Below are 144179 nucleotides of genomic sequence, written 5' to 3'. Positions count from 1 at the left end.
AGTCGCTGCGGGGCGAGACGCCGGCGCTGCTGAAGCTGCCGTGCTACTGCTGCGTGGAGGGGTGCAAGAACCACTTCGAGCACCCACGGTCGCGTCCGCTCAAGGACTTCCGCACGCTGCAGACGCACTACAAGCGCAAGCACGGCGCGCGGTCCTTCGCGTGCCGACGCTGCGGCAAGGCCTTCGCCGTGAGCGGCGACTGGCGCACCCACGAGAAGAACTGCGGCAAGTTCTGGTTCTGCATCTGCGGCTCCGACTTCAAGCACAAGCGATCCCTCGAGGACCACGTCCGCTCCTTCAGCGCCGGCCACGCCCCCCATATCCTCAACACCACCACCTCCATCGTCGCCACCATGGACGTCGACGAGGAGGAAGATTACGACGACGAGGAAGAGGTGAAGGATCGGATTGACGAGGTGGAGATGGCCAACTAATGAATCAATCAGTCAGTCAGTCAGTCAATTTCACGACTAGCTTAATTAATTAATTATATGCGCGCATGATTGTTTACTTTTTCGCTTTAGGTTACTGCATGTCCACTTCTTGTGCATGAGAAGGTGAATCTTTTTAATTAATTATATTCTAGCTAGGAGAGACGAGTTGTATGTACTTGTTATTCTAGCAATTTCGATTCAGTAAGCCATCGGCAGGAAGAAGAATTAATTAACGGTAAGAAAATTAATAGAGAATGTTATTTCTTCAAATTCAATGGCTTTATATAAATGGTTGTGCATTACCTCTTACTTATACATAAAATGATGGTTCTTATATCACAATTTCAAATAAATAGTTGTTTAATCTAATGATAAATAAACTAGTTTCAGAAAACTTAATTACCCACAATATATTAGAATTTTAAATTTATATGATGATTTTAATTTGTCGCTTAAATAAATAATAATATCGTGGTTTAAAAAATAAACTCATACACGTAAATTAAATACAACTCTTTGAATATATATGGTTTTTAATATAAATGACTAAGATTGATTCTTCAATATATTAATTAACTTGTTAATTGCCCGGGGTAAATCAACGAGTGTAAGACACATGAGTGAGAACCCGTATCCATCAGGTATGGGGTTCGAATCTCGATAAAATCGAGGTAAATATCTCTCTTATATGCTAGTCACTATTTCAAAGGCTATAGTCGTCCGTGATTTACCTCCTCCGTGTTGGCCCTGGGACGGGTTGGCGGGGGCGCTGGGGGCGAGCGTATTCACCTTTTACCACCATGAGTGAGAACCCGTATAAATGAAAATCTAAGTTAGTCATATTGATTATTTTTTAGATGATCGGTTCGGCTTCATAAAAATTTATCATCATGATAAATCGGGAAATGAACACGATGATTAACCCAGAAGTCCAACATCCTTTGGTTACGTCCCTATTTAGAGGAAAAATTTCTATAAATACGCGATAGTTGAAGTTCGAATTACGAATATCTCAATAACAATTTAAATATTTTACCATGACACCCCGACAGAGGACAATGAGAACACGTATAAATGTTATACAAGTTAGACGTGCATTGACGATAATTAAATATATGATGGAAACGGCATGAAACTTCCCTTCATTCAAGCTTAATTACAGAATATATATTGAGAGCTATGTCAAATTCCCAGGTCTCCCACAATTTTTTACAAACCTGCAAGTACTTTTAAAAAAATATTTAAAAAAATCTTAATCAAATCCATCTTCCTTTGACTTAAATTTTAATCAATAATGATATGGAATATTACGCAATAGACTCATATATAACGTGACAATCAAAATTTAAGTGAGATGACAGCAGGATTATTACTTAGCGTGCTAAGGTCTTAAGTACCAGGGCGATCGGTCAAAGGATCAGTCAGATCCAAAGGATTTAATACTTTATTCATATATTAAGACATCTATTATATATATAATCAACCAATAGCCGATCAGATTTAAGAGATAGTAGGCCTATTACAAATCTGGTCAGTTATAAGTCAGGCCGGATCCAAAGGACCCAGCTTCTCATTCTCATAGTACAGCATATGGTCAGTCAGCCTTTAAACTGATTAAACATAGGGCGCTCAATACCAATACGTACACAACCTGCACGACCTTTCAGTCGAACGAGCGTACAAGACAGCCCTCCTTCATACAGTCGGTTGGCTAAAAGTCCAACAGAGATATATTCAAAGGACAACATTATCATAGAATCACAATCACATGTCAGAGAGCAACAACCATTTGTCAAAGAATATTTTTCAGTTATGACATATTCATTCAATGGAAACTTCTTACGAAGATGATTATACAACTTCTATTATTTTTATGAAAGTTACACGAGACTTTTCATATACATATAATAGAAGATTCCTTAAAGGATAACTATACAAACTTTAGATTGTACATCTTCCATTATCTGGCATCTTTTGATACCAAATATTTTTTATAACCTCATTATTGCAGAGGTTATGAGAGGTGATATAAAAGGGGGTTCTCTCCGCTGGCGAGATATGTTTTACATACACAATACATTACAAGCCAACTTTACCGCATGTACTCTCATTTTTTACTGTTCATCTTCTCCATATTTCGCTCGGCCACTATACTGATTTAAGCGTTCGAGAGTCTACGCTAGGGACCTCTTCCCTAGTTTTTGCCTTAACGCAATACAAGAAAATTGGGATTCTACAACACTTAAACGACAACGCTTTTTATAAAAAGCGTTGTCTATTTTTTTTTAACAACGCTTTTAGTGAAAAACGTTGTCTATTTCATTATTTTCTTATTAATAGACAACGCTTTTCTAAAAACCGTTGTCTATTAATAATTTTTACGGGTCAAAGACAACTTCGTAAAAAGCGTTGTCTATTAGCCTTTTTTTTAGTGTCTACGACAACGATTTTTAAAAAGCGTTGTCTACTGTCAAGTTATCATCTCAATCTTAAGTGATCTAGACCGCTTATCTCAAGATCTGACGGCTGGATCTTCATCCATCTTCATCACAATATGGACGGCCCAGATTAAAGGAGGAGAAAACTTCGTTTCCTTTTACCCATGCGACGACACAGTGTTGGTGATTCCTTTCTGTTCGCGACATCTCCTCTCGCGCGGCTAGGGCACGCGACCTCCCACCGCCGGTCGTCTCTTCTTCCTCACCACCGGTCGGCTGCTCTTTCTTCTCTTCACTGCCGCACAGACCCCTCTCAGGAATCGGGAAGTGCGGTGGTGGATTTCGCCGGTGATGACAACGCCCAACAACCTTCCCAACGGCGGCCACCACCAGCGCCCACACCCTCCGCCCGACCCTCGGAGGCAGCGCCACTACCTCGGCATGCCCATCGCCACCCCTTCATCCTCCTCTTCCTCCGCCGCCTCCTTCAAGGGTTGCTGCTGCTACCTCGGCGGCGCTCGATGTGATGTACCGCGGCGTGCCGCTCGGCCAAGGCCGGGCTGCTCGCCGGTCTCGCCCGCCTGACCCCGTCGGACCGCTTCAACGTCATCCGCTTCGACGACACCTGGGACGCGCTTCATCCCGCGCCCGTCCCGGCGACGTTGCCGCCAAGATCCTTCTCCTCGGCATATCCACCCATAGGGTTCAGGTGATCAAACTGTTTACCTGCTACTTTTGCTTTGGCAAACAAAGATGAATATTTTTATGGGGCAGTTCTAAATCTCTCTCATTGAATTCTATACAAACTACAGCAAAGAGCTGGCGTCAGGTCATAGGTGTTCTAATGAACACAAAGTTTCAAGTCTATTTTAACATCAATCTCTATCTCATTTAAATCCTACTTTGTTTCTTCACTTAATCATTCTTAGTATTCCCCGCACGCTCGCATTCACATGTTGAATTACTTCAAAGAGCTGTAAGTAAAAACTGTTGAATTATTTTTATCAAATTTCCCCACAAGTTGTAGATTTCCTTTGAAATGCAATCTACTTTTGTGCATCAAGTTAATGACTACCAAAATGTATGTTGTCTTCTTTGTTAAAGTGAAGATAAAAACTATTTGCTTGACTCAAAGAAGCCCCTTTTGCAGATATGACTATTATTCTTTTTCGATAATTCCCACTATGGGAGAACTTGTAGCTGGTGACAAAGAGTCTTACCAATACCTAGTTGAGAGCATCCGACAGTTTCCGAAACAGGTGATTTTTTTTTCTTTCATATTCACAAATGCCTTGTGTATTTGTTGTCTCACTTATACAACTCCTCTCGGTAACTAGTTATATAGTGTTACCTCGAAACCTTGGAACTATATTGAATTTGCGTTGAGAAAGATTTTAGATCAGTTCTAGGCCCTCAATTATATGATCAATCCTTATGAAAGCACTTCTTATTTGATGAATAATCTGACCATTTAAACGGCTATCAAAACTAACCTTCCGCAGCCAGAAGGGCTTGAAAAAGAGTTTGGCACGACAAGTTTTAAGTTTAACTTTAGGCATTGCATGATTAAGGCCATCAAGTTTAATCTACTGCACATGAAAATTGTGTGAAATCCCCATGATGCAATAGGCTAACACTAAAATAAACATAGATGCTACTTTGTTTCATGCTTTAGGTTTCGTTCTATGTTTTTCTTCATGTTGTCTTTCATATTGAGTAATGTTTTATGTGAATGTTAAGTGCTTGTATTAATTTGACATCCTATGTTTCAATTTGTACACATTATGATTTCATTGACTCATGCCCATCAAGTGTTTGATTAAATGTCTCTTCCATTATATAGATTTTAGTTGATACATTTTCTTTAGTTTAATTCCATGTAATGCTTGTTAGTTTAGTGATTTATGTTCCTATGATGTTTGTTCTTTATTTGAAACTTAGTTTACTTATAAAAGTACATCATATAGGACCATCCAGAATTGAATTAGTGGAGATTTTTCTAAATATTTGTATCAAGGGTCTACACTCTAGTACCATAAGAGCTAATGGACTACTTGATACCGGTAAAATAATTATGGATTTTGTTTCCATAGTTAATATGCGGTTAAATATACTTAGTGATGTTAAATGCAGCATTTTTTTTATCAATTAATATTGAGAGTGAAATTTTAACACGGATTTCTCTGATTGCTATTGCAAATGCATAACATCCATTTTTAACTTATAAAATTTTAAAGGAAATTTGTTTGATTATACATAATTGAATGAAAGTCCTATGCTTCTTTGGTAGTATGTATTGAAGTTGCTTAGCTGTATGATATTAGAGAAAAGGCATTTTTAATCCACGATATAATTCTATGATTATTTATACCTCTGGCCTGTTCATCAAGTCCTTGAGAATCTCAGGTGTTCTGATATCACTAGCAATTAATACATAAATATTTTCATTAATTAGAATATCTTTTAAGGTAGATGCAGATTAGATGAGCCGATTTAATCGATATCGGTTGATAAGTAATGGTTCTATTTTTTTAGGATGAAATCCGATGGGATTAGATATTGGTAGCCTAGCCAGGTGAAGATCTGATGATTGTTGAATCAAATTTTTGTAGCAAATTAAAATTGCAATTAAGGTTAATTAATCTATATCAATGCAATTTTGGTTGATGCATGTGGTGCAGGTACTTGCACCACGAGGAGACTCCCCACATCATCCATCGCGACGTGAAAGTCAGCAACGTCCTCCTCGACGCCAACTTTACCGCTAAGGTTGCTGACTTCGGCTCCGCCAAGCTGGATTTTTGTGCATTTTTTATTTTAAATTCGAATGTCACTATCTACTTTGAAACCGAACTATTTAGTCTTTGTGTATAGTTGAATTCTCCTGTAAATACTAATATTTTGTAATTGAATTCTATTATTTTGGTACGAGTTTGAAATCATTAGTTGAGCTAATTAATATTATTTTATATGTCAAATTCAAATCTAGACATGGTAAAAGAAAATTAATAGTTTTATAAATATAAAAAAAATGATTTTGTAAATAGATTTTTTTTATTTTTATTTTAAAAAGACAACGCTTTTAAAGCATTGTGCAAGTGTTGTCTTTGCCAAAAACAACAACGCTTTTAAAGCGTTGCAAAGATGATGTTTTTGCAAAAAATACACAACGCTTTTAAAGCGTTGTCTTCTCTACAAACGACAACGCTTTAAAAGCGTTGTCGTTGAGCAGACTTTTAACAACAGTGCCTTTAACAACACTTTTTCAGGCACAAAGACAACGCTTTAAAAGCGTTGTCTATTAGCTTTTTTCTTGTAGTGACGTTCTATTGGATCTTTCGAGTGTCCACAGAAAGGAGCCAAAAGGAGTGCCAAGCATCGTCGTTTCTCCCTAGCAAAGTCTTCTCCCAGTCAACGTCAGAGCCACCTTTCCCAACGCATCATCTCCATAGCTTTCAGACATGATCAACTAATAAATTTGACAATTAATTAGGTCATCGAATATATTGTATTTGTGATGGAGGTTGAACTTAGGAGTACTCAATTTTTAATAGGTCATAATTTTTAACTCGAAATTTGAAATCAAGTTATGTCGATGTTCATGTCTGTAGAATTTGAAAATCTACATTTGTTATTGAGAAACCCATCACCGTCAAGTTTCAAACCAAAAAAACACCGTTTAGATCTTTTTTGAAGGATCTAAACATCTTTGTTATTTTTAGTATTTTCTTTTTTTATGATATTTAAGGTATTTTTGGTATATCGGGTATTTATGAGTTATGATTTATCTATATAAGCATTGTATTTTGATAATTTATTTCTGTTATGAATTTTACTTTTAGTAAAAAATTTCTTTTTTTACAAGATAGGATTGATGTCTATATATTAGTATTTCTTTTCTTTCTTTAAATTTTAGGATCTAAAGTTTATATAAATACTTATTTAGTTGTTTGAGTAATCATCCTCTATATATTCTGAATAAAGACTTTTTATAAAATATTTGTTTATGATTTCTTATCCCGTCCAGAAGATGAGTAAATAAGCGGCCAATGAGATGACAGGAATGTTGCTAGTTGGGAACTGCATACCTAGAGCTAGGAGTTAGGGATGGCAATTTTCCTCGCGGGTTTGGGGCCCCGCGGGGAAAACCCGAAATGGGGATAGGGATCCCCGATTTTTCGGGGATGGGGCGGGTTTGGGGCGGGTATGAGAATACTATCCCCATCCCCGAACCCGCCCCGAATATTATTATTATTAATATTAATAAATACTAATATGATTTTTTAAAAAAATATTAATAATAGTGTTAATATTAATATTAAATTTTTTGAAAATATTATTAATAATAATATTATTGATATTGATATTAATATTAATATTAATATTATTATTAATAATTATTATTAAATAATAATAATAATATAAATTAATTTAGAAATGGGGCGGGGATGGGGAATCCCCGAACCCGTGGGTTCGGGTTCGGGGAATCCCCGAACCCGAAAAAATGAAAACGGGGCGGGGATGGGAATGGCAAACCCGGCCCCGCCCCACCCCGTTGCCATCCCTACTAGGAGTTATGGACCTATACACACCACAGATAGAGCCAACGGGAACTTTAGAGTGAGAACCAGGGAGCGGAGCCCTGGCACAGGCACTCCAACACTCAAGTCAGAACGGTAACCGAGCAAAATGGAGAAGAAGATGAATAGTAAAATCGTAATGTGAATGTGTATACATGCACGTGTCTGGCCAACAGAGAGGTTTCCTTTTTATATTGTCCTTCATAGCCTCCATAATAATGAGGCGTCTAGGGATGTAAATGAGTTGAACCGAGCCGAACAGTATTAAGTTCGAGTTCGGCTCGTTTAAGTTATATTCAGGCTTGAGCTCAAATCGAACTTTTATCACAAGGCTCGAGCTTGGCTCATTTTGGAATTACTAAGCTCGCGAACAGTTCGAGTTCGGCTCGCTATTAGCTCAATTATCACAGTTACCGAGCCTAACTCGTTAAGCGAGCTCGAGCTCATTTTCGGGCTCGTTTAGAGATTATTTTTGGGCTCGTTTTGCAGGCTTATTAAGCGAACTCGAAAATTCATTTGAATAAATATTCAATAAACCTAACAACTAAAATAATATAAACTCAACACATCATTGAACACCCCAAACTACTACATTAAACTTCCAAACTCAACACACCGAGCCCTTTAATCGAGCTGAGCTCAAGCTCGAGTTCATGAGCTCATAAGCGAACATGTTCTCGAGCCCTTTAAGCGAGCTGAGCTCAAGCCCGAGTTCACGAGCCTATAAACGAACATGTTCTCAAGCCCTTTAAACGAGTCGAGCTCGAGCCCTTTAAACAAGCCGAGCTCGAGCCCTTTAAACGAGTCGAGCTCGAGCCTGAGCTCACGAGCCTATAAACGAACATGTTCGTGAGCTCATGAACCAAATATCCTTAAGCTCGGCTCGATAAAACTATTGAGCTCAAAATCAAGCTCAAGCTTAGCTCGATACCGTGTCCGTGTAATCATAAAAAATGTCAAAATAGAGTATTTCGTGATGAGGATACCGTAAAAATGCACATATGTAGAAATGGATTTGTGCCAAATTACTACAATTGGTATTGCCACGGAGAGCCTTATATATATGAACCAATTGGGTCATCTGGTGGTTCATATTCTGGGACTACTGTTACAGCTCCTGAAGCATCAAATAATATTGATATTTCAATGCAATCAATGGTTCAAGATGCAATGAATGCAGTTGATTATTCGAATATAGATGAAATACCAACCCCTGAATATCAGCAACTATATGAAATGTTAAAGGCTAGTGAAAGAGAAGTGTGGGAAGGCATTCCTTCTGGTCATTCACAACTATCAGCTACAGCAAGGTTATTGAATATGAAAGCAGAACATCATTTCTCAGAAAGATGTTACGATGACATTTGTCAATTGATGTCAGAGTTGCTCCCTACTGATAACATAATGACTGATAGCTTCTAGGTTTAGGTTTGCCTGTAGAGAAAATTGATTGTTGTATAAACAACTGCATGATATTTTGGAATGAAGACAGTGATTTGAATGAATGTAAAATCTGTACTCACCCTTGTTTTAAGCATCGTAATCGCATACCAGGGAAGAAGAAGAAAAATATTGCTTGGAAAGTAATGTATTATTTTCCGTTAACTGCTAGACTTCAACGCTTGTATGCATCTGCTGCTACAGCTAACCACATGGTGTGGCATCATGAGCATGAGCATGAGCATGAAGAAGGTATAATGTGTCATCCTTGTGATTCTCCTGCATGGAAACATCTTGATAATGTGTTTCCCTCCTTTGCAATGGAACCACGAAATGTGAGATTGGGACTTTCTGCAGATGGATTTCAACCATTTGGTCAGTCAGGACAACAATATTCATCTTGGCCAGTTATATTAACACCGTACAATTTACCACCATGGATGTGCATGAAAGATGAATTTATGTTTCTTACCGTGCTTATTCCTGGTCCAGCCAATCCAAAAGATAAGATAGATGTTTTCTTGCAACCTCTAATTGCCGAGCTTAATGAATTATGGAATGTAGGCTCGGTTACTTATGATATTGCAAGTAAAACTAATTTTACATTGCATGCGGCCTTATTATGGACGATCAGTGATTTTCCAGCATACTCAATGTTGTCGGGATGGAGCACGGCTGGTAAATTAGCATGCCCACATTGCATGACAGAGTCCGATGCATTTTCATTACCTTGCAGTGGGAAGATATCTTGGTTTGATAATCATCGTAAATTTCTACCACTGGATCACCCTTTTAGGCGAAATAAGAAAAATTTTCTAAAGAATGTTGTAGTCAGAAAACCTCCCCCAGCAGTCCATGCTTCAGGTGAAGAAATCATTGAACAAATAGATAGTTATGGATTCCTCCCAGTATCTCAGCCTAATTCTGATGAGATAAATAAGTATCTTGTGAGGATGAGCAAGTGTGGTTGGAAGAAAAGGAGCATATTCTGGGAGTTGCCTTATTGGAAGTATCTACTCATTCGACACAATATAGATGTGATGCATGTCGAGAAAAATTTCTTTGATAATATCTTCAACACTGTGATGAATGTACCTGGAAGAACTAAGGACACTGCAAAATCACGTGAAGAATTAAAAGAACTAGTCAATAGACCAGAATTGCATCAGAATGAAACAACCAATAAGTTTCCAAAAGCTTGTTATACATTGGACAAAGATGGTAAACAAGCTTTATGTAGTTGGTTAAAAGAAATTAAATTTCCAGATGGATATGCTTCGAATATGGCTCGATGCGTTGACATGAACAAATTAAAGATGTTTGGAATGAAGAGTCATGACTGTCATGTGTTCATGCAAAGACTTATTCCAATAGCTTTTCATGATTTACTTCCCAATAATGTTTGGCAAGCACTTACAGAGTTGAGTCTTTTTTTCAGAGATTTGACAGCGAGGTGTATTATGACGGTTGATATGATTCAGCTAGAGACTGACATTCCTCTCATACTTTGTAAGTTGGAGCGTATATTTCCACCAAGTTTTTTTGATTCAATGGAACATCTACCGGTACATTTACCATATGAGGCACGAATAGCTGGTCCTGTGCAGTACAGATGGATGTACCCATTTGAAAGGTTTTTAAGAAAATTAAAAAATAATGTTCGTAATAAAGCAAGAGTTGAAGGGTCAATATGTAATGCTTATCTGGTGGAGGAAGCATCTTCGTTCTACTCTTATTATTTTGCTGATAATGTTAAAACCAGACACCGCAAATGTCCTAGAAATTCCGATGATACTCAGAATATAGATCCATCGATGCTTTCTATTTTCAAATTTTCTGGTAAACCAATGGGTGCATCTGTTTCTAGATGGTTAACTCAACAAGAATACCATGCTGCAAGAACATACATACTCTTAAACTGTGATGAGGTCAAACCCTACATAAAGTAAGTTAACTTCTCTAATCAAGCTTTTATTTCGTTGTAGTTAATTGCTTGATATCCTAATTTTCTTATAATTATCTTTTTTCAAAGCTTGTATGAGCAACAATTACATCTTCAAAATCCATCAATAACTGCAAGTGAGGTTGCTGAAAAGTTAGAGACCGAATTTGCATTATGGTTTCAAATATATGTGAGTTAGAGAAATTTTCATAATTATTTATTTATAAAAATTTGGTCCTAATTTTTCGTATTACTATTTTGATAGGTGAAAGACCGAAGAATATCTAATGTACAAGATGATAGAATATTGAATCTTGCATCTGGACCCCTACGCCAAATAATGGTCTATTCGGGTTACTATGTTAATGGTCTCAAATTCCATGTGAGACAACGAGATTCGCAGAGATTAACTTTTAATTCTGGTGTCTGCGTTAAAGGATCTATCGACACCAATAACACTGAGTTTGATTACTATGGTAGACTTGAGGAAATTATAGAGGTTGAGTATCCTGCATTACCGATAAAAAGGTGTGTGTTGTTCAAATGTTCATGGTATGATCCAACCCCAAGAACAGGTACCAGAATACATCCAAATTATAATTTAGTAGAGGTTAATGCAAACAGAAGGTTCAATAAGTTTGAACCTTTCATTTTTGCAATACAAGCGGGTCAGGTGGTTTATCTTGAATATCCTACGAAGAGAAGAAGAGCTAGTGAATGGTTGTCTGTTTGTCGATTGAAGTCTCGTTCAACAATAGAAATGCCGAACACTATTACTGCTCAAAACCATGATGCATTTCAGAATGACGAAGTAGAGAGACATTCGGTTGATTCACAAATCCAATCTACATCACAATTACTTATAGATGGTAATGCCACTGACGAGGAGATAGATGATGGAGAGAAATCCAGCAGTGAGGATTTTGTTGAACTAACAGAGTCTAGCGACGACGACCTACAAACTGTTAATGTTGAGTAGAAATGCTTCCAGAGTCTAGCATTGATTAAATTTTAGCATTATTATTCATCTAGTAAGTTATGCTTTAATCATGTTTTGTTGCTTATTTATCATGTTATTAAAGATTTATTATGATGTGTGCTAATATGGTTTTTGTAGATATAAGGTATCATAGCAGATCTTCCAGCACCACTCCGTGGATCCACCGTACTTAGGGTTGTTGGAGAGTCGTAAGTATTTTTTTTATTATTAGTAATTCAAGTTCTTTATTTATAACATATATCTTATGTCTTAATATTGCTTATATGTAGGTTTACTCCGGTGGCCATCGAGTATCCACCTATATCACACGGAAATTTAAGGAAAGAGTCTGCATATCTGGGACTACATGGAGACATGTAGATGCTGGAACTAAGGATTTCTATTATCAAGAATTTGTGGTAAGTAAATTGAATATGTACATTATATTTATCCTTTAATATTCTAAAATTTTATTTTTAAATTGCAGAAAAAATATACATGGGAGGAGGGATACGAGGTAGAATTTGCAAAAACTTGGAATATTTATTGTGCCAAGTTGTACAAAGACCTATTATACTATGTGAAAAAGGATGGCACACGGCCTGCTTATGTATCCGAGGAGATTTGGAGTGCATGGACGACCACTTGGTCTGCAGAAAGATGGCAAACAAATGCTTTAAAAGCTCGAGCGAATAGGAATACAGAGCCAGGTGGTCCGAGTACTGGATCTGCTCGACATACATCAGGATCTCGTTCCATTGTTGAGCATGCTATAGATCTGGTGATTTTAATTTAAAGTTATATAAATTAAATTTTTATTTATTAATGAACTTGTATAATTTTAGTCAAATTTGTTTGTGCATGCAGGAGCGTTCTTTAGAAAGACAACCCACTTGCTTGGAGGTCTTTCTCAAAACTCACAAGAGAAAGGATGGCACATATATTGATGATCGATCAAAGAACATTGGGGTTTGAATTAATTTATATTTAATCTTTAATAATGATTAATTAGCTTTACTAATTGTGTATAATATATAAATTGTATATTTTTTCTACACAGGAGGAAATGACAAGCAGGGTTGCTCAGGCATCTCAGCCACCAGTAGAAGGAGGGGAGTCATAGGATCTATCCACCCAGGATATAAATGAAATTTATTATGATGTTGTGGGTGGAAGGACAAAGAACTCCTCCCTCTACGGCCTTGGTTCCTAGGCGAAGGTGGTATTTGATCGCTTGAGGACTCCTAGGGGTCGTGCGAGTTCCTCTTCTTCTTCTTCTGAGGTGGAGTCATTAAGAAAAGAAAACCAAGACTTGAAGACTCAGATGACTACCATGGATCAGAAGTGGGAGAAGAAGTGGGCTGCACAGGAGCAGACATTGGCCCAGATGCAAGCAATCATTGCACGATGGGACCCATCACAGCAGCCCCAGTCAGAGGAGACCCCAGACCCATCAGACCCAGACCCCGCAGATGATTAGATTTTGTTGAGGTATGTTTATCTATAACTTGATTTTTTTTATATTTTTTTAGATATTCATTAAGTCAAATATATTTATTGTATATTATTAGATACTTATCTTAAAGTGTTTTACATTTTTCAGGAGTTCATACTGATACATTCACCATCACCACTATTATTGGTTATCCAAAATATAATCCAGGTATTTTTTTTTTTACAAGTAAAATTAGTCATATATAATAATGTTTGAGTTATATTACATTTGCATCGAGTTATTCTAATCATAATCTATTGTATTTGACTTTTACAGGATTATATTCGGATATATGTATAAGTGATGTATCATGGTATGTATTTTGGATATTTTGTATTTGTCGTTCACTTGTATAATTTTAGATATTTTTGATTGTGAGAACTTGATACTTAGATTTTATTATAGTTTGGAGATTTTCTATTTGTCGTTCAATTATGTTTATATATTTGTTGTATGTTGTATTTTGGAGATTGTGGATTGATTTATATTGTGATATTGTTAATATATTGTGTGGATTGTGTTTGTGATACCATCGATTGTGATGGTTTGTATTTGTATTAAATTTGTATATGGGAAACTAGCAAAACAGGGGCTGGATTTCAAAAATTTTCCAGATTTTTACCGACGGAATTATAACTTCCGTCGGTAACCTATCGAAAAAGCACAGGATTTCTTCGATATAATACCGACGAAATAACTAATTCCATCGGTAAACACCGACGGAAACCCTAATTCCGTCGGCGAACACCGACGGAAACTCTACTTCCGTCGGTGTTCTCCAACGGAAAAGGCTTTTCCGTCGGTGTTTGCCGACAGAATTAGGGTTTCCGTCGGTAGTCTCCGTTGACCGCCATTTGCTTTTTTACCGACGGGTAAGAATCTCAGTCGGTAATATACCGACGGAAATATATATTCAGTCGGTAATTACCGACGGCTGTATTTTTCCGTCGGTAAATTTATTGCCGACCAAAATATTTCCGACATCAGAAATTCCGTCGGCATTCCGTCGGTAATCTCATATACCGACGGAATATTCAGTCGGTAATAATGGTAATTTTTGTAGTGATTATTACTTAGCGTGCTAAGGTCTTCAGTACAGGGCGATCGGTCAAAGGATCAGTCAGATCCAAAGGATCTAATACTTTATTCATATGTTAAGACACCTATTATATATACAATCAACCAATAGCCGATCAGGTTTAAGAGATAGTAGGCCTACCACAAATCCAGTCAATTATAAGTCAGGCCGAATCCAAAGGACCCAGCTTCTCATTCTCATAGTACAGCATATGGTCAGTCAGCCTTTAAACTGATTAAACATAGGGCGCTCAATACCAATACGTACACATAACCTGCACGACCTTTCAGTCGAATGAGCGTACAAGACAGCCCTCCTTCATACAGTCGGTTGGCTAAAAGTCCAACAAAGATATGTTCAAAGGACAACATTATCATAGAATCATAATCACATGTCAGAGAGCAACAACCATTTGTCAAAGAATATTTTTCAGTTATGACATATGCATTCAATGGAAACTTCTTACGAAGATGATTATACAACTTCTATTATTTTTGCGAAAGTTACACGAGACTTTTCATATACATATAATAGAAGATTCCTTAAAGGATAACTATACAAACTTTAGATTGTACATCTTCCATTATCTGGCATCTTTTTATACCAAATATTTTTTATAACCTCATTATTGCGGAGGTTATGAGAGGTGATATAAAAGGGGGTTGTCTCCGCTGGCAAGATATGTTTTACATCCACAATACATTACAAGCCAACTTTACCGCATGTACTCTCATTTTTTACTGTTCATCTTCTCCATATTTCGCTCGGCCACTATATTGATTTAAGCGTTCGAGAGTCTACGCTAGGGACCTCTTCCCTAGTTTTTGCCCTAACGTTCTATTGGATCTTTCGAGTGTCCACAGAAAGGAGCCAAAAGGAGTGCCAAGCATCGTCGTTTCTCCCTAGCAAAGTCTTCTCCCAGTCAACGTCAGAGCCACCTTTCCCAACGCATCATCTCCATAGCTTTCAGACATGATCAACTAATAAATTTGACAATTAATTAGGTCATCGAATATATTGTATTTGTGATGGAGGTTGAACTTAGGAGTACTCAATTTTTAATAGGTCATAATTTTTAACTCGAAATTTGAAATCAAGTTATGTCGATGTTCATGTATGTAGAATTTGAAAATCTACATTTGTTATTGAGAAACCCATCACCGCCAAGTTTCAAACCAAAAAAACACCGTTTAGATCTTTTTTGAAGGATCTAAACATTTTTGTTATTTTTAGTATTTTCTTTTTTTATGATATTTAGGGCATTTTTGGTATATCGGGTATTTATGAGTTATGATTTGTCTATATAAGCATTGTATTTTGATAATTTATTTCTGTTATGAATTTTACTTTTAGTAAAAAAATTTCTTTTTTTACAAGATAGGATTGATGTCTATATATTAGTATTTCTTTTCTTTCTTGAAATTTTAGGATCTAGAGTTTATATAAATACTTATTTAGTTGTTTGAGTAATCATCCTCTATATATTCTGAATAAAGATTTTTTATAAAATATTTGTTTATGATTTCTGATCCCATCCAGAAGATGAGTAAATAAGCGGCCAATGAGATGGCAGGAATGTTGCTAGTTGGGAACTGCATACCTAGAGCTAGGAGTTATGACCTATACACACCACAGATAGAGCCAACGGGAACTTTAGAGTGAGAACCAGGGAGCGGAGCCCTGACACAGGCACTCCAACACTCAAGTCAGAACGGTAACCGAGCAAAATGGAGAAGAAGATGAATAGTAAAACCGTAATGTGGATGTGTATACATGCACGTGTCTGGCCAACAGAGAGGTTCCCTTTTTATATTGTCCTTCATAGCCTCCATAATAATGAGGCGTCTAGGGATGTAAATGAGTTGAACCGAGCCGAACAGTATTAAGTTCGAGTTCGGCTCGTTTAAGTTATATTCAGGCTTGAGCTCAAATCGAACTTTTATCACAAGGCTCGAGCTCGGCTCATTTTGGAATTACTAAGCTCGCGAACAGTTCGAGTTCGGCTCGCTATTAGCTCAATTATCACAGTTACCGAGCCTAACTCGTTAAGCGAGCTCGAGCTCATTTTCGGGCTCGTTTAGAGATTGTTTTTGGGCTCGTTTTAAGGCTCGTTTTACAGGCTTATTAAGCGAACTCGAGAATTCATTTGAATAAATATTCAATAAACCTAACAACTAAAATAATATAAACTCAACACATCATTAAACACCCCAAACTACTACATTAAACTTCCAAACTCAACACACCGAGCCCTTTAATCGAGCTGAGCTCAAGCTCGAGTTCATGAGCTCATAAGCGAACATGTTCTCGAGCCCTTTAAGCGAGCCGAGCTCGAGCCCGAGTTCACGAGCCTATAAACGAACATGTTCTCAAGCCCTTTAAACGAGTCGAGCTCGAGCCCTTTAAACAAGCCGAGCTCGAGCCCTTTAAACGAGTCGAGCTCGAGCCTGAGCTCACGAGCCTATAAACGAACATGTTCGTGAGCTCATGAACCGAATATCCTTAAGCTCGGCTCGATAAAACTATTGAGCTCGAAATCAAGCTCAAGCTTAGCTCGATAAGCTAAACGAATGAACTCAAATGAGTTTTTTACCGAATTTAGCTCTGAATAGCTCGTGAACCATTTGGTTCATTTACATACCTAGAGGTGTCCAAAAATGTAAGGTGCCAGAATATGTCAGGTAGTGGAGGAAGTACGACAGTCTTCTCCTAGGCAGAGGAAGGTTCTGTTGTATGTGTATGTTAGAGCAAGGGAATATTTCCTGGTGAGTAATCGTTATTCTCTGGCAGGTATGGTTGTGATTGCCTGACAAGGTTGTCTCTTAGAGGGGGTCCGATCAGCTTGGAGCCGACTAGGTTTAGGTTGGGAGCTATGTTCATATGAGGTGGGAAGACAAGCCCCGTTGAAATTTGATCAGTGTAGGTCGATTGGGTTTATACTGGGAGTCATGCCCATGCGAGGTGGCGAGCCAAGCCCCGTTGAAGTCTGATCAGTGTAAGCCAATCGAGTTTATGCTGGAAGTCATGCTCATGAGAAGTGAGAAACTGAATCTCGGAGATCCAACCGACTTTGGAGCCTGCCGAGTTATTGCGGGGAGTCATGGTTATGAGAAGTGGCCGGAGAGCTGAGCCTTGGAGGTTCGATAGATTATAAGGTTGGTCGTGTTTATGTTGGGAGTTATGCTCATGAGAAGTAGAGAATTAAGCTCGGGAGGTCCGACCGGCTTTAAGGTTGGTCGGGTTTATGTTGGGAATCATACCCATGAGAAGTGGGGAGCTAAACTCTGAAGGTCCGATCAATTCTGGAACCGATCGAGTTATTGCTAGGAGTCATATCCATGAAAAGCGGAGAGTTGAGCTCCGAAGATTAGAGCGGCTATAGGGTCGATCGGATTTATGTTGGAAGTCATGCACATGAGAAATGGGGAACTGAGTCCCGGTGGTCCAACCGACTCCAGGGCCGGTCGAGTTTATGTTGCGAGTCATACTCATGAGAATTGGAGAAATGAGCCCCGAAGGTCCAACCAGTTTTAGAGCCGCTCGTGTTAATGTTGAAGGTCATGCCTATAAGAAGTGGGGAGCTAAGCCTCGAAGATCCAACCGGCTCTAGGGTCGGTCGGATTTATATTGGGAGTCATGCCCATGAAAAGTGAGGAACTAAGCCCCGAAGGTCTGACCGATTTTAGAGTCGATCGAATTAATATTGGGAGTCATGCCCATGATAAACCGAAAGTTGAGCCTTGGAGATTCGATTGACTCTAGAATCAATTAAATTTATACTAGAAGCCCTATCCATGAAAAATATGAAGCTGAGCCCCGTTAAAAATATTCGTTGGAATACATACATTTTAACTTTTGATTATCACTTTATCTTAATATTGACTATTATATTATTTAAATTTTAACTATCACATTATCTTGAACTTTTATATCACGTTAACTATTGACTCATATTACTTTAGAATAACTCACAGATACCATATCATTGTTTTTTTCTTATCTTTTGTTAAATCTATCTTCTCGTCAACGGATAATCACTATAATACCGGCATTAATTTGCCCATACTGTAAAAGATCATGATCCCGAGGGATGGAGGGAGAGCTGGAAATGGAGATAGACATTATTGGCCTGTTTTTTCTTTTAGCCTATCTGCACGTGTAAAGCAACTCTGCTACAAGTGATGACGTGATGATGGTATGAGACGAGAGAAAGGGTAGGTGGTTTTATGGAGTTGTCATCTGTGGCAGCCATTGATGCAGTTCATAAAATTAGGGCTCTATGAACTGAGAAAGGAATACATTACCTCTCTCCGTTGTTATGATCTAAGTTAAGCACGAGCGCTTGCGCTTGCACTTGCACTTACCCTCTGGCCTCTGGTTGTTTTTCTCTCGTGATGGGAATACATACGTCTTCCACGCGCGATTGTCAGTGTTGGAGCAGTACGTAGCTTTATGAAGCGCAGGATGGTGTAAGCGCTGTTCGTGCTGGGCGCTGCTGCTGCTGCTGAGTGGATTGAGTGGGAGAGTGCGTGCGTCGATGGGCGAGTAAGGATTGGGGCGAAGCTGCAGTGAGACTGTAGCTTGTTTCCTTTGCGAGGCATCGAGGAACACAGGCAACAGAGAAAGAGAGGTGTTGGATGCCTGCTCTCTCGCTTGGGTTCCATCTGGTTTCAGTTTCATAATGTCACACGGAAAGCGAAACCCAGATCACGTACGACGTGTTGGAAACAGAAATTATGGGAGAAGAAAAAAGAATTATAGAAGGAAAAAATGTGGAAGAGGAGAAATAACTCTATGTGGAAGAGGAGTAGAAGAAAATAGAAAACTCAACTTGTTTCATTCAGTGAAAAGAAGTACATATTTATAGGCTTATTGGATAAGCACTAATATGAGATAATCATGATATTTAAAAAAATAAATAAATAAATTTTATCTCCACGAACTCTTATCAATTCATCAAGTTCTATCTCTATCCTATCTCTAGTCAAGACTTGCCACATCACTATTTTATTTCCATAAGATTTTATCAACAAAAAATAAAGTTTAATTTTCAACACCCCCTCTTAAACTTGATTTTGTGACTCCAAGCAAATATCGCATTTTGATGAAGTCTTCAAATTTGAGTGGCTTGGTAAAAATATCAGCAACTTGATCTTGAGACTTTATGTATTCCACTTGCACCTCTTTTCTTGTAATACATTCTCTGATATAGTGAAAGCGCGTATCGATGTGCTTGCTTCTATTATGGAAGACTGGATTTTTTGCTAGTGCTATTGTAGACTTGTTATCAACACGTATCTTAGTTGCCTCTTCTTGTGGTAAACTTAACTCATTCAATAAATTTCTGAGCCAAACAGCATGACAAACACATGAAGTCGCAGCCACATACTCTGCTTCACAAGTAGAAAGTGTAACAATAGGCTGCTTTTTCGACATCCAAGTAAAGGCTGTATCTCCCATAAAGAACACAAATCCTGTAGTGCTCTTTCTATCATCTATATCTCCACCCCAATCACTGTCACTATATCCTTCAAGTTTGAAGTGGTTAGATGTTGAATAAAATAATCCAAAATCTATCGTACCTTTGATATAGCGCAAAATTCTCTTAGCGATCTTAAGGTGGGTAGTAGTTGGATCTTCCATGTAGCGACTAACAAGTCCAACAGCATAAAGAATATCAGGCCTTGTGCACGTCAAGTATCGTAAACTTCCAACCAAACTCTTAAAAAATGTTGGATCAACTTTTTCTTCTTCATCATGCTTTGATAGCTTGACTCCACATTCTACTGGGGTATTTATAGACTTACTATTATCCATCCTGAACTTCTTTAATATCTCTCTTACATAACCTGCTTGTGAGATGAAGCTTCCATCTTCCCTTTGGTTCACTTCAATGCCCAGATAGTATGCCATGAGCCCAATATCAGTCATTTCAAACTCTTTAGTCATCACTTCTTTAAATTCTCCAAACATACTTGGATTGCTTCCTGTGAAGATCAAGTCATCGACATATAGGCATACAATTAAAACATCTTTATCCTTACTCTGAATGTATAATGCATGTTCATAAGGACATTTGATGAAGCCTTTCTCTTGCAGGTGCTTGTCTATTCGGCTATTCCATGCCCTTGGTGCTTGCTTCAGCCCGTAGAGAGCCTTCTTCAATTTTAGAACTCTGTCTACTTGTCCTTTAACTTCATAACCTGATGGTTGCTGAATATAGACTTCTTCTTCAAGAACTCCATTTAAAAAAGCAGATTTTACATCCATTTGATGTATTTTCCACTTATTTTGAGCTGCTAAAGCAATGATTAGTCTGATAGTTTCTAATCGAGCAACAGGAGCGAATACCTCATCATAATCAATGCCAGATCTTTGACTGTAGCCTTTTGCCACCAATCTTGCTTTATATCTTTCAACTTCTCCTTTGGCATTCTTCTTTATTTTGTACACCCACTTCACACCAATCGCCTTATGTCCTTTAGGAAGTGTCGTTAACTCCCATGTGTCATTCTTCTCTATCGCCTTGATTTCTTCATCCATTGCATCTTTCCACCTTTTGCTTTTTATAGCTTCTTGGAAATCTATAGGCTCGCAATCCGCAAAGAGACAAAATAGAGTAAGATTATCTTGATTTTCAGTTACCTCATAAATTTCCCGTAAGCTTCTAAAGCGTGGTACTCTTTCACTTGAAGTTGATGCAGATAAATTCTCTTGAGTACTTGATGTTGGTGTTACTAGTGGAGTAGTAGGCTCCTCTCTTGTTTGCTCTACCCTTGGTTGCTCCACCCTTAGTTGCTCCACATCTTCTTCTTCAAAGCACGGGAAAAAGTTGTAATCTTCATTTTGAGATTCCCAATTCCATTCTTCTTCTTCATTAAATATGACATCTCGGCTGATGATTGTCTTCCCAGTATCTGGATTGTATAGCTTATACCCTTTTGAGTTAGTATCATAACCAATAAAAATAAACTTCTTACTTTTATCATCCAATTTGCTTCTTGATTGATCAGGCACATGAACGTGAGCTATACTTCCAAAAACTTTTAGATGAGAAATCCCAGGCTTCCTTCCGCTCCATGCTTCTTGTGGTGTCTTCCCCCACACACTCCTTGTTGGTGATCGGTTGGATAAGTATACTGCACATGCAACCGCTTCTGCCCAAAGTTCCTTTGGTAGCCGCTTGCTTTTGAGAATGCTCCTTGCCATGTCAAGGATGGTTCGATTCTTTCTTTCCGCCACTCCATTTTGTTGAGGGGATCTTGGAACTGTCAAGGGTCGTCGTATTCCGTTGGCTTCACAAAATTCTTGAAACTCCTTTGAGGTAAATTCTCCTCCTCGATCAGAACGCATAGCTTTGACCTCGAGACCGCTCTCCTTTTCTATGGTAGCTTTAAATTTCTTGAATATGCCGAAGACCTCCGATTTTTGCTTCAAGAAGTATACCCAAGTTTTCCGAGAAAAATCATCTATGAAAAGAATGAAATAATTACTCTTACCAAGTGAACTTGGCTTTATCGGCCCGCAAACATCTGTATGTATAAGTTCAAGAGGCTTTTGAGCTCTTGAACTTGACTCCTTTGGAAAACTTCTTCTAAATTGCTTCCCACGTAGGCATGCTTCACATACTTGATCAGGATGTTTGATGTAAGGTAGTCCTCTCACCATCTCCTTCTTTGAAAGCAGTTCTAGTCCTCCGAAATTCAGATGTCCAAATCGAAGATGCCATAGCCAAGTGATGTCTTTGTAACAAGCTTTGAGACAGTTGACGACATCATTTTGAATATTAAGTAAGAACATTCTATTTTTTGACATAGGCACCTTAGCAATTAAGCAACCAATATGATCTTTCAAGATGAGCATACCATCTTTTAGATGAATATCATACCCTTTTGCCAAAAGTTGTCCTAAGCTTAGGATGTTGCTCTTCATATTTGGTACAAAGAAAACATTTGAGATAAATTCATGTTTTCCATTCTTCAAACGGATGAGAATGTTACCTTTGCCTTTTACCTCAATCTTTGATTCATCTCCGAAGGATACATTACCACCAACTAATTCATCAAGCTCTACAAACATGTTTCTTTTCCCACACATATGATTGCTTGCACCAGTGTCGAGATACCAAATTGTATCTTCTTCTCTTTCATTATCTTTATACGCTAGCAGTAGGGTGCCATCTTCTTCTTTCCTTTCTTCCATATAATTTACTCTTTCATATACTCTATTCTTGGGAGATCTACATTCTTTTGCATAATGTCCAAATTTGTCACAATTGTAGCACTTAACTTGAGATTTATCGTACCTCGAGTTTGTATACCCTCTTCCACGTCCTCTTGTTGAATGTTCTCCTCTTTCATTGTTGTTGTTGGAGACCCATCCTTGCTCATTAGAACGACCTCGTCCATATCCACGACCTCTTCCCCGTTGACTTCTATTATTACTGGAGCTTTCATCTTTCTTTGTCGGTTGAAGAGTCGTCTTTAGGAGTTGTTGAGTAATTTCTTCATTTATCTTCTTCTTTTCTTCATGAGCTTGTAATGAACCCAGCAGTTGCTCAATCGTCATGACTTGTAGATCCTTGGTCTCTTCGATGATGGTTGTAATACTATCAAATTTTGAATCCAATGATCGAAGAATTTTCTCAATAATAGTTACTTCTTCTAGTTTCTCACCATTTCTCTTTAGTTGATTGGAAATGGTAGAGACTCTAGAAAAGTAATCTGATACTAACTCACCTTCTTTCATACGAAGAGCATCAAATTGACTTCTTAATGTCTGAAGTCGTACCTTTTTTACCTTTTCTTCTCCTTGATATGAGACTTGGAGCTTTTCCCATGCTTGTTTGGCTGAAGTAGCACTTGAAATCTTCTCAAAACCATCCTCATCTAAAGCTTGATAAATGAGGAAGAGAGCCTTCTTGTCTCTCTTTCTTAAATCTCTCAGACTGTCTTTTTCAGTTGGAGATAACGTCGAGTCATCACGAGGCTCAACGTAGCCTTTTTCTATAACTTCCCAAACATCATGAGCTCCAAGAAGCGCCTTCATCTTGATACTCCAATTGTCATAATTACTCGCTTTGAGTACTGGAACTTGGAAGGGAACCATACCTCCATTAGCCATAGCTCTGATACCACTTTGTTGGAAACAGAAATTATGGGAGAAGAAAAAAGAATTATAGAAGGAAAAAATGTGGAAGAGGAGAAATAACTCTATGTGGAAGAGGAGTAGAAGAAAATAGAAAACTCAACTTGTTTCATTCAGTGAAAAGAAGTACATATTTATAGGCTTATTGGATAAGCACTAATATGAGATAATCATGATATTTAAAAAAATAAATAAATAAATTTTATCTCCACGAACTCTTATCAATTCATCAAGTTCTATCTCTATCCTATCTCTAGTCAAGACTTGCCACATCACTATTTTATTTCCATAAGATTTTATCAACAAAAAATAAAGTTTAATTTTCAACACGACGTTCACCTGTGAAGCATGCATGCATGCATCGCTTGTCCCCTTCCTGACAAGGAAGTTTAAGATCGATCTTGGAGAAAACGTCGTATATATGTACGTATTATATCTGTGCCAATTCCATTTGACAAATTAAGTACTTGTAGCTACGTTTCCCATACTAAAACATATATATTGGTTTATAAGAAAATCATATAGTTCCATCATAAGATTACATTTAATCTTTGATATCTACATCAAACTACAATTACAAATTGACATATTATCAAAAGCTCAATGACAAGTAGCTTGGTTGGTAATTAACTTAGTATCAAGTATCTGTTAAAGCTAAATATGCAGTTTACAGAAACAGATAATTACTAATTACTATTGGCATTCATGTGAGCACAGTGTAACTCATCCTAATTAATGAATCAGTAGTAATGTTCCTTATATCACTCCTAAATTAAGATATGAAAGAAAGCATAAACTTCACACTCAAGTGGAGCATTTTTAATATAATTAAATAACAAAAATAAGTTTATATATCTTACTTGGCATTTTAGATTGAATAGAGTTTTGCATTAAATTAATTTTTACGATCCAATTATGCTCTCAGTCTCTGATATCGATCCTCTCTATTAGAGGCATCTTCATGCTACTCGTTATGAAAATAGTCTTCGATTGACTTCAATATATAATTATATATCTTAAGCAAGCAAGCAAGCTATATTTTTTAACTTTCTTGAGAAAAAAAAATTTGCATTGATCATGATTGTTCGTTAGACTAATTAATAGCTAGCTGAATATTTATATACTGACCACAGGGTGTTTCATGATTGCCGTTATGTATGTACATATATGCATGGTTTAGGTAATCATCTAATGAAATTTTTTTGTCGATTAATTGCAAGTTGAAGAAAAAATATATTGATTAGTAAAAAAAAAATAAAGGGAAATATATTAATAACTAGCTAGAAGGACTAATAGAGCAGCTTAATTAAAAAGGATTGAAACTGGTCTAATGTATTAATGACATTTCAATTCTTTTAATTTGCACGCACAAAGTATATAAAGTCGATCGATTAAATCTCTTAATTAATTTCCTTTCAAGCATCAATTGAAAGGATTTATGGATGAACGCATAAGGTGAGGAACTCTTCCGTGGTCCGAGCAAGATTGAATTGACTCTTAGAGCAAAGTGTAGATGTAACTTTCAAGTTCCAGAATTGAGAAAACAAGAACTTCACATGCATGTTCTTTTCTCTGCTCTATAGCATCAACCAACAGTTGAATGAGCTTGGAGACTAGAGAAAGAAGAGAAAGATGCCCTCGGGTAAAAGTGATCACTTCTATAATTAATTGCAGCTAGCCGTACGTTGACGACGACGACCAGTCTCAGTCCGTGAGGAAGTGTTTCCCATGCGCGCGGGCCCCTCGCTCTCGAGACGGTACCACTACGAACTGTTCGTGCATCCTCGCAAAAGATGCGGTGGGTAGCTGCCTCTCCTTCCCCTCTCGCTCGGTCGCTAGCCGTGAATCAAATAGAATTAAGGGCCAACAACCATGGCCATGTGTGCAAATAAATGCGCATCGCATGCCCCAACCCACGCCAGAACACGCCAAAGCTAGCGCTACCCCCCTACAAATTAAAGCCCGCTTCCAAAAGCGACGTCCCTGCGAACGCTACATACCATGTTTGACTTAGCGGATACTCTCGATTCATGGATTCGTGTATTTACAATCTGTTAATTTTGAAGAGAAAATCATAAAATAAGAAAAATGCATGGTTCCAAGGAATAGACGAAGGCTCAAAATAGAATTAAATTAAAATTATCTCAGAATTTTTAATAGGATGTTTAAATAGACGGAATACTTTAATTGTAATATAATAATATCAAAAATAGTTTAAATATTTAAAATGTGTAATTTATTAAAAATAGTAAAAATAATTCTTCGGAGGATCCGAAACATACCTAAACGATGTCGTTTGGGCTCAAAACTTGACAATTACGAGTACCCCATAGTAAATACAGATCTTCTAAGTTCTGCACGTGTGAGCGTAGACAGAATCTGATTTCAAGTTCCAAGTCAAAAGTTTGTTAGGATCGATTAATTGGGGGGTGAATGACTCATCGCGCTTCAGTTACTTGCTTTGGTGATGTTGTTGCAGCGGAAAATACTTAAGCAACTCTCACAACGCTAACCCATATATTTACTTAGTATCCACCTCAAAAAGAGGTGACTAATCCAAGGATCCACACGCGACGCATACTCCACTAATAAAAACACTTATTCTCGATAACTACCGGAGGTGAAGAAACCTCGTACAAGACTCACACAACAAGATATACAAGAAGAACGAAATACAAGCTAATACAATAGCAAATCTTACAAGATTTACAATTCAGAAACCCTAGCTTACTCTTCTTCTAGCTTGAATACACCTCTTGACTTGCTTAAAAGTGCAACAACACTCCTCTCTAAACCACCAAGATCTGGTGTGTGTGTGTGAGAGAGAGCTTGGTGGAGAAGAACACCTGAAGATCGAGATGGAGATGGCGAAGAAGTAATGAAGAAATCGCTCGCCAACGGCTTTAACCTGCGCAACGGTCACATCCCAATCGATTGACCAATCGATAGGGAGGCTGAATCGATCGGTTGATTGATTCAGAGTGCCTTTGTGCTCTGTTGGAAAAGGTCTGAATCGATCAGCTGATCAATTTAGCCTTTATTGCAACTCGCACGATTTCCAACCCCCAATCAATCGGTTGATCGATTGGCAGTGCCCAATCGATCGGCTGATCAATTGATGGTGTCCAATCAATCGACTGATCGATTGGGGACTGTTTTGTTTACGCGATAAAGACCCCCAATCGATCGATCGATCGATTGGACTAACGTTTATCACAGCATTCTCCCAATCGATCAGCTGATCGATTGGGCTTCGGTCCAATCGATTGGTTGATCGATTGACCACCCTTGACTTGCTCAAATCAAGCTCAAGGGTCCCCAAATCCAACATCCGGTCAACCGTGACCTGTTGGAACTCCTCATTCCTAGCATCCGATCAGCGTTGATCTGCTGGGACCTCTTCATCAAATGTTCGGTCAATCCTTTGACCCACTTGAACTTTTCTCCTTGTGCCAAGTGTCCGGTCAACCTTGACCCACTTGTACTTACCGTCTCGTGCCAACTGTCCGATCCTCCAAGACCCACTTGGACTTCCTCCCACCAGATGTCCGGTCACCCTTGACCCATCTGAATTTCCTTGTGCAATGTATCTAGTCACTCCTTTGACCTACTTGGACTTCCCAACACCAAGTGTCCGGTCAACCTTGACTCACCTAGATTTCCACGTGTCTGGCTTCACTCACCGGGACTTTTCATCTGCCTAGCTTCACTCACTAGGACTTTCACATCTACCTGACTTCATTCACCAGAACTTTCCATCTGTCTGGCTTCACTCATCAGGATTTTCCATCTGTCTGGCTTCACTCACTAGGACTTTCCATCTACCTGGCTTCACTCATCAGGACTTTCCCACTGCCCGGCTTCACTCACTAGGTCTTTCACCTGTCTAACTTCACTCACTAGGTCTTTCACCTGGTTTCACTCACCAGGATTTTCCAACTGCCTAACTTCACTCACTAGGTCTTTCACATTCCTAAGCTCCAGTTAGGACTTTCCCAGTCAACTATCTGATCACTGCTTTGACCTACTTGACTCTTCTTCACATCAACTTGGTCAACCCTTGACTAGAGGGGAATTGCATCAACAATCTCCTCAATCAAACGATTACACCTGTAATCTCCACATATTGTCAAACATCGAACCCAAACATCAAGACTCAAGCTTGAGCTAACTCAAGCTTAGTCAACTTGGTCAGCCTGACCCAGGGGATATTGCACCAACAATCTTCCCTTTTTTGATGTTTGACAATACATTTAAGTTAGGCTAATCTCATATCCTCAACTTCTTCTTTATGCCAAAGCATGAATGAGGATTTCATTTATTCTCTCCCTTCCAAGAGAGTAAACTCCCCCTTTGGAAAATGAAGACATAATTTAAATCCTACATTCTCCCCCAAACTTTCCTAGAGGGCAATGAAGGTCTAACTTAAACCCTATATTCTCCCCCTATTGGCACACATCAAAAACTCTCCCCCTAAAGAGTTACTCAACGTTGTTCATAACCTCACATGTTGTTCACAACACTATAATGAAGATCTCATACCCTTCACTGTATCCAATGCTCATCCTTGAGCATTAAACCACGTCACACTGCTCATCCAAAAGCATTCATCATTCCAACAATGAAGGTCTCATCCAAGAGCATTGTAACCAATGCTCACCCTTGAGCATTAATCCACTCATAATGTTCATCCTAGAGCATCCACAACTCAACAATGAAGATATCCACTCTCTATTGTTTTTCAATGCTCAACCTTGAGCATTTACTCTAACGAAGGTTAACTACCTTCCATGGTGTTTGAAAAATTAATTTTCATGTCCATAAAGAGTAGCTCCCCCTAAAGACATGCTCCAAACTTCTGTTATTGCACCAACAATGACTTGGAATCCCTAAACCTTTAGGAAACCCAAAAACTGAAGTTTTGAGGTTTAGAAGATTCAATATTGAAACCAACCTCATCCTAAACTTGAATCTAGTGGTTCTTAACTATTTCTCTTTGTTTTCATCATGAAAACTACCCTTAAATATATATAAATATATTCCAAGGGTTTAGGAGTGGTTAATGAGATTAAAAATGGCTTAAAGTGTTGAAATCATACTTTTCCAACCAAAATCAGCCTTTTCAATCGATTGGGTTGGGACTCAATCGATTGTCGCTTGCTCAATCAATTCACTGATCGATTTAACGAGGTGTTGTTCGTGGAAAAACTGCTTGAATCAATCAACTGATCGATCCAGCCGGGGTTGAATCAATCAGCTGTTCACGATAATTCCCTTCTCAATCGATCGACTGATCGATTGAGCCTGCCCAATCGATCGGCTGATCGATTGAGTTTTTGAATTTCTGAAATCCACTTTCAACCGAAATTCAGAAATATCCTAAATTTTTTATAAAATTCTAAAAAACATGAAACTTCTTGTAGACATTATTTAAGGCATATACTATCAAGGAAAAATAGTTTTCTAAGAAAATACTTCCTATTTTCAAAGATAGACACAAACTTAAAAATTTTAATGTTTTCTTCTAGTTTGTGTCCAACTTTTCAATGATGATTACTATCAAAAGATAGCCTTCACCAAGGTTTTCCAAAAGGATTTTGAAATTATTTTCAAAACTAATTTTCAACCATATTCTTTGGGCTCAATGCACATGACTTGTACATTAGCTTTCCCAATGATTGGAGTCATATAACTATGTGTTTTGAAGAAATTAAAATTCAAATAGATGTACTAAATCAACATCTTGAGTCTTGTTCATCATCCTAACATCTCACTTGTATCTAATGTGCACTAAAACAACATACAAGTCACCTTATAGTCTTCGTGAGATGTAGAGTTTGATTTTGCCCTAAACTAGGGATCATGCATATCTATCTTGGCATTTTAAGAATTATGAACATCCACCTAGGATGTCACTTGTTAGAAAATGTCATTGCCCTTAATTACAAGGAAATTGAAATAATGCATGATGAGTTATGACATACATCAAAAAGAAATAATTTTCAAAAGAAAACATACTATAGCTACATGATATATGTATGACATGGCATGGTGTTTTTGCTTATTTTTTATAATAAGTATGAATGCGAAATATAATGTCACGGCATATGATGGACAAACAATCATGGCAATTAGCATAAATAAAATCTACATAGATAATCTATCTAAGCATCCTTAATCCTGAGCTAAATTAAAACTAACCCTAACTGCCCTCATTTTCTTAAGAAAATGTCAAAACTCAATTTGGCATTTCTTTTGCCTTTCCTTAGTTGTGTCAATTCAAATTAAGTCTAATTCCTCAAATTTTGGCATATTTTACTCTTCCAAAGAGTAACTCATTAATCCTCTTCATTTTCAAAAGTTAACAAACACCTTGAAAATACCTCCAAGTGACAATTTTATCAATGTTGGGTTAACCACCCTACCCATTTATAGTTGACACTCTCTAACCCATCTAGGTGTTGGTTGCTACTCGAAAAACCCAATGGCTCCACTGTACAAAAATTTTGTACGTGATCTGAACCTTTCCTAGCTATCATGTGTTCTTTTAAGTTAAACTTGTATCTCCTGCGGAACTTAACACGTTTGATTCCAAGTTTAAATTATATGTTCTTTTAGGTTTAGATTTAGATCTCCTGCGGAACTTAACACGTTTGATCCAAATCACCTAGGTTATAAATTCAATTAAATATTAGTTTTCAAAATTGGCTTCCAGTACTACATAGCGAGGCACTTGGCCTTCTTGGATATGGGAGCAACCACCACCGACTAGACAAAGTCTTTTAAGGAAAGTTTTTTATTTAATTTCCTTATATAACTCTAGGTTAACCAAAAGGAACAATCAAATCACAAGGAAAAAAGAAAAAGAACACAACATCGAAATTAAATTCGAAAAACAAGAATCGAATGTCTCTTGTATTTGGTATTTATACAAAGAAAAATTAACTAGTATGATGCGGAAATTAAATACTAATTATACCTCTTCCTTGTATGCTAAAAACCTCGAGATCTTCTGTCGTATCCCTCGCCTCCTCTTGGACGTCGTGTGGGCGACGATCCTCCAAGACGAACACCACCCAGAGAGCTTCTCCTCCTCTAGAATTCGGCCACCACCACCACAAAGGAGCAAAAGAGAGCAAAGGGAAGAGAGAGAGAGGGGTCGGCCACCTGATGATCTCCAACAACACAATATCAATTGTTATGTTTTTCAAGACCTCCCCTTCCCCCCTTTTTATATTAGTTTCCCAACGAAAAATTATGGAAAGAGTTTTATAAAAAATTAGACTCATTCCTATTTCCTTTTAATTTTTTCTTTTTCTTTCCTTTTAATTAATCAATCCTAAATTGATTTATTAATTAAACAACTATTTGTTGATGTTTAATTATTTGACCGGCCCCTTGCTTGGGCACCAAGCAAGGTGGCCGGCCACTTATTAAAAGGGAAAGAAAAAAAAAAATTTATAAAATTTTAAAAGAAGAAAACTTCTAATAAAATTTTACAAACTCTTTTTTTTTTCTAATGTGGATATTAAAAGGAAAGTTTTAAAATTTAAAACATCTCTAATAATATTTCTTTTTAAAAGAAAGTTTTATAAATTTTACAACTCTCTTTTAAAACCTTGTGGCCTAATTTAAATTAGGAAAATTTTATAAATTTTTAAAATCTCTCTTTTTACAAATTGTAAATATCTGAGAAAATTTAAAAATTCAAAAACAACCTTCCTAATTTAAATATTGCGGTCGGCCCCCTTGCCCAAGGCAAGGGTCGGCCACTTCTAGAGAATATGTATTCGACCATTGCTTGGTCACCAAGCAATGAACCGGCTCCTTCTTGGACACCAAGATATGCTTTTCTCTGGATGGACTTGAGGTTTTATTGAGGCTACAACAGGGACCTAGAGGAGAAATGGTTTTGGCCTTCCGATGAGCTTGAGTATCCCGTACTCGCCCCGAACACACAACTCAAGTTCATCGATAATTAACTCACTCCACTAGAGAGTTATTACCGCACCAATCCCAAATTACATTATGGGCTCCTTCTTATCATGAGTGTGTTAGTCTCCTTGTGTTTAAGATTACGAATATACACTAATTAAGTGAGTTACTGACAACTCATTTAATTAATATCTAGCTCCAAGAGTAGTACCACTCAACTTTATTGTCATGTTGGACTAGGTCCACCTGCAGGGTTTAACATGGCAATCCTTATGAACTCCTCTTGGGGACAATCTCAACCTAGATAACTAGGACACAGATTCCTTCTATAATCAACAACACATACTATAAGTAATATCATTTCCCAACTTATCGGGCATATTGATTTATCGAGCTAAACCTCACCCTTTGATAAGTTAAAGAAATAAATATTAAATATACATGCTTGTTATTATATTAGGATTAAGAGCACACACTTCCATAATAACTAAGGTCTAGTTCTTTTACTAAGTCAGTACAAAAAGAACTTACCTAAATGATCCTACTCAATACACTTAAAGTGTATCAGTGTAATTTATTAGTCAAGATAAACTAATACTTAATTATACTACGTCTATTCTGATGGTTTGTTCCTTTCCATCTTAGTCGTGATCAACTGTTTATAATTTATAGAGAACCGACAACATGATCTTCTAAGTGTGACTCCACACTCCATGTTATCTACTATATAAATTAATTGAACAATTACATTTAACAAATAAATGTAAACATTTGACCAATGTGATTCTTTATTTCAAAATAAATGTGTACAAAAGCTAAACTTTTAAGTATACACTCCAACACTAGGGCGTAGAGAATATGTTCCTAGGAACCAATGCTCCTTAGATGCTTCAGGTACTCACTAAGGATGACTTCCATAGATACCTTCCTAATAACCTTTCTAGGCTTCTTAGAAGCCTTGGTCACTTCTTCTAGGTCAGTTCTAGGGATAACTTCCCTTGTGACCTTCTTGGTGACTTTCTTAGACTTTTTAGAAGTCTTAGTCACATTAGTCTTTCCAAAAATACTCCTAGGGATAACTTCCCTTGTATTTTTGACTTGACCGCTAGACCTAGAATTGGTTCCATAACTATATGGTACCCTATGATATGAAGTCACATTCTTCTTGGCCCTTAGGTTTGTATCCCAAACTTCTATGCCCATAGAATGACTCTTGTTTATCTAAACCTAGGTTTTGCTCATTTTGACCCTTAAGAATATTTTCCATTTTCTTTAGGGTTTTTCTAATTTATCAAGCCTTGATCTTAAGGCTTGATTTTCTAACCTTAAATCCTTATATTTTGATTTTTTTTTTCTTGATTTCTATGAGCATTTCTATTTTTAGACCTATAACTAAAACCCTTAGAGTTATTTCATAATTTGTCTACCTTCCTATCCTTAGGTGTGGTAGTCTTAGCATGATAGGCCACATGATTTTTCTTAATTCTATCATGCTTCCTATTTTCATGATAAATAGCATTAAAGTGATATAAATTATTTCTAGCATGTTTTTTATCATGGGTCAAAGAAATAAGTTCAATGAATGATACCTTGGATTTTACCTTGGAAGCTCTCCCTTGACTTGTGCATTCCTTCTTTGACTTTGGTCGACTTTTTCCCTTTAGGACATTGACTCCTATAATATCCTCTTTGATTGCAAGAGAAGCACACAATGTGCTCCTTGCCCTTGCGTTCCATGGGACCGACTCTTTTGGGCTTCTCCTTGCCCTTGGGTGCCACTTGTCCATTCTTCTTGGCCAATTTTGGACACTTGCTCTTATAGTTATTGAGATGTATACTATAAGCCTAGCTTTTGTATGAACATCTGTTTTGAAATATTTTAAAATGAGAATCACTTTGGTCAAATGTCTACATTTTATATATCGATGCAGTTGTCTATTTAATTTATATTGTAAATAACATGGTGTGTGATGACACACAGAAGATCATGTTATCGGTTCCTTATAAATTATAAATAGTAGCTCACAACTAAGATAGATAGGGGCAAACCATTGGAACGGTTGTAGTGTAATTTGGTATTAGTTTGTCTTGACTATAAAATTACACTAGTATACTATGTGTGTATTGAGTAGGACCATTTAAGATTGTTCGATTTATACTGACTATATAAAAGAACAGAACCTCTGTTATTATTGATGTGCATCCTCTTAATCCCTATATAATAACAAGCATGTATACTTAGTATTTATTTCTTTAACTTATCAATGGGTGAGATTTATTCGTTAAATCAATAAGCCCGATGAGTTGAGAAATAGTACTCCTTATATAGTGTGTTATTGATTATAGAATGAAACTGTGTCCTAATTATTTAGGTTGATGATGTCCCCTTGAAGAGCTCATAAGGATTATCATGTAAACTCTGCAGGTGGACTTAGTCCGGCATGATAATAAAGTTGAGTGGTACTACCCTTGGACTCAGATGTTAATTAACTAAGTTGTTAGTAACTCATTTAATTAACAGACATATGATATCTTAAACACGGGGAGATTAACGCACTCATAATAAGAAGAAGCTCATATTGTAATATGGGATTAGTGCGGTAGTTCAATAATAATCCTTTAGTGGTATGGGTTATTATTGATGGACTTGAGTTGGGTGTTCGGGGCGAACACGGGAAACCCAAGTCCATTGGGAGACCTAAACTAATTCCTCCTCTAGGTCTCTGTTGTAGCCTCTATATATAAAGCCTCGCATCCACCCATCCATAACCGGGTTTGGTTTAACTTGACTTGGTTTGGTTTAACTTAACTTGGTTTGGTCTAACTTAACTTGGTTTGGTTTAACTTAACTTGGTTTAGTTTAACATAACTTGGTTTGGTTTAACATAGTTTGTTTAGATTTTTTCTAAACAAAAATTTGTTAATTTTTCTTTACTTGTAACCAACGGCAAGTCTATAAAAAGGAGTAGGATGTGGCCTCTAAAGCCTAACTTTCTAATTCTCCACTATCTTCTTCTCTCTTTGTGGTCGACACCCCTCTTCCACCTAGGGTTGGATCCACATCCACCTCTTCTTCTCCTTGTGGCCGGCGCCACCTTCAACCCCACCTAGGGCCAGCGCCACCTCCACCAAGGGCCGCCCCTTTCTCACCTTGCAAAGGTTGCCCCCTTTCCTCTCCTATCTAGGGCCAGTGACACTTCTTCATCTTGGTGGCCAGCGGCTTGAAGAAAAGGAAGAAGAGGAAGGAGAGGAAGAAGAAGAAGAAGATTAGAAGGTGCCCCATCCTAGAGACTCCTTTTTGTGGCCGACGGTTTTGGAAGAGAAGAGAAGGAGGGTGGTTTTGTTCTTGGTAGATCGTCGCCCACACAACGTCCAAGAAGAGGAGAGGAATACGGCAGAAGATCAAGAGGTCTTTAGCTACAAAGAAAAGGTACAACTAGTTCTTTAATTCCGTTGCGTATCTAGTTTCGTTTTTCTTTGTATCGATTTTGCGTATCGATTTTGAATACCAACACAAGAGGCCAGTGATCTTGTAATTCGATCAAGATGTGATTTGATCATTCAGGAACTTGCTTGATTGATCAAACACATGTTTGATTGAATATGCGGGTTACTAGGAAAAGTTCTGTTCTTGTACAATTTTTTTTTGTACAGGAAAATTTAAACAGAACGAAATTCCAGCTCCCTTCAAGTGGTATCAGAGCATGTTTTCTGGTTCTGTGTGATTGGTTTTCGGTTAAATTATACATTGCTCATACATAAGTTTAGGCCGGATAATAGTAGGATGTGCTAGATATATTAACTCTGTGATTGTAGGCATCCTAGATCCAACTATTATGGCTTTTTGTGTGCTTGTGTGTGATTTGAACCCTCGGGCATGTCGAGGTTGTTGTGTGTGCATAATTATAATAATTAAATACAGTCGATTACCGTACTATTATTATTGTTGTTTTACATTCTGTTCGATGTAGATTACATGTAAATTCTTTTGTGGAATATAGGATCAATAAATGTAAAATTTTATTTTTGTTACGGCTTGTATCCTTGCTATACATGGTGCTATTTTGAGGACCAGAGGCATGGCGGAGAAGGAAGCGAGATAGACGCGACGGCTTGATCCATTGGCGGCATACGCGACAGCTTGATCCATTGGCAGCATATTGGAGGACAGCGTTGGATGAGGTCATAATAGTTGAAAATTTTATTTTCATATTTATTGTCTTTATATGTTGTTTTATGTGTTGTGATGTGTGCTATGATGTGCGTGCATGATTAAAATTCCTCGATTTTAAATAACTAAGTGTGAAAGGGTTTATTTAATTAAATTTCACGGTCTCCATTACTGATTTGTAAGTGATGCATTCAAACTTGCACGTTGGCTCTGAGTGACTTCCTCCACATCGGATGAGTTTGTTTGCAGATCACTAGATCAAACTTCTTTTATGGATGATTATAGGAAATTATTTAGGTTTGTGTGATCTTCTCCATCTGAAGGGGCACAATCCTATTTAATGGACTAAGTATCAAGTAATAGTATACACTTAGGCATATTTAATAGTATCCTCCCCATCGGAGTCACTGCTATTATTTTGTGTGACCAAAGACAAACCAACTATTAATTTTATTTGTCATAAAGTTAGGTTGACAAGATAATAAAATTAATGGGTAAAACCTCCTCTTACAAATGTTTGAATTAGTATACGTCCACACTATCGTGGCATACTAAATTCACGGTGTTTTGAGTTGTTAGTGAATTTAAATTATATTGTTTGAGGGATCAATATTATTTTAAATTCTAAAGTTTTGACCAAATATCTTATTTTGTGATTCTCAATATTTCAAAATGGCTTTCAATCCTCTCACTGTTATTTTAAAAGAAAACAAACTTACTGGTCCCAATTATATTGATTGGAAACAAAACTTGGGCTGTCCTCGCAGAAACGAGAACAATGAAGGTGTATCTTACTCATTAGTTGTCGAAATATGTTTAGTGGTGTTATCTACCAGTACCTGGTGTGTAGATATGGGAGTCACTGATCATGTTTGCAATTCATTGCAGGGGTTCCAGGAAACCCGACGACTACATGAAGGAGAAATCACCGTCTACATGGGTAATGCTACGAGAGTGGTGGCTGTTGCAGTGGGAGATGTTTTATTATCTTTCGATAGGAATAAAACTTGATTTTGAGAAATTATCTTTACGTACCATCTTTTAGAAAGAATTTGATTTCAGTTTCTAAATTATTTATGGATGGATATTCTGTTTCTTTTGATGACAAAGTAGTTATCAAGAAAAATAGGGTGGTTATCTGTTCTGGTACGTTGGTTGACAATTTGTACACTCTAAATCCAATAACTCCCACGATGCAACAAATGGAAATTAATAACATATCTTCTAATTCTAATAAGAGAAAGCAACCTTTGGAAATGAACCAAACATATCTTTGGCATCTAAGGTTTGGTCATATTAACTTGAGTAGGATTCAAAGGCTAATAGCCGATGGACCTTTGGGTTCATTGGTGGTGGAAAACTTTCCAACCTGCGAATCTTGCTTGGAAGGAAAAATGACCAAGAGACCTTTTAATGTCAAGGGGTATAGAGCCAAAGATGTATTGGAATTGGTTCATTCTGATTTGTGTGGACCTATGACTATCCAGGCGAGGGGTGGTTTCAAATATTTTGTCTCTTTTATAGACGACTATTCAAGATATGAGTACATTTACTTGATGCGCCTCAAGTCTGAGTGCTTTGATAAGTTCAAAGAGTGCAAGGCTGATGTGGAGAAATGTCATGGTAAAAGTATCAAGACACTACGGTCTGATCGTAGTGGCGAGTACCTTTTAGGAGAGTTTAGGAGTTACCTATCAAAGGCAGGGATTCAATCCCAACTGTCTGCACCTGGTACACCCCAATAGAATGGTGTGGCGGAACGAAAGAATTGGACTTTTATGGAAATGGTTAGATTAATGATGAGTGTTTCAGAATTACCAAATTCGTTTTGGGGATATGCTCTGGAAACGGCGGCGTACATTCTGAACTTGGTACCTTCTAAGTCAGTACCCTCTACACCCACAGAATTATGGAATGAGCGTAAGCCTAGTTTGAAACACATTCGGATTTAGGGTAGTCCAGCACATGTGCTAAAGGAAGATGCTGATAAGTTGGAATCACGTACAGAAGTTCGCTTGTTTGTGGGTTATTCTAAAGGAATGAAAGTTGGTTTATTTTATAGTCCTAAAGATCAGAAGGTCATTGTTAGCACCAATGCCCGATTTTTAGAAGAGGACTATGTAATGAACCACAAACCCATGAGTAAAATTATTCTTGAGGAAATAAGAGAAGATACGTCTACTATAGTACCAACGGTACAAGATGAGATACCATAAGAAACTACAACGCGTGTCACAAATAATGCACAATTACAAGTAGTGTCTCGTCATAGTGGGAGGGTTGTTTGGCAACCTGATAGATTCATGTTTTTGGGAGTCTTCGGACTTGATCCTTGGCGAACATGAACCTGATCCCTGGACATATGATGAAGCACTCCAAGATAAAGATACAGCATCTTGGCAAAATGCAATGAACTACGAAATAGAATTTATGTATTCTAATCAAGTCTGGGAGGTTGTAGAACCACCAAATGGTGTAAAAGTCATTGGATATAAATGGGTCTACAAAAGAAAAAGAGGGATAGATGGGAAGGTGGAAACCTTCAAAGCAAGGCTTGTTACAAAAGGGTATACTCAAAAAAGAGGGAATCGATTATGAGGAAACCTTTTCGCCGGTAGTCATGCTCAAGTCTATCTGAATTCTTTTATCTATTGCTGCTCATATGGATTATGAGGTTTGGCAAATAGATGTCAAGACAGCTTTCCTTAACGGAAGTCTTGAAGAAAATATCCATATGAAGCAACCAGAGGGATTCATTGCAAAGGGCAAAGAGCATCTTGTATGTAAGCTCAATCGGTCCATTTATGAACTGAAGCAAGCTTCAAGATCTTGGAACATCCGATTTGATGAAGTGATCTAGTCTTATGGATTCATTCAGTGTCCGGATGAGTCTTGTGTATACAAGAAACGTGACGGAAATGTGGTGGTTTCTTGTACTATACGTAGATGACATTTTGCTCATTGGCAACAATGTCAAAGTGTTGTCAGACGTAAGGGTATGATTGTCCAAGAAATTCGATATAAAGGACTTGGGAGAATGTGGACATATTCTTGGGATCAAAGTAATAAGGGATCGCAAGAAAAAAAATGTTGTGCTTATCCCAAACTTCATACATCGATATTATCTTAGCTCATTTTAGCATGCAAAACTCCAAGAAAGGTTTTCTACCTTTTTGGCATGGAGTACCTTTATCTAAAGAGATGTGTCCTAAAATATCAAAAGAGATAAAAGAGATAAAAGAGATGAAGGCAGTTCCTTATGCTTCGGTTGTAGAAGGCTAATGTATGCAATGCTATGTACGAGACCGGATATCTATTTTACCGTGGGCATGGTTAGCAGATATCAAAGTAATCCAGGACAGGGATATTGGACTGTCGTAAAGCATATATTAAAGTACCTGAGAAGGACTAGAGATTATATGCAAGTTTATCAGGCAGATGATTTGCTCCTTATTGGTTACACAGATTCGGATTTCCAATCAGATAAGGATAGTAGTAAGTTAATCTCGGGGTATGTGTTTACTTTGGGAGGTGGAGCCATAGCATGGAGGAGTATTAAGCATAAATGTGTTTCAGACTCCACCATGAAAGCCAAGTATGTGGCAGCCTCTGAGACAGCCAAAGAAGCAGTATGACTCAGAAACTTCTTGATGGACTTAGATGTAATTCTTGGTTTGCCCAAAATTATCACAATTTATTGTGATAATAGTGGTGCAGTAGCAAACTCGAAGGAACCACGAGCCCATAAGGCAAGTAAACACATTGAGCGCTAGTACCACCAGATATGAGACATCGTAAAGCGAGGAGAAGTTGTTGTCGCCAAGATTGCATTAGCAGATAACCTGGTAGATCCTTTCACTAAGGCCCTTCCGGCGAGAGCTTTTGATGGATATGTTGAGGGGATGAGAATCAGATGTATGGCAACATAGTCTTTTAGTATAAGTGGGAGATTGTTAGGATGTATACTAAAAGTCTAGCTTTTTGTATGAACATTTTTTTTTAAATGAGAATCGCATTGGTCAAATATCTGCATTTAGTTAAATGTAGTTATCCATTTATTTTATATTATAGATAACATGGTGTGTGGTGTCACCAAAAGATAATGTTATCAATTCCTTATAAATTATAAACAGTAGCTTATAACCAAGATGAATTGGGATAAACCATTGGAATGGTTGTAGTGTGATTTGATATTAGTTTATCTTGACTATAAATTACACTAGTACACTATGTGTATATTGAGTATGACCATTTAAGGTTATTTCTTTTATACTGACTACATAAAAGAACAAAATCTCTGTTATTATGGATGTGCATACTCTTGATCCCGATATAATAACAAACACATATACTTAGTATTTATTTATTTAATTTATCAAAGGGTGAGATTTATTCAGTTAAATCAATAGGCCCGATAAGTTAGGAAATAATATTATTTATATGGTGTGTTGTTGATTATAAAAGAAAATTGTGTCCTAGTGATCTAGGTTGATGATGTCCCCTTGAGAAGCTCATAAGGATTATCATGTAAATCCTGCAGGTGAACTTAGTCTGACATGATAATAAGGTTGAGTGGTACTACTCTTGGAGCTAGATGTTAATTAAGTGATTTGTCAGTAACTCATTTAATTAACGGACATACGATATCTTAAACACAAGGAGACTAACGCACTCATGATAAGAAGGAGCTCATATTGTAATATGGGATTGGTGCGGTAGTTCAATAATAACTCTTTAGTGGTATGAGTTATTATTGATGAACTTGAGTTGGGTTTTCGGGTCGAACACAGGAAGCTCAAGTCCATCAGGAGGTCAAAACCAATTCCTCCTCTCGGTCCTTGTTGTAGCCTCTATAAAGTCTCGCATTCACCCGTTTTGGTTTTACTTCCTAACTAAGAAAGGGGTCTGCCACATCCTTGCTTGGTGCCCAAGCAAGAGGCCCGCCAAGCCTTGCTTGGTGCCCAAGTAAGGGGCCGACCAAACCAAAAGAAAAAGAAAAGAAAAAAAGGGAGAGATGTTTTCTCAATAGAATTAGAGATTTTTCTAAAAAGAATTACGTTGATTCTTTCTTAGAAATTTTCTAAAAAGAATTATATTAATTCTTTCTTAAGAATTTTTTCTAAAAAGAATTATATTAATTCTTTCCTAGAGATTTTTCTAAAAAGAATTATGTTGATTCTTTCTTAGAAATTTTTTAAAAAAAATTATACTAATTCTTTCTTAAGAAATTTTTCTAAAAAGAATTATGTTAATTCTTTTCTAGAGATTTTTTCTAAACAAAAATATATTACTTTTTCTCCTTTTTTATCTGGGGCAAAGGGTTATAAAAGAAGAGGAGGTTGTGCCACAACAATCAACAATTCAATTAAGAATTGATAAGTTTCTCTCTACAACTAAAAATTCTCTCCTTTCCCTTAAGGCTGGCGCCCCATTCTTTCTTTTCTTTCCTCTAGGGTCGGCGCCCCACTTCTTTTCTTCTTCCCTTTTCTTCCCTCTAGGGTCGGCGCCCCATCTTCTCTTGGTGGCCGGAGCTTGGAGGAAAAGAAACGAAGAGACGAAGCATCTTGGTGGTCGGCGGTTTGGAGGAGAAGAAGAAGAATGAGGTGTTCTTTTCTTTGCGTCTTTTGGTGGTAGGCGGCTTGGAAACAAAAAGGGTTCGGGTGTTATTTTTGTCTTGGTAGATCGTCGCCCACACGACGTCCAAGAAGAGGAGAGGAATACGGCAGAAGATCAAGAGGTCTTTGTCTATAAAGAAAGGTACAACTAGTTATTTATTCCGCAACACAACTAGTTTTGTTTTCTTTGTATGGATCCTGAAATACCAACACAAGAGGCTAGCGATTTTGTGTTTTCATTTTTGTGCTTTGATTTATGTTTCGATCTTGTGCTTTGATTGAGATCTCTGTAGTTAAATCTAAGGTTACTGTGAGAAGTTTAAATATTCAATTTCTTTGAAAGACTTTGTCTAGAAAGTGGTGGATGATCCCATAACCAAGAAGGCCTAGTGTCTCGCCTACGACCTAGAAGTCGATCCCTGAAATAAATATTTAATCAACTTCTGTAATATGGTTTAACTTCAGAATAACACAAGGGTTGAACTTGGAGTAAAAATGTTAGGTTTCGTTTCCAATCCAGGTTTAACTTTGAAGAACAAACTTGGAGTAAAAATGTTAAGTTTTGTTTCCAATCCAAGTTTAACTTCTGAAGAGCACATGGGTTGCTTGAAAAAGTTCTGTACTTGTACAAAAAAATTTTTGTACAGGGGGAACAGAACGGTATTCCAAGTAGCACCCAACAAGTGGTATCAGAGCTAGTTTTTTGTCTCTATGTGTTTGGTTTTCGGTTAAATTATACACTGCTCATACATAAGTTTAGGCCGGATAATAATAGAATGTGCTAGATAGATTAACTCTGTGGTTGCAGGCATCCTAGATCCAACGATTATAGCTTTTGTGTGCTTGTGTGTGATTTGAACCCTCGGACATGTCGAGGTTGTTGTGTGTGCATTATTGTAATAATTAAATATGGTCAGTTGTCGTATTATTATTATTGTTGTTTTACATTTTATTCGATCTAGATTACATGTACATTCCCTTGTGGAATATAGGATCGATAAATGTAAAATTTTATTTTTGTTGCGGCTTGTATCCTTGCTATGCGTGGTGCTATTTTGAGGACCAGAGGCGCGGCGGAGAAGGAAGTGAGATAGACGCAACGGCTTAATCCATTGGCGGCATACACGACGGCTTGATCCATTGGCAGCATATTGGAGGATAACGTTGGATGAGTTCATAATAGTTGTAAATTTTATTTTCATATTTATTGCCTTTATATGTTGTTTTATGTGTTGTGATGTGCGTGCATGATTAAAATTCCTTGATTTTAAATAACTAAATGGGAGAGGGTTTATTTAATTAAATTACACGGTCTCTATTACTGGTTTGTAAGTGATGCATTCAAACTTGCGCGTTGGCTTTAAGTGTCTTCCTCCACATCGGATGAGTTTGTTTGAGGATCACTAGACCAAACTTCCTTTATGGATGATTATAGGAAATTATTTAGGTTTGTGTGATCTTCTCCATCTGAAGGGGTACAATCCTATTTAATGGACTAAGTATCAAGTAATGATATACACTTAGACGCATTTAATAGTATCCTCCCCATCGGAGTCACAGCTATTATTTTGTGTGACCGAAGAAAAACCAACTATTAATTTTATTTGATTAAAAGATATTACTCTATAACCAATCATCGTCTACTTATTTCAGAGTCAAACAAGAACGTCGAACTACCAAGGTTGTCTCGATATCTTCTTCCAACAAGACTTCATCTGCGACCTCCTCATCATATTCGAGGTCTCCAGAGAATTCGACTATGTCATCTTCACAATCTTCATTCTCCATGAATAGTACTTTCTTTGTCGTAGCCTTCTCACATTCCGACTATCCGTGCTAAAGTCTCCACAATTAAAACACTTTATTCCGCCGCCACTACTGCCACTTCCTCTATAAATTTGCCCTACACCCCTGTTACCAACCCCAGCAATCACCCCACTAGGTCCTCCGCTCGCAGAGTTTGTAGGAAAAAATCCATTATTTAATGTGCATGCTTTTCTACCACCAACACCCTTTGGTGTGCAATAGATACAGAAATTGGGTCAAACATGTTAATCATGTCTTGACTTTGGAATTTCAACCCCCCCCCATATATCTTGATACCAATTGATCTTCCGTCTCATGTAATTCATTCCTCACAATTAATTGAAAAAATTCAGAAGTATATTCATTGTTGATCAGATGTCTTGCTTCAAATTCTGCAATCTTTGATATATTAGTCGTTGAAAATTGTATGGTAAAAAGATTCACTGTGTTGGAACCCCAAGGTTGTTTTGGTGTGATCAACAAGTTAAGTTAGGTCCTGCGTTGTTTTAACCTTGTGTCTAAGTGTGCAGGAGCTTAGGAACACAGGTACTCGAGCGGAAGACGCAGCTAGCGAGAAGGACGGCACGCGGTGCGTCCGAGGTACGAGACGCTGCGGAAGAGTACCCCGGTGGACGAGAAGGAAGCGTGCGGTGGTTCCGAGAGACGAAAGCCGGAGCGGAAGATTGCTCGGGGAGCAAGAGACGCAGCTAGCGAGAAGGTCAGCACGCGGTGCGACCGAGGGACGAAGACTGCGGATGAGTACGCTGGTGGACGAGAAGGAAACACGCAGCGATTCCGATGGACGAGAAGCCGGAGCGGAAGGCTGCTCGAGAAGACCGGAAGTTGGGTTCGGGTAAGCCCTTTTCCGGATGGCAGAGATCACCTAAGCGAGCGGATCCGGAGGAGAAGAACCGGACCAAGGAGGGACTGAACCAGAGAAGAGGTCCCAGACGAAAAAGTCAACGCTATTGACTTTGGGTTCCGGGGCGCTCGGACCCTGATTTTGACCAGGATCACGATTTACGCGATCTGAACATTGGGGGATAAGTTTTATCCCCCCCCCCCCCCCAGGGCGCCGAGAACCCTTCCAGGCGCCCCGACCAAGGCTATAAATATAGTCTTGGTCCAGAAGCTTTTCAATGAACTCTAAATTGTAATTCCAAACACCTGTGTGCTTCAGTTCTAGTTTAGCTTCTGTTTTCTGCACTACATTGTTGTACGAGGCTTCTCCGCCTGAAGGAGTTTTTAGTGAGCTTAATCTTCCTTGGATTAACAACCACATCGATTGTAACCAAGTAAACATTTTGTGCCTCGCTTTTTCTTTATGCTTTTAGTTTATCTGCTTACTTTATATATACAAGTGTTAGCTTAAAGAGTTCGAGGAGGGTTTGTCTTTTTGTGTTTGCAGGATATCCAAACCCCTCCTAGCCGGCCACAACGGTCCTACACACTGCATGAGTTTCTTTATCTTCTTCCAGTTTGGTAATTTTTACCTTACCCAACTTATTCCGAGTCAACTTTAGTTGTCGCCACCATATAGTTGCTCTCCTACTCAATCTAGTTGCAACCAAGGGCACACTTGTCGCAGGGACTTCTTTAAAATATTGGATTTCTTTTATAGAGGCTAGCCAATCTAGAAACTCTTCAAGTTGTAAGCTGTCATGAAACTCAGGAATTTCAGTTCTCATACCTAACTCCCAACGCCTACAATCATCTGCTACTATTGGTCGGTGATGCATGTGGGAAGCCTCCTCTTCATAATCATCCTCCTCGTCACATGTTCCCACGCTCGAGTTCACTCGGTGATGATAATGGACCGAATTTCTTATAGGTTGGCTCTCGAACAATGTCTCTCTGCCGTTAGCAAGTTGGTCCATGACCCCTTTGTAAGTACCTCGTGGTAGTTTTGATATGATCAACCAAGTTAAATTAGGTCATGTTGTCTTTTGATGTCTTGTGTCTAAATGTGCAGGAACTTAGGAGCATAGGAAGTATAGCAAAAGACACAACTAACGAGAAGGACGGCACGAGAGAGAGTTGACGAGCTCAGTACGTTGAGGAACGAGGTGCTGCGAAAGAGTACGCTGCAGACGAGAAGGAAGCGTGCGACGTTTCCGAGGGACAAGAAGTCGGAGTGGAAGATTACTCGAGAAGGCCAGAAAATGGATTCGAGTGAGCCTTATTTCGGTTGGCCAAAATCACCCAAGTGAACGGAGCCGAAGCGGAAGACCCGAATATAAAGTCAACATGGAGTTGACTTTATAAAATCTTATCATTCGATCGTTGTATAGCCATTGCGACATGGATAAAGTTTTATCCTTGCGTAGGCGTCCGGAGCCCTTCTAAGCGCCTGGAACTTGGCTATAAATACAGCCCTAATCTCAGTAGTCAATACAACACTTCTGTATTCAATTTCTTTCACTTTGTTCTTTGTTTGTTTGTACGTTCAACGTTCTGTATAAGGTTTCTCCACCTTCGACCTATGTCGAAGAAGGAATTGATTAGTTGAGCTTCATTTGCTTTAAATTAGTAACCTCCCTGGTTGCAAACCAAGTAAATCCTTTTGTCTCGTACTTCTTTTATTCATTTTAGATTATTTTAGTAAAGTTTTTGTTTTATTCAAAACTGTAAATTTCGATAAAGGTATTATTATTTTTAAGGATAATTCATCCCCTCTTGTGGGTTGCTAAGGGGCAAACACCCTTCAACGAACCCGCCCCACCCATTCATCCACCATATCTTAAAACCGTTGTTCGAGATCACGTTCATACATGTTGTTGACGTTGTCAGTCAACACGTTGTTGTCTTCTCAGCGGCATGATCTCGTAAGATCTATTCGCTTGTGATACCAATTGACACAACGGATATTATCGACTTCATTGATTCACGCACGACTATCGAAATTGATACTTCTACAACCTGTTGATTCAGAAGAGAATACCAGAAAATAGAAAACATACCTTGTTCCAAGAAGGAGATAATGACTCAAAATAAAATTAAACCAAAACTGCCTCAAAATATTAAACAGATAGACTAAATACCGTAATTGTAATATAACAACACCAAAAATAACCTAATTTTTTAAAATACGCAACTTACTAAAAATAGTAAAAAAAATTGTTCAGAGGCTCCGAAACATGCCTAAACAATATCATTTGAGCCTGAAACTTGACGGCTATAGGTATTCGATAATAAATATGGATTTTTTAATTCTATACATATGAGCATAAATAAAATCTAATTATGAATCTCGAATCAAAAATTATATCCTCTGTAAAGTTGCTCTGCCGAACCCATCAATGCTTCTCTTCTCTGCTCCCGCCCTCGCCGCATAAGATTCTCCTATATAATTTTCATTATAAAGTAAAATCAGGCTAACACTCGGAACGAAGCTAGATGCATCTCCATTCATGTTGTTGATCCAAGCGTAGACAAAAACAGCACATACGAATCGATGAGGCAGGCAGTAATAACAAAACCGAAACACGCACGCACGGATATTTCTTTAAAAGCATTAGTTTGGGCTGGCCCAAAATAACGTGGGCCTTCTATAAAATAACAACTCTTGTAGTCACGATCACAGAGTTAGAGAAATTAAATTTAATAGAGAACAATGAATATCTATTTTTTATTAGGCAATAATAATTTCTCATGAATCATTCTAATGCAGCACAATTGTTGGATAATTCTTTTTGGATCAAAAGTTCCATATTAGATTCTTAAGAACTAATAACCATCTCTATATATCTAGCTACATCATCTGACAAGGACAATCCTATCTGATATGAGTTTCTTCTCAGTTCTTTGAAAAACGAAGACAAATGACAATAACGCTCACAATAAATAGAGAACAAGGACAAAATATATACAAAACAAAACAAAAACTATATGCGGATGACGATGGAATCCGTAATTAACCACATCTTTATCCATGAGAATTTACAACTTGCAAGCATTAAGCAACTTACTATATTAGAGAAAATAAATATATATAGTACTCCAGTAACGTTATTCTTCACTGCATCGATCGATCCCATTAATTTCTCGGCATAGTTTTTGTTTTTTTTCTCCTCTCTGTGGTCCAAGAAAGGCAGTGGCTTAATTCGAATGACTTTCTTGCGTGACAACCAACAATTTGCACGAGTAAGGGTGGGAATCAAAGCAATTAGCTAGTGATTGAGAAATATATATCAACAAAGAGACGCAATGAATCAAAACACTAAACGTTTATTTAATGATATATTCAATAACTAATGTCCCAAATAAGAAGCTTTGATGAGGTCATTGACAACTCAAGTATAAGAAAGCAGATGGGAAATGATGGAGTTGATAATGAACGTCTCGAAGAGATCTGGCCGGCGTGACCGAGAAAGTATGAGTAGAGGAGCACTTTTACACTATCTCCTATATATTAATTAATTAATTAATTAATTAGTGTTAATCTTTAATGACATGAAACACATGGGGGAGATTAGTCTAAGTTTATATCGATTGTTGTACACGTCGGATGACTTGGATAAGGCTTGTGGTGACATGACTGTGATCGTTCTTCGTTGATGTAATAGGGTGCATATAATTCTTGTTAGGATTAAACGAAAGTCTTATATTGGATAGATAAGTTAATCATGAGTGAGTTTAATATGATGTATGATATTTTTATTGTTGATCCTGTCCGGAAATTGAGTCGGATAAAGGTGGGTTTTGTTGTGCGAAAAGTTGATGGAGAATCGTCGAAGCGCTGGACGTGCTGGGTGCCTCCCTGTAAAGGTTCCCACGGGTGTTTGACGGAGAGGGGTGATTAGGACGGTGACGCTGTCGTTCTGCACACGCTCAAACGAGTCCACCAGTCATTAGAGACCAGAAATCAGGGAAAAAGTCCTCGGGTCAGGTCCTCCAACGCTCAAGTCAGGTACTTTTTTCCCAGAAAATGTCAAGAAAGGACGAAAAGTAAAGACTTGGTGAAAAATGACGAGTGAGCGTACCTGCATAAGGGACAAGGTCTCCCTTTTTATACTGCAGCGAAGATTCCTGGGTCTGACGAGTGTCAGGGAATGTCGGCTGTCAGGTTTTGTCTGGCGGTGGTTGACACATGGCTCTTCCTAATAGGCTGGCGGCAAAACCGAAGGGGTGTTGGGCCCCGACCGTTGGCATATTCCCTGACACCTTGATTATTCCCTCTAACAAGCGGTTACGATTCCTTGGCTGATTTGTCTGTAGCGTCCGACTGATTCTGGATCTGGACTCGCCCTGCTTTTATATACTGTTGCCCTAGACTTGTATGTCCGATCTGTGCTAAGCTTGTGTCCAAATCTGCCTGTCATTTGCTACCTCCGATCTACATATCGCGATCTGCACTCCGGGTCTGTATCCAGACCGGTGATCTTTGACTTGGGTGTCCTAACCTGTACTCTGGGTCTGGTTCTTGATCCGCATCTGTCGACTATTATTCAAGGCATGTACGTTCCGACCTGCACGCTGGGTTTGTAATCAGACCTGTGATCGTTGGCTTGCATGTTCCGACCTGAGCGCCAGGTCTGTAACCAGACCTGTGATCCTTGGCTTGCATGTTCCGACCTAAGCACCAGGTCTGTAACCAGACCTATTTGTTTGTAACCTTCATCCTTAGTTGTACCCGACCCACGGGTCCGCTTATTACTCACTATCAGGGCTGGTCATATAATCCCCTCCTTTGATCACCCTGTCTGTTGAAACTTTGACTTTGGCAACGTAACATGGACTTTTGACCCCCTTGATCTCCACATCGGCTTGACTGCTAACTTGCCACGGGGGCTTGACTCTTGACTTTCCTGTCCGCCAGGTCAACTTGACTTCTAACCGGCCACATAGACTTGACTTTTGACCTTCTTGACCCCCACGTCGGCTTGACTGTTGACACTCTTATAGCCTTGACTCATAAACACCTCATCCTACCGACCCCACAAAATACGCATCGTATCAATTGTTGTGAGATTTTTTTAGATATATATAATTTAACATGATTATTTATACAACCGACTCCATCTTGTAAGAAAAACTTTGATTATTGTTGTTGTTGTATATAATTTAAGAATAAATTTATGAGAACTTAAGTCTAAATTAAAATAAATGGTATCAGAGAGTTTTGATGTAGACTAAATGTTATCTGGAATGACTTGGAACAAGTTTAGGATGAATCTGAAATAAGTCAAAATGATCGAATTATAATGGAAAAATCTGAATCATAAGAATAATTGCAGTAAAAAGGTGAAATCCTCGCCCCCAGGGTCTCCACCGACCGGACCCACGGTCATTATGAGGGAGGTAAATCGCAGCACCCGAGCTAACATGGGACGGACCGGGTGGGATACAGGGATAAGGGATTTATTTCTCCGCTGCCATTGAGTTTCGACCTGGTGACCTCATTACAGTAACTCTCGCCTCATGTCATCTCGGATGACCCATGAAGTTTAGGATTTAAGATTTAAGATTTAAGATTTAGAGTTTAAGGTTTATACATGGTTGCGTATCATTAAAACTAGCTACAGAGCCTCTCCATCATATGAAAAGTAAGATGAGCATTAATTTTCTGATCTCAAAAATACTTTTTAAATATGATATTCACGCTGAGGTAGGTGGCTCAAATCCAACATGCTTTTTATAATTATTATTATTATATATTATTGTATAGAAGTGCTCTTTTGGCTTTCATGCATCATCTTGTACCCGGCCGACGTCATGTTTAATGCACAATTACTCGTTTTCAATTTACGATATTTTGCTCCAGACTTAATAATTAAAAAATCGCAAATAGGTGAAATTAAGGAAAAAGAGAGAGGGAATTTAAAAAAAAAACAAAAACGAGTACAGCAACTTGTTCCTGTTTTGTTTGTTCATCCCCAGTTGCTGCCAATACATACGTACAAAAGAATGACACTGACGTATACATTCGAACATAAACATGGCAGAATGCCATGCCACTTTCAGCTGACTAAAGCAGCAGCAAAGCTCTGAGAGAGAGACTAGATATGCATCGTGCATGCATGCATGAACTTAGAAGCTACCTCAGATCCGTGGCCTATCTCCCAATTGACCAAGTTGCACACCCAGCTGTGACTTGCGACAGTGACCTTTCCATCCCTAGCTTCAGTACGTACTTTGTGTGCTCACAATTGAACCATACACCACCATCTTCACATGTCATTAGATTTGTCAACTTGATAGATAGCTAGCTAGCAAACTAAATATTATACAATAACTAATAAGTAGCCTCGCCCTTTCCTATATATGTAGCAATCACAAGCTAGCTGGTTAACTAATTGTATTATCTCTAGCTCCTAGATCAGCAATACAATTTATCCTCTTCCGACCTTCATTTCTTTCATGAATACGGAGAGTAGCAGCTCGGAGGAGGCACAAACTAGGCTGCCGCCGCCTAAAGTAGTCGACTTACAAAGGCTTGGCAGCGGCGCCAGCGTCGTCCTGGATCCTGAGGTGGGAGCGGAAGCAGAGTCCGGCAGGAAGAAACTGCCGTCGTCGAACTACAAGGGCGTGGTGCCGCAGCCCAACGGCCGCTGGGGCGCGCAGATCTACGAGAAGCACAGGCGCGTCTGGCTCGGCACATTTAAAGACGAAGCCGAGGCCGCCCGGGCTTACGACGTCGCCGTCCTTAGCTTCCGCGGCCGCGACGCTGTCACCAACTTCGAGCCGCTCGCTGGCTCCGCCGGCGCCGACGCTGCCACGGAGCTCGATTTCATCGCCTCCTGCTCCAAGGCCGAGGTCGTCGACATGCTCCGCAAGCACACCTACCGCGACGAGCTGCAGCAGAGCAAGCGGCGGGCGATGAAACAGAATTGGAGCGGCGGAGTGCTCAGCTTCGGCTCGCCGCGATTAGAGATGGCGCCGACGCAGCACCGGGTGCACTTGTTCGACAAGGAAGTGACGCCGAGCGACGTGGGGAAGCTGAACCGGCTGGTGATCCCGAAGCAGCACGCGGAGAAGCACTTCCCGGCGACGTCGTCGGCATCCGTCAAGAGCGTGCTGCTTCACTTCGAGGACGCCGCCGTCGGGAAGTCGTGGCGGTTCCGCTACTCGTACTGGGGCAGCAGCCAGAGCCACGTGCTGACCAAGGGATGGAGCCGGTTCGTGAAGGAGAAGGGTCTCCGAGCCGGTGATATCATCACTTTCCAGCGCACCACCGACGCCGAAAGGCAGCTCTTCATCGGCTGTAAGAGGCGCCCGTCGACAGTGCAGGTTGCCCCCGCCCCCAAGCCGGCTGTCGAGGTCGTCAGGCTCTTCGGGGTCGACATCTTTTCGGTGCCGGCGCCCGGCGGCGACGTCGCAAAGCGGAGCAGGGGCGTGGAATCGAGGCCGATAGGTGAGAACTCGATCAAGAAGCAATGCACGGAGATAAACTTCGCGATCGGCTGTAAAAATTTGATCGACTAATTCAGAGATATCACAATTTTAATCATCTCTATTTTAAAATTCGATCCACCGAGATAAAATGGGGAAGCGCGGTAGCTCCATTTGAGAAAAAAATTCTATAAATAAATATATCCAAGGGCGGATTTAAGATTTTAAATTTGGAGAGGTCACATCCTAAGAGATGAAAATAATTATTATACATTATATTTAAATATCAGAAGATGTCTATAAGCAAGTGGACGGAGCTGATGATGGAGTTAGGGTTTTGGAGAGGTTTCAGCCGTCAAAGGAGTAGAACTCGATGGACACGACCAAGTACTAAAGGAGTAGAACTCGCATAAAAATAGAGTGAACGACCCTTGAACGACCGACCCGTGAACGACCCACAATCCATCTAATAAGGAAAAATCATCTCAATTTGGTCAAAATTTATGAATACGTGAAAATCTTCAAAAGTCTTCTTTATGCGCGAAGTAAATATTATGAATTTATATAAACTTATTTTAATTGCTTGTCTATCATAAAGAATTTTTTTTGGAACCAAAGTTCTATGAAATAAATGTGATGCTCGTTTTTCATTAATTTACTTAAAAAGTTTCATATTTCTTATAAGTATTGAACCAAAACTCTTTCTTGTATCATTTGGTTTTAGGCAAATTATTTCAATGAAATTATTCTCATAGTTTACCCTCTTAAAATTCTCATAAGGATTTGTATTCTCTTTTAAGAAAACTATCCTAAGTTCTTCTATAATATCTTTTAATTATTTTCTAACCTTATGTGCTAAAAATAATTTATGACAATAATTATTAATATAATATAGTATAACTTTTATACCGTTTTTAATGTGTAATATAATGTTAATAAATATATGTAATTGAATAAACATCACATGATAAGTAAAAAGTTATGTAGGTCAACATAGAGGAAATAAATCACGAATGACTACTAACCATTAGTGTAATAATCAAGGCATAGAGATAGACATGAACAGTCATGGACATAGACGGACATGGATAAATGCGGGAGGTGGGGGGGCCGTGGCCCTCCCGGGTCCTAATGTGCATCCGTCTCTGAATATATCGTAACTACGTTTGAACCATGAGTACCTGAATATACTACCGCACCATAGCCCGGGAAGAAAAAATTAATACGAGACATCAAATATCAAATGATCAAATTTAAAAAGTAAGAAAAACCACAAAAAAGAAGAATTGCAGCTTAATTATTCGTTTTTTATCTCGTTGCTTTCCAGTTTCCACTTCTATTATGCGTGCAACAGAGTGACACTGTAAATTACTTTTTTACATTTTAAAAATTCATTTTCTAATGGATAGTGCACGTTAATGGTCTCTTGTAAATTAATTTTTTACATTTTAAAAAAATCATTTTCTAATGTTTAGCACAGTGCGAAATTATTATTAACTAAAAATGTTTTTTAAAGGTTAAGATTTCTTTTTTCCCGCTATTCTGATAAGTATGAGCGTTTTTTATATTTTTATCTAAAAATTTTAAAAATATTTTAAATATCATAATTAAATAACAAAATTCAATGTATTTCTAATGGAAGTTATTTTTTTAGTGTTTAAACTATTTTTATTTAAGATAAAAATTATACCTCTTTCTAATATAAATAAATTATTTTTTAACAAACAAATAAATAGGACCTGACCGTCTACATTAATTACTTATTTTTGCCACCAAGTAATTATAACACTTGCGCATTTGAAGAGTTTTGACATCCAGCGGTCCCTTTGGATCTAAATCCCATGCAATCATTACAAATAAGACCAAGCTCCTTCAAATATAAAGATCTCAACTTAAAAAATAATAATAATAATAGTTTCACATGCCTTTAATCACCAATTTGAAATCTTCATCTTTGTGACATCTCACTCGCGGTGGTTGAATTTGGTTGGTCAATAATTAACATACGACTTTTCGTTAAGTATTTGGCAGGAAGAGTGTCTTGGCGGAATTGGATTATAATTCATGTATATAATTAATATATAAAAATAATATTATTAAAATATTTTTAATAATAATTTATAAAGTATATTTTGACGGGATACATTCTAATTATTTAGCACTGTCCTTCAGAAGCGATAAATCTATTTGATCAAAATCTAACTGGCCAGAATTGAAATATAATGCATGCATGTAATTAATATAGAGGGATTATATTGCTAAAATATCCTTAATAATGACTTACAAAGTATATTACTAGATTCTAGTCATTTAGCATTGTCCTTCAGAAGTGATAAATCTATTTGGCCAGAATTAAATTATAATGCATGCATGTAATTAATATATATAGATCATGATATTACTAAAATATCTTTAATAATGTCTTACAAAGTATATTCTGGCTGGCTAGATTCTAGCTATTTAGCACTGTCCTTCAGAAGCGATAAATCTATTTTGCCAGAATCTGGCTAGCAATAATTGAATTATAATGCATGTATGTAATTAATATATAGATATGATATTAAAAAAATATCCTTAATAATGATTTACAAAGTGTATTCTGGCTGGCTATATTCTAGTCATTTAACACTATCCTTCAGAAGCGGTAAATCTATTTGGCCATAATCTGGTCGGCCATAATTGAATTATAATGCATGCATGTAATTAATATATAGAGATGATATTGTTGGTGCAATATTCCCTAGGTCAAGGTTGACCTGATTGACTGAGCTTGAATTGGTTCAAGCTCAAGTCTTGATGTTTGGGTTTCGATATTTGACAATATATAGAGACAAGACATGGAGATTGCGGGTGCAATTGTTCATGTGGTGAGATTGTGAAGGAGAGTCAAGTAGGTTAAGGTTGACTGGAAAATCCTGGTGAGTGAAGTCAGGTGAAAATCCTAACTGGGAGGTTAGGCGGACTGAAAGTCCTAGTGAATGAAGCTAGGCGGAAGGAAAGTCCTGGTGAGTGAAGCCAGACAAATGAGAAGTTCTTGTGAGTGAAACCAGATGAAAGTCCTAGTGAGTGAAGTTAGGCGGAAGGAAAGTCATGGTGAGTGAAGCTAGGCAAATGAGAAGTCCTAGTGAGTGAAGCTAAGCAGAAGGAAAGTCCTAGTGAGTGAAGCTAGGCGGAAGGAAAGTCCTGGTGAGTGAAGCCAGACACAGGAAATCCAGATGGATCAAGTTTGATTAGACATCTGGTGTTGGGAAGCCCAAGTAGGTCAAAGGGATTGACCGGATACTTGGCACGGGAAATCCAGGTGAATCAAGGTTGATCGGACACCTGGTGAAGATAAGTTCAAGTGGGTCAAAGGGATTGACCGGACACTTGTTGAGGGAGTCCTAGCAGGTCAAGGGTGACCGAATGCTAGGCATTATGTATCAACATGTCATGATTAACCGGATGTTGGTTTAGGGGACTTTGGACTTATTTTTGGGCAAAAATAATGGTTGGATCGATCAGCCGATCGATTGGCTCATTCCCAATCGATCGGCCGATCGATTGGGAGAGTCCCTGCGACAAGCCTCCTCCCAATCGATCAGTGGATCGATTGTGGAGAAGTGTCGCGCGAACAGAAAGCCTTCCAATCGATCAGCCGATCGATTGGGAGCCTCCGATCGATCAGTCGATCGATTGGGAGGTGGAATTTCGCATGATAAGCCCTGGATCGATCAGCCGATCGATCCAGGCAATTTCCGAGAGCACAGAGGCGCTCTGGATCGATCGACCGATCGATCCAAAGCCTCCCCAATCGATTGGGAGCAATCCAATCGATCGAGATCTGACTGTTGGTGCATAATATAGTTGTTGGCGTGCGTTCGTCTTCTGCAGAACTTCCAAAACTCACGGCTTCCAGCTCCGATCTTCACATCAGCTTCTCCACAGCATTTTCCACTCTCGCTGCCAGTTCTTGAAGGATCTTGGAGAGACATCCAAGTCAAGAGGCGTGACTACAACAAGAGGAAGAAGCTAGGGTTAGGGTTTTCACTGCATATCTTGTAAGATATTTCTTGTATTTATCTTCCCTTGATTTCTTGTTGTATTGAGAGTACTGTAGGGCTTCTCCGCCTTTGGTAGTTACCTTAAAGGAGTGTGTTATTAGTGGAGGGGTGCGTGAGTGTGTGGATCCTTGGACTAGTCACCTCTTCTTGAGGTGGATACCAAGTAAATTTACGAGTTAGCGTTGTGTGGTTGTTTCTTTGTATTTTTCGCTGCATTTCATCATAAGAAGCAAGCAACGACGAGCACGAGAGGGCGCCGAACTATTCACCCCCCCCCCCACCCCCCCTCTAGCTACATTTTGGTCTCAACAGATATTACTAAAATATCCTTAATAATGGCTTACAAAGTGTATTATGGCTGGCTATATTCTAGCCATTTAGTACTGTCCTTTAGAAGCGGTAAATCTATTTAGCCAGAATCTGAGTGGCCAGAATTGAATTATAATGCATGCATATAATTAATATATAGAGATGATATTACTAAAATATCCTTAATAATGGCTTACAAAGTGTATTCTAGCTGGCTATATTCTAGTCATTTAGTACTGTCCTTTAGAAGCGATAAATCTATTTAGCCAGAATCTGAGTGGCCAGAATTGAATTATAATGCATGCATGTAATTAATATATAGAGATGATATTACTAAAATATCCTTAATAATGACTTACAAAGTGTATTCTAGCTGACTAGATTCTAGTCATTTAACACTGTCCTTCAGAAACGGTAAATCTATTTTCCTAGAATCTGGCTGGCCAGAATTAAATTATAATGCATGCATGTAATTAATATATAGAGATGATATTACAAAATTATCCTTAATAATGACTTACAAATTGCATTATAGTTGGCTAGATTCTAGTCATTTAGCACTGTCCTTCAGAAGCGGTAAAACTATTTGGCTGCTGGTCATAATTGAATTACAATGCATGTATGTAATTAATATATAGAGATGATATTACTAAAATATCCATAATAATGACTTACAAAGTGTATTATGGTTGGCTAGATTCTAGCTATTTAGCACTGTCCTTCAAAAGCGGTAAATCTATTTGGCCAGAATCCGGCAAGCCAGAATTGAATTATAATACATGCATGTAATTAATATATCGAGATGATATTACTAAAATAACCTTAATAATGACTTATAAAGTGTATTCTGACTGACTATATTCTAGTCATTTAGCACTGTCATTCAAAAGCAGTAAATCTATTTGGCCAGAATCTGGATGGCCATAATTGAATTATAATGCATGCATTTAATTAATATATACAGATGATATTACAAAAATATCTTTAATAATGACTTACAAAGTGTATTTTGGCTGGCTAGATTCTAGCCATTTAGCACTGTCCTTCAGAAGCGGTAAAACTATTTGGCTAGAATATGGCTGACTATAATTGAATTATAATACATGCATGTAATTAATATATAGAGATAATATTACTAAAATATCCTTAATAATGACTTACAAAATGTATTCTGGCTGACTAAATTCTAGTCATTTAGCACTATCCTTCAGAAGCGTTAAATCTATTTGGCTAGAATCTGGTTGGCCAGAATTGAATTATAAGGCTGGCCATAATTGAATTATAAGGCTGGCCAGAAAATTGATATATAGAGATGATATTACTAAAATATCTTAATAATGACTTACAAAGTGTATTATGGCTGGCTAGATTCTAGCAATTTAGCACTGTCCTTCAGAAGCGGTAAATCTATTTGGTCAGAATCTGATGGGCAATAATTGAATTATAATACATGCATGTAATTAATATATAGAGATGATATTACTAAAATATCCTTAATAATGATTTACAAAGTGTATTCTGGCTTGCTAGATTCTAGTCATGTAGCACTGTCCTTCAGAAACGATAAATTTAATTGGCTAAAATTTGGCTGGCCATAATTGAATTATAATGTATGCATGTAATTAATATATACAAATGATATTATTAAAATATCCTTAATAATGACTTATAAAATGTATTATGGCTGGCTAGATTCTAGCCATTTAGTACTGTCCTTCAGAAGCGGTAAATCTATTTGGCTAGAATTTGGTTGGCCAGAATTGAATTATAATGTATGCATGTAATTAATATATGGAGATGATATTACTAAAATATGCTTAATAATGAGTTACAAAGTGTATTCTGGCTGACTATTTTCTAGCCATTTAGCAGTGTCCTTTAGAAGCGGTAAATCTATTTGGCCAGAATCTGGCTGGCCAAAATTGAATTATAATGCATGCATGTAATTAATATATAGAGATGATATTACTAAAATATCCTTAATAATGACTTACAAAGTATATTCTAGCTGGCTAGATTCTAGCCATTTAGCACTGTCCTTCAGAAGCGGTAAATCTATTTGGCTAGAATCTGGTTGGCCAGAATTGAATTATAATGCATGTAATTAATATATAGAGATGATATTACTAAAATATGCTTAATAATGACTTACAAAGTGTATTCTGGCTGGCTAGATTTTAGCCATTTAGCACTGTCTTTCAGAAGCGGTAAATCTATTTGGCCATAATTGAATTATAATGCACGCATATAATTAATATATAGAGATGATATTACTAAAATATCTGTAATAATAACTTACAAAGTGTATTCTAACTAGCTAGATTCCAGTCATTTAGCACTGTCTTCAGAAACGATAAATCTATTTGGTCAAAATCTGACCGACTAAAATTGAATTATAATGCATGTATATAATTAATATATAGAGATGATATTACTAAAATATCTGTAATAATAACTTACAAAGTGTATTCTAACTAGCTAGATTCCAGTCATTTAGCACTGTCTTCAGAAACGATAAATCTATTTGGTCAAAATCTGACCGACTAAAATTGAATTATAATGCATGTATATAATTAATATATAGAGATGATATTACTAAAATATCTTTAATAATAACTTACCAAGTATATTCTAGTTAATTAGATTTAGTCCTTTTGTCTTTCAAAAGTGATAAATTTATTTGGAAAATTAAATTATAATATACGCATGTAATTAATGTATAGAGAATATCTTTAATAATAACTTACCAAGTTTGTAAGTACAAGTCTAAGAGCATCTCCAGTGCAGCTTTTTTAACATGTTTGTAAAGTTGAAAAAGCTCAACAAAAAAACTCTAATGAGTGGAGACATAAGCTTTGAGGTTTTTATTTTAAGAGCAGGTTTGAAATATCAAACCTGCTTTTTTCTCTTGAAGATGGAGCCATTAATCATTGAAAAATTAATATTGCATGTTTGATTTTTTTAAAATCATTAAATATTTTATTTAATAGTTAAATTATACACTTTTCTTTTGAAAATAAATATATTTGGTAAGTTAAAAAAATATACAAATGACTATAATTAAATTAAAATTCATAAGTTAATTAAATATTAAATAAAAATTACAAATTAAATTAAATTAAAAATCATAAGTTTATTAATTTATTAATTAAAAATTACAAATAAATTAATTTAAAGATGAGAATTAAATAAAATATTAAGTAAAAATTATATAGAGATATTAAATGAAAAAATAAAAATAAAGATGTATGATTTGTAATGTAGGACCCACAAATTAAGTAACTTACGCTGATGACGAGAATCTTCGATGCAAATTTTGTGAAAGATTTGTAAAATTGAAAAATCTAATTAAAAAGAGATTTTATGATTGTGTAAGTGAAGTTTGGGATTTTTAATTTAAAAATATATTTGAGTTTTTAAATCTATTTTTTTTCTCTTGAAAGTGATTATTTCTAAATAATTAAAAATAAAGTATTTGGTGTAATATTTAATTATAATATTTTATTTCATAAATAGTTAATAATAATTAAAATGATTTTTTTCTTTTAAAAATAACTATATTTGAGATATGTTAAAAATATAGAAATGATTATAATTAAATTAAAATCATAAATTTATTAATTAAAAACTATAAATAAATAAAATCATAAATTAATTAAAATATTAAATGGAAAATATATAGATATATTAAATAAAAAATTAATAAATAATAATATATGATTTATAATATAGGGCACACAAAAAATTATATGAAAGTTTTTTCATTGTGGAGATATAGTAGATGTTTATACTTGTGATGTGACATGATGTGGCATATTGAAAATTATAAAAAAGCTCATTGAAAGGTTTAACCATTGGAGATATTTTAAAAGCTTTTTATACTTGTGATGTGGCATATTAGAAACTACAAAAAAGTTTATTGAAAGGTTTAACCATTGGAGTGCCCTAAATTAAATTGGACTCTGCATGGGTTAATTCGATCCTGCCTGTACAGGTACTGCCCCAACCTCTCACATTGGGATGGTAGAACCCACACTTAAGTAGTGGATCCCACCATCTCATTATGAGAGGTTAGGGCAATATCTGTATAGACAGGATGAAATTTACCCTCTGCATGATGCATGATGCATGATGCATGATGCATGAGAAGTAATGCCAAAATTTCAAACAACGAGATCAAAGAATCCACGCAAAATAATGTGAAAACCCAATTCACATTAATTTTATCCAAGTGACCTCGATGCTGTTGATAACTAGTTCCTATACACATGATTTTCTGGGTCTTCGGTATAGATGACGGATGAAAATTAATCCTCTGCAACTTTGATTCTCTATCTAAAGTATGAAAAGTCAACAAACAACGCGGGACAAACAAAACTAGTCGAACTCTTATCCAAATGTCCCATCCATTTATTACGGGAGAGGGCTTATTATCAAAATTCAATGGCAAAACCATTTGGCTTTAGGACACAAACATGTATAATTAATAAGAAACATAAACAACAGCAGGCTAAAATACAGATTCCTAATCAAGATGATACCGTGCCTCTTTCATTTGCTGCTTCAAATATTGTAAGAAGTTTTGATACTACACTGGAAATAGGAATGCGATTAAAGCCATGGCTGTGCCCATTTATAGAGACTTTTGATAGAAGCAACACTTCATTGTTCAAAGAATTCCCACCGATTAGTTCATTCCAAAATTTATCATCCTCGTTGAGAATTGACTGGTTGAGTAATTCTAATACCCTGCTCAACTGAGCAACATTTCTACCAGCTCCACAACCAGTTGCAGTGGCAGCGCCTACTGCATTTGCTAGTGTTAATGTATTAATCGCAGGAATGCCATGAATAAACCCAAAAGCTATGGCAGCAGAGTAACTATCGCCGCACCCCACAGTATCAACGACATTTATCTGTTGAGAATTGAGGTTCAAATCGGGCATGCAGTAGCAGTATAAATGAGTTTCTTAAAAGTAGTGTTAAGGATTTTGTAGAGTGAACCAAACACGGATGGTAGAGGGAAGATACAGCTAGCAGACTATACCTTGAATGAGGGTGCACATGATACAGAGGAGTGGTCGATCAAAATGGATCCTTTGGCACCCATCTTAATAATGACCCATTTTGTTCGCACACCTTCTCTGATCAATGCCTTTCCTGCCTCAATTGGGTTGTGGATCCCCGTCAATGTCTCAACCTGAAAAATTATAATCAGTATGAGTTGGATTGCTACTCCGATCCTAACTTGTAGGATATGAAATATTCACTAAAAAGTTGGATGGTTTAGACATTTACTTGAATGCATAAAAGTAATCCTTTTAAAATTCCCATCAAGTGAACTGAACATGTAACTAAAATGTGAAATATTTTACACTTCAGCCAATATTATAATCAGTATGAAGGGAGAGAGAAGAGCATGAGACTAATTGAAGAAAAGAAGGGGACCTCAGATGAAACAGCAATTACTTTTATTTTGTTGAAATACTTACCCAAATTTAAATATCAATAAGAATGGACAAATGTTTTAATCAAGAGCTACTTTTTTTTTTTCTTGGCTAAGGTGTTATAATCAAGATATATAGGGTTGCATTCATTGATGATAAGACTTGTACACTAACAATTGAAATTTTTGTTTTGAGCAACCACCTATAGTGGAAAATTATATGAACTAATTTACTTAAATTGAAAAAAAAAACAACATAGCTGAACACATTTAGAAACATTGAACAGAATAAGGGCGGCAAGATTATGAACCAATTCAACCAATCCTGCAAAGTCTCCAAGAAACTCAGAAATCTCAGAGAAGACATAGGAATAAACTAAGAAGAGGATCTGCAAGTACCCATTAGAGATTTATTAACAAACAAACTCTTACTGTCTGGTCCTTACTATACATCTTTTATAACTTCCATTGTGAAAACTGAGTGTTGTAACTCAGTGAAAATAAAGCACACAGTAGTTAGAATCTTTTGTAAAGGGCACTAAATATAATTATCATAAACCAGATTTTTTTTTAAAAAAAATAAAAACTCAAGCAATGCATGAAATGGCATCTGCTGATTTTTTTGTTGAATGTCCGTGCATGGTTGAAGAGTGGACCTCGTCCGAAGTAAAAAGAAGAACATCACTTTGCCTCAGAAATTGCTGAAGTGCCATTTGTTCTTGAGGGGTTCCATTTGATAAAGTTTTAACACGTGGGCCAGGGTCAAAAAATACTGATGTTCCACCACTAATTGCACAATCAAGTGCAGAGATGAGTAAATCAGGGAAGAATTCATCAAATGCATAACCATTGCAGAATAATATCTTAGATTGCCGAATAGCCATCTTAATTTCGTCTGTCAGCTCAGTCATCCAAATAAAAGCAGGCTCCTCACTGAAATCAGCACGGCTGTAATTGAAAGAATTAAGCATTCAGCTAGGAATTATGCTAAAATATTTTTTATGAAGCCACTAATGTTAACACTTTCAAGTACAAGTACCAAATTTTCTACAATAATAGATAAACAATAAAAAAAATTAGAATATTTAAATGATGCAAAAGCCTACCTGCAGAAACCATGCTTTTGAAATGGATCAACCAGGACAAAGCACAAAAGGGTTTGGTAGTCTGCAACATTAGCAGTCCGATCAGCATTTTTACTCATTCCTAGAAAATTAATGTTCTCATCTTCAAGCACCTCAAGAAGAAAATTCCCATAAATCTCATCACCCACATGACCAACGGTAAAACATGATAGTCCTAGCCTTGATGCAGCAATGGCTAAGTTGCAGTTACCACCAGCTTCCCAAAATTTCTGGACAGAAGCAGGAAAAATGAGAGCCACGTTGCAAATCAAGTTCAACGTAGTGCTACTCATTCATTTAAGGTAAATTCTGTCTTGAAAAAAAAAACAAATACACAAGAATTCTGATTCCAATATATAAGCCAAGCCTTCAGATTAAGTTCGTTTCTCCAGTATTTCTATCACACATTACAAAGTGCGGCTAACAAAGGGTAACACTGAAAAATAATGCAGCCCAATTTCTTCTAGTCGTGTGTATATCACTACTATTCTTGCACAGATTGATAACTTTCTTCTCTACCTCTAGAGAACAATCCTCAGGAAATAGAAAACAAGGATTTTTTTTTTATTTAGAAGATTATTGAGTTGTTTAATATTATTTAGCACTGGGAGATTGAGCAAAATGAGAATGCTTACAAGTGTCCAACCTTGAACTTGTTTAATAAGAAAGCATCACGGCAGTTTAAAATCACAGTGAAGTTTATATCATCAAATTAAAATTCTGTATTTGACAAACGTTTTGAAAAACACGAACAATTATGTAATAATAAAAACTTTACAAAAACCCCTTAGTACCATAATCTAATAACAGTATCAGTCAATTTAGATTCTTCATCTATATCATAAAAAAGCAATCTCTTAAAATGTAATGTCAGAACAAGGGCTGTTTTTGTTATTTGAAAATAAATAAATAAATAAATCGTGAAAAAAAAAGAAACATTAGCAAAAAGTAGCAAATGGAAAGGAAACAATTACAAAAGAAAATAGTGCAGCCGATTCCTACCAACCTTATCAGGAGGTGAAGCCGCGAGCCGTTCCATGTATGCCCGCCGCTCGTTCTTAGGGGCAAGCGGCAAGCTCGGGACACCGAGTACGATGTCCACGCAAAGGTTGCCCAACGTCGCGAGATCGACTCTCTTCGGCACCACCTTCCTCAAAGCTGTCTCACTACCTACAAGCGGATTCCAAAATCCACCATTTCCTGTGGCGATCTGACAGGAGGCGCAAGCGCCTACGGCGACGGTTGCTTGAGGGAGGGCCCATCTTCTCGGAATAAGGTCAACGATCGTCCGGTCATTGATCGGGAACGAGGGTTCTGGCCTCCAACGCAATGGCGGGTTTAGAGTTTGCAGAGCCATCGATCGCAGAACGAGCGGACGAAGAAGGGATGAATAATCATACCGAGAGAGCGGCGGAGACTACTCTCGTTACGACTGACGAGTACCTGTAAATTAACACAATAGCCCCATAATTTATAATTCCTAAAATACAAGTCCTTGAAAGATGTGGAATTTATAACTGTAACCCAATCCGCATAATTTATGGGTTCGTGTGAAGTCAAAAACTCTAGAAAGGGGGAATCTATAAGTTTACCGTTAAAGCAACTTTAGATAAGGTTTGCTTTTTGGACATGTTTTCACTTTTCACATCTTGCGGTATATAATTTTTAAGTGTTAATTTATTTGGAGAAAAATGAAAGGTTTGCGTGGCCGTAAATGAACCAAACTATTAATATTCGATTCATTTACGTTCGTTTAATCAGGCTTATTGAGATAAATAAATTAAATTTAAATTTCATAATATTCCATTCATTAGCTCGTTCGATTAAATTTATAAATTAATTTTTAAATAAAATAATAATAATTTTAATATTAAATTTATAGATTTTACATTCTACTAAATATATAGATAAATATATTAAATTTATTTATTAAAATAAATTTATAAATTTTAATAAAAATATTATTATTTTTTCTAAATATATAATTTAGTTTTTAATGAATATTTAAATTTATAATTTATTAAACTCGTTTAAACTCGATAAAAGTTCGAATAAACTCGTGAGTCATGAATATATTCATTAAATAAAGTTCAAGCTCGACTCGATTAGAAATGAGTCAAATTTAAACATTTAAGAATTCAGCTCGATTCGATTCGATTACATCCCTATTTTCTTACTTTCTCCAAATAAATATGGAATTTTAGGCATTTTTTAAAACATTTGTCTTGGAATTAGATACTTGGTAGTTCCATGAGTTCATTGGGAAATTAATTTAGGATCATTAAACTTGATGCAATATGTGTGATTCCTTTCTATTTTGGATACCACTTAATGAGGAGAATTCATGACACTTTAAAGTGGTTCATCTAAATAGGAAAGGTACCTCCTAGATTGATACAGCTGATTTTTAATAGGTATTAGAGTCAATTTATAAATATTTCTGGGATATTTGATTTTTCTGATGTAAATTATTGTGCTATGATAAAGTATTTTTTTAATTTATCTGCCAGTGTTTTATGGTAGGGTCGATGATATTAGATTGCTTCGAGTAAATGATATTACCTTTTGTTCCCCTTAATAAAAAAGATAGTCCTCGGGATTAAGATAACGATTAAGTTTTTAAATAGTTAATCAGATATTTAAGCTATAAATTTTTCTCTAATTAGATAACAACTCCAACAATACTAAGTATTTGAATAAGTCTTTATCATTTTTTTTATTTACATAGATAATGAATGAAAAAATTTTGTGACGCAATTGGTTACTTTAAAGATAGTAGGTTAAAAGCGTCGAATATTCGGATTAAAAAAAAAACAAAAACAAAAGCAAATATTATTCGCTTTGAAACATAACAGCAACGCACTCCAGTACTTGTACACTGCTTTTCCATAAGTATCGTTCAAAAAACTAATTAAACTAAGCTACCATTGCATCGTTTGCTAATCCGTTCAAGGAAGAGCACAGCCGCCCATGCCGTCGCCACCCTTTCCAAGTTCACCTGCCCCACCTCTGACACCGCCAAGTCCACCAGCACCAGCACCAACACCTCCCGGCTCCTGCACCGCGAGACCGGATCCTCTGCGCCCGCGTCCCCTGCGCCCTCTACACCCGTCGCTACATAACAAAAAAAAAAGCACGTGCTTAGCACGAAAAAAAATAAGAAAATCCTAAGCGAGACCTCCTCTTCGTCCGCCGAAAAAGCCCTCTCCGCTTCTTCTCCAGCCGACGACGCAGAGCTCCTGCAGATCTACGCGATGCCTGTGTTCGACATGATGGAGAGCTATCTGGTCAAAGAGCTTCGCTTTCCTCCTGGCCTAACTCTTCGCCTGATAACACGAAGTGCTTATGTCGGTAAGCCTCCCTGCTCCATTGATTTCCTCACTCACACTTAACGATTCCATTCAATAAATCGTCGAGCAGAGCTAAATTCCTTGGTCTGTGAACTATTGCAGCATTCACCATGTTCATCGGCATGACCTTCCCCTTCTTCGGCGGCCTACTCTCTTTCTTCGGCGGATTCGCATTCGCCCCGACCACATACTTCGTGAGTGCTCCACACACTTACCTTACAGTTCACATTGTAACAAACCATTTGATATTGCCATTAATCCTCTATCTTTCTGATCGATCGATGATTCCAGCTTCCTTGCATCATGTGGCTTGCTATTTACAAACCCAAAAGGTTTAGCTTATCTTGGATCACTAATTGGGTAAGCAAGTCAAGAACATCTCTTCGTTGAATATTAGAATGGCTATCAGAATTAATAACGAAGATGAATATTATCTCTTCGTTCACATTGTTTCGCTTTTTTTACCCCTTAGATCTGCATAATTCTCGGGGTCCTGCTTATGATCTTGGCTCCTATTGGTGGATTGCGAGAGATCATCATAAATGCCAAGACTTACAAGTTCTACTCGTAGACCGATCAGAGGCAACAGTGAAGATAGGGGATCGGTCTGTGGACCGATCCACCTATGGCCTGATCGGTCCACAGACCGATCAGGGATTTCCTGGACCGATCAGGCTATGGCCTGATCGGTCCAGGTACTGATCGGTCTGTGGACCGATCCACCTATGGCCTGATCGGTCCACAGACCGATCAGGACTTTCCTGGATATAGCCGTTGAGTCGACAGCCTGCTAAGCACGTGCTTTTTTTTTTGTCGTGTAGCGACGGGCGCAGAGGGCGCAGGGGACGCGGGCGCAGAGGATCCGGTCTCCAAGTCCACCACCACCCCCTCCTAGCCCACCTGCGCCACCTTCGACGCCACCGAGTCCACCACCAGCACCGTACCAAACCCTCTCCCTCTAAAGGCACCCACTCCTCCAACCCTGCCTAAATCGTCGAGCCCAGCCCCACCATCGACGCCGCCAATGCCACCAACCTACTATAAGAAAAAAGTTGATAGACAATGTTTTTAAAGTGATGTCTATGTGCTTTAAAAAACGTTGTTAAAAGCACTGTTGTTAAAAGTTTGTTCAACGACAATACTTTAAAAATATTGTTGTTTGCTACAAACGATGTTTTTACAACGCTTTAAAATTAAAGCATTGTTGTTTTTTACAAAAATAATATTATTGCAACGCTTTAAAAGTGTTGTTATTTTTTACAAAGACAACATTTTTGCAATACTTTAAAAGCGTTGTCTTTTTAAAATAAAAAAATAAAAAATTCTATTTACAAAATTATTGTTTTTATATTTACTAAACTATTATTTTTCTTTTACTATGTCCAGATTCAAATTTAACATATAATAGTAGTTAATCTGCTCGGCTAATGATTTTAAATTCATACCAAAACAATATAATTCAGATACAAAGTATATATTGATATTTACAGGAGAAAACAAATCAAATATAAAAAAACTAAATAGTTATGTTTTAAAGTAATTAGTGACATTCAAATTTACAACAAAAGAGCACAAAATAGCTAGCCAGTATGAAAGCCAATGATCTGCTTACTTCTACTAACCACACTCAAAAAGGATTGACGGCTCGAGACTGAGACAAAACACCTATCACTGTGTATGTGCCACAAAAAAATAATACATCAATATTATGCAAAAGAAATTTTTACTTTTAAAACTGAAAACACGGGTTGTAGTTCACATCATACAATAATTAGAAAATCTAGATTGAGGTACAGACGAGATAAATCTAGATTTCAGGCAACACATTGCACAAAACTATAAAATAGTACAAAACTACTTAATAGTTGAAACCAACAATGAAGCTTGAGTTATTGGAACCTGATCATGATTATAGTAACCCTGCAGAATCAGATCTAACAAATCATCATTAACTAAATGTCAAATATACAATAACCTGATCATTAACTATAAAGATGACAATGTATAAGACTTTTAAATTTATCATTAGAATTTGATACATAAAATCCCAAAATATGAGTTGTATGTACTACTATCTGTAGATGAGTTTGCATGTACAATTGAGAGGATGAAGATATAAATGTGATGACAAGGACAGCATGCATCCCTTTCTCAAACTTACAAACACTGGCTATGTTCCAAGAGCAGGTAAAACTCATTTTAATGAAATTTATTGGCAGTTTTTTGGTGGTCCAGTAGATTCACTAAATGTACCGTTTAAAAGAAGACAACTTAAAAATTATGACAATAACTATCATCTCAAACTAGCTATAAGAATACGACAATGACAAAAGTCACAACTCACTACATGAAAAATGAATTTGTGTGTAGAGACTAAGCTCTCTAATTATATGCATGTTTGAGGTTCAGTTAACAAAACTAATACTGCCTGTAGATGCCTAAATCAACATTAACTAGCATGATCTATTTGTTCATCTCATTTCCTAATCATATCAAAGCTACTTGTTTCTCTCAAATTGCACAGTATTATAAGGATCAACAACAAACTAGGTAGCAATTAGCAACCCTCAGATGCAAGCGAAATATAGTTACAATATCCATGCAAAATCCATTAAAACTATGACAGTGCAGGGAAAAACTAAGGGTAGATTGCATCTCATAAGATGTACTATGCATTGGAAGGAAAAGACAAGCATAGTTGAAAATGGATTCCAAAGAAGCAAGAAGTTGCTATTTGAAAGGGGAATTAAGAAATCATTGCTAGAACCTAGAAATACAAAAACTGAAAAAAAAATAGTAAGTGCGGAAGAAAATAAACAGTTCATTAGAAATTTTGTTCACTTTTAGGAATATTGACATTAGAAGAAAATAAAACTAAAAACAAAACACAACATTCAATGACAATAAACAGTTCATTAAAAAATCATTTAAGAAATCTTATTCACTTTAGCTAAAATAAGATAATGAACTTACATAAATTTGAACGCACCTACTCATAAATATGATTTTGTATACCACACATGCGACAGTCAAGAATCTACAGTAGCTCATGAATTACTAATCAAAAAGCAATAAGCACTGAGAGACAAGAAACAAAGGCAATGCACCTACCCATAATGGATAAAAAGTATTGCAAGTTGTTCTTCTATGACCTAGAAAATAGGAAAAAGTTAATGCAGCTAAATTATGAGATTTGAGAAAGACTAGACTCTCGCCTTGCAATACATCAATTATTCTCTTTTGTGCATCAAACTCAAAATAGTTGTCACTACTAGACTACAAGATAATACTTGCTTTCTAATTATTTTAACATTGCGCCTTCATGTTTTAAAAATAGACTTTGTCAACTAAATTTTATTTCCCTGCCAATAAAAGAATATCATAAGCTATAATGTAAATAAACAAGCAACGTATACTTCAGATTAGGCTTAGAACTTTACTACCGGCAATTTCATGTAAATCCTCATGGCATTTCCGTAGATAATTTCATTACTACTAAAAGACAATTACTATTTACAAAGAGTGATCATACAAGTGATACAATATCAGGATTATTTTGTGGGAGAGAAAAGGTCAAGATTTTTCTAGTACCTAACTACCCATTAACCAAGTTTAAGCATGCAATTATACTAGATGTATCTGATACACGAAGTTTTGTATGATAAAATTCATGGACTTCATCATAGGCATTTGCTGGAGTTTATAAAAATATAATAATTGATAAAGGTACATGAATACTTAGAGAATCATTAATATTTAGCTCACTATTAGTTACTATACTCTTCTCGATACATCTTAAACAGAGGTATGAAATGAATTATGGCATACATGAGTTAAAGACATGTAAGGTTATTTAAATTTTCAAATGTGATATGTATTTCAGTGAAATACACAGTGAAGTAAAAAACAACAAAAGATGATGCTATCCATTTTTTTATTTTCTTGGAAATGCACTCCTTTAACATGACAACCAAGGGCCAACAATTTCCAATGAGATAGGATGTCGTCCAAATCAGATACCAAAGTAACTTCCAATAAAATAGTAAATGGTACCATACGACTCTCTACATGTTCAATTGTTTGAACTCAACAAGACCCAAGTAAAAAAATAACACTAACTGGTACATTGCGTTCTTCCCATATCATTCACCAATGCAGTAAGAGACTTCTTTACAAGACCCTTGTAGGTGGAAGAGAGGTTGCCAATAGCACCTAAATTTTCATACTCCTATATCATTTCCATGTAATTACTATGCACAATCATACTCCATTACCTACAGTTGCCTCTGCCACTTGTGTTTGTCAGCTAGCACCAAACATTACACTTCCTATGCTCCAACTCCCAAATCATAATATAGTATGAACAACTAACTTACTTGAGTAATAGAAACAACATAATTACAAGAGAAAAGAAGAAAAATATCACATTTTTTACTATTAAAAATTGGTATTCAAGTGCTCATAGTTCTTTGTAAATTTCCACAATTAACAGCAAATTGTTTAACTTGAAAAGATTTAAATATAATTTATTTTATGTCGAAAAATAATTAGATAGATCAGGCAACTATATATATAATCCATGAGGAAAAAATAAAAGTTTGATGAAAAAAAGTATTTTTAATTAAATAAATCTCCAACAAAAAATAATATTATATCCTTTAGCATCTCAAAATTCATCACTACCATAAAAAGGCAAAACTACCTAGAAAACCCCTTCTCTCTTTGAAGTTAGGAAAGGTTCTAGACCAGTGCTCAAGAATTGTTGAATTTAGATGTTAAACATAGTTCAAGTTTATCTTGCTTTCCTAAAAGATTAATAAATTTTAATGATTGCCTAAAATATACTACTCAAACAACGTAACAACATTCTCAGCTCTCAATCAAAAAGTATGGTTATAGATCACATATATGCACACACACTTCCAGATTTTAGCATTTTGGAATTTCTTAGATATAGTTTCAACATGCTATTATCACACAATAAAAAACAAGTCATAGTTTCAACATCCATTATAAGGACAGTGGAAACATAAAAAGACAATGCAATAATTTACAGTGACAGTTACAACTCAGTGGAATTAAAATCTAATAACATACTCAGATAGTAGAAACGTTTCTAAGCAAGTAAAAAACACAAACACATACAAATTATTTTCAGGTTATGGAAAATCTCTAATTCCTGATGATCAATTTTGGATACATACACAGTCCTCCTAATCATTTCCTCTCGCAGCGTCAAACTCGTTCGGCTATTCATTCGATGTTTCTCTTGGTCATATCCATTCTTCTTCTTGGCATGAACCACCCAAACGCATAAGGCAATCAAAGAAAGGAATCCAAACAAAAGAAGGAACCCTTACCCATTTCCCACTATTCCCAACACAGACGCCATTGGCCATCCCATCACTCACCACAAACTGATTCCCAACAAACACTCCGATCCCCCAGTAGCAACGGACCCGCTTGCCATCCCATTAAGGGACGAAGGTACGAATTCCTCCGCCATATGGTTCAGCTTCGAGTGCAACTCCGTCAAATCCCGCATGTCCTGCTTAAACCCTTCACTCTCCGACCCCGCAAGCGCGGAATCGAAGAGCATGTCTTTGGTATGTGGTTGGGCATGAGATGAGGAGTTGGATGGAGAGGGCGTGAGATGAGGTTCACGTGAGAGGGATTCGGGAGGAGATCGAAGATGTGTGAGAGGGATTCGGGAGGAGATCGAAGATGCATGAGAGGGATTCGATCGAGAGGTATTAGGGAGATAGTTGGGTGCCGAGTGAAACTAAGATTTTTCTACTCTTTACTTGATCTAACGGTTCATTTCATCTCAAATTTAGATGAGAACTTGATAACAGACAACACTTTTTAAAATCATTATCGTGTACACTAAAAAAATACTAATAGACAACGCTTTTCAAAAAACATGCCTTTGACTTACAAAAATTAGTAATAGACAACGATTTTTAAAAAAAACGTTGCCTAGTAATAATAAAATAAAGAGATAGATAACGCTTTTCACTAAAAGCATTGTAAAAAAAATAACGTTTTTTAAAAAGAGCTTTGTCTTTTAAGTGTTGTAGAATCTCAATTTTCTTGTAGTGGCAATTCCTTTATAGAACGACATGACTCCCGCGACGCCGCCAATGCCAACCCAACCACTGACTCCCCAAAGACAATTAAGTTCTTCTTGTCTCCAATGCCGGACATTGGATCGGTAGTCGAGTTCTCGCTCGCGTCGATGCTTGTTTTCTCAGGAACCCTCCTAGATTCAACGCCATAAACAAAGCAAGAACTACTGCCATCAGAAAGATGCACCACCACCTCGCCATCAATCACTAGCTCACTTGACGGAGGATTGTAGAGAAGTAGATAATGAATGCGTGCATTCCTAATATAGCTGATAATGAAGATCCCCAAGTGAGATTCGAAGGTTAACAGATTGGATTATTGGAGTAGATGGCAGTCAAACTTCAAGGTACGTAGGTCAAACCCGAGTAACTTGAAATCTCCTCACGCCGATCTACCAAGATCGATCGGACACCCAGGAGGCCCGACTCCTCGCTTAGATACTATCTAGGTTCTACTCTCCATCCCATGTTGATCAGATACCTCCGATCAAACGTCTTAGGGCCAATTCCCCATTTAGATACTATCGGGGCTCTGCTCCCCATCCCATGTCGTCGAATAGTTCTGATTAGACTTCTCAAGGTTATGGGGTTCTGATCCCCATCTCATGCCGATCATATACCTCTGATCGGACGTCTCAGGGGCCTAGCTTCTCAGTCAGAGACTAATGGAGCTCTACTTCCTATTAGGGGTGTAATCGAGCCGAACCGAGCTGAACTCTTGAATGTTTGAGTTTAACTCGTTTATAATTGAGCCGAACTCGAGCTTTATTTAACGAATATATTCATGGTTCGCGAGCTTTTATAGAGTCTAAACGAGCTTAATAAATATAAATTATAAATTTAAATAATCATTAAAAACTAAGTTATATATTTAGAAAAAATTATAATATTCTTATTAAAATTTATAATTTTATTCTAATAAATAAATTTAATATATATGTCTATATTTTTCATAAGTAATGTGTAAAATCTATAAATTCAATATCAAAACTATTATTTTTTTATTTAAAAGTTTATTCACGAACTAGCGAGCTGAGTATTGTGAAGTTTGATCTTGGTTTGTTTATCTTAACGAGCCTCATTAAACGAGCTTAAATGAATTTTTATTGAATCGAGCTTCAAATAGCTCACGAGCTGCTTGGTTCATTTACACCCCTACTTCCCATCCCATGTCGATCAAATATCTTTGATTGGACTTTCTAGGGGCCCAACTCCCTACTCGTATACTATTAAGGCCTAGCTCCCTGCTCAGCCATTTATGAGACTCTACTCCCCATCACCTGCTATTCAGACATCTCTAACCAGACTTCCTAGGGGCTCAGTTCTCCATTGAGATTCTCTCATGACCCAATCACCCCTCATGAGAGATTGGACTCCCTGTTCTTGGCTCATCTTCTTATCGATAAGTCAAATGGCTAGCGACCCAATAGGCTTTCTGGAGCTTTAGCTCATTTCGCCATTAATACAACACGTGGATTTGTAAGAGAATTAGAGAGATTATATCTTTGCATAGATACAGAATACTCCTCCCATACCTACGATTGGATTGCTAGATACAGTGTAAGCATACGATTTTACAGGCCATCTAGCAGTGATGTAATGCCTCATTAAATGCGAAGATCACAAAGGTATTATAAAAGGGGTCCCTCTCTGCTAGTGCAAGTGTAGACTTTGGCCGCTGGCTAGAGAGGGGTGAATATCCTTGCAAAAATAACACGAACTTTCCTCGAACGTTACAACTTAATTAAACTAACACTTGCATAAAATAAATAAGAAACTAGAAAGAAGAGGCACAATAAGATTTACTTGGTTACAATCGAGGAGATTGTTAATCCAAGGAAGTTGAAGCTCATTATCAAAGTCTCCTTCAGGCGGAGAAACCTCTTGCAGCGTTGATGACTCATAAACAAGCATTAGAATACACTAGAAGTGTTTACGAGTGTTGTTCTAAACCATTTGGATCATGGTTGTATTTATAGCTCTGGTCGGGGCACCTGGAAGGGTTGCAGGTGCCTCCAAGGAGATAAAACTTTATCCCCTTTTGCAACGGATCACGTTTGACATGATCCGGATAAAATTCTTGGTCCGGGGGCCTGGACTCAGTCCAAACGCTCGAACCTAAGTTACAAGCATGTTAACTGTTTAGTCCGGGTTCTTGCTCTATTTCCGTTCGCTTGGGTCTGGGTCTTCCGCTCTAGTTTCGGCTCCGTTTGCTTGGGTAATTTTGGTTATCTAAAATAGGGCTCACCTAAACTCATTTTTCGGCCTTCGAGCAATATTATGCTCCGGCTTCTCGTCCCTCGGAAATGTCGCGCGCCTCATTCTCGTCCGCCCGCGTATTCTTCCGCAGCATCTCATCCCGCAGACGCACCAAGCCCGTTGGCTCTCCGCAAACGCACCAAGCCCGTCGGCTCTCTCTCATGTCGTCCTTCTCGCTAGCTGCGTCTTTCGCTCGACTTCCTGTGCTCTTAAGTTCCTGCACACTTAGACATAGGGGTTAAAAATCAATATGACCTAACTTAAACTTGGTTGATCACATCAAAACTATCTTGAGGTACTAACAGCAAGTATACGAGTCTATGAATTTACTTCTCCTTCTATTGTTCTTCTTCCTCCCCGGATATTGAATTGATCATTGGAATAGCCATGCAAGACTTCCCTAGCCTGCTTACTAACGACCTTTTTCCCCTTTTTCTTTCTACTTGTGTTCGCAGGCATTCATAGTTTGAAGTTTTCTTTTAGTCAACTTCCAAGTCATCTCATCGGTAGTCCATCTTTTGCCGCTTCCAGATGAGATCAAATTTTATACTGTCTGTGGAAACTTTTACACCTGATCAACAACGTGAAGATGGATGACATTGAAAAATTAACTGCTATCACCATGACCCTAGTGGATTTCGATAAACAAAACACTGCTACAGTGTAAGAGCAAGAAATTAGAGTTTCTTAGGCATCGTTCTCGTTCGACCGTTGCACTAGAAGCTCATGGATCTTAGTCCTAGCAAGATCCTTATTCTCCAGATCCTCATGCGGCACAAACGCTAGATTCTTATTATGTTATATTCTCTTCTTGACTCCGTGGGAATTCGGAAGTTGAGGGATTGAATCAGATTCTTAGTCAATCGACAGATTGGTTTTCTATTAGTCTTTTCAAGATTCCACGGGTATTAGGGAGTCAAGGGATCGAGTCAGATTTTTAACCGATCAGCAGATTAGTTTTCTATTAAATTCTCTCCTCGATTTCACGGGTATTCGAGAGTTGAAGGATCTAGTCAGATCCTCAGTCGTTCAACAGATTGATTTTTCTATTATATTCTCTCCCCGACTCCGTGGATAATCGAGAGTTGAGGGATTGAGTCAGATCCTCAGTCAATTGACACAGTGACCACTACAATCACTTTCTTAACACAACCACCATAACCACCCGCTCGACACGACCATCGCAGCATCCCACTCGACATAACCACCGTAGTTGCTCGTTTAGCATGGCCACTGCGTTGCCCGCTCAGCACGACCATAATAGCCACCCATTCGACATCCGTTCTGCTGCCTGTTCGACATCCTTCTACCCACCCGCTCGACATTGACACAGTCATCCGCTCGACATTGCTACCATAGCTTGCTTGGCATCACTACAGCTGCTCACTCGGTATCATTGAAGCTATTCACTTGGCATCGACATAGTTGCTCGCTCAGCATCACTACGGGCTTCGCTCCCTCCGACTCCTTAGTTAGATGACGATTAGCCTTACGACAAACTCGATGATTCTTTCACCCATCCCACCACAATAGCATGATCTAGTGAGTCGGACTCACGCCTCTTTCAACTAGACTTGAAGGAGAGACCTGTGATATGGGGTGAAAATGTAGCCAAGTGGAGGGTGAGATTTTAGCCACGTTGATGGTGATATTTTTGTCCTCTCTCTCTCCATTTTTAGGACTTGAATTTGACGAACAAGGGAGGCCCCACCTTTTCTTCATCTTCTCCTTTCCTTCCTCATGCGCCGTTGGAGAAGGCATGCCCCTTCTGCTCACACCGCTGACTAACTGTCACCTCCTTTTGTCGAATGCATGCCGTAACCTCCTCCAAGGGCCTTCTTTTTCTCCCTCTCTTCTCATGCTGTCGTAGGGGACTCCTTTTCCCTTTCTCATGCCGCGAGAGCCGCCGTTGCCAACCTCCATTGCCTCTCATCGGCAAGCATGCACTTCCTCCACGGGTAGTTGCCGCCCATGCCTCTCTCTCTTTTTTTCTACGATGATGCCACTACACTGGCACCAATGACAGCGACAAATCGTCGCCGGTTGTGTCTCCCTCTTGCGAGCAGATGCCAGCAAGTCGCCTCCTGCCTACTATTGTCCCTTCTCAAGCCGCCATCACCGATCGAGGCCCATGCCCTCTGGCTCTGCTACAACCATCAATCTAGCCCTCTGCGACTGACATTGTCATATGCCCCTTGTGGTGCTCCATGCCGAGTCGACCTCCGAGTCACCATTGCTGTATGCTTCCGACATTGATGCGGCACACATCCCTCATTGTCGTGCGCCTCCATCGCTAATCCAATGTCCAAGCCTCCATCACCGATCGGGCCTTTGAGACCTCATTATTGTGCACTTCTATTGTACTCCGCCTCCGCGGTCAATCCAGTTCATGGAGCCCTAGTCGTTGCCGTGTTCCGACCTTCGAGTTACTGCTATATTACAACTTTCGAGCTGCCTTTATGTTTCAGCCTTCGAGTTATTACCGTCACCTCTTGGCATGTGCTTTCCTCAGCTCTTCGATCAAATATTCAATTCAACTCAGATCCATCTTATCGCTCAGAGACTCTGACTTACTTTCATTCTAACTTGTAGGTATTCAACTGCTCAATGGATTGATGTGACCCATGGAATACTAGGGAAGACATCTCGAGATCTTGTGAGATCTCCTATAATACCAGATGTATTGATGAGGAGGGGCAGATCTTCTGGACCGCTTTTTGCGGTCCAAGGGACGGTCCCTAAGCATCCATTGGTGGAATACATGACCCCCGCTTAATAGGTGATGATTATTCATCTCCACTAATATATGTCTAGGGATCATTTCCTGAATCGTAGAAAACGATCAAGAGGATCCGGGCTCATTGATAAGAGGCCTTAGATATCTTTACGAATTACGATATCAGGTCAAAAGCACATCACTCGCCAAACTTACTCTGCATTTGTTTGCATGACAATATGACACAATGCGAGTGACTGTGTCTCTCTTTGCCTTGAACTCAGCTCACAGTAGCAATTAAAACCCAATGGGTCTTGGTTTAAAAATAACCAATATGTCTAATAATCAAGTTAAATCAATTAATTTAAACCTTAAACTAAAATATTATAGAAATACTTATATCACCGAATTATATTTTTTAATCTATATTCAAAATTTAAATATTTCAATATGACACAATGCGAGTGACTGTGTCTCTCTTTACCTTGAACTCAGCTCACAGTAGCAATTAAAACCCAATGGGTCTTGGTTTAAAAATAACTAATATGTCTAATAATCAAGTTAAATCAATTAATTTAAACCTTAAACTAAAATATTATAGAAATACTTATATCACCGAATTATATTTTTTAATCTATATTCAAAATTTAAATATTTCATCATTTTTTATAAAATTTATTGTATCTTTTAAAATAAATGAGTGAAATTAATTATTTTATTTATTTCTGTCCAATCAAATATGAAATGACGAGTTAATACGGAATATAAAATGAATTAGGGATTAGGTACCTGAACTCGTGTTTATTTGATTGACTTTATCCCGTTTAGTTTTACAAGTTTCCCTTGAGGCGAAATAGCGTTGCAAGTTGAGCATCGAGTCGTTCATTAGTATTACCACGTTCTCTTCCTGGTGTGATTATTAAAAAGAGGGAGAGAGAGATAGAGAGAGAGGAAGAGCCGTCAGCGGTCGGAAAAGGGTGACGAAGATGGCGTCCAGGTCGCCGAGGGGAGCGCGATCACACGACGCCTGGGATTGCTTACTACCAGGCCCGCCCAGCCGCAGCAACGGCGGCGCCGCCGACTGCAGCAATTTCGGCCTCCTCGCCTACGGTGCCGGAAGCTGCGTCGTCGTCGCAGACCCTCGATCCATGCAGCTCGTCTGCATTCTGCCTATGCCTCCCTCTGCCGCCGCCTCCGCCTCCGCCCACGCCTCCCTCGCCCCATTCGTCACCTCCGTTCGATGGACCCCCCAGCCTCTCCTCCGCGACCTATCCTCTCACGAAGACCCTTTCACCTCCCACCTCCGCCTAGCCGCTGGCGATCGACAGGGCCGCATCGCCATATGGGACCTCCGATCCCGCCAGGTCCTACTCTGGCTCGACCTCGAGGCATCGTCTTCCTCTTCCTCCGGCCGGATGGGAATCCAGGATCTTTGCTGGGTCCGCTCCGACTCCTGGCTTCTGGCCGCGATCCATGGTCCGTCGCTTCTCGTCCTTTGGGACACCGTCACCGGCCGCTGTCTGTGGAAGTACGATGCCTCTCCTGAGTATTTCTCCTGCATTCGCCGCGATCCCTTTGACGCAAGGCACTTCTGCACCCTTGGCCTCCGGGGCTTCCTTCTCTCGGCCATTGCCTTGAGTGGCGGGGACGGTGGTTCCGTCTCTATGCAAGATCATCGGATCACTGGGATTTCTGATTCATCCTCCGATCTGCAAAAGCTCGAGAAGGACTCCTCTGGATCTGCTTCTTCATTGTCTCCAGCTCACGCCCTCTTCCCTCTTTTCTTTGCAAGGCTTTGCTTCTCGCCCGTATCGAAGTCCATCCTCCTTGCGACCTTCCCCAAGGAGCTTATTGTTTTTGACCTGAATTATGGGACGACACTGTCGGCCATTCCACTGCCTCGTGGATTCAGCAAGTTTATGGACTTGGTGCCAGATCAAGATCGCGATCTGGTTTACTGTGCACATGTTGACGGGAAGCTCAGTATCTGGAAGAGGAAAGAGTGTGTTCTCTGATTTTCTTTGCTTTCATGTTCATTTATAGCTTCTTCCTATATTTTCCCTTACACGTTCAAGAATTCAAGTAGCAATTATCTTGTCTACAGAACAACTAGATCACCTCACGAAGAGAAATTACATCCTGAACTTTCCTTGCAAATTAGGTTTGTGTCAGGAGAAAATACTAAAAAAGAAATTTAGCGTCGTTGAAAAATGAAAAAATGGATATGAATTATTGGTGGGTATCTCAAGGGAGGATTGATCAGATGGGAGAAGTTTATGATTTTTTCTATGATTAAGTTTTGGAATTTCATCCATACTAGGAAAACACTTTGACGATTTTGCAATATGGGGAGTATATGATGAAGAATTTGTGTATGATAGACACCTTCCTATGAATGCTGATAAGTAATTATGGATGAAAATGCGGAGGAGCAAACTTAAAGGTGAATAGAAATTTATAGAAACTCTTTGTAGCATTTTAATGATGATCTTGAACCTAGAATGAACTGTCTTCTTTTGGCTCATATAGGTAAGCGTTTGATTTTTGTAGCCAATGAAATGAAATGGTGAATGCAAAATTTATAGAAACTCTAGTAAGCTGGTTGCATAAATCATGCTAATTGCACTTTCTGGTCATTTGAGGATGAACTTGCACTTAGAATGTACTGGTTTCTGTTGCTTCATCGTAGAATTTGCTTGAAGTCTCTCTAATGTCTCTTTGAATCTTGTACTTGCCTAGTAGATAACTGCTTGATTTTTGTGGCCAACCAAGGTTTGAAATTTCCATCTGTGCCGCTACATGGCTGAAATTTACTGTTTAAGTAATTTATTAAAACAGGAAACTAAGTGACAGAGGGTAAGTTACTTGTCTGACCTATGACAAGCAGTGCCATATGGTACAAGCACAACTCAATCAATGTAGATAATGAGAGAATAAGTTTATCCTCATCCGACCTATGATGTGGGAGATTGATTCAGATTATGGCACATCATACTCTTATCCTTCCTATTATAGTTTTGATGCATCATATAGTAGCCCACCATATCAAAAAGCACGAACCTGTATATATATATCCTATATTTTCACTAGTTTCAATTCAATTGGTGTCAATTTAAGTCCAACTTCTATTCCAACTCGCAATGGTTAACCAAAATATATTGAAAGAATCAATATTCACATCAGATGCATAATTTGGTGTTAGCTAGGTGTAATCAATAGTCGGGATGTTTGTAATATTTGTAATTTATTGCTATGAAATTTTAATTTAAATGATCTTTTAATTGCAATAACTTATATTTAGTAGTAAATGAGCTAAATAGACAAGCATTATTATAGATAAAAGTTATTTTAATGCATATTGGCATGCTTGAGAGCATGACGAATTTTGGCATGACACCACCAAAATTGTACTATTTTGGTCTCAAACCAAAATTTCGGCACAACATGAGTTTTTAATTCTTGTAGCCAATTATTGTTTTTCCGAAGTATTATGGTATTTGATGCTAACTAAATCTTAATTAGATTCTGTCCTTGTATTTCTTTTATTTTTCGTTTCATAATCTCTTTTTGATCCTAATACATGCTGAAAGATCCAATAGACAATTAAGTTTAGGGAGCTCTGTGCTGCCTTGCCTGTGTATGTTTCTGTAAATTGGGGCTGGTGGGATAAAGGGGAAATGAATAAGAAAAGAAAAAACAAAAATCTATTGCACCAGATTTATTTACAACCCTTCCATTTTTTTTTACGGATAATCATACTCAGAACAATGAAGCTACGACTCTGGACTCTGTTATGGATATCTGGAGACTGATACGCATACAACTAGAAGCAAGTAAACATATATTTTTTTTCCTTCTCATCCTTCTCAGTTATCTTTTCTGCCAATATCTGTCAAATTCAAGTTTGTTTCCAGTTATCAACATTCATTTTAGTTTTTGAGTGCAGAGGAGAGCAATTGCATATACTCTGTGGAATGGAAGAATTAATGCCCTCCATTGGCACATCTGTCCCAACTCCAGCCGTTCTCGCACTCACTCTTCGCCAATCAGAATCTTCAGTTCAAAACATTGGCCGTGTCTTCACCAATCCATCAGACATACAAACTTCACTTGTCGAAGATCCATCAAACTCACAAGCCTCACTTGCTGAAGATGACACCCTTTCTAAAATTTTAAATAAGGAAATTGATGCTGCTCTGAAGACATGTTTAATCTCGATTTCTGATGATGGGAAAATCTGGAACTGGCTTCTTACTTCTGAAAGGGGTAAGAAATACACAATATATGTTCTTTATTTTGGAAACTTCTAACGTTGCTGGATCTGCTGTTGAGTCACTAATTCGATCTACGATAATATTTATGTAGATGTATCAGATTCTACTAAAGAACAAGTTTCTGGCAATGGAACCAATTCTCCATCTATAACCCTGAAACTCACTGAACCAGTGTCTATGAAGGTTGATAAATATCAAATTGTTTTGGATTATAGCAATTTTGTTTTACCTTTTGCTCTATTAGGTTTAACACTTTTCTTAGCTAGTAGGTTTCTGTTGATTTTTTTTGTTCTTATTCAAGAACAATTTGATGTTGTTTTACATTTTAAAATATTATAATTTCAGAAAGGCTTTAAATAGTATGATGAAAGATAATTATTCTTTTGTGGATAGAAATTTTCCTCACTGATATTTGAGTATCCTTGACTAAATTAATCTTTGTGGTTAAAGAGATGTTTTGCCATATATTAAAAAGTTCATTGAAAAAGAACAGGCTATCTGGGCTACTACACTAATTTTTCAATTTTGTAGTCTCTCTAGTACATCCTCTAGGCTTTGTATAGATTTGTGGTATACCTAGAACTGAACTAGCTAGGTTCCAAAAGTTAAGCAGGTGTATTTTTTACTTTGGGAATATGTAATTTTGGGTTTTTGTTGTTGTTCCTAATTTGGACTCACTGAAACTGATTTACAAATAGATCTTAACATGTAAAAATTTAGGCACTGATTAATAATAATACATCTTTAAAATGGCACAAGTTATTATCTTGGTAAGGACTAAAAATCCTTCATTACATCATCTCCCTAGTCCATCCTCAGTTAATACTTAGTGTACAAGTGAACCCACCTTAGAGGGTACATTCTGGCTAGGCTTTATAAAATTAAGCAAGTGGGTTTTGGGGAAGTATAAATTTTAAATTTTAGTTCTTGTCTGCTCTTACAAATAGATCTTAAAATGCCACCACATATTTTAGGTTCTTGGTACATAATACTAGATCTTTAACAGGACACGGTTTATTATACCCTGTCTTGATGTGTAAGGACTAAAAATCCTACATTGCACCATTCAAGAATAAACCACAACTTTCAGAAAGAACTAAAACAATAGGATTTCACATTGGAATGCCATCCAAATGCTATTAACCCCTAAAATAATGTTTCAGGCATTCCATCTTTCTTTCAAAGGTGAAAACAAAATATTTTCTTTGAAAAAATTTCTCTGTTACATATTTACAGAGAATGTGGTCAACATATGGGTATTGCGACTAACTGAATTTGCACTTCTGTGCCTTTCTAACCATTATACTTGGACATTTATCAATCTAGTTAATGCCATAAAACTGAATGCTTTTATGGATTCAGCAATTATAAAGACATGTTGATGTCGTCTGCTTGTCCTTTTAGTCTGTTATTATTACCACTCCTATTTAGTAAATTCATAAAAAATTTATTTCTTGTCTGGAACTTGCTATTGTCTTGTCACCTAGATATGCATCACATACTTATGGCTCCAAAGAATTTGCAAAGTCACTTCTGCTTTTTCTTAATATGAATAATTGTCCACTGAATGCTGCTGCTTTCTTTGTGCTATTGGTTTTCTAGCGATGTTAATAACTAGGTTTATCTTCTTTGCAGATCAGTTTGATGGGTCAGCTCCATCTTCTTTCTTCAACATTGACCACTCTAGCTGTACCATCCCCATCATTGACAGCCACTTTAGCTCGTAATCTTGGAGTTGCCATTTCTTTGTGATCCATTAACGTGTTCATGATATGCATCTGACACTTTTATTTAACGTTAATTTTAAATTTGTTTCATTGAAGGTGGAGGAAATAATCCTGCCCCAGCCGTTCCACTCATTGCTTTGGGGACACAAGGTGGGACTATTGATGTTGTTGATATTTCTGCTAGTGCAGTTGCAGTGAGCTTTTCTGTCCATAATAATCCTATCAGAGGACTGCGATGGCTTGGAAATTCAAGGCTTGTTTCCTTCTCATATGGTCAGGTATATGAGAAAATTCACCATACAATCCTACTCTTTACATCACCTTCTTGTTGGACACAAAAGTGCTTGCAGTAATATTGCAATCCACCCTAAAAACAAGAATTAACATTGTTTTCATTTATTGGGGTAATGATGTCTTTTACTTACTAGAATTTGCAGTTATAGATCCGAAGGTGCAGTATTTAATTGATATCTTCTGTATTTGCAATAGTAAATGAACTCGAACCCTGTGGTAACTATTAATTTTGACCAAGATATCATTGGTTTATTGTCAATGCTCAACATACTGTGGCACTTAACAGCTACCCTAGGCTCCTTTGTAAATAACACAAGAAACAACATGAATGTTCACAAAGAAGTTGCTAATAGGAAATAGGTTAGAAAGAACATGGAATGCACATGCACTGCAGATGATAACATTTTGATTGATGAGAGTGTAAATAAAGTAAACTTAAAATTTGGAAACTAAAAGCTTTAAGTAAAGCTAAAGCCGAATTTATGAAATGTTAATGTAACAAAGACTAAAAAAAAATAATAAACCCAGATAGCCTCATTGACTAGCCCTGGGGGGCCCGACCCCACGGAAGTTTTCCACCGGTCACCAGGATAAATTAGTTGTATCTTGGGGAAATTGCTTTCGGTTCCATTGGATGAAAGAAGAGAGGAGAAAGGTAGAGAGGATGTGAGAAGTCAATTAATAGAATCAATACTTTAACAAGTTGAATCTATTAGAGTGAAAAATATGAAGGATATAAGGAGATTCTAGAAAACTTGAAATAAAAAATAATTTAATTGATTTCAATATTAGTTGTGATATAACCTCACATAAAACTCAATGAAGAAATGAGATTCATGTGCTTGATTCCAGATAGTTAGGATAAATAGAACGACAATGATCATGAGCTTGGAATAAGATCAGTTGTAGCCTTCTTCAGAAAGGACAAGTTATTAAGTGGCATGTTTGGAGTTAAATCATGGTATTCATTCAGTGGTTCTATGACTCTGAAAGATGGGTCACTAAATGCAGCAGAGATCAAATGCTATCTTCTGGAACTCCTAGTCTCTATAAGCTATTGTCATATTTCTCTGATCTTTTCTGATTTTGGAACTGATTATATGCCTTGGATAACTAATATGTATGTTTAAGTTTTTTTTTACCATGAAAACAGCTATTTATGTTAATATGTAATCAAAGTTTGAAGATCAAGTTTTTTTCTTCTTTAGAGCATGCCGTCTACATGCATATTTTTATGGAATCCTAGTAGTTGTAATCGAACTGGCAAACTTTCATTTGTACAATTTACCTTATGTAGTTGTATATTTGGAGTAGATATTGAGCATGTAATAGTTGTATTTAATCCCTTGGTTCTTGTTGAATTTAGGTAAATGACAAAGGAGGAGGCTTCACTAATAGACTTGTTGTCACTTGCCTAAGAAGTGGGCTTAATCGCCCATTTAGGCTCCTTCAAAAGCCAGAGCGCGCCCCCATAAGAGCATTAAGAGCCTCTTCATCTGGAAGGTTGGGCTTTAGTAGTGTTTCTCTTCATGCACTATAAATACTATATATAATATTACTTTTATATCTATATATATGGTATGTGTTCTTATTTGTTTAACTTTTCATAAGATATATAACTTTTTCAACAGAAAATAGGGAAGATTTTTGTGATCTTGACTTTATCAAGTTTGTTATCTTGTCTGTCATTGGTTTGGTCTTCAAAAACAATCAACAGTTGCTCCTTCTGTCATGGATAATCATTTTGCAAATATCTATTCTTTATTTAAGTATCTAAATGGTACAAATAAAACCATCTGACATTTCCAACTAAAAGTTAAAGTGCATCATAATTCAAAGAAAACTTGTTACTTGTTTTTTGTATATCTTGTTCTCAGATTCACATTTGTTGGTTCCAAGTTTCTGTTGAAAAAGTTTTTCAGGCAAAGTACCTTCCTGCATAAGGAATTATGTTAATCTTTATCCAACTTTACTGTATGTTGTTTTATGAGTTTTATTACTATTTTCCTTGGCAAATACCTCAATGCCATGTATGATTATGAACTCTTTAAATGTTTATACTTTACGCTTCTGAAGTTAAATGTTGGAGATGAGGCTCTTGTTTCATCTTATGAGTTTGTTTTCTTATATGAGTTCCATATCACATATGCTTCTATTATATAATTCTTTCATATTGCAAACATATAAGCAAGCTGTTATGCCAACAGAGATCTCTTCCAGGATTTCTTGGCATAAGTAGGTCCACGTAATCAATTGTAGCTCGCAATATGCATCAGTTCTTGATAGTTTTTCTTGTGTGAGAGACAACAGAACCGAACAAGACACTTTCTAGTTTTAGTAATAAATTAATTAACAATTCAAATCTATATACTTCATATTTTTCCTGCCCATTTAGGAAATAATAAATTTCAAGGAACGCAGTATCTATAAGTGATTTTACTTTTGATACTTGTCTTGACTGCTAACTGTTATTTAAAGTCCATTATTGGACATGACCAGTTGGCATAGTGCCAGCAAATGAGTACAAGGAATTTAACATGGTCCTCTCTGGCTGGCATAAGATTGGCCACATCACACAGAATACCACTGCAGAAACTTGCTTCTATAGGGGAACTATGGATTGGATATTTCCTGTCACCTACCATAAAAGCAATTGGATGTATTCTTCCTTGGATTGTAATGTTCAATGAGTCCATGTTTTCTCTTGAGTGCATGTTCTTTATCTATTTTTTCCCCTATAAAAATGATGATACCTTTTGGTGTATAACCTTTTCTAGGTATCTCCTCATTTTGTTTCGGGATGCTCCAGTTGAGGTATGGGCTATGACAAAGACACCCATTATGGTGAGTATATTCGGTTCAAGCGTTAACCATGGTGCAAGTATCTAGCCATTTGAAAAGTAGTGCAATGGTGGCCACTGGGGCACTTGCAATTATTTCCATGTTAGCAACTAGCTTATAGGTAGTTCCTTTTTTGTTATAAGTTTGAAACTGTTGAGAAAGTTTTATATGTCAATGCATCTTTTTTAATTGGTAATAAATTATCAAGTTAATTGCAAAATCTACTTTAAGAGTCGGACTTAACCTATGTAACATATTAGTTATCATTTGTTTACATATGATTGTAAATTTGTTTTGATTGAATAAATACACTTCGTCTAGTATATGTAAAATATATTTTTTGTATCTCATACGCTACTTGGACTACCATGATGGTCATTGTCGTACATGACCAAGGGGGCTGCTCAAAAAAGGGTGGGAGGTAGATATAGAGAGAAGATTGGAAGGTATATGAAGGAAAGTATAGGGAGGAGAGAAGTGGATCGCTTCCCTTCTTTTTCAGAAATCTCTTTCAAAACAAGTCAATGACAGTTATCCTTTCCCCAAATGAACTACCTTCTAAGTTGAGGTGGAGCAGATTGGTTGTCTTATAGATTTGGAGAGGAAGAGCAGGCTGGCCACCTTCCAAATTGAGGATGAAGCTAAGATTTCCAAATATGAGGGAGAATAGTTGATTTCTTTTAGCTAGGCGGATGATTCATTTCTTTCCAAATAGCCAATTTGACTTGTACATAGTTTTGCTTAACTAAAAAATCATGGCATAACAATCATTGTGATCTATTCCATAAAATATGAGGTCATTGTAACAGGGATAATACAAAACTGTTTTTCTGGAAGAACAAGGATAATTTTGCTTCCCAATTTCTATGTACTGGTATTGCATGTTGCTGTTTTAGTTCATCTTCAGGTTAATATGGATTGGTCTTCTGTTTAATGGCTTACTAATCAAGTTGCATAAAAACTACAATGTTAATCTATTACCACTGTCACTTGTGGCATTACTTTGGGCAATAGTATACACTTGTAGCATCATAACATGTTCTTGTTATTCTTATATTTGAACTATTATCTTTTTATTGATTGTGTAGCTTAGATCATTAGCTCTTCCATTTACTGTGTTGGAATGGACATTACCAAGTGCACCCCGCCCTATTCAGAGTGGCCCTTCTCGGGAGTCCTTGGCATCAAAAGAACAGATATCTACTCCAAATACAAGTGCAAATACATCGTCTACTGAAGCTAGTAAGGGGAATGTTTTATAAGAAAAAGTTTTGTTTTTCTGAACCTTTCTAGATAGACAACTTATTGTATTTATGACTGAAATTACACCTAAAGGAAGATCATTTATTTTTTTTGCAGAGGTGGCAAACTCAGACTCTACTGTGGATGACACATCAGAGAGTTTTGCATTTGCCTTAGTGAATGGTGCCCTTGGTGTGTTTGAGGTCCATGGCCGGAGGATTAGAGATTTTAGGTATGACTTTGCTGTTTCAAAGCATATGTTTGAAGTATTCCCATCTCATGCGTAAACTAGGGTAAAATCAAGTGAAATATATGCATGTTTCTATTGTGAATTAGCATCTATTCTATGATCATATGTTGAAATATTCATGATCATTGAGCTCAATGTAGGTTAAATAGGGAAAGAATAGAGAGAAAAGTACAGAAGTACAGAGATTTGGATTTGAAGATAGGAATTGAGGAAAGATGCAGGAGGATATGATATTTTCATGGGCAAAAATCTATTGGTCACCTTTGAAGGTGTCAATACAATCTCAATTTGCTTTCCCTTAAGCTCTGTGTACTTGGACGGAAAGAAAAAAGGATTTGGGTGTAGGATAAGAGAAAGGGAAGAGAAAATGAGATGCTTTGATGCTTCATCTCCACTGCTGGACGCTAGAGTGAGTTCGTCTCACAGTACTCCTTCCACATGCCTTCTCTTTCCCTCCCCCCTCCATCAAAGTTAGCATATTAAAATACTGCCTTGAAATAAAAAAAATTGGAGGTATAACTTAGATTTTGCATTTGGATCTCATGGTGATGCAGATAGATGTAAAGTATGCTCAAGTCACCAATCAACCTGTAATTAGTACTGCCTGTGTTCTTTGTGGTTGCTTGTAACCTGGCTTCTTTTACTATGTTTTATGATATCTGTGGTTTGTTAATCTAAATGATACTAAGCCAAATATGTTCCCAGACCAAAGTGGCCATCAACCTCATTTGCTTCATCAGATGGTCTAATCACTGCTATGGCATATCGTCTCCCGCATGTGGTATTTCTGTTGTTTACATACTGATCCTCCCTTCTTTTTGTATGTTCTTTTGCAGAAAACTCCTATAAACTGCACCCTTGACTTTCTTTTGTTTCTTCCAGGTTATGGGGGATCGATTAGGTAACATACGCTGGTGGGATGTGACTACTGGTCTTTCTTCTTCATTTAACACCCACAGAGAAGGAATTAGAAGGATTAAGTTTTCTCCTGTTGTTCCTGGAGATCGGAGCAGAGGGCGTATTGCTGTACTCTTTTATGACAATACATTCTCAATATTTGATCTTGTGAGTATGAAAGTGAATCTTGTTTTCTTTAAAGATTGACATGTTAGTCATTTAATGAGGTTAAACTTCATTGACTAACGACTTAATGCAACTAATCTCATTGTAGCAAAGAATAATTTAGTCTGAAAAAGCACAATTGTGTAGCATCCTCATTCATCTATCTTATTTCCTCTTTTTTTTTGCTAATATATTGTCTTGAATCCTCTTAATTTTGTATCCTGGGTACAATTTCTTATCTCTGGACTTATGCTGATATGTATTCTTCATGTATTGCAAATATGCAAATTTGATGTCCAAGTCAAAATAAAGTTGCCATTCTTATTCATCATTTATGTTCTGCTTTCTTATGTTGATTGAAACTGGGGTTGTAAAGTTTTCCCTCAATTGATTGGAACAAAGCTCATCCATTACCGGTCCATATCAGACCTCAGTTGTAAAACATTATAAAACTGATCTCACCCCTCAGTAATAACCTGCCTAGCTTCTTTATCTACAAGAAAAAGGAGTTTTCAGTTTTTTTTTTAAAAGTTTTTTGCTCAGTAAAAGTTAATGCTATGGGACCAAGACTGAGTAAAATCATATGAGGGCAGATTACCTTTTGTAATAACATCATAATAAATTACCTTTGTTAAATTGATCAATATATGCTTCTTCCTCCACTTGAGGAACTCACATACATACATGTACTGTGGTTAGGGAACATCATACTCCTCAAATACTTGGTAGTGCTGTTCAGAAAATGTAGAATCTAGAAAAACCAAGACTGAACTGATTGAACTGAAAAATTGAATTCGAACTCGATCTCTGATTTATTACGGGTCATCTTCAACTGATTTGGAAGTTCAAATCCTTTTGCAACTAGGGCTCTGAAATTGCTAGTGCCACTTGCCATCTCAAATGACAACACTTCAATTTTCAATCTGCAAGTAACAATAAAAATATTTATAAAATATTGAATATTAAGTTAAAAATAATTATATGGAAAATTATGTATAAACCTTGCTGAGCTAGTCTTCCTAACAAACCGAATTGAGCTGTCTAGGTTATCTGGGCAGGATGGGCTGTAATTTAAGATAATGTTATGTAATTTGTTTTAAATTAAAATAAATTATGGCAATTTAAAATATTTATAAAATAAATTCTTTAAGGTACATGTATTTGTAATTATTTAGAGGACTTCATTGCAAATAGTAATTGGATTGGATTTGCAGCTAACCAGATGACAGTCCCTCAGGATGGGTGTGCACTAGAGCATCAAGAACATTGTTTCAGTGCCAATTAGTAAAGCATCGAAGGCTATAGTTGGGAAGTTGTTCCTTTTTGTATTGGGCAAAAAAATGTTTCACTGTTCCATTATGAAATTTATAGGCATTTAAGTTAGTAAATATCAAAATTATACCTGCTATGATATATGAAGTTGACTCGGGCACATGAGCAAAAGATGAGAGTTGCAAAGATGAGGATATTAAGATGGATGTGTAGATATACAAGGATGGATAAGATAAGAAATCAAAATATTAGAGAGAACGTTGGGGTTGCACCAATTGAGGGAAAGTTTTAGGAGACCCGTGCTACGAAATGTACTTAGAAGACCAATAAATATTTCAGTTAGGCAGGTAATGTGAAATTATGATAAATATGCACATCAAATGAAGAAGAGGCATACAAAAAAAAAAGATTTGGTTAGCAATAATAAAATAATAGAAGGATCCATATAGCCAACCCCACTTAGTAGGATAAGGTTTGTTTGGTGTAGTTGTTATTGTTGTAAGTTATAAATATCAACCTGACATAATTATAGTGCATACCATCTTGCCAAATGGGCCCATGTATGTGTAGCAACCACCAGTACCAAGCTTGCTGGTATGGATGCTACATGAGAGTTGAAACCATGGCTGACATTAATGAGACAGATCCCCTTAGATTGGGATTTAAATAACTAGTTTGGTTCACTTTGTTTATTCTGTCACTTTGTCTACATACTAATACATCTACTTACTCGTATAGTTGTTCACACATTATCTCTAAATTCTTATACTTTCTGAAAACCATTGTTATTAGCTTCATGATCAGACCAGGAAAGAGGGTAATTATATGAAAGATAGCAAGATGTTCATGGTGGACAATGCTGAGCTATGCATACAAAAATCCATGGGCCAAAGAGAAATTTGCTAAGGAAGCATGAATAGCTTGACACCATCTACAATTTTCTATTTTATCCGCTGACTCTTTGTATAAACTATGAATAGCTTCAAGCTGACTTAACAAACATTTTTAGTGGGTTCTAACTGGACAACCACATCTATTGGGCATGCACTTCAATTTAGTACTAGGAGTGGGATTTTGATATTTCTGGGACAATTCTAGTGGTACATTATGGAATTTGAGATCAGCAGGACAGATATCGTTCCTTTTCATCTTTGATAACAATGAAATAAAAGTTAGAATACTATTTTCATTATAGGATAGCATTGGCTCTGGTGTCTTTGAATGTGCATTTTTCCAGATTCATCCTAGTAACAAGATCTCATTTCATCCTAATTGAAAGAAGAAATGAAATTTGTATTCATAACAAATTTGTGCAAATGCATTATGGAATCTGCAAAATTTATTGTATTCTTGTCCTTCATTTGTCAAGATGTGAAATCAGCTACAGAGATCAATCGTCAAACAACTGCATGAAGGTTTGCTATCCACTTGACATCTATTGAACAAACATCAAATTCTTAGTGAAGGGGCATGTTTCATTTTCTTTTAGATAAGAAAAGAATCTTGAAGAGAGAACAATGTCTCATTGTAGGGATAGGCATTCATCTCAAGAAGATGATAGTGAAATGCTTAAGAATATTACCTTAATATGACTGTGCAATAAATACCATAATTTCCATAGTTGTCGGTTCAGTGCATCAGGCTCTTGTTTATGCTTTATACTAAATCCTATAAATCACAGGACTCGTCAGATCCATTGGCCAATGCCCTTTTACAGCCTCAATCTCCTGGAACGCTTGTTTTGGAGCTTGATTGGCTGACAAGGCGAACAGACAGAAATGAACCACTGGTTTTATGCATAGCTGGAGCTGACAGTAGTCTTCGCCTTATTGAGGTTAATATGTAGGTTCTTTCTGCAACTTCAATTCCATTCTTTTCTTGCTGAATAATTTTGAGAAAGCTCTCATGCATCCCTTTCATGAATAACTAATTTAGCTGTGGATCAAATTAGAGAATTCTGCACTAGTATATAATAGTGAAGCCTTTATTTAAGATGATTGATGTGTGAAACAAGTAGGTTTTTGTAAAAATATCGTGTGCCATGACTCTTTTAGTTAAATGGTTTACACAATTTTTGTCATGTCACATGACTAGTTTAACTAAATAGATTAAATGGCTCACGTTTAGTCACATGCCCCAGTCAGAATCGACTTGTGTGACATGACTATTTTTTTTTAAACTGGTCATAGAATGGTTCAATTTTTAGATCTCTTTTGAATAAGGTAAATAGTGTTTTTAGTTTCTCCCTACCACTTCCATTTCAACTCTAATCTTTTAATTTGTCTAATCATAAAAGCTATCTATGAACATGTCTGTATTATTTTAATAAATTTTCTCATTCTTTTTTTTCTACATCTAATTACTCTTAGATTGGCTTTACATATTAACCCTACCCCTATCTTATATTCTCATCTCTTTTACACTAGTTTTTGTAGTTTTGTTTTCTAATGGCTCAAAATGTACCCGTAAGTGTAACCAGCTTCTTGTTAGTCTAATGGAGGGCTCATGAGAATCACAAATTTGTAAATGCGCATATTAGGCCTTCCATTGTAGCAAAAGGTGATTACGCTTAGCCCAAGCGTCCCTCACTGCGTGTCTCCCTGTTATGTTAAAGGAGGTAAATCACGGGGTCAACTTATAGCCGACTTGCAAGTGGCTAGGGGTGAGAGGAGTTTTTTTCCCGAGGGTATGCGTCCGTTGGGAATTGATTTCTATCCCATTGTAGCAAATCTGTCACCCTCTAGCCAACTGGACACCCCTTGGGGACGCATATTCGGCCATTCATGTGGCAAATGAATGGCCGAATATGTGGTCTGTAGCATTGATGTCATATAATGCCAATCATTTCACCACATATGTGCAAATTACATGCAATTACAGATGCAGTACTACTGTGTATTGGTGCTGTCAAACACAGAGCAGAGCAGCAGTACTGAGCAGAATTACTTGAGACTTAGCAGTTCCTCTTTAACCACACTTTTTTTTTTTTAACAAACAAATCATCCTTTGTGTCATGTTGTTTTGTCTCATGACAAGGCCTTCATTAGTTGTGTGAAATTTGGAATTTTTTTTTTATATACCCAATTATTAGAGATGATGATATCATGACTTCAAACCTCCTGGCTCATAGGATGTTTTTGTCGATGTTTTATTTTTTGTACTTTTTTGGCAGAGTTAATTATTGAAATGCTTTTCTCATTCTTGTGCATTCAGAAGTGACACAAAGACTGGTTCAATCACAAAGTCCAGAGTGTTAAATGAGAGATTTCGACCAGTACCTTTGTGCGTACCTATGTTATTTCCAACAGCACATGCACTGGTAAGTCATATGCTAATTCAAAGAAAAATACTACTTTATAACCTATGCTGAAAGGACGCTACCATCCATGATAATCCTTTTGAAGATTTGATTAATTGACTAATTATTTTAGCAGCGCCTGATTACCAACACCCGGGCCCTGTTTACTTAAGAGAGATAAGAGGGAACCTAACTTTCCTAGTCTCTTTACACTCCCATCTCTCACCAAATAAACAGGAAATTAAACCTAGGGCAGTTATCCACTTTGTGTGGGCCATTGTCCTTGAATGGCCACTTTGATGCTAGATTCTTCATTATCATCATATCATGTCTTCTTTTTTGCGATGAGGTAATTGCACATTGTGCCGAAGTTATTCAGGATGACATCTTACACCACCTCTACAGGCATTACGGACAATCTTGCAGCTTGGCGTGAAACCTTCTTGGTTCATTTTGAACAATGCAACCTCAGGTATTCTTCCATATCAGATTCCTGATCTGGTCCCAGCATCTCCAAGTGACCTGCGAAGCTTTATGATCGAGTCAACTCTTCCCTCTGTGGGTGATATTGTTGTGCCCGAATTACTTCTTAAGGTTCTAGAGCCATATCGAAGAGAGGGTAGTTATCATTGTTCTTGATAATTTTATTTAGATATACAAGAGATAGGAAATAATATTCTATACCCCCTTTTTTAGGATGCATTCTTGATGAGGAAAGGGTTGGGTTATATGCTTCATTAGTCAACAAAGGTTCTGCAGCAAGGTTTGCCTTTGCTGCTGCTATTTTTGGTGAACTTTCGGAAGCGCTGTTCTGGTTACAGCTACCACATGCCCTCAGTCATTTGCTGGAAAGATCTGAAAATAAATCACAGCATAGCTCCAAGCCTGCATCAATTTCTGAGGCTGAAAGTGCTCTTCTTAATCGGATAGCATCACGTGAAAGGTCTGCAGGCTCAATAACATCAGAAGCAGTGGTAAACCTTATTAATTGTGGAAGAACATATTTTCTTTCTTATTTAGGTCCAGATATTTCCATTATTGCTACTTAATGTTCCAGTAGATTGTAACTGAATGATATGTGAAGATATATATGCATATTTAGTGACGTTTCAGTTAGACCTTTTTAAATAGCAAAAATACTATGATATCATGCTTAATCTTCTGTTCCTTTTCCAAATATATGTGTATGCAGAAGTATGGACAGCTAAATATGATGGCTTTCAGCCAAGAGGAATTGTGGGGAAAAGCAAATGAGCAAATTGCTTGGCATGCAAAACTAGATGGAGAAGAGGCAATTCAAAAGCGTGTTCATGAGTAAGTAGATTATGTATCTCTCATATCTATGGTTGTGCATCAAATTGCACACCAGGATTCCTGTGAATGTATGATAATTTGGTAGTTCTTATTTTAACTTGCTTTTGTGGATGGCCTAGAGGAAGTTGCACAATATCCCTGTCAAAGTTATGACGGAAGTTGCACAATATCCTAGTCAAAGTTATGGCACAAAGGCAACTTGTCGATGGTTAAAAGCTGAATCTTGTTTCAGTAAAGCAAAAGTTTAACACTTGTAGAATGGATCAATACGTTCCTCATATGATTTGACCCCTATGATTGTTTTTTAAGATTTAGCATATCATTATTCAAGGGACACAGTAATTTCATATGACATTGGGTCTTGCTTGAGGTGGTCCCAGGTCATTATTGTTATTGCTGGAATTCTGGAAGCCACATGGGTTCCATTGCCAGAAACCAAGAGAGATAGGTAAGTTCTGAATTGTTGCTTAGTTCCACATTGTTGTCTGTAAATGTTTGGTGTCCTTATGTGTAGTAGTCATCGCTCCTACATGAGTTAACTGCTATTCTGGTGAATATGCAAAAGCTCAGCTGGACCTTTAGTGATACGTTAAGCCAGTGTCAAAAGGTGTTTTTGTGCTTGGGTTTTGGGTTTGGGAAATGGGATCAAATCTTTCTTGAGGTGGGACCTGACTATTGCGGTGAACAACAGAAGACAGATTATTAGTTGAGTTTTAGTTGGTCAATCTGAATTTCCTTGTTTTAGTGTCAGACTGACCAATTTAAAACATCATTTTATGGACTAGAGATAGTCTCTTAGGACCTGTTTACTTGGGAGGACGGAAATAAAAATTATGAAAAAATATCCACGGTGGAAAACTTTTACTTCGTAAAAAAAGATGCATTGTTTTCCTTTCTACAATTTACCTAACGAGCAGACAAATTTATGAATCTATCAACATATCATTTTTAATTATTTTCTCGTCTTCCTCCCTCTCAACTGAGCATTCGAATTTCTCCCAACTCGTAATCAGGCCTCACACAGCTGCAAACGGCGGCCCTGCGAAAGGCAAACTCGTGCGGCTGCGGCACCTCGTGTGACTGCAGTTGTATTTTTTTTTTCTCTTCTTCCTTTGTCTTTCTCTTGTTTTTTTTTTGCCCTTTTTGATTTCTTAGGGAAAGTTTTTTTTCTTTTCTCTTTCCTTTCCCTAGGGATTTTTTTTTCACTTTGGATTGCTTTCCTTCTCCATTCCATTGTTCAGAGTAAACAGGGGGTTAAAATTATGCTAAAATTAGATCATCAGTGATTTGCTTTAAAGGAGAATGCTGGTTTTCTGAAATCAGAGGCAATTGCAACAAAACAGATTCTTTTTAAGTTGTGATATGAGAAATAGATTGATTGAACATTAAGAATTTCCAGTTCCTTTTCTGAATTGAACTAGATTTGAGAAACCTTTTTTGATTTTGAGAATCACCTGGTAGCCTTTGTGTAAGCCATTTTGTTCTTGAGGAATTCTTTCTTTTCCTCTGTTTCTTCTCTCTCCTTTCTCTTCTTCCTCTAATAACTTCATTCTTCCATGGGGCCAGGCCGGTGGGCTCAGGTTCGGTGTTACCAGGTTCATCATTTTTTCATTCTTTCTATTTGTTGGTATTGTTGAAGGTTTTGGAACTTCAATTGTTTTACTTCCCTGATGCTGGAGGTGATGGAAATTCATGCTTATGTATTTGGAAAATGATAGTGCTTCATTTTAACTAATTAAGAATGTTGGTAGGTTTGGACATGCAAAGTGGTCAATCCTCCTTTAACAAAAAGTTCACTGCATGCAATGAATATAAGTTTGAAAATGCTCTGTCCTGAATGATTATACACTTGGACTGCTATAACCAGTGCATTTGTTTTGTTTGGGTCTCCCTTTCCATCACCACTGTAGGTGACTGAAGCTCAAAAACATGGCCATGCCCAATGATTGTATATCACATTTGTCTATAGACAGGTGCAAAAATTAGGGCTGGTTGTAGTTGTTAGTAGTTGAGAATGGAGAAATATTTCTAACTAGTTGTATTACTAGTCATTTTATAACTCCACTGTATCAGACAACATGATTTTGTATTTTCTAAAATATAGTAGAATTCTTTTAACTTAAATGCGCAACTGGCCACAAACAGTGGATAACATTGTTTCTACAAGAAAAAAGAGTCAACCTTACTACATAAATTGCAATTTTATCTATTTCTTATAACTTGCTCGCTCAATTATATAATATATTGTTTATACAGACTTATCTCTGTTGGAGACTTGGAAGCAGCTGTAGCTTTGCTACTCTCGACGCCACCAGAGGGATCTCAGTTTTATCCAAATGCTTTACGAGCAGTGGCATTGTCTTCTGCTGTGTCACGGTCTTTGCATGAGCTTGCTGTAAAGGTTGATAAGCAGCATCTTATAATCTAATTTAGCCTATGTAACTATGAAACAAGAAGGTTTCAGAATACTCCTAAGCTTTTTTATGTAATGTCAATTCTAGGTTGTTGCAGCAAATATGGTAAGGACAGATAACTCACTGTCAGGAATCCATCTTCTCTGTGCTGTTGGAAGATATCAAGAAGCATGTTCTCAGGTTAGTTTCACTTGTATTCAATTGCATTGCTAATCTTTTAATCAGAATAGCACTAAGGTTTTGATCCTTGGAGTGTCAGTTTGGTCGAGTTCTGAACATTGGCCCGATTAAATTGGAGTTGCGCTGGTACACTGTGCAGAGTAAATGACAGAATTTTTGAATGAATACTTGGCAAGGAGATTGGGTAAAGAATGAAAATCATACCCTAGGTTGTCCCCTTCTACTTTATATATATAAGCTGACACATTAGAAGTGGACTCCTGTTCAACAGTAGGTTTTTAATAGATACCTTGTTAGTACATGAACTTGTGGCAAATTTGGTCGATTTTATTAATTTCTTTAATCAAGTTTGGTCGCTGTGTAGCAATATGAGAAAGGAAAATATAGCTTGGTTATATTTGTGATTGACACTAACATTATAGCTGCTTTCAGCAAACACGTCCCAGAGATGGAAATGGCTTGGTCTTGAATGAACAACCACACACTTCATCGAGATCAGCATTGAGTCCTTTAGGGAAGTCAAAGGCTCCTGACACTCACTTTGGATCATAAGTAGATCCTTCTCCTAGGACAATTTCATTTGTGCATTGTAGTATTCAGTCACACTAAGAATACCTTGTTGCATTTTATGGATCACAGACCAAATCTTGAAACACTTTGACTATATTTTCAAGACTGGAGTAAGATTGCTTGGATCACAGTTTTGTAGAAGAGGTAGGTGTGGCCATCTTTGGCTCTATTCACTTAATCAACCATGCCGTAACAATGCAAGTCTCTTCTTCCTGGTTAGGCACTACATTGCTTCAACCGATAGAAGTGGACAGATCCCAGAGAGATAGTCATTCATGCTTCCCTTTGCCTTTGATTACCAGAAGAGTAGATTGAAACCATTCTCAAAATTTCTCCTGTCCAGTCTACGTTGAGTAATCTTCAAAGAATGGTTATCTAAGTATAAGCAAGGTGGAGTATTATGTAGGTGTCTTGTTGATGGTGTGATTGTGATGGAGGTAGATGAGGAATAAACCATTGCTATTGTTGATGTCGGATAGGTTGTTTTCTGACTATGGTAGCATGAACCAAGAATTGGATGATAGGAATAATCACTATGTACATTTATCACTATACAAGGATAAGTACATTCTGATTGTTCCATAATAAGAAATTGAAAGAATCCCTAAGCTAGAGGTCAATCCCATAATTATGGTATGACTTCTACAAACAACAACAAATGGCAATTCCATTAATCCAGGATCTCCTATTGATTTTGCAACATATAACTAACTATTGCAATGTTAAAATTGTTTTGATCATCATAAGAAATTAGTAGAAGAATATTACTTATTTGCTTTCTGCATGCTAGTCTGATACTTCAACAAAAGTGGGCCAATATACTGGTTCAAGGGCATCCGTTAGTTATATGTGCCATAGTCAAAGATAATGAATTTTGTCTAAAACATATTTGATTAAGTTGAAGTTAAGTTCTCTTAGAACTAAGTTGCTCTATTATGTTGCAATGTTTTATATCCTCGATGATAACACAGAAGAGGTGTGTCATATTCTCTATTGTTTAGCATTAAAGCAAGTGCTCAGGACATATATGCCACAACATGGTAATATGTAGCTTTTATCAAGAAAGTGTTTGGTCATCACAAGAATTAGACTTTAACCCTTTGTCTAATGCTGTTTATAAATTCTACAGTTACAAGATGCTGGATGTTGGACAGATGCTGCTACTTTAGCCGCAACTCATCTACGTGGATCTGACTATTCAAGGTGTGTGAAGCAAAAGCCTTCATTAATCTTCACCTGACAAATGTTTCTCACAAATTATTTTGAGGGCGTCATCTAGATCCTATTAATCTATTCTCATTTGTATCACAAGAATAATGCATGAATATGCCTTTCTTTTGAATGTTATTGTTGTGCAGATCTACTTTTGTGCATGTACTTAACCACTATTACCTATGTCAGGGTCTTGCAAAGATGGGCTGGTTATGTTTTGCATAGTGAACATAACATTTGGAGGTAATTTAATATCTTGAGTGTATTATATTGATCAGTTTACTGACTTATATGTGAAGTTGATAAATTTTTCTAAACACCATAACAGAGCCCTGATTTTGTATGTTGCTGCTGGAGCTCTCGTGGAGGCCTTTGCAGCTCTACGTGATGCTCGGCAACCAGATACAGCTGCAATGTTCTTGCTTGCATGCCATGAGATCTATTCACAAGCATCACCAAATAGTCAAACTGATGTTGAAACATCGATAACTGTGGACGAGAAACAAAGTTTTCAATTGCCTCTAAGGAATTTGGTAGATGAGGATATCAAAGCAATTAGTGAGTTCTATGGAGAATACCAAAGAAAGTTGGTGCACCTTTGCATGGACGCAACACCAACGTTTGATTGATGATTACATATGGTCTGGAGCAACTGCCAACATGTCCAATCTATGACCCTTTATTGTGGTCTACAGCCAGAGTATCTCTGACTTCTTGTTGAGATCTGACAACCAGGGGAATCCATCAAGCCATTACATTAACACAAACAACTTGTTTGAGACACCACAAGATGGTGAAGTTTGAGAGAATTTTCTTGGATTTCCTTTGTGGCCACGCTTGTTGAGTTTGTTGCTTTGACAAAATTTTCTTTGACAATCAACCTATCCTCTTTATGGTAGCAGATCGAATTTTGCGTTTGTATGTTCTTGGCTCGTTGAAGAGGAACAAAGAGGATACTATTGGCAGTTTGGTTGTCTGACATTGGAAGCAATTCAAAAAGATGAATCAGGATTTTTCTCAATCATTTTGCATTTGTCAGGCGGAACATCACTGTAAGATTTGCTTGGGATTTTACAGATCATTTCCACACTTTGCAAATTTAATATTCATGTTGAAGCCGGATAGCTGATGATGAAATTATAGTTTCTTAATTGATATGTTGAGTTGTATTTTATCATGATATGTATGACAATATTGTCTCCGCCTAAATAAATATAGCTCGAGTTTTTGTTCCTTTTTTGTTTTACTCTTGTTATCCCAAAACACACATTGTGCCATAATTCTAGCCTATAGTAAAGGATATTTGAAAATCTCTTGATAGAACTTTGAAAATTTATCGCAAGTAATAGTTCTTTAATAATTATTAGTTTACTGATTTACATGTTCTGATTGTGCATCGACCTGTAGGCACATATATTACAAATGTCTGGTACCTTTCCCACGAAATTTACAGAATGTAATAGCATGGAAGAACCAACTGCATGTAGTTTGGGATTTGGTAGTCATCACACCCTTAATATTTAGAAAAATAATAGAACAATTCACTTGTGAACAAAAGATGTACGTACACAAACTCACGTATCCATTAAACACTGCCAAACCAACAAAATTAAAAAGAAGAATCTACCGATAAGAGGTACACTGTACACACTCAACTGCAACTGCTCCAAGACTCGCTAAGAATATAACAAAACCATTCATTGCATAGAATAAGATGTCTGCTTATAATCCATGTCTCCTATTTAAGTGCGAGGTCCATCAAGCCGTAGCCTCGCTGTAAGCCACTTGCAGACATCATCCATTTCTTCAGGTACTGTGTAATGTTCGAGCCTGACAAATTCCACCTCTCAGAGTGAGTTTGTTTTTTGTTTTATTTTTAAATAATCAATTAATTTATTTTTCAAACTGCAGATATATTAATGGAGGAAATAATAAAGCATACGTATTAAAGGTCTTGAAGATGAAATTTCTAAACCCGGAGATCCTAAGAATCTCTGCAGACCTTTCCCCAAGCTTGTAAGGTACTACTCCGTCCCCTGCATTTCGAACACTAATTTGAAATTATGCTTCATCAAAATTTTGTGTGGAAATCTTATCCCCTTCTCCTTCTTTTATTAACTCATGATCCGTACCTCTCCCATGGCAGAGTAAGAGAGGCATGGAGGCAGCCCTCCTCGCAGCATCTTGTGAACTTTCAACCTTCGTTTTCAAAGTCCTAATTTTTGGGTTCATATATATCAGAAACGTAATGATTTTCCTGACGTTGCAATTCTGAATAAAACAGAGTTTACAGACCTGGAACATGGAAGCCAGCCACTGAGACTGACAATTACACTGACGTTTATGGGGTACGGGCTGCCATTTCCATACTTGCCATACGCAAAGCAAGCTGCTGAGTGCAAGGCGGTAGCAGCGCCCATACTAAACCCGCCAATCCCAAGTTTCACTGGATGAATCCAAGCAAAGAGTCAGCTAAATTTATATCATAGATTTTTTTTAAAAAAAAACACGAAAAGAAAAGAGTAAAAAACAAATAAAGCACCGTCAGATGGCTCAGATGACAGAAGATTTGCAATGTGTGCCGCTGAAGCATCCAGTCCATCAACATCATCAGGGCCATCCTCCTTGATTTCCACAACGTCAAACCCTATCAGAAACCACAAAAAGAAAACATGGTCTAAACCATTTCCTCCAAAAACGTCTATATAACATACTACAACAGAACTACTTCATAAACCAGAATTCAGACATGCTGTGCAGGGAAATCCACCGAGCATGGCCATAGGTCGGGTAGGAGCAGTTGGACATATCCACTTAATCTACATGACAAGTACAATTCCAAAGTTAAATCCGTTCGTGGCATGTCTAAATGCAATTGCCGAAGATGAAGTTAGTAACTGCACTTACATTTGGCAGAGGAAGCGACTCCAGAAGCTGGGACCAACTGCTCAAGAAAAAAAATATGTTAATAGAATAAACTATGTTAAGGAATATCTAATGTGCTTATATATATATAGATAAATTTATTCTTTATTCTCTTTGGTTTCACTAATGAAATAAACAAAAACAGTTGCTTGTTCTGGTCCACTGACAAAAACATGTTCTGTTTCTCTTTGTGCTCGTCACTAAGCTAGCAAACCCCCAAACAAATCGTTTATTTGGAACGACAAGATTTAGGTATATTAGCTTCTCTCTCTGTGTGTTCTTTTTCCCCCACTTGCTTTTGTCTAGCGTGGGAATTTTCCATGGACAAGACAGACAGAGGTTAAAAAGTGCTAATATTCCCTGCAACAACGACAACCATCTAAATCGGTTGCTTAGCAGCGAAATCAATTAAAAGAAACACTCGGAAGAATTCTCGAGAGGCAAACAGAACAAGATTTGGACAGAGATTTAAGTCTGACCTTAATCCATTGTCGCCCAAACCGTGAAGCCACACAATGGTGGCCTGGTGCCTCCCCTTTGGCCTAACCACGTAGGTCCTGCCATACTCGACTGGTCGCCTCGGCGCAGTCCTACCTGTAAGTGACCAAACTTAATCGTGTTCAGAAACCATAGAAACGCTTGTATATATAGAACAGAATTAAGAAGCTCACCAGAAGAATACGAACTGCTTCCGTGATACATTATTTCTGATGGCGATGAATTGCTGATGAGTAACTGGTGGTGCAACTACGATGGGATGGATTGACCTCTATTTATAAGTAGGAGAAGGCATGCAGGCGAAGCGATTAAGAAGGGCATCTGAGCACAGTGGTGCGTGCTCTGGAGCTGTTCTTTCGTGCCATAATTAGTATAAAAAGGAGGGAAGCTTTTTTCCGCGGCGGATTGGAGAATCTCTGCGCACACCGTACGTGCAGCTCTCTCGCCTTTCAGCCAATGAGGCGATGTAGTGGCCTGGAATCGATGCTCGTGAGACAGTGGAGTTGGAACCAGCTGCATCAAACAATTCCATTCCGTTCATATTGCTAGCTATTTTTTCTTTTCTTTTCGTTTTTTTTTCCTATCAAGTATATCATGATCTCGTCACCTACTGATTGCGTTTAATCAATTGGAGGGAGCAGTGCCCGACAATTGTGCCTTGAGGTCGTCACTGATATATGCATTCTTTCGTGATCGAGCAGTCCTATCACTGCATTGGGACAAAAATATGATTCCTAGCTTGAATTCTTCTGCTTCAACAACGGTGATCAATTAAACAAAATAAATATATTGAAACACATGTATTCAGCCCATTGATATTCATAAAAGAGATTGTTCACCAATCACCAACAAAATTGGAGAATAGCTTCATCAATAAGCTTTTATCAACATAATAAATAAATAAATAAATAAATAAATATTTTAAAATGAATAAAGAAATTATATTATCAAACTCAATAATTAATTATAAAAATATAAAAATTTCAAACAATCAAATAATCGTAAGAGCTTGATAACATCTAAACATGCAACTCAAACTCATCAAAAAAATCAAATTAAGCTTGAGTAACCATTTTAACAATTTAATTCATTTTAAACTCTACTTGATTTGACTCGATTATCTTATTAAATAAGTTTGAACATCATAAAATTTGATGACTTAACTCATTTACATCCCTAATTGATTTGGCCAGACTAAATGGTCCAATAGATCTTGTAAGTGATCAATATAAGCAGTGCAAACAGTTTGGTCGACCGCATCAATTCAAGCGGTCTGATTCAATCAGGTTAGGCATGCCAATTGGCCCGAGCATTTAGGGTGGAGGATAGAAAGGGGGTTTACGTGCACTACTAAGGATTTAATACTTGGACAAGTGTGTCAACATCTTGGCAACCTTTCTGAATTTTATATTTTAGCTCTATGTTTTTTTTTAAAATGTTATTTTTTAACTTCCCTAATTAGTTATAAGATATTAGTATTTCTCCACTTCAACTTTGAAGATTAAAAAAAGAAAAGAAAAGAAAAGAGTAGTGAAGAATACGCAAAGATATACTGTAATCATATAGCAACTCAAGTCCAAGTCAAATAGATACAGCATCATTCTGAAAACAACAATATCCAATGGAAAAGCATGACTAAAGTCAACGTGCCTGCATGGTTCTGCATGCATGCGTCGATGATGAGCTATTAAGGAGGTGGAATTTATTCTCCTTTCTTTTCCTTATTATTATCTTTCTGCAAGACTCAGAATCTGAGTTACATCTGCCAAGAGTTAATCCATTAATTACTAACAAGTTAACTTAATTGAATCTCAATGGTTGTCCTTGTTTGATGGAACTTGCATGATGCTGTACTACTATAGCGACAGGAACATAATATATATATACGTGTAGACGTAGGGTGTGTCCAAGTCTAATCTAATTAATATGTCAGGCCTAAGAAATAGGAACAGATTCGAGTGGGTTTGAGTGTTTAATTACTTGGCATTAGGTAGAGATAAGGACATGCAGATACATCAACAAAATATAAAATGTTAACATCAATACCAAGAAGTCGAAATGACTGTGTGTATAACGAGTGTTAGTGTCACCATTAACAATCTTTTGAATCCCACTCACATCCATAGACGTGTGTATAAGAGTCTTACTCTTTCATATTAGACAATTAGTTTATTGGGCTCTTGTTAACTTTTTTGTTTCCCATCTTTCTACTGCATAGCATCGTTTCCTTGATTTGAGTGTGCCTTGCTCTTAGGCTCCAGCCATGTCCTTCAACTTTTTGGACAGCACACGATACTGATAAAACCCAACCTAGTCAAAAACCAAACTAGGAAATATGAATAAGAGACAGAGGTTTAATAGCCATTTCATCTGCCTTTGAATCTCGTCTTCACTTCAATTTATCAGCTTGTTCCTATAAATAATGGACAGTCTAATCAGCCACGGCGATTAGTAATAACAAAACTAAATTCAGTTGCTAGGCATAATTTAAGATTACCTTGTGCAAGATTTTCAAACTCCTGCCTCATAATTCTTCACTAAGACTCCATTTCCATAGCCATCTCATATTCAATTGTGTTATGTTGCGAACAATGTGCTGTTGACACAGCCATTCTCTAAGTAAATGAGTAAAACCGTCAGAGTAGTAAAATATACAAATATATATACATAACAAATGAATGTGCATGAAATCAGGCAATAAATTAATATATAGTTACCGTCTCAATTGTTAGGAACTTATTTATTGAAAGATGACCACAAATAGATGATTTAAGCACCTCCAATGTTCCTTTGTTGCAGAGAAGAGGACTGCAATAGAACATTACCGTAACCAGAACATTGTTATCAAAGATGAATTACTACCATGGAAATATCATAATAGAATATCAGAAAAATACACTATTCTACAATCCATGTTTCTCCCAACTATTTAGGGAAAGATTAAATGGATCTTATTCCTCCAATGTCACTATGAAGCAGTATATAACACCAATAATACTAAATCAATTTCTATTAAATTCTAAGATCTCTTTACCCATTGCACCTTCTCCACACCAAGACTCACAATCAACATCTTAGAATTCTACAAATCTTAGATAAAATTGTACAATCAACAATCCATCTCAATCTTTTAAATCTTCAAAACATTACTGCTGATGCCCATCATAGTTTCACTCACTTATTCCAAGGAAATAGTCAACTAATATGATTCCTACAATATCACTAATTTTCACTTATAGTCACTGCAACAAATTGTCCATCTTGGTATCATCAACCTCATCTACACATCCAAACACCAAACTCAATCCAATCAAACACAGAACAAGGATGCCTAGCTTGTATTCCCAATTTCTTGAAATATATCCTTGAATTTATTCGAGACTTGAGAAAAAAAACCAGAATTGGAGAAAAACATGGCACTTAGGTTCCCTTTATTGGAACTACATTCCTATTTATTTTTGTTTCTAACTAGTCATATAATCTTTTACCTCATGGAGAATTGGTTGCAGCCATGAATAACATAAACACCATTGTTACTTTAGATTTACTCACGTCATACATATTTCTATGGGAGTCTTAGCAGAAAAGGATTGGGTTAATGTGGAAAACACTGCCTTAGAGCGTAGGCACAGGTGGCGCATGGATGTCAACAGGTCATGCCATAAGGAACTGGATTAAGTCTTGCGCAAACCACAACCCTCGTTAGTTGCCACCATCTGAGTTTGGAACCTTGCTGCAATAAGCATGGTGAGAAAGATATCACGCCATCATGCCCCTTATGCCCTGGGCAACATAAGATGACCCAAAAATAAGAGCACAAAGACATATAGTGGCTGTTAAAAACTCCAATTGACTACAATGAGCAACTCTCAGAGAGATTGCCCGCCCCCAAAAAAGGGAGTAAGAATCTGTCTCAATTGGCCAGCTTGCTTCCCAAGATATGGCTGCTCAATCAACGGTATTGATTGCTCCGAGATTCAATCTAGTAAACATAAACCCATAATTAGAAGAAAAAAAATAGTTAGAAAGACTAAACAATCATGGGGCGTACACCTTATACTGACTGCAACAAGGTTTTGGACGCAGGAATAGGTACAGGAGCTAGAAGCAACGGCTTCTCACAACTGCTAAGGGGGTTCGCTGCGGTGAAAAGGGGTCCGAACTCACTCTTGCTCGGCCGCTGCCGGAAAGAGGGGCGGAAGGGGGTTGCCGGAGATGGAGGGACAGAAGGCGACGACAATGCCTGCGTGCGGCGGCGGCACTGGCTCTAGGAGTGGGACGGTGCGGTGCGTGGCGGAAGCAGGCGGAGCCACGCAGCCGACCCGAGAGAGAAGAGCGAGGGAGGAGAAGGGTCGGCGCGGCGCGGCTCGTGCGGAGTATGAAAGGTGGTGGAAATTTTTTGTCGTCAGTTTCTCAGTCTAGGGTTTCTCGATGCTTCAAAATGTCGTCGGAGAAAGAATGGGTACGGAGAAGTGAGAGACGAAGATGGAGAAGAAGGGCTTCTTTTTATCGGATTGCTATCAAGACGACTTCTTGAGTGAAGAGTGCTATCGCCGTCCGCCTTCGCCGTTCGCCGTTCGCCGTTCGCCGTTCGCCGTTCGCCGTTCGCCGTTCGCCGTTCGCCAGGTGCCAACTGCGCGAGCAAGAAACGGCCCAATATGAAGAGATCGCAGACGGCATCGTGATATTTCTAATATTTGTCGTTATAATGGGCCGCACTAGCCCCATATATGAGTTCAAATCCTCTTTTTTGTTTTCTTTCTCTCTGTGTTTCATTCGTCGTCCCAGTCTTTTCTCGGTGGCATTTAGCTGTCGCTCCAATTAGTACTATAATTTTTAGGGAAAATGAACCCAAGTTGTCATCGGTGTCGAAATCCGATCGGTGTCGGAATCTGATCAAATCTAAGCAAGGACTCAGATTGACTGTTGAGGAAAGTCTGCTCAAATCCGACCGGATTTCGACAACGATCGTGTCAATGACAACCTCCCTAGGTTCACCTTCCCTAGGGTTATAGTGTTGATCGAGACGACGGCCTCTGACTACCAGCGATAGACTAGGGCGATGAATAAGGCACGGAGATAGACGATTTTAGGAACAGAGGATCTAATTATATATAAGTAGGGGATCTGAGATGAAATTTTCTATCCCATATTTTTTGTATCCCCATGTCCTATCTATTATTAGACAGATTATATTAGATCATGCATACTTGAGATATGACATTATCTATTTGATCATTGAACGGGAGACAGGAACACGAACAAAGTGGGACAGGATCCCATCACAGGAGATCTAGTATTTTCTTGTGGTTTTGTAAGAAATTGAACGAGAATTAAGAAAGACCGAATCTCAATATTCTTTATAACTACTCATTTTTTATTTCCTTAAGATTTATTAATCTGGATGATTCATTTGATTATATGAATCATTAAAAAAATAAATTTATTGCTACTAGATTAACAACCGATTGCCTTTCCACAAACCATGGAATTGCATTGATTAGGACAAAGAACATGTTTTTGATGTGATCAATCGTTGAAGGCGGCAGACAAAATGAAACAATGGAAATTTAACAATCGCATCTTTCTTCATCACAAATTGCACAATTTCAGAGCGTAGCGCCGGCGGCAGGTGGCGCAATCCCTCCACCAGCATCACCGCCGCCCTTGGCTGCCTCAACCGGGGAAGTCGTCAGGCCTTCCTCGCCCTCCGTACGGCTGACGATCTGCTCGATCAAGCGGACGACCTCAGGTAAATCTGGCCGCGCATCCGGCACGTTGGCGACGCAGGCCATCGCGATTTGGAGGAGTTGCACCATCTCCTCCTCTGTGTCCGGGTAGCGCATGAGCTCCACGTCGAACACCTCCGCCGTCCACTCCTCCCTCACCACCGACTGCACCCACCGCGGCAGGTCGATTCCCTCCTCGCCCAGCGACGCCTGGTTCGGCGCCTTCCCTGTCAGGAGCTCCAAAAGGAGCACGCCGAAGCTGTACACGTCGGACTTAAAGGTGTGCCGCCGCGTCTCCTGCACCTCCGGCGCCCGATAGCCGGCCAGCCGGTGGCGCGGGCCGGAGTTGAAGATCGGGTGGAGGGCGAAGTCGGAGAGGACGGCGGAGTCGACGTCGTCTGCCCGGAGGAGCACGTTAGAGGCTTTGACGTTGCCGTGGACGAGGTGAGCCGAGGTGTGGAGGTGACAGAGGCCGCGGCCGGCCGCCAGCGCCACCCGAATCCGTCTCTCCCAGCTCAGCGGCGTCCGACCCGCTCCACGATTCCCTGTTCATAATTATTATTTTTTATCCCAATTCACAATGCATTTCATGATCTAGAGATCAAATGCTACGAGAATGAATCTTGTCGCTTCTGAATTTTTTTTCATGAGACAATTTTCATCCCTTTTCCATTTTCTCGACATGCAAGTGTTCTCCACCGCAGTAAAGCCTATTGAAAATTGTCTGCTAAGAAGGACAGGTAACTACTGATAACAGTACAAAACAGCTGGATACCATCACTTTCAAAGTTGAAACCCCCCTTTTTAAAACCCTTTTTGCAGGCACTAGAACAGTTTTCAGACACCGACGGACCCATCAATGAGCTAGACTGCTAATCTTCTTTAAATCATATTAGCATTGTTGAAGGGGAAATCAAAACCTAATTTTATGGAATGCTCTCGCTTTTATGACAACTTACGGACTGGGGTTTAAGCACGGACCGACAAGGAGCGAGGAATCTCGGGCAACGGTTCGTCCTAACAGTACCTTGATTGAGGGAGGAGTGCTGACTCGTCGCAGTTGTCTCTACGAGCCCAGACAGCAGTTGTTCATTACGGCACTACCACTTGCTATTCTTCGATATTATTCACTGCCTCGTTTACTTATTATTACCGTCGATTCAGTCGGGATGGAAGGGGAAGGCTGAAGGGAAATTGATTCTAAACTTTGAACTTAATAATGGCTGTGCTAATTTGGTAGGGAAAAAATGATTGAGAGGGAAGTGAAGTGTAATGGGAAAAAAAACAAACAGCTGGCGCATGTGGGTGTACTGACCGTGGAGGAGGGAGGAGAGGCTGCCGGCCGGGAGGTAGTCGAGGACGAGGAGCTTCTCGTCCTTGGAGTAGTAGTAGGCGCGCGGGGCGAGGAGGCTGGGGTGCTCCACCTGGCCGAGGGTGTGCAAATGCGACTCGAATTCCGGCTTGGCAGCGGACACGTCTTTGAGGCGCTTCACCACCACAGTGGCGCCCTCCTCCAGCACCGCCTTGTAGGACGTCCCCGTGCTTCCCTTTCCGAGCACCTCTGCGGACGCCCGCAGTAGGTCCTCTAGGTCGAAGCTGTACCCGGCGCCGCTCCTCACAAACACCAGTTTGTTCCGCTCCGCCGCTTCCACCAGCGTACCGCCGCTGCCGCTCATCTCATCTTTGGATGACGAGGTTATGCCTGTCTCGCCAGATCTCCCCGCCGCCGCGGCCACAGTCGCTGATTCTAACCCCTTCGCTGATTTTTCCTTCGTGCGGCTGGTCCTTTTCCTCCGTCTCCGGAGAACGACGCAGAGAACGAGCAGCAACAACATTAGCAACAACAATCCTGTAATGGAAGACACGACGATCGCGACTATGGCTTCCGTGGAGAGCCTCTTTGACGAACCCTGAGTCGGAGCCTCGTTGGCCTCGGGGGAAGGTGCCGGAGACGGAAAAAAGGGATTGCACGGGAGCAAAGGGGCGCCACAGAGGCCCAGATTGCCCTCGAAGGAAGCCGCCGGGAATCGCTGAAGGCTTGGGGGAATGGAGCCATTGAACTCGTTATGAGAGACATTGAAGTTGTCGAGGGAGGCGATGCTGATACTGGGAAGATTGCCAGAGAGGCGGTTATTTTCGAGGAAGAGCCCCGTGAGCCTGGTGAGGTTATTGACTGCGAACGGGACCGTACCGGTGAGATTGTTGCTGGAGAGGTCGAGCCGGAAGAGAAGCGTCAGCCCGGACAAGCCCGGCGGGATGCTGCCGGAGAAGATATTCCCTTGGAGGAAAAGGCCACGGAGCTGGGTAAGACTTGCGAGGTCGGCGGGGATGGGACCCGAGAGCCGGTTGGCCCTGAGTGAAAGAACCCGCAGCATGGAGAGACGGCCGAGAGTACCGTCGGCGATGGAGCCCACGAGTCCCACGCCAGGAAGATGGAGGCCGAGCACAGCAGTGCGGCCGGAGTCGCAGGTGACCCCCGCCCAGTCGCAGGCCGACGCGTTGGCCCTCCACTGGAGGCGCGGCTCGTGGCGGAGCGGAGCCATGAAGTCCAGCAGCGCCGAGCGGTCCCCCGCCAGATCGGACACCGCCGCACGGACCGGCGACGAAGGGTCGCCAGATCCGGCGAGGATGACCAGCAGAAGCAGCGGGAGCAGCTCCATTGCGAGGCGCCGGAGCTGCGAAGGCGAAGAGAGAAGAGATCAATTGGGCAAAGAAGACGCGGAAATGGCAGGTAACTCGGTGCGAATTTGGCGACGGAGGCGCACCACCATGGCGAAGGGGAGGAGAGTGAATCAAAGCAAGCGATTAACTAATTCCTTTGAAGAAGATTAATAATCCAAATCATCATCCGGTCGGCCGGCGTCATTCCTTCCTCTTATTAAACTCGTACGAGGCCGGTCGAGCAGTGAACGGTTCGGCTAGATACGACAACAGTGCTTGATGCGGACAGCGGACAGGGAACGCGTTCGGTGGGACCCTTAGTAAATAAATTTTGGAAATCGATTCTGATGGAAGACTCAAGTGGGGACGCCGGGTTGGAAGCTGCAGACGATAAATAAACGGCTGATGTAGATGCTGGATTTTGGAGGTAGCAATGCTTTCCTGGTCATGGACCATTTTATGCGAGGGCTCAATCATGCTACGTATAAGTTTAATCAAGTCCAGAGCCATGTTCACATCTATCTTAGCTTCCTTGTGGATATATAGATACCCTTTTTGAGTGAAAACAAACTTTGTTGAGGCCCTGTTTTTTCAAAGTGCTAGAGATTAAAAATATTAATTTTCTCAATAAATAATGAAAAAGAAAAATTCAAAGTCATCAAAATTTGACAAACCCAGTATCTTTCATCCATGCATCAAGCTGTAATCACTAATAATTAGCAACCTTATTCCACATGGCTATATCCTTTGCTACTTGGGCCTTTGCTCTCGCCGTTTAATTTGGTGATAAAAGGAATCAGCTGTCCACAATTATAAATATATGGAGGAAGTTGGAAAAATTCAAAGTAGTCTTTGGAAAATGAGCAAGTCAGCTGCAATGATTCTTTCATCCTTGTAAACTGATAGAATGGCAAAGTATATATTGCGGCAATGATCCAGGGAAGAGGGAGGAACAAAAAGTAGGCAGATGGTGCATGAGGAAGAATTAGGTGCTTTTCTGTTCTCGCAGCCATGTGCAGAGATGAAGTAGCTTGTGTCTGGAAGAAGGAAATGGTCCCTGTGTGCTCTTTAGGTGTTGTGTTGTGTCTCCGGCAGTTAGGTCTAAGTCTGGCTAATTGGAGTAAAGAAGAAGGCACGCTGAACAAAGATGCTCCATGATTGAACTTCAATGATTGGAGCCAATTTTGGTTGTGGAACGACATGATGAAAGATAATAAACATCGCGATTGACTTCCACTCTCTCGAAATTATGCACACAGCTCAGTTGATCTGTTATCGTAATAAGTAATGCAAATGTGCCCCAGATGCATGTGCAGCGGGGGGAAAGCTGTCGGTGGACCATGGGTCTTTTGGACTGCTCCAGAGATTGAACAAGAATCACGGAAAAACCAAGAGCAAAGAAATGCCCTTTTTTGCGTATCCGAATTGGATAAGTTATCCGGGTGCCAAGTGGAGTTGGAGAAAGATTAAGGTTCGCAAATCATTAAAACAGAGAAACAGACTCAGTATAGTACTACTGATGATCATCTTGTAACTTTGGCTTATAAAGGCAAATGATGTTGTTTGATCTTCTTTGTTTTGCTCATCTGCTTGAGATTCAATTTCTAATGCTTCCAAGCTACTGAATACACATTTCTTTTACTTAAAACACATTTCAATTCCAACTAATGAAGTGTTTGTATTAATTCCTTGTTTGGTTTTTGGGAATACCATCCAATTGCAGAGGTCATTCGGTGTAAAGCATGTTGTCCAATTGTGTATCTGAACACGCTACCAGACGTCAATGCATGCATGGCTGAGCAGAGACTAGAAAGTAGTTTGATCGAACACCTGATGATGTCTTAATGATCATTAAATCCGATTGCGACGTTGCTCCATCAACACCTGTATGTCGATCGTCAATCCACCGATCGAATCAACCTTCTGCCTTCCTCGTCATCTTCTCGATCTCTCACCCATGCATTGTCTGCATGGACGTTGCAAGCAAGTCGCAGGCACTGTAATTCATGACCCACACGCTACGTGTAATAGCTTTTCCGTCTCAATCCTCGGCCATCGAAACACATCACCATGACGTCTTACGCATCCCCTCCTCCTCAATATATATCACCACCACGACTGCTATTACTACTGTGCCATCACCTTCCACCATCAAATCAAATCATATACTCATCCATTGATTCAAGATTCAATTCCCCCTCGACAGAAAGACGGTCACTTCAACTCCACGTGTCGCTGCTCCATCCTCACCACAGTATAGTCACGGCGTTCCGTTCCGTCGCCTCCTCCTCTGCCAAGGCAGTGGCCATCGCCGTCGCCGTCGGTTGCTATTCCTTTTGCCATTTCAGGGAATTCCCTCGCCTGCAGCCAAAATCTTCTGAAAACGACCCCCAGATATTTCTCCTCCTCGTCCATCAAGAGTCAAAATATACATGTGATCTATAGTTGTCCACTCCTCTCAGGCATCCGAAGACTCTGTTTTATTTGCCTGATATTGTAACTAATGGCTAAATCGACGTCGTACCTGTCGCAAAGTTCGCTATGCATGGCGCTGAAACCATGTCACTGCCGGCGCCTGCCTGCATCATGCGTGCAGTGCGTTGGAAAGGAGGAAAAGTGGAGCGCATGTACGTGTGCGGGGGGTGATATTGGCCGATTGGTTTCCCAACTAATTAAGAGCCGCTGCAATTCGTATTGTGATTAATTACGTTGACTCTGATAAAGTATTCAAACGATGCGACTTGCCGTCTGCTGGACGTTTAGCCTCGCTCGGATAGTCGGATATGACTGTCTATGTGACAACGCACGCCACGCCACGCCACGCCACGCCAACGCACACCAGCAGACGGGAAAAAACACACGGCCTTGTTTAATTTACGAGAGCAATTAATATGCATAATTAATCTGTTTTTTTCTCCCCTTCAATTTTACTAGATTGCATTCCTTATTGATTCAGTCTAGAATCAGGGAAGATGATAAATTGATTATGTGGCGTTGATGCTGATCGTATGGGGACTCCAAGAAATCATAACCTGATACCATTATAAGACTTGTGTACTACAAAAAAGAGTTAGAGGTAAAAAAATATCAATCACCGGCCAGAGAGGGGTCCCTTATGTAGGCACTCTAATTCTTAAGTCAAGCAAACGATGGTGGAGAAGATGAACAATAATGAAGAAGAAATGAACTTTGAAAGTAAAGTTTTGCGTACCTACATTTATCGATGGAGACCCCCTTATATAGTGTTACTTTTTTCCTCTGTACGAATTTCGATACATTATCAAAATAAAATTGATCATTATGACATTCTGACACTCTTCCGAGAATAGACTCATGTTGGGTTGCAAAGTTACAAACAAAGTCCATATTGAAAACATATAGAGAAAATAATGGATTTATAAGGGAAAGATATCTCCATTAGTATGAGACATTTTAGGTAGAGTTTAAACGCAAAATCATGTGGATTTAGGCTCAAAGTAGACAATATTATATATTGTAGAGATATCTTAATTCATTTGGTCTTAACAATTGATATAAGAGCTTAGACTGGCAAAAGTGCACAAGAGTCATAGTTTAATTAAGTCATGTGGGTGGAATAGGCTTGTGGCGGTGGTCCTTCGTTTGGGGGGGGGGGACAAGCTTGCAATTCCTATGCTTTGCAGCGTAGAAGCTTCCTATGTACAGCTTGCATGAGGAATATTCTACTGATTCTCTGACAATAGTTATGCAAGACGTCAAAAAGGAATGTTAAGCTACTGGGCATTAATGCACTATGATAATAGGCCGGCTGAGTTCCTTCCAACGCCGGACCAGACCTTGCTCTCGGAGGGACTTGACTCGGCTAACAGTTGTAGACTACTGGTGTAGTTAGCACTAACAGTCTAATCAGGTTTTGATGAATAACAAAGTAAGTTAAGTTAGGTTTATTGTGATCTAACAATCTGACTGAGTGTGCAGGAGAAATTCAGCTAAGTCAACGGGCTAACCGGATAGCTGGTACGAAGTCCAACTAGGTCAACGGATTGATTGGATAGTTGGTACGAATTCCAGCTAAGTCAACGAGCCGATCGAATAGTTAGCATGAAGTCCAACTAGGTCGACGGGCCGACCGGATAGCTAGCACGAAGTCCAGCTAGGTCGATGGGCTGACCGGATAGTTGGTATGAAGTCTAGACTGGTCGACGGGTTGACCGGATGTCTGACAAAAGGTAAGTCATCGGAGGAAAGTGACTCTGTGAGGACACATCCCAGTTGAGGCACAGTTGGTGTCGGTCCAGTTTAGGTCTATTTTGGATCCCTACACTGAGGCTTTGACTAATTTTTGGTCATGGGAGAACAGAAATTAATTATTACTATTCATATTTGTGCTAACACTTGTCTTGCAGGTTATTTTGACTAACACATGTTTGCAGGGCAAGAAAGCAACATTGCCTTCGGGTGAACAATACCCAAAGGCGCTTTCCATGACTATGGAAGGCGCCTCGGTACTGTTTATAGAAGGTGCCTTCCATGGCTATGGAAGGCGCCCTCAGCAGGATAATTTTTGAAATCGGTTGTAGATAAGTGTCGGTTTGCTCGGGATAGAGTTTGCCTTATTGAAGACGCCTTCCATGCTTATGGGAGGCACCCTCCAAGCCTTTTATAAGCCAGTCTCGAGTAGACACTTCATCATCAAGTATATACGAGCTACTACACGTGCATTGAAGCTTCCGATTGCTTCCAGTTCCTGTTGCGACTCTACTGTGAAACTGCTAAGCCTGACGATTGCTCCAACGAGTTTCGATCGCGCCCGGCAGACAAACATCAACACAAAGTGCCTCATTCCAATTCCTAAAAAGTATTATTAATATATGTGTTTATACTTAATTATCATAAAAGGACAAGCGCAATGTGTTGCATTTGACCTAACTTCTCTTGTACTCGATTCTCTCTTCCGAGGTTACCGGAAGAGATTTTTTAGTGGATTGCTCATTGATAGGTCCGTGGGACCTGAGCCTTGGAGTAGGAGTCGCCGAAAACTCTGAACCAAGTAAAAATCACTTGTGTTCTTCTCGTGTTTCTTCTCTTTTATTTCTTACTTTCCTCTGCGTACTCATGTTTTCAAAAATCGAAAAAGAAGCATTTTTAAAAACCACGTGATTCACCCCCTCTCATGTACGTCACGATCCAACAAGTGGTATCAGAGTAGGTATCGCCCTAATTTGGTGCAACCACCAATCAGGCAAGGGGGGTGATTTTTTTCTTTTCTTTTCGATTTTAAGTTTTTCGACATAATCCAAATTGGTATAGTTACCTCTTTGAAAAATTCTTTTTCGTAGCAATTCAAACTGAACTAGTGAAACACCAATTCAGTCTTAAATTCTTTTTTTTTTCCCACACTGCTAAATCCAAGACCAAGTCTTGGGATCCTTTTCCTTGTTTCTTTGTGTGCAAGAGTTATGGCCCAAATCAAGGGATTCAGCACCGTCCGTCCTCCCTTGTTCAACGGTGACGACTTCTTGTACTGAAAAAAGTAAACGGAGGTCTATATAAAGACTGACTTTAACCAGTGGTTCAACGTCACCAAAGACTACAGGGCTCCAGTCGACAACTCTAGAAATCCAATTGACCCGGAACATTGGAACCTAGAGATGAAGAAAAATGTCCAAATAGACTTCAAAGCTCTCAACACCCTCTAGTGCAGACTAACGAAGGAGGAATTGAACCGCATTGGTCCACACGAAAATGCAAAGGAACTGTGGGACAAGCTCATCGAACTGCACGAGCGAACTAGCGACGCAAAGGTAACCAAACGAGATCTTTATTTAAATAAGTTATTTAATATTAATGCAAGAAGGAGAATTGGCGAGTCAACTCCACGCGGGGATAAAAGACATATTCAACGGGCTTCACACCACCGACCACCAAATGGAGAACCGCAACCTAATAAGGTATGCTTTAAACACATTTCCTCAGAATGCATTATGGGCATCCATCGTGGATGCCTATAAAATTTCGAAGAATCTTTCAAAATTAAAGTTAGATAAACTATTTTGTGAACTTGAGCTACACGAACAAATTAACGCCAGAACTGAGAAGGTGTTGCTCTTTTTACAGGTTCTTCTAAGGAAAAGTCAAGAACCAAGCCTAAATCTGAAGGTGAGTCTAACCAAGACTCGGAAGACGAAGAACACCTGGTGAACCTGGTAAGAAAAATGTTCACCAAAGAAAGAAGAACTTCAGCAAAAATGACTTGCAGACGATCAACTTCACTACCAAATCAAAGAGTGTGACCTGTTTCGCATGCAACAAGAAGGGTTAGTACAAGAACGAGTGTCCAAAGCTAAAGAACGACAAAACCAAGACAACCAAAAAGAAGACACTCAAAGCAATGTGGGACGAATCGTCTTCAGAGGAATCGAAAGCCGAAGAGCAGAAGCACCGAAGCTACCTTGCGTTGATGACCCTTGAATCAGAATCGAAGGACGAATCGAAAGACAGGTCCGAACTCAAATCAAGCCACGAGTCCATACTCGTTTCCGATGGTTCCGGTGAGGTATGCTTTAATTTAAGCAAAAAGTTTTTTAAAGCCATTTCATGCTTAAATAGAAAATTAATTGAATAAGAAAATCAAAATAAAATGCTCCTTGAGGAAAATCATTGTCTCAAGGAACAAATTGAAAACTCTAATCTAAATCAAGTTGTAAAGCTTAGGAGGAAAACTCAATATTAAAAATTGAAATTAATAACTTAAAGAGCTATTATAAAACTTTAAAATTAAATCTAAAAACTTAGATTTAATTCTAAAAAATCAAAAAGGTGTATACAATAAATCTGGGCTTGGATACAAGTCCAGCTCAACAAATAAATCATTTATGTCACATGTAACTCAAAATAAAACACAAACTAAAGCTTTGGTTCCAAAGCGTGCCTAACCACACAAGTAGGAATTAACCAATACTATATGCCCAAAGATAAAATACATTATGTAAAATAAAATAACCCAAATCAATATTAAATCAACTAAATCAAAGTCAAACCATAGAAATAATTACAAGACTAACTCAAACCTAAATTGTCATCCAGTCTACCATAATTACAAAAGTAATCGACATAACCCAAAATCAAAACTTAAACATTCTGATAAATAATTTAGGAGGATACTCCAAACTAGTTGGCACCTTCAAAAGTAACCTACCCAGCAGGGTAATTAGAATTAAAGTAAAAAGGGACAAAGTTTAACTTGACCTATTGGTACTTGTGAAGTTTTGGATGATAATAGATTAGGTAAGCTTAGTCTATGCATGTCTAGGAAGATATGACATCGACCTGGTACATTTGGCTGAGTGAAACTAACTGAAGTTACCCCTTACAAATCATAATTAGTTAGACAAAGGTTTTGTACTAAGTTCAGTTGATAGGACTATTTGGAAAACCTCGAAGATATGGTTACTCTAATGATGTCCAAGTAACTCACCATAACCCAAAATTTTTTCCAATGAATGCCTATTTATTGAACTTAAAGCTAAACTTGAATCTAATACAAAGTTAAACCAAACCATTAAATTGAACTTAACTCATCTCACAAAAATTATAGGGCTCTTTGATTGAAAACATAGATCGGGTGAGATGACTAAAAAATTTAAATTAAAAGTAAAAATAAAATTAAAATTAAATCAAAATTAAAATAAATTAAATTAAAATTTAAAATAATTTAAATTAAATCAAAATTAAATTAAATTAAAAATAAATTAAATTAAATTAAATTAAATTAAAATTTAAATTAAATTAAATTAAATTTAAATTAAAATTAAATTCAAATTAAATTAATTTAAATTAAATTAAAATTAAAATTAAAATTAAATTAAACTATTTTAAAAATTATTTTAAAAACTATTTTAAAAATCATTTAAAAAATTATCTTAAAAAACTATTTAAAAAATTATCTTAAAAAACTATTTTAAAAACTATTAAAAAAATTAAATTAAAAACTTAAAATTTAATTAAACTTAAAATTAAAAATTAAACGAAACTTAAAATTAAAAATTAAATGAAACTTAAAATTTAAAATTAAATTAAACTTAAATTAAAACTTGAAACCTAAAATATAACTAATCTTAACTCCTACTTATTCTAGGAAACTAAGTGGATATTGGACAATGATTGTTCCAAACATATGATTGGGGATCACACCAAATTCACTCAATTAACCTACAAAAGCTTAGGAACAGTTGCCTTTGGAAACAACGGCAAACTCAAGGTAATTGGTGAAGGCGCTGGAATTCCGTTCTGTTTAAATTTCCATGTGCAAAAAATTGTATAAGTACAAAACTTTTCCTAGTAACCCGCATGTTCGATCAAACATGTGTTTGATCAATGAAGCAAGTTCTTGACGGATCAAAACACACCTTGATCAAAGTACAAGATCGTTGGCCTCTTGTGTTGGTATTTAAAATCGATACAAAGAAAATAAAACTAATTACGCAACGGAATTAAAGAACTAGTTGTACCTTTCCTTTGTAGCTAAAGACTTCTTGATCTTCTGTCGTATTCCTCTCTTCTTCTTGGACATTATGTGGGCGACAATCTACCAAGACAAAATCACCCTTCTTCTCTTCTTTGTTTCTAAACCGTCGGCCACAAAAGGAGCTCTAGGATGTGGCACCTTCTCTTCTTCTTCCTCTTCTCCAATCCGCTGGCCACCAAGGAGGAGGGGGCGCCGGCCACCAAGGAGGAGGGGCACCAGCCACTAAGGATGAAGGGGGCGCCGACCCTCAAGGATGAGGGGGGCGCCGACCCTAGCAAAGGAGAAGGAGAGGGGCGCCAACCCTAGCTAAGGATAAGGGGAGGGGCGCCGGCCCTTTGCAAGGGAGAGGGTGGTGTCGACCCTAGGTGGAGAAGAAAGTGGTGCCGGCCACAAGGGGAGAAGAGAATTGTGGAAAATTAGGTTTTATGGGCCACCACCTACTCCTTTTTATAGGCTTGCCGTCGGTTACAAAGAAAAAAAATAACAGAATTCTGTTAAGAAAAAATCTCCCTTTCTATAACCAAGTTAAACCAAGTTAAGTTAAACCAAACCAAGTTACACCAAATTAGGTTATGGATGGGTGGATGCGAGGCTTTATATAGAGGCTACAACAGGGACCTAGAGGAGGAATTAGTTTAGGCCTCTTGATGGGCTTAGGCTTCCTATGTTCGGTCCGAACACCCAACTCAAGTCCATCAATAATAACTCATACCACTAAAGAGCTATTATTGAACTACCGCACCAATCCCATATTACAATATGGGCTCCTTCTTATCATGAGTGCGTTAAACTCCCTGTGTTTAAGATATCGTATGTTCGTTAATTAAATGAGTTACTAACAACTCAATTAATTAACATTTGATTCCAAGAGTAGTACCGCTCAACTTTATTATCATGCCGGACTAAGTCCACCTGCAAGATTTACATGATAATCCTTATGAGCTCCTCAAGGGGCACCATCAGCCTAAATAATTAGGACACAGATTCCTTCTATAATCAACAACACACCATATAAATAATACTATTTCCTAACTCATCCGGCCTATTGATTTAACGGATAAATCTCACCCAATGATAAGTTAAAGAAATAAATACTAAGTATACGTGTTTGTTATTATATAGAGATTAAGAGGATGCACATCCATAATAACAGAGGTTCTGTTCTTTTATATAGTCAGTATAAATCAAATAACCTCAAATGGTCCTGCTCAATACACACATAGTGTACTAGTGTAGTTTTATAGTCAAGACAGACTAATACCAAATTACACTATAACCGTTCCAATGGTTTGTCCCAATCCATCTTGGTTGTGAGCTACTATTTATAATTTATAAGGAACTGATAACATGATCTTCTGTGTGGTACCACACACCATGTTATCTACAATATAAATTAAATGGATGACTGCACATATATAAATAAAAAATACTAACATTTGACCAAAGTGATTCTCATTTCAAAATATTTTAAAACGGATGTTCATACAAAAGCTAGGCTTATAGTATGCATCCCAACAATTGAAATAGGTAATATTGAACTCAAAACTGATTTTGCCATTAAGAAAGTATTGCTTGTTGAAAAACTCAAGTACAATCTTCTTAGTATAATTCAATTGTGTGATTCTGGATATAAGGTTAGGTTTCTTTCTACTGAATGTTTACTTAAACATTTAGATAACCCTACTGTAAGCCTAAAAGGGTTTAGAAAAGAGAATATCTATGCAATTAACCTAACTTTTTCTTCACTCAAGTGTTATTTAGCACAAAAAATAAACCTGGTTATGGCATAGAAGAATGTCACATATAAATTTCAGAAATCTAAGTAAATTAAATGGATTAGTTAGAGACCTACCAAAATTACCTAACTTAGACTCAACAATCTGTAATATTTGTCAACAAGGAAAACAAACAAAATCTACTCACAAACTAATTAATCAACTTCAAACAAACTCAATACTAGAACTATTGCACTTAGACCTATTTGATTTCCATGGGTCAAATCAATAAATGGAAGTCTATATTGCCTAGTAATAATAGATGACTACTCTAGGTTTACCTGAGTAAAATTCTTAAAAAATAAAGATGAAACATTTGAAATCTTTACTAATTTTTGCAAACAAGTTGAAAATGAAAAAAAAAACCTAAAAATTAAAAGAATTAGGAGTGACAACGGAGGAAAATTTAAAAATCTTAACTTTAACAAATTTTACCTCGAAAATGGTTACCATCACGAATATTCATGCCCTAGAATACTTCAACAAAATGGAATAGTAGAAAGAAAGAACAAAATCCTACTTAAAGCCTCTAGGACAATGCTAAATGAGTATAACCTACCAAAATACTTCTGGGCAGAAACTGTTTGCACAGTTTGCTATGTACAAAATCGAATCATAATAAATAAAACTCATAATAAAATTTTATTTGAAATATATTATAACAAACAACCTAACATTTAATATTTTAAAGTATTTGAATACCCAACCTACATATTAAATACAAGAGAACACTTAAGAAAATTTATATCAAAAATAGAAAATGAGATCTTTGTAGGATATTCATCTAACAGTAGAGGTTATAGAATATATAATAAAGTTACACTAAGAATTGAAGAAAGCTCAAATGTAAAATTTGAAGAATCCAACCAAAACTTAGAACAAACCCAGATTCAACCAATTGATTTTGTTCAAAGTAACACTAGTCAAGGGGGAGCCAGTGAAAATATAAATCAAGAAGAAGAAGATCAACCTCAAATGAATGTGTTGGATCATGAATTTCGCTAGAGGAGGGGTGAATAGCGATTAAAAATTTAGAAAGAGTACGCAGCGGAAAGAATAACCGAAAAGAAAAAACAATGCTACAAACGTCATTTTTTATTTGGTTCGGAGCCTGTGTCGACTCTACTCCAAGGCCCGCACGCAAGGGTACTTTCGATGGGTAATCCACTAGCAATTCGAAATATTACAGATGAAGTTACAATTGCTTTTAAAGGAAAATAATACCGACAAAAACTAAGGAATGACAAGAAAAGCGCATTGTCGAAGGAGCGTCGCAAGAGTATAGCACGACAGAGCAAGCAGTGGAAGATCTTCTCGTTGTTGTCTTGATTCCAGCCTTTACCCTCCTTACATAGGAGGTTCGGGGCGCCTGGATCCTTTCGGGCGCCCTGAATATGACGTAGCTGAGCCAATCATGAAGCTCCATGTGTCGATGCACGAAATGGGTAAAGTTTGCTTCCGGGCGCCCGGACCTTAGGGCGCCTGGATCCATTCCGGGCATCCGGACCCTGTTTTTCAGCAGCTTCCTTCCTTCAAGAAAATGTTAGTCCGGAGGTAAATATAAGATATATATCCTACAAAACAAAGTATTAACACAGTTTAAAATCAAACAGAATATTAATTAGATTCCGTCTCCTCGAGATCGGAATCTAGTTACTATCTCGACTTAGATATCCGAAATGGATCTAAGTCGAATCGACGCCTAATGTTCCCTTCCCGGGAACGCACCCTCACAGTCATTCCCCCCTAGTGACTTACCTTCACTTACCTGCCAGACGTCCGGTCAGCCCTTCGACCCGTCTGGACTTCGTGTCAGCTACTTGGTCAGCCCGTCGACCTAGCTGAGCTTCCCTGCAACACTGAGTTAGCACAGTATTAACATAATTCAAGTATAACCTAGGGTTATCTCCTAGGGTTGCCTAACTTCACTCACTAAAACTTCCATTGCTTGGCTTCACTCACCAGGACTTCCTCCACCTAGCTTCACTCACTAGGGTTTGGCTTCACTCACCAGGACTTCATTCACCTAGCTTCACTCACTAGGGTCCGGCTTCGCTCACCGGGACTTCCACCACCTAACTTCACTCACTAGGGTCTGACTTCACTCATCGGGACTTCCACCGCCTAGCTTCACTCACTAGGGCCCGACTTCACTCACAGGGACTTCCACTTTATCTAACCTTTGGTAGTCATCTAGTCCTAACTAGACTTCTCTCTCCCAAACATCAAGTCCTGTTTGGGTCAACCCTTGATCATATTGTCAAACATCAAAACCCTAGAGGTCAATTGCACCAACAGAATGAACCTACTAGAATCATAAGAGTTAACCCAAATCATCCAATTGATCAAATAATTGGTGACCCAGACTTAAAAGTACAAACTAAGTCATCCTTCAGAAACTTAAGTCAAATATCCCTAATCTCAAATATTGAACCCAAAACAATAGCTAAATCCTTACTTGACCCAGAGTGGATCATAGCTATGCAAGAAGAATTAGCCAAATTTGAGAAAAATGAAGTCTGGGACTTAGTACCATCACCTAAAAAAAAAAGATAATAGAAACAAAATGGGTATTCAGAAATAAATTAAGTGAAAATGGAGAGATTATTAGAATTAAGGCTAGACTAGTTGCTAAAAGGTTTAGTCAAGTAGAGACTTGACTAAGATGAAACATATCCCCCAGTAGCTAGATTGGAGTCCATTAGAATGCTACTTAGCTATGCTGCCCATAAAGGATTTAAACTTTATCAAATGGATGTAAAATCCATATTTTTAAATGGCTAATAAAAGAGGAAGTTTATGTAAGTCAGTCTCCTGGGTTTGAGAGTTTAGATCATCCTGACCATGTATTCAAACTTAAGAAAGCCTTATATAGTCTTAAACAAATACCTAGGGCATGGTATGAAAGGTTAACCTCTTACCTAATTTTCAAAGGGTTCAACTAAGGATAAATTGACTCAACCCTATTTGTTAAATCAATCAACCATGATATTTTTATAGCTCAAGTATATGTAGATGATATAATCTTTGGGTCAACCAATTTAGAATTTTTACAAGAATTTATAACCCTAATGGAACAAGAATTTGAAATGAGTTTAGTAGGTAAACTAACGTATTTTTTAGGCTTACAAATTAAACAAACAAATAAAGGTAATTACATTTATCAACAAAAATACATTAAGGAATTACTTCAAAAATTTAGAATGGAAGACACTAAAGAAATAAAGACACCTATGACAACTAATACAACCTTAGATGATGACCCAAATGGAAAACCAATTAACTTAAAACACTATAGGAGTGTCATAGGTAGCCTATTATATTTAACTGCAAGTCGACCTGATATTTTATTTGGAGTTAGTATGTGTGTCAGATACCAAACTTGTGCTAAAGAGTCATATTTGGCTAATGTCAAAAGAATCTTTAGATATCTCAAAGGAATATCAAATGTAGGAACTTGAGCATCTTACCAACACACTAGGACTATCTTGTTTGTGTATTGCTAAACTTAGAAAGGGGTGAGATGCATAGGCAGATTTTCTGGACTTAAGATTCTTAGATCAGTGCATCAATACAAGTTTGGGTGTTAAAAACCAAACTAACATAAATTAGGTTAAGTTCTTTAGCCTAGTCAAACATTAACTGAATAAATTAACTTATCCTGAATAACCAAGAGAAAACTACTATCTTTTGATAGTCAGTAAGTAACTAAAGATTAGACAGTTAAAGCCACTTTCTAGTTGATTTATTTTAAAATACTGTCTGGTTCAAGGATAGCATTAATATTTTATAAACTGCTTGCATATTTTGCAAAATTATTTTGAAACTTGCTTCAAATTTTTAAAGGATTTACTGCTATCTTTAAACTTTTCGTCTACTTTCTTAACCTTAAAAGTTTTAAAGATACGTTTAAAAAAAATCAGTTTGACAAATGTCTAAATTTTTGAAACATCTTGACTTAGTCTTCAAAAGGTTTTCTTACTTAAAATTTTATCATCTTATTTTTAAAAACCTTAAATTTTTGAAAAGACATGTTTTAAAAAGTTGTATTAAAACCTCAGCTATTTTCAAAATATTCCTTGGTTTTAGTTTGAAAAATATTTTTTAATTCTCTAACTTTCCAGTTATTTTTTTAAAAAATTCTAGCTTCTTCGAATTTTATATCCTTTGAAAACCTTATGCAAATTATAAATTTTCAAACATTTGTTTTTGAATATTATAAAAGGTTAATAAACTTTGAACTTTATTTCAACTTTGTTTTTGGAAATCCTAATATAAAATTTTCAAACATTTTTGAATAATTTTTTGAACTTTATTATAAAAATTTCTATTGTCAAAATTGTATTTCCTTGGCCAAATTCTCCCTAATTTATCTATGCTTATTTTTGATAAATGTCAAAGGGGGAGGGTTAGATGATTTAAGTTAGCAACAAAATACCAAGCATAAACACTAAAATAAGACTAACTTAAAAACTTAAAAACCATGTCATTGCTTATTTTTCCATATTTTTCATTAACTTAACTCAGGTTGTCATTACATCAAAACAGAGGAGATTGTTGGTGCAGTTAGTAATAACAGTTTAACTCAGGTTTTGGTGAATGACAAAGTAAGTTAAGTTAGGTTTATTGTGATCTAATAATCTGACTGAGTGTGCAGGAGAAATCTAGCTAAGTCAACGGGCTGACTGGATAGTTGGTACGAAGTCCAGGTAGGTCGACGAGTCGACCGAATAGCTGTTACGAAGTCCAGTTAGGTCGACGGACTGACCGGATAGCTGGCACGAAGTCTGACTAGATCGACTAGCCGATCGGATAGCTGTCACAAAATCCAGCTAGGTCGACGGGCTGACCGAATAGTTGACACGAAATCCATACTGGTCGACGGGCTGACTGGATGTCTGGCAAAAGGTAAGTAAAGGTAAGTCATCAGAGAAAAGTGACTCTGTGAGGACGCGTCTCAATTGAGGCACAGTAAGCGTCGGTCCAGTTTTGGTCAATTTGGGATCCTTACACTGAGATTTTGACTAGTTCCTAGTCCTAGGAGAACAGAAACTAATTATTATTATTTATATTTATGTTAACACTTGTCTTGCAGGTTATTTTGACTAACACATGTTTGCAGGGCAAGAAAGCAACATTGCCTTCGGGTGAACAGTACTCGAAGGCGCCTTTCATGGCTATGGAATGCACCTCAATACTGTTTATAGAAGGTGCCTTCCATGACTATAGAAGGCGCCCTTGGAATCGATCGCAGGTAAGTGCTGGTTTGCTCGGGTTAGAGTTTGCCTTATTGAAGGCGCCTTCCATGCTTATTGAAGGCGCCTTCCATGCTTATGGAAGGCGCCCTCCAAGTCCTTTATAAGGCAGTCTCAAATAGGCTCTTCATCATCAAGTATATACGAGCTACTACACGTGCATTGAAGCCTCCGATTGCTTCGAGTTCTTGCTGCAACTCTACTATGAAGCTTCTAAGTCTGACGACTGCTCCAAGGAGTTTCGATTACGCCTGATAGACAAACATCAACACAAAGTACCTCATTCAAATTCCTAAAAAGTGTTGGTAATATCTATGTTTATACTTAATTACCATAAAAGGACAAGTACAATGTGTTCCATTTGACCTAACTTCTCTTGTACTCTATTCTCTCTTCTGGGACTATCAGAAGAGATTTTTTAGTGGATTGCCATCGATAGGTCCGTGGGACTTGGACTTTGGAGTAGGAGTCGCCGAAAGCTCAAACCAAGTCAAAACTGCTTGTGTTCTTCTCATGTTTCTTCTCTTTTATTTCTTACTTTCCACTGCGTACTCGTGTTTTCAAAAATCGAAAAAGAAGCATTTTTGAAAACCACGTGATTCCCCCCCCCCCCCCCCCTCACGTACGTCACGATCCAACACCACCTTGAGGACTAGGTTCAACCTCGTTGAGGGCTTGGTTCAGCCTCGTCCTCAAAGAGGCTAAGTCGAATCCTCGACGAGGCCGAGCCAAGTTCTCAAAGAGATCGAGTCAAGTCCTCAAAGAGGCTGAGCCGATCCTCAACGAGGTCTAGCCAAGTCCTCAACGAGGCCGAGCGGAGTCCTCAAAGAGGCCTCACTGAGTCCTCAAAGAGGTTGAGACAACACCATCGAGTCCTCAAAGAGGTCGAGCTGAGTCCTCAACGAGGCCGAGCCGAGTCCTCAAAGAGGCCAAGCCAAGTCATCAAAGAGGCCGAGACGACGCCAAAGTTAATTCTATCTGGAATTGGGGAAGATGGTGCGCTGGTTACGTGGCGTTGATGTTGGCTGTGCGGAGACTCTAAGAAACCATAACCTGGTGTCACTATAGGACCTGTATATCACAGAGAAGAACTAAAGGAAAAGAATGTCAGTTATCAGGCTAGGGAGGGGTCCTCGGCGCAAGCACTTCAAAGCTTAAGTCAGGCAAATGGTGGTGGAGAAGATGAACAGTAACAAAGAAGCAATGAACTTTGATAACGAAGTTTCACGTACTGGTATATGTAGGTGGTGATCCCCTTATATAGTATCACTTTTCCCATCTACACAAATCTCGATGCATTACTAAAATAGAACTGACCATTATAACATTCTAACACCTTTCTTAGAATATGCCCATAATTCCTGGGCTTTGTAGGGTAAAAGTTTCCTATGTACAACTTACATAGAGAATATTCCCTTAATTCTCTAACAACCCCTAATTCTCTAATGCAAGATGCCAAAAATAAATGTTGAGTTATTGGGCCATTAATGCACTATGATAATAGATTAGTTGAATTCCCTCCAACGCCCGACTGGACCTTGCTCTCAAAGGAACTTGACATAGCTAATGGTTGTAGACCACCTTGAGGACTTGGTTCGGTCTCATTGAGGACTCGGTTCGGCCTTGTTGAGGACTCGACTTGGCCTTTTTGAGGACTTGGCTCGGTCTCTTTAAGGACTCGACTCAGCTTTGTTGAGGACTTGGCTCTGCCTCGTTGAGGACTCGGTTCAGCCTTATTGAGAACTCGGTTTAGTCTCTTTTAGGATTCGGCTCGGTCTCTTTAAGGACTTGACTCAGTGGGAGGGACTTGGAATCAGATCAGTCACAGGATCTGAGTCTGATTGTCTAGATCACCTGGTTGAATCATATGACCGTGTTAGCCCTGTATTAGTTCCGATTATTTCCAAATTCGATTGTCTAGATCACCTGGTTGAATTATATGACTGTGTTGGCCTGTATTAGCTCCGATTATTGACTCCTCTTTTACCAACAATTAATTTTATTGATCTTGTCCTCTCCTTCATAGGTCAACCTTAAACGTTGTATCACTTAGATGGTGATCTTCTAGATTTGCACATAAGCACATCCTAATAAAGTCGAATTAGTGTTAAAAAAAAATGTTAACTGAAATTTGGATATCATTCAGTGTCCTGGGTAGATTTGAAATAAAAAAAAGGGACAATTACCAAATCATCCTTTTCTCCCCTTTTTTGTTTTCTGGAAAAAAAACTATTTAATCGTACATTTCCTGCTGCACAATTCTACGCATCATGTGTACTTCCGTGGGACCCACGTCGCTTTTCCCATCTCCGTGGTCGATCGAAGGCCGAAGGCCGAAAGCGGGCAGCTTCTCAAGTTGCCGCTCGTTTCTTAGTTAAGATCGCGTTGACCTTCCTTGTAGAGTAAAAATTTCGGCGTGGCGTCTTTTCGGCTTCTATTAAACCTCCTCGTTCCCTTTGTCACACCACGGAGACTTCTCCCATATAATTTGTTTACAAGGAAGGAAAATAATGACAGTTCGTGTGGATTTTGATTTGGAGATGAGAGAAGCTAAAGCCACAAGCTAATTAGGATTAGCAGCAATGGTTCGAGACTGGTCGTCTCCTTGGCCGTCATTTATGTCGCCGGGCGCTCGCCTTTAATATGACCTGCATGCGTAATCCCAATTAATTCCCTCTCAGTAGAGCAAGGAATCGAGGATGGGGGGTTACATGGTGCGTTAGTCAGAAGAATGGCTCAGTGAGTTTGAGAGTAAAGAATGGCTATATAGGGAGATAGAAGAATCAAATCGTTTGCCTTAGTCCTCACGCATCAACGACTCCACGTCTCTCACACTTCACAGTCGCTGTTGCTCTGTTCCATGTAAACCTTCTCCGTTAAACCTTCCTTAAACCCACGCCATCTCCCTATAAATTAGAGCTCGGCCCGACTCCCTTGCCCTGTCATAGTCGACGAGTTCCTTTCGGATTCGCATAAGAAGAAATCGCTTAGGAGCCGAAGCGAAGGCCAAACGGGGAAATGCAAAGAGGAGAAGAGCAGAACAGAGCACGCGTTGCCTCCGACGACGATCCACATGAAGCAACATGGTTGCCGGGGCCCATTATTATCGGCGCGGGACCCTCCGGTCTCGCCGTCGCCGCCTGCCTCGCCGATGTTGGCATCCCCTGCACCGTGCTCGAGAAGGCCAGTTGCGTGGCCTCGCTGTGGCAGCATCGCACCTATGACCGACTGCGTCTCCACCTCCCCAAGGAGTTCTGCGAGCTTCCGATGCTGGGTTTCCCGGAGGGCTTCCCCAAGTACCCCTCCAAGAAGCAGTTCCTCTGTTACCTGGAGTCATACGCCGACGCATTTGGCATCCGGCCGCGGTTCTGCACCGAGGTGGTCGCCGCGGAGTTCGACCCAGCCGTCGGGGCGTGGAGGGTTCGGGTGCGAGGCGGCGGGGAGTTGGCGAGCAGGTGGCTGGTGGTGGCGACGGGCGAGAACGCGGAGCCCGTGGTGCCGGAGTTCCCGGGCATGGAGCGATTTCAAGGCCGCGTCGTCCACACCTGCGCTTACAAGTCCGGCGCCTACTTCGTGGGGGAGAAGGTCCTGGTCGTGGGCTGCGGGAATTCCGGCATGGAGGTGAGCTTGGACCTCTGCCGCCACAGCGCCAAACCTTACATGGTCGTCAGGAACACCGTAAGCTTTGCTCTCCCTATATATCTCTCTTCCTCCTGGCGATCGATCAATTAGTTCGAATGTGAAGCTGGTGGTGCTTTCTCCAGGTTCATGTGCTGCCGCGGGAGATGATGGGGATGTCGACGTTCGGAGTGACAATGGCGCTCCTGCGGTGGCTGCCCCTGCGGCTGGTGGACCAGTTTTTGTGCACGGTGGCCCATCTCATGCTCGGCGACACTGACAGGCTCGGCCTCCGAAGGCCTAAGACAGGCCCCATCGCCCTCAAAAACCTCACTGGCAAGACCCCGGTCCTCGACGTGGGCGCCCTCGCCCAAATCAAATGCGGCAGCATTAAGGTGCTTAACTGCTCATGAATTACTCACCAACCCTCGTGAAATCCACCAATGAACTGCTGTTAATTAAACTGTCGTCGCTGTTAAGGTGACGCGAGGTGTGAAGGAGATCACTCGGAGGGGAGCCAAGTTCGTGGATGGAACAGAGGAACAGTTCGACTCGGTTGTCCTGGCCACGGGTTACAGGAGCAACGTGCCTTCGTGGCTCAAGGTGCATTGGATCCCGTTGTTTTTCTTACTTTCTGTTTTACCCCCTGTTTTGTAGGCACTAGCTCATGGTGCAAACTAGATCATAGCTTCCCTTTAATTGCATTGGGTGCGCTACAAATGATTAACAGTGGCGAATGTAGTGTTCTTCCTGTTCATGGGTCTCGTCAGTGGATCACCCACCTAAGCTATAGCTAGGAAGAGATCGAATAGAGGCGTGGCCTTGTTTTCATTAGTGTTCTACTCGTACCATGCACGTAGATAACATGAGTAATTAAATTAAAGTTCAAATTTTTGCATGCATCCACTGGGCAGCGATTGAGGAGCCTATGCATTGTTTAATATGGCAGGGTGGTCAGAGTCTGTTCGCCGAGGAGGGCATGGCCAAGGATCCTTTCCCTGGCGGATGGAAAGGCCAGGATGGACTCTACTGCGTCGGCTTCACCAAGCGTGGCCTTCTCGGTGCCGCCCATGACGCTCGCAATATCGCCAGGGACATCCTTCTCCGCTGGAATAAGCATAAGGACTCGTGATCGGAAGCAATTAAACGCAAGGGCAATCGATCGACTGCATGCTATTCCTCTCTTCTTGTACATCGCCCATTTTGCCTCGGGTTTAATTTTCTTCCTCCCGCCTCAGACTGTTCATGGTGGACCATATGTAAAATTTCACATTTGGGTATAGAATGGAGAAAGTCTGCTCTTTACTGTTAACCCCTTTTTCTGGTCAAACCAGTGCTCTGACTGCGATTAATGGAAGCAAAATTCTCACTTGTCCTGAACAATTTCTACGATGCATAGGGCCATTACCGTTCTGCTCACCTTCTAAACCATCGGCAGCAGTGAGCTCTGTCTACTTAGTCAGCATGCAGAGCAGGGCTCGGGACGGCAGGCATAACTTCTCAAAAACATCTGCTAAATATAAATGCCTCGAATCAAGAAGTCGTTGGTGATCCTGTATGAGTAAATGCTGGAATCAATGTGCTTTAAGCAAAAGGCGTACCGCTGCATGGGCATCAATGATGAGGACCTAATCGTTGAAGCAGCTGTGGCTACAGCAAAATATTATACACGTCTAAGGGAAGAGCATAGGGACTAGGGCTCCCAGGTCCACTTAATGCGTCCTTCCAAGCCTTTGTGTCCCGTCTCTCCCTCAGAAATTTAAAGGGACAATGATGGGGGTGACGTCTGCATTCTTTCAGCATCCTTGCAGGCACGCATGCATGCGTACGTATAAGAATGAATGCAGTGACGCTGAGGTGACCTTGGAGTACAAAATTGCAAGTAAGCGTAGGCACGTAAGTCTGCGTCTCCTCCATGCGTACAAAGGGCAAAAAAAAAAAACTGTAAAAGGATGAGCAGCAGAGTGTGGAGGAGATCGCATCACTTTCGGCTGCAAGGGAAGTCACTTTAGTCAGTAGTCCAGGGTCACGCGTACAGTGCCCATGAGGACAGAGGGGGCAGAGGACGTCATGGTGTAAGTTATCCCAAACGAGTTTACTATGTAATTTAACTGAATTGATTTTACTTTTTTTTAAAAAAAAAAAAATTATCTCACGGCCTACTTGTAAGCCCACCGATCAAACGTCGCGACTTACTCATGGGCCCACAGGCCGCCTTGAGATGAACCTTGCAGCTTACTCACGGTCCGGGGGATCACCTGAACAATATTCCTACTTGTAAGCTGGTGGCTTGCTCGCGAGCCCACTGTGAGCCCGTGTCCAACTTGAATCCCGAAGCTGGGGGCGGCTCTCTGAGATCGACTTCTCCGGGATCGCTCCGGCGGATGGAGGATCGCCCGCCTGGCCCGCCGCAGGCCGCTTCGAGGCCGTGTTCGACTGCAGATCTGCTCACCTAGGTTCGCAGGCCTCTCCGTCACGGCGCATCCGACGCCGCCACCGTCGAGCACTTTTCCAGCCTAATGCGCGTACCCCGATGGAAACCTTGGCCGGAGGTGTAGAATGGAGACGGTCAAGCCTAGCTCACCCTCTTTCGACATGGCCGGATATCTTCTCCTTTTTCTGGAATATATATAGGTCTCCTATTTCATTTTATGAGCTAAATAAAAATAAAAATAAAATAAGAATTTCAAAACAAAAAAAATTACTGATGGCCTAATTAAATTCAATTATAAATTATTTTGTAAATGAAGAGTATTTTTTTTTTTTGAGGAATTGTGTCTGGTAATTTTTAATTAACATATGCGTTTTTAGTAACCGAGATTGTGTCGGAGAGAACACATCAATCGGCTACAAGGTATTTTTGGTGCGTATTTAACGATTTAATTCATTAAATGCAAGATAGTTGGGCTCATTTATTGATCGGGTTTAGTATAACCACTAACAACGGCGATTTAAGTTTTAATTATTTTATAATATTTGGACTCGTTGATTGATTGCTTTGCTATGGTCATGTTTAATTTCCATTTACGTGCGTAATCTTATCAAACAAACAAAAAAAACAGAAGTCAATTTGCTCAAATATTCAACAAGAGAGACGTAGAGAGGAAGGGAAAAAAACATTGAACTGACTTTTGTACAACTTATTTCTATTAATTTTTAATGTTTTTAAAATACTTATTCAGTCCTTCTAAATTATCATCTATGATATTTATTTTATTTAGTAATTAATTATTAATAATTATACAATAAAAAATTCGTTATTTTATTTTGTAAAAAAAAACCGAAATTATTTTTTTTAAATTAGAAAAAAAAATTTGTTGCGAATGGGCTTGCTACGACTACCGCTACGACACTGCGCTGATCAGATTCCCCCGTTGTCTCTTCACTTTACTCCACGCTCCTTTTCGTTCGTCTTGATCTCGCCCAGTCAATTTAGGGTGGCCGACGCCTCCCTCTCCTTCCCTTCATTTGTTTACCCCACGCCAGATTCTTGCTTATCTGGGTTGTTTATTCGCTCCACTGCCAATCATTCGCCAATTTGATCTTCTGCCCTTTTGGTCGCGGTTCCTCGTTCCCGATTGCTGATTTTTCGCCGGCTGGAAGGGGCGGATCTTTGGAGCGCCTTGATGTTGTGCTGAGTTGCTTGCTTGCTTGGACATGGGATTGGTGCCCAAGGTGGCGCAGCTGGCCTCGTGGGAGGGGTCCAAGGAGGGGAGTGCGAAGAAGACGAGGCGGAAGAAGAGCAAGGGCAGCAGTAGCGGCAAGGGCGAGGGAACGGGTTGCTGGATGAAGTTTCGGTTGATGGGGGGCTGCGTCCCTTCCAGTTCCAGAGCCAAGGTGGATACTTCCATCAGCAGCGCTGCTACTCAGTGCGGTAATCTATCCCTACTTCTGCAACTTATCTTCCACTTGGCCGCTCAGTGGCCTTTCTGTGGTTATCAGAGTCGTGCTCGTGCGTGATGGTTGTAGTCGTCGTAATGGGTAGATAGCTTCCCTTTACTTTATCACCTTATCCTTTCCCCCCTCTAGTATCTAGTGTCTTTTGTTTTTGGAATCTGGTAGTCACTATCATAGTAATTTTATTTCGATGGAAGTATTCTGGGACTAGTATTGCCTCATATTGGAAGAGGTTTAGTCGTATGCTTAGATGCAGATTATTTGCTTGGCAAAATGCCCATTGCCCAGTTCCATGACGAGATATTGCTGCTAATGGAGGGTGATAGAAAAGTTCAATGAATTCACCCTTAGAATTGCAATATTCAAGCAAATATGAATTCTTAACTCAAATCCTGGTCAGCTCATAAAGTAGAAATCTTGCATTAGAAGTAACGTTACACTTAGTTGGTTATGACAGTGATCAACCAGTTACAGAAACATTGGAGTATTTTAACTCCGTGTTCTTAGGAAACCAGTGTCTGTATCATTTCCGTTATCTGGTTGCTTCATATGCTAAATCTGTTGTGCTAATTACTTGTCTGATTGAAAATGTTTTCCTTATAAATTTGCCTCTTTATTTGAAGAAATTAACATAATATTAATGATATTCACCATGTTGAAGTGTGGCCAAAGAATAAACTTAAAATTTAGTGTTGGTGTTGGTTATTTAAGTGTTGTACAATTGACATAAGTTTTTTTTTTTTTTCTTTATATATTCAGTGGTTGCTTGTTTTAAATTTCACGATGACACTAAGCTGCTCTCTGAATTTGTTGATCTTCTCAATTTAAGATATGAATTGTTACATTCCATTATTTTCCTAAATTGATCGAAAACCAGCATATTTAATGTGGGTTTGCAGAAAGCAAGTCTACTAATGATGGTAGTAGGGATCAACCAGTTGCTCCAATAGCATCTGGTTCTACCACCACGAGTAATGCTGAAAGTAATTCATCTCTGTCAAAAGTTGGGGAGGAGCTTAAGGTTGCAACTCAACTGCGGAAATTCACTTTCAATGAGCTCAAATCTGCAACAAGAAACTTCAGACCTGAAAGTCTTCTTGGAGAGGGAGGATTTGGTTGTGTCTTCAAAGGATGGATCGAGGAGAATGGAACTGCTCCTGTGAAACCTGGTACGGGACTTACTGTTGCTGTCAAAACCCTTAACCATGATGGACTTCAAGGGCATAAAGAATGGCTGGTACGTGGTCTTAGAAGTGATAGTTTTTAGTTTTTTGAATTGGTTATCAATACTGAATTTACAGTATATCTGTTGGATATTTGTGATGATTCCTATCATTTATCTCCAGGCTGAAGTTAATTATCTTGGTCAACTTCAACATCCAAATTTGGTAAAGTTGATCGGTTATTGCATTGAAGACGATCAAAGACTGCTGGTGTATGAGTTTATGCCTCGTGGAAGTTTGGAAAACCATCTATTCAGAAGTATGAATCGTGCCATGCATTTATTTGTTATTCCATTATATTCCATAACAGATCCTAAATATCATTGGAACCATAGTGTGTTAACTATCAATTTTCTCCCCTTGTTTATCATACCATAAGTTGTTGCTTTGGCGCAACGGTAAAATTGTTGTTTTGTGACCACAAAGTCATGGGTTCGAATCCTAGAAATAACTTCTTGCAAAAAGCAAGGTAAGACTGCGTACAATGGATCCTTTCCCGGGCTGCCCTTTTTTGTTTATCATACCATAACAAACTTTAACGTCTGTCACTTATTTTATCTTAATCTTAACCAAATATATGATGTTTGCACTTGCAGCAGCAAACTTAGCCTATGTTGCTTCTATAATTTTCAAATATGAAGACCATACCCCATGTTTTGTTTGCAATTGATCCTATCTTATGGAGTTTTCAAATATGAAGACACATTCATTATCTTTCTTTTCCCTCAGACAAACTTCATCAATGCTGTGGAAGTAGTATATTTTTCACACCAGTCCAACAACTTTGAAAAATCTCAATGATGTGGAATTTCTGTTAGGATATTTATAGTTACTAGAACTAATTGATATTTTCTACTCAATCGTCTATTAGAGAAGTATTTGATTAATTCAAATTTTCCTAAGGAAATCAACTTTATGTTGCCTAATCTCTTATTGTCCATGGCATACATAGGAAATTTTCTTGACGAACTACCATTATTAGTTCATACCCAATTTACCATTGTATTGCATAGTTCTTTCTCTAGTCTTTTATGTACTTATGCCATTTGTTTCACTAATGTTTTACATTGTTAATCCAGTCTTATACAACACCTGAACCCTGTAGATTGTCAAGCTTCTATTCATTTATTAATGTTTGGTTCAAATGCTATGTAGCTTTTTTGTTTATTCTTTCTTCAATAGGAACACTTCCTCTGCCATGGTCTGTAAGAATGAAAATTGCATTCGGAGCAGCAAAGGGTCTTGCTTTTCTTCATGAGGAAGCTGAAAGGCCAGTGATATATCGGGATTTCAAATCATCAAATGTCTTGTTAGATGTGGTAGGTAACAAATACTATATCTTTCACTTCAGTATCTGTTTATTTCTGAAATTCCAAGCGTTCAGGATTACAATGCTAAGCTGTCAGACTTTGGACTCGCTAAAGATGCTCCTGAAGGTGATAAAACTCATGTGTCTACTCGAGTGATGGGTACATATGGATATGCAGCACCCGAATATGTTATGACAGGTGCACTATTGATCTGCTTCTCTAAATGAAATTTTGAGTTGATTTCTTTGCAGTTTTCTATGCATATGAGATCATTGGTTATATCATGAAAGGATCCATGGCTATTTTCTGTAATTTCTTTTTCTCATTTTTGCAACATTTTTCCTCTTTTTTAAATTCTGTCTCTCTTAAGCAAGTTATATCCAAACCATACTTCAATGTATTCTTCTATCTCACGGTGAAAATGTAATTCATTTTTGATGACCACAAAGTTGTCTGAACTTAAAGTGTATTAGAGTTTCTGCCTAAAAATAAATGAGCAAGTGGAGAACACACTGGTTAGGCCTGTGCTGGTTCTGAATATATGTTGAACATTCGCCAGAACTTGGAGAGGGCCGTCAATATTCAGATTAAAGTTTATATTTCTCTACCGGAATGATACTGTTGCGTATTCTATAGCATACACATTATCTTCCTTGTGTCCTATTCAAGAAAGTTATAACCATAAGTTCATTACTTCTACCTGTTGGGTTCATCATATTTTACCTTTGTTGAGGCTCCCTATTTCCCTTTCTTGTAAAGATATCTTCTCTTTCTAGAGATGCTCCTATGTTTTCCACTATGGGGTTTGATGCCAATGGAATGACTACAGCAAGAACTGAGTTACTGGAAGTTACTTTTTGAGGTCTCTCCTTACTGTATCCCTTTTAATTGTTAGAAACTTAGAATAATTATCTATTGTGTTGCTACGTTGTTAAACCCATGGTTAGGCCAGCCATTCCAACTGTTGACCCATGTGTAAGATTTTCACAAGTTGTGGAACAAGTTCTCAGTTTTCTTATTTACTGGTTTAAGAGAAGTTTCCTATGGTTTCCTCAACCCACGTGTTGGTAATCTTAGTTTACTTATCATATTAACATCCATGTTTTTTCCTTAGTTGATTTGAAACTAAATATTCATGAATGCAAACATGTAACGGTGTTATTTCCCTCCTAGTAATCTTTTTTGATTCATCAATACTTTAACCTGTAAAGTTAGGGATGTCAAACATTTGGAAACACAAAAACCAACCTAACACTATTGCTACCCTAATTTGGGATTTTGGGATTAGAACTGGTGTCTCAGGTCTTTATTTCCTTAGGCATTTTGGTTTGGTTGGTTTTTGCCTGAAAACCAACCTATCTTGATAAACTAGGATATCTTTTCTCCTAATATATCTCCAATCGTTTTTCTTAGAATAAAGATAAACTTAAAAAGAAATCAACACCACTAATTTGAGCAAATGATATAATTATTTAGACAGCCAACAAATTGTCTGGTTGCAAATCATTTTTTAACTCAAAGGTAGGCGTTCATTTAGGTTACAGTCTTATTGAACTGAGCTAGAATTACTTAAGCTTTACTATCATTGTATGTATCTCAGGGCATTTGACATCAAAGAGTGACGTCTACAGCTTTGGAGTGGTGCTGCTTGAAATGATGACAGGCAAAAGGTCAATGGACAAGAACAGGCCAAACGGAGAGCACAATCTTGTGGAGTGGGCACGCCCACACCTTGGGGAAAGGCGTCGATTTTATAGACTTATAGATCCTCGCTTGGAGGGTAATTTCTCCATCAAAGGTGCACAGAAAGTATCCCAACTTGCACAAGCATGTCTCAGTCGGGATCCCAAAGCAAGGCCACTCATGAGTGATGTTGTTGAAGCCCTCAGACCAATAATCAACCTTAAAGACCTGGCAAGCTCATCTTACTTCTACCAGACTATGCAAACAGAACGTTCAATGACACATTCCAATAGTCTGGGTTCTAGAAATGGATTGAAACCACAAGGCTCCTTTGGAAGTCACGCACAACAGCCAACAAGGAGCCTTTCACAAGGTGCACATGCTTCCCCATATCGCCAGTCTCCAAAGCCCAATGTCAGATGACCATCGGCGTATGAATTATCATTTCTACTCAAGGATTTAAAAGGTTTAGCTTGCCAGATTAACAGCTTTGTATTGTTGATGATTCATCTGTGCCAGTCCAATGGGGCTTACTGTGGATACAAGATTATGGGATGTGGGCAGTTTTATTGGTGTCACCATTTGATAGCTATGAGTCTCTTAAAATGTAACTGTGATGGAATATTTATTTACGAGTCGCCGTCTGTTTGGCCCATTGTTGGCATGCCTATCATATGGTTAAATCGATGTGAATGAAGCCAAATCTCAAGTACTTGGTGTTCCAAGCTATTTCACACAGTTCAAGTGCCAGAGGAGAAGGTCGGGAAGCGTCCTAGGAAAGGATACTTGTCATATCTGAGAAAAGTAACGCATACACAGTAGGGGATAGGGGTGCAAATAAGCTGAGCTCTAGTTTGGGTCAGCTTACGCTTGAGAAAATTAAAGAGACTTGAGCTTGAGCGAGTTGGTGAATTTGAGCTCGAGCTGGGCTATCTAATCATGCGCTCGAGCTCGCTTCAACCATCAGCAAATCCAATGAAACCTATAACCATAAATACCTTCGCAACTTATTATTTGCCCCCATGGGTTTAGCTGGAATGGTTAGTGTGGGTCCCCGTGAGTGTTTTGATGTGATCAGTCAAGTTGGTTAGGTCCTGCTTTGTTTGATCCCTGTGTCTCAGTGTGCAGGAGCTTAGGAGCGTAGGAAGTCGTGCGGAAGACGCAGCTAGCGAGAAGGACTGCACGGGAAGAGAGCCGACAGGCTCGATGCGTCCGAAGGACGAGAGAGCTGCGGAAGAGTACTCCGGTGGAACGAGAAGAACGTGCGCGGCGTTCGAGGGACAAGAAGCCGGACGGAAGTCTGCTCGAGGAGAAGGCCGGGAATTGAGTTTGGGTGAGCCCTATTCCGGTTGGCCGCAATCACCCAAAAGATCGAAGCGTCGGAAGTCAAAGCGAAGTAAAGAAGCAAGCTGGAATTCTAGCTGCCAGCTTGGAGGCACCTCCATCAGGATTGGAGGCGCCTCCAGCTTGAAGGCGCCTTCAGCCTTGTTGAAGGCGCCTTCAACAGGTCAAAACTGACCGTTTGCGCTGCGGATAAAGTTTTATCCACTCACCCCTTGGAGGCGCCTTGGATCTCTGTTGGAGGCGCCCTGGACCTCCGAGATAGAATTTCCAGGGGCTATAAAAGGACCCCTGGAGCTAGGAATTCAAAACAACTCAAGCAATCAATACTGTAAGCAATTCCTAAGCAACTAGTGAGTTTCCAAAAGTGTAAAAGACTTCTTTGCCTTCAGAGAAGGAGATTTTTGTTAATGCGCTTTTCATCGCCCTGGATTAACAACCCTCTTGGTTGTAACCAGTTTAAATTCTGTTTCTGATTTATTTTTTGTCTCCTTAATTTAGTTGCTATTATTTTACTGCTGCTTTTATTTTTGAGTTAAATTCCGAGGAGGGTATAGTTTTAATTTTTCAGGAGCAATTCACCCCCTCTTGCCGGCCTCCGCTGCACCTACAATTGGTATCAGAGCCAAACCGCCTCAGAAGGACTAATCGGCGACTAAAGTACAACGATCAAGACAATGACCGGAGCAAATATTCATCCTCCAAAGTTCGACGGAGATTTCGCCACATGGAAGCGAAAAATGGAGGTATTTTTTAAAACGGATTTTGATATTCTTATTACAATGAAATATGATTTTGCAGTGCCAAAAGATAAAGAAGAAAATACATGGAGCAAGAAGGAGCAAGTCGATTTCGTCGCCAACGGAAAGGCTGAGTTCCACCTACTCAGCGTTCTGCCACCTCAGAAGGTAAATCGGATCGGAAGCTACGACTCTGCGAAAGATCTCTGGGAAAAATTCCTGGAGCTCCACGAAGGTACCTCCGAAGCGAAGCTAGCGAGGCGCGACATCCTCCGGAACCAGTTGACGAACCTCCGGATGAACCAAGGCGAGAAGGTAGCGCAGCTCCAAGCAAGGATCAAAGAGCTGATCACGCAACTAACCAATCTTGGAGAAGAGGTAATGAACCGGGACTCTATCCGGTACGCGCTCAACGCCTTCCCCAGAACTCCAGAGTGGGCCTCCTTAGTAGATGCGTACTACATCTCTAAGGACCTCGAGGTAAGTACTTTAGAACAATTGTTTTCCACTTTTGAACTTCACGAATCTCGAGTTTCAGAGCTTAATGGAGTAGAGAAGACCAGTCAGAACATTGCCTTAAAGGCAAAAATGAACAGTTCTGACTCCGAAGCCTCGGTCGACGAATCAGAAGCGGCACTACTGGAAAGACACTTCAATAAATTTTTTAATTAAATCTAACAAATTTAGATCGCAAAGGCATGAGAGAAAAAGAAGAACGACTCGTTGCTACAACTGCAACGAACAAGGGCACATCAAGGATGACTGCCCGAAATTGAAGAGCAAGCAAAAGGAGAAGGCAAAGACCAAGTACAAGAAATCAGATTCCTCCAAACACAAGAACCTAAAGGCCACTTGGTCAGACTCATCCTCCGAATCAGACGTCGAAGAATTCTCGGGGATAGCTCTAATAGCTAACCATCAGCTGGAAGAAGAGTCAAGCTCAAAGATGAGTATCGATGAAGGGGGAGGAACATTAGAAGAGGAAAGCTGTAGTGAAGGGGGAGCCTCACCGAGTCAGGTAAGTCAGGTACGAAATCTAACTCCGACTCAGTTTTTTCGCTTTATTAAATCGCTTTCTAAAGACTTATTCGAATTAGAAAAAGAAAATAAAGAATTGAAAATGAAATTAGCAAAAGCATATCCACTTGAAATGTACGATAGTATAAAATCAGAAAATGATAAATTAAAATTAGAAATTGAAAAATTGAAATCTGATGCATGTTTAAAAACAAATAAATTTCCAAACTCAAAATTAAAAATTTATGGAAAATTGAATTGGTATATTAGAAACCATCAGGATCAACTTAAAAGAGTACCAAAGAACTATGTACCCCCGAAATTTTTGAATAACCCTGTAGGAAGGAACCTCTATTGCGTTCCGAAATATGTGCTAAATTAATTCATTTAAAGCTTACAGTAATAAAATTAAACTTTGAATTTCTTTATGGAAGCTTTGTCTAAGGAAGTGGTTGTTGCTCTAATAACCAAGAAGGCCTAGTGCCTCGCCACGACCTGGAAGCCGAAATATCGAAATAAAAATGTTTAATTAACTTTCTGATAAAAGCATTAAAATTGGAATTAAACAATGCTTTGAAAATTTTTTAAACATTTCCTTAGAAATTCATTTTTTTTAAAAAAAAATATTTGTTGAAAGCTTTGCTTAGAATTTCTTTTCTAAAAATCAATTTTTTACTTAGAAATTATTGTGAAAAGTCCAAACAAATTATTGTGGTTAGAATTTTTTTTCTTTACTTAGAAATTTTCTTAGAATTTTTTCAAAAAAAAAAACTTCATTTTACTTAGAAATATCTTTGAAATTTCTATTTTTCTAATTTCATCTTAACTTAGAATTTTTCTATGCTAAAATTTTTTTTTATTAGCCCATTTTTGCTGTGATCAAAGGGGGAGAGAAAGGTACAAGCTTAGAGAAGTACATATTTAAGGGGAGAAAATTTTTTTAAAATTAAAAATATTCTTTCTGTAGTTGCAATTTTATTTATTGCAAACTAATGCTTAATATGTGCGTTTAGTAATTTTTCTTTTAAAATTACTTTTCTGTCTATTTTTACCCTAACTTGAACTTGGGTTGATGCCATCAGAAAGGGGGAGATTGTTGGTCCCCGTGGGTGTTTTGATGTGATCAACCAAATTGGTTAGATCCTGCTTTGTTTGATCCCTGTGTCTGAGTGTGCAGGAGCTTAGGAGCGCAGGAAGTCGAGCGGAAGACGTAGCTAGCGAGAAGGACGGTACGGGAAGGGAGCCGACGGGCTCGGTGCGTCCAAAGGACGAGAGAGCTGCGGAAGAGTACTCCGGTGGAGCGAGAAGAACGTGCGCGGCGTTCGAGGGACGAGAAGCCGAACGAAAGCCTGCTCGAGGAGAAGGCCGGGAATTGGGTTCGGGTGAGCCCTATTCCGGTTGGCCGCAATCACCCAAAAGATCGAAGCGTCGGAAGTCAAAGCGAAGCAAAGAAGCAAGCTGGAATTCTAGCTGCCAGCTTGGAGGCGCCTCCATCAGGCTTGGAAGCGCCTCCAGCTTGAAGGCGCCTTCAGCCTTGTTGAAGGCGCCTTCAATAGGTCAAAACTGACCGTTTACGTTGCGGATAAAGTTTTATCCACTCACCCCTTGGAGACGCCTTGGACCTCTGTTGGAGGCGCCCTGGACCTCCGAGATAGAATTTCCAGGGGCTATAAAAGGACCCCTGGAGCTAGGAATTCAAAACAACTCAAGCAATCAATACTGTAAGCAATTCCTAAGCAACTAGTGAGTTTCCAAAAGTGTAAAAGGCTTCTCCGCCTTCAGAGAAGGAGATTTTTATTAGTGCGTTTTCATCACCCTGGATTAACAACTCTCTTGGTTTTAACCAGGTTAAATTCTGTTTCTGATTTATTTTCTGTCTCCTTAATTTAGTTGCTATTATTTTACTGCTGCTTTTATCTTTGAGTTAAATTCCGAGGAGGGTATAGTTTTAATTTTTCAGGAGCAATTCACCCCCCTCTTGCCGGCCTCCGCTGCACCTACAGTTAGTGCTTGGAAGCTTGCCACTTGATAGCGTGGGTTTGAACCTCGGGGTAATCAGGGTGTAATTCCTTGGTCCCTGTCTCTACCCACTGCGCACTAGCTTCTCCAGTTACCGTGATTTACCTCTTTCATGTTGGTCTTGGAGCGGACTAGCGGGGGTGCTGGGGGCAAACGATTCACCTTTTTGCCACTTCACAACTTATTATTTAGTTCTAAAGTAGTAACTATTTTAAATATTAGAATATTAAATTAGTTTGTCTCGAACAAGCTCGATGAGCCATCAAGTCAGTATTAAATGAGCTCGAGATCAGCTTGATGAGCCATCGAGTCAGTATTAAATGGGCTTGAGATTGACTCAATTATTAAATGAGCCGATTCAAGTCGAGTTTTGATCGAATCGCTTACGAATGACTTGACTCATTTTTACCCCTAGTTAGGAATGAAACAAAAGGTGTATCATCGTACTTTGATTACTTTGATAATTATTACTATTAATTTATCTGATTTTTCCGTTCTACTTCTCCAGTTAGACCTGATCTTTTACTCTCTTTTCTTACTCATTTGTTTATACGTTTTCTCTCTTTTCTTTTCTCCAATTAAATTTTTTTCCCCGCTTTTATCTATCCCATGAAAGTTTAATCCTGGAACATCTATAGGGAGTCTGAAATAAGTAATGAAGGATATCTTTGGAGTCCTTACAACCTTAGAAACTCATATGATTTGAAATGTATACAATCTGAGTTCTCAAGGTCGATTAATGAATTTTGATCGAAATCCACTAATGAATCTAAGTTATTTGATTTCTATAAACATGTACTCATTCGATAGAATTGAATGAGAGGAAGATAGATATGATGTCAAATCTTGATTCCGATCAAGGAATACTGTGTGCATGGTGTGCTGAGCAGATGAAGCCCAATGTGGTCATGATGTCTCCACACTAGGCCCATGTTGGGCCTTATTTGCTCTCAAATCAAGTCCAACGAATCCTAGTCTCCCCACACCATGTGGCAAAGGTGATTCGCTCGCCCCCGGTGCCCCCACCAACTCGTCGCTAGATCAACACGAAGGAGGTAAATCACGGGTGGCTACTAGCCATTAGTGCAGGTGGCCAAGACATGGGGGAAGACATGCTCGGACACGCCGATTTTCGACCTTAAAATCTCATGTGACAATACCCCATATCTTAACTACCACACTGTCCCGAGGGAACTAATCTCCCTATACCAGAGCTAGCCTTGGGCTACTAGGGCCCTTGCACAAGGCGTAAACATACAAGGACCC

General features: G+C 38.5%; 9 protein-coding genes and 2 long non-coding RNA genes across 18 annotated transcripts in view; 7 read left to right on the top strand and 4 right to left on the bottom strand.

Moving 5' to 3' along the window:
- Positions 1 to 636, top strand: part of LOC122017613 (zinc finger protein WIP6-like) — a 1028-nt gene extending 392 nt beyond the window's left edge. Inside the window, exon 2 of the mRNA XM_042575265.1 lies at positions 1 to 636. This exon is cut by the window's left edge and continues 43 nt beyond it. Coding sequence (XP_042431199.1) covers positions 1 to 434 — 434 coding nt within the window. The 3' untranslated portion in view covers positions 435 to 636.
- An 11305-nt stretch (positions 637 to 11941) lies between these two features.
- LOC122014642 lies at positions 11942 to 12330 on the top strand. The gene is made up of 3 exons (XR_006120733.1): positions 11942 to 12022; positions 12104 to 12232; positions 12301 to 12330. It is a non-coding gene; the product is annotated as an uncharacterized LOC122014642 (long non-coding RNA).
- Positions 12331 to 50342: 38012 nt separating this feature from the next.
- Positions 50343 to 51606, top strand: LOC122016528 (AP2/ERF and B3 domain-containing protein Os01g0693400-like). Its single transcript, XM_042573858.1, has one exon. The coding sequence runs from the start codon at positions 50420 to 50422 to the stop codon at positions 51482 to 51484; it is 1065 nt and encodes a 354-aa protein (XP_042429792.1). The 5' UTR covers positions 50343 to 50419; the 3' UTR covers positions 51485 to 51606.
- An 8526-nt stretch (positions 51607 to 60132) lies between these two features.
- On the bottom strand, positions 60133 to 63755 carry LOC122017844 (5-dehydro-2-deoxygluconokinase 2-like). Its single transcript, XM_042575549.1, has 5 exons — positions 63320 to 63755; positions 62296 to 62543; positions 61846 to 62137; positions 60791 to 60943; positions 60133 to 60659 (listed from the first exon to the last, which is right to left on the bottom strand). Exons 1-5 carry the CDS (start codon positions 63668 to 63670, stop codon positions 60273 to 60275), a joined length of 1431 nt encoding a protein of 476 aa, XP_042431483.1. The 5' UTR covers positions 63671 to 63755; the 3' UTR covers positions 60133 to 60272.
- Positions 63756 to 65498: 1743 nt separating this feature from the next.
- Positions 65499 to 66234, top strand: LOC122015639 (lysine histidine transporter 1-like). The gene is made up of 4 exons (XM_042572639.1): positions 65499 to 65664; positions 65766 to 65857; positions 65955 to 66023; positions 66136 to 66234. Exons 1-4 carry the CDS (start codon positions 65568 to 65570, stop codon positions 66232 to 66234), a joined length of 357 nt encoding a protein of 118 aa, XP_042428573.1. The 5' UTR covers positions 65499 to 65567.
- Positions 66235 to 77624: 11390 nt separating this feature from the next.
- LOC122015256 (WD repeat-containing protein 11-like) lies at positions 77625 to 99950 on the top strand. Of its 6 annotated transcripts, XM_042572046.1 has the most exons (22): positions 78639 to 78768; positions 80530 to 80599; positions 80700 to 81032; positions 81132 to 81223; positions 82676 to 82763; positions 82864 to 83045; positions 84428 to 84564; positions 85839 to 85905; positions 86991 to 87144; positions 87262 to 87376; positions 88100 to 88175; positions 88277 to 88459; positions 91410 to 91570; positions 92942 to 93047; positions 93432 to 93645; positions 93723 to 94000; positions 94219 to 94340; positions 96597 to 96741; positions 96842 to 96934; positions 98634 to 98707; positions 98906 to 98959; positions 99045 to 99950. In XM_042572046.1, exons 2-22 carry the CDS (start codon positions 80560 to 80562, stop codon positions 99343 to 99345), a joined length of 3015 nt encoding a protein of 1004 aa, XP_042427980.1. In that variant the 5' UTR covers positions 78639 to 78768; positions 80530 to 80559; the 3' UTR covers positions 99346 to 99950. The 6 variants fall into 6 exon arrangements, with proteins under 6 accessions (XP_042427978.1, XP_042427977.1, XP_042427976.1 ...); XM_042572043.1 differs by lacking the exon at positions 80530 to 80599 and having other exon boundaries at positions 77630 to 78762; positions 80713 to 81032; XM_042572042.1 differs by lacking the exon at positions 80530 to 80599 and having other exon boundaries at positions 77631 to 78768; positions 80713 to 81032.
- A 327-nt stretch (positions 99951 to 100277) lies between these two features.
- On the bottom strand, positions 100278 to 102631 carry LOC122015258 (acyl-protein thioesterase 2-like). 2 transcript variants are annotated; one of them, XM_042572049.1, is made up of 9 exons: positions 102313 to 102631; positions 102121 to 102235; positions 101624 to 101660; positions 101454 to 101535; positions 101259 to 101363; positions 101012 to 101162; positions 100849 to 100931; positions 100659 to 100752; positions 100278 to 100546 (listed from the first exon to the last, which is right to left on the bottom strand). In XM_042572049.1, exons 1-9 carry the CDS (start codon positions 102341 to 102343, stop codon positions 100459 to 100461), a joined length of 786 nt encoding a protein of 261 aa, XP_042427983.1. In that variant the 5' UTR covers positions 102344 to 102631; the 3' UTR covers positions 100278 to 100458. The 2 variants fall into 2 exon arrangements, with proteins under 2 accessions (XP_042427983.1, XP_042427984.1); XM_042572050.1 differs by having other exon boundaries at positions 101466 to 101535; positions 102313 to 102625.
- A 1523-nt stretch (positions 102632 to 104154) lies between these two features.
- On the bottom strand, positions 104155 to 106835 carry LOC122014279. 2 transcript variants are annotated; one of them, XR_006120628.1, is made up of 5 exons: positions 106193 to 106834; positions 105692 to 106121; positions 104857 to 104947; positions 104637 to 104754; positions 104155 to 104552 (listed from the first exon to the last, which is right to left on the bottom strand). It is a non-coding gene; the product is annotated as an uncharacterized LOC122014279 (long non-coding RNA). The 2 variants fall into 2 exon arrangements; XR_006120627.1 differs by having other exon boundaries at positions 104857 to 106121; positions 106193 to 106835.
- Positions 106836 to 107561: 726 nt separating this feature from the next.
- Positions 107562 to 110723, bottom strand: LOC122015507 (probable inactive receptor kinase At2g26730). Its single transcript, XM_042572427.1, has 2 exons — positions 109184 to 110723; positions 107562 to 108413 (listed from the first exon to the last, which is right to left on the bottom strand). The coding sequence occupies exons 1-2, from the start codon at positions 110526 to 110528 to the stop codon at positions 107749 to 107751; spliced, it is 2010 nt and encodes a 669-aa protein (XP_042428361.1). The 5' UTR covers positions 110529 to 110723; the 3' UTR covers positions 107562 to 107748.
- A 17835-nt stretch (positions 110724 to 128558) lies between these two features.
- On the top strand, positions 128559 to 131029 carry LOC122014624 (indole-3-pyruvate monooxygenase YUCCA1-like). Its single transcript, XM_042570950.1, has 4 exons — positions 128559 to 129743; positions 129830 to 130078; positions 130164 to 130286; positions 130633 to 131029. Exons 1-4 carry the CDS (start codon positions 129084 to 129086, stop codon positions 130813 to 130815), a joined length of 1215 nt encoding a protein of 404 aa, XP_042426884.1. The 5' UTR covers positions 128559 to 129083; the 3' UTR covers positions 130816 to 131029.
- Positions 131030 to 133039: 2010 nt separating this feature from the next.
- Positions 133040 to 138451, top strand: LOC122014623 (serine/threonine-protein kinase PBL34-like). Its single transcript, XM_042570949.1, has 6 exons — positions 133040 to 133557; positions 134480 to 134817; positions 134927 to 135062; positions 135986 to 136122; positions 136188 to 136311; positions 137714 to 138451. Exons 1-6 carry the CDS (start codon positions 133341 to 133343, stop codon positions 138217 to 138219), a joined length of 1458 nt encoding a protein of 485 aa, XP_042426883.1. The 5' UTR covers positions 133040 to 133340; the 3' UTR covers positions 138220 to 138451.
- Positions 138452 to 144179: the final 5728 nt, after the last annotated feature.

Source organism: Zingiber officinale, chromosome 8B (genome assembly GCF_018446385.1).
Source record: "Zingiber officinale cultivar Zhangliang chromosome 8B, Zo_v1.1, whole genome shotgun sequence".
NCBI lineage: Eukaryota > Viridiplantae > Streptophyta > Magnoliopsida > Zingiberales > Zingiberaceae > Zingiber > Zingiber officinale.
Note: the sequence above shows the minus strand (reverse complement) of the source record. Positions and strands in the feature narration are given on the sequence as shown.

Bases quoted from the DNA above. Each gene is read 5' to 3' on its own strand.
- LOC122017844 (XM_042575549.1), bottom strand. From the start codon at position 63,670: ATGGCTCTGCAAACTCTAAACCCGCCATTGCGTTGGAGGCCAGAACCC. The intron at 62,544-63,319 runs GTTGGTAGGAAT...GCTTCTGTCCAG, and splicing joins CGGCTTCACCTCCTGATAAG to AAATTTTGGGAAGCTGGTGG. The intron at 62,138-62,295 runs GTAGGCTTTTGC...TTTCAATTACAG, and splicing joins CAAAAGCATGGTTTCTGCAG to CCGTGCTGATTTCAGTGAGG.
- LOC122014624 (XM_042570950.1), top strand. From the start codon at position 129,084: ATGCAAAGAGGAGAAGAGCAGAACAGAGCACGCGTTGCCTCCGACGAC. The intron at 130,079-130,163 runs GTGCTTAACTGC...GTCGCTGTTAAG, and splicing joins TCAAATGCGGCAGCATTAAG to GTGACGCGAGGTGTGAAGGA. The intron at 130,287-130,632 runs GTGCATTGGATC...TTAATATGGCAG, and splicing joins ACGTGCCTTCGTGGCTCAAG to GGTGGTCAGAGTCTGTTCGC.
- LOC122014623 (XM_042570949.1), top strand. From the start codon at position 133,341: ATGGGATTGGTGCCCAAGGTGGCGCAGCTGGCCTCGTGGGAGGGGTCC. The intron at 135,063-135,985 runs GTATGAATCGTG...TTTCTTCAATAG, and splicing joins GGAAAACCATCTATTCAGAA to GAACACTTCCTCTGCCATGG. The intron at 136,123-136,187 runs GTAGGTAACAAA...CCAAGCGTTCAG, and splicing joins CAAATGTCTTGTTAGATGTG to GATTACAATGCTAAGCTGTC.
- LOC122015507 (XM_042572427.1), bottom strand. From the start codon at position 110,528: ATGGAGCTGCTCCCGCTGCTTCTGCTGGTCATCCTCGCCGGATCTGGC. The intron at 108,414-109,183 runs GTCAGTACACCC...AATTATGAACAG, and splicing joins CCTCTCCTCCCTCCTCCACG to GGAATCGTGGAGCGGGTCGG.
- LOC122016528 (XM_042573858.1), top strand. From the start codon at position 50,420: ATGAATACGGAGAGTAGCAGCTCGGAGGAGGCACAAACTAGGCTGCCG.
- LOC122015639 (XM_042572639.1), top strand. From the start codon at position 65,568: ATGCCTGTGTTCGACATGATGGAGAGCTATCTGGTCAAAGAGCTTCGC. The intron at 65,665-65,765 runs GTAAGCCTCCCT...GAACTATTGCAG, and splicing joins AACACGAAGTGCTTATGTCG to CATTCACCATGTTCATCGGC. The intron at 65,858-65,954 runs GTGAGTGCTCCA...CGATGATTCCAG, and splicing joins TCGCCCCGACCACATACTTC to CTTCCTTGCATCATGTGGCT.
- LOC122015258 (XM_042572049.1), bottom strand. From the start codon at position 102,343: ATGTATCACGGAAGCAGTTCGTATTCTTCTG. The intron at 100,932-101,011 runs GTCTGTAAACTC...CCCAAAAATTAG, and splicing joins GGCTGGCTTCCATGTTCCAG to GACTTTGAAAACGAAGGTTG. The intron at 100,753-100,848 runs GTACGGATCATG...TTCGAAATGCAG, and splicing joins CTTACTCTGCCATGGGAGAG to GGGACGGAGTAGTACCTTAC.
- LOC122015256 (XM_042572042.1), top strand. From the start codon at position 77,753: ATGGCGTCCAGGTCGCCGAGGGGAGCGCGATCACACGACGCCTGGGAT. The intron at 78,769-80,712 runs GTGTGTTCTCTG...TTTTGAGTGCAG, and splicing joins AGTATCTGGAAGAGGAAAGA to AGGAGAGCAATTGCATATAC. The intron at 98,960-99,044 runs GTAATTTAATAT...ACACCATAACAG, and splicing joins AGTGAACATAACATTTGGAG to AGCCCTGATTTTGTATGTTG.